General features: G+C 43.4%; 4 protein-coding genes across 9 annotated transcripts in view; 2 read left to right on the forward strand and 2 right to left on the reverse strand.

Annotated features, from left to right (window-relative positions):
* The window catches only part of cacnb4a (calcium channel, voltage-dependent, beta 4a subunit), a gene marked incomplete at both ends in the record, with an annotated part of 120,639 nt that extends 98,790 nt beyond the window's left edge, over window positions 1-21,849 (reverse strand). For 4 of the 5 annotated variants that reach the window (XM_084309400.1, XM_084309397.1, XM_084309401.1 and 1 more), the window contains 2 exons: window positions 18,454-18,537; window positions 21,720-21,849. In XM_084309400.1, the coding sequence (XP_084165526.1) occupies window positions 18,454-18,537; window positions 21,720-21,782 (147 nt within the window). The remainder of the gene's footprint in view (window positions 1-18,453; window positions 18,538-21,719) is intronic. The other variant, XM_084309399.1, reaches the window with a different exon arrangement.
* Window positions 21,850-30,902: 9,053 nt separating this feature from the next.
* On the reverse strand, window positions 30,903-88,926 carry stam2 (signal transducing adaptor molecule (SH3 domain and ITAM motif) 2). 2 transcript variants are annotated; one of them, XM_084309512.1, is made up of 14 exons: window positions 88,770-88,926; window positions 87,121-87,205; window positions 73,761-73,836; window positions 70,295-70,390; window positions 69,468-69,614; window positions 48,484-48,550; window positions 46,470-46,668; window positions 45,990-46,084; window positions 45,244-45,326; window positions 44,586-44,673; window positions 40,054-40,108; window positions 39,712-39,865; window positions 35,185-35,351; window positions 30,903-32,369 (listed from the first exon to the last, which is right to left on the reverse strand). In XM_084309512.1, the coding sequence occupies exons 1-14, from the start codon at window positions 88,807-88,809 to the stop codon at window positions 32,165-32,167; spliced, it is 1,557 nt and encodes a 518-aa protein (XP_084165638.1). In that variant the 5' UTR covers window positions 88,810-88,926; the 3' UTR covers window positions 30,903-32,164. The 2 variants fall into 2 exon arrangements, with proteins under 2 accessions (XP_084165638.1, XP_084165637.1); XM_084309511.1 differs by having other exon boundaries at window positions 48,484-48,553.
* A 1,548-nt stretch (window positions 88,927-90,474) lies between these two features.
* On the forward strand, window positions 90,475-117,899 carry hacd2 (3-hydroxyacyl-CoA dehydratase 2). Its single transcript, XM_084310418.1, has 7 exons — window positions 90,475-90,679; window positions 97,561-97,678; window positions 101,561-101,579; window positions 102,963-103,051; window positions 108,962-109,083; window positions 114,910-115,088; window positions 117,059-117,899. The coding sequence occupies exons 1-7, from the start codon at window positions 90,549-90,551 to the stop codon at window positions 117,139-117,141; spliced, it is 741 nt and encodes a 246-aa protein (XP_084166544.1). The 5' UTR covers window positions 90,475-90,548; the 3' UTR covers window positions 117,142-117,899.
* A 25,956-nt stretch (window positions 117,900-143,855) lies between these two features.
* The window catches only part of adcy5 (adenylate cyclase 5), a gene marked incomplete at both ends in the record, with an annotated part of 340,988 nt that continues 340,664 nt past the window's right edge, over window positions 143,856-144,179 (forward strand). The window contains 1 exon segment of the mRNA XM_084311459.1: window positions 143,856-143,923. Coding sequence (XP_084167585.1) covers window positions 143,856-143,923 — 68 coding nt within the window.

Here is a 144,179-nt window from a genome sequence, read left to right on the forward strand (position 1 = left end):
GTGTACATGCAGAAGAATGGGGATTTCCTAATTCTACTGATAATTACCTATAAAGGTAGAATCTGTAATGTTGTCAAACAGCGACCTGTAGGCAAGAAATGACAACGTGGTCCTGAGCTTTATTTACATTGTCTGTTTTTTGTCTGATGTTTGGGTTGGATTTCAATGGAAATGGGGGAGGGGTTGCTACATGCTGACCACACCTCAGACTCAGAGAGGTCTGAAGAAATTTACAGTAAAATAAATTACTAAACTCTAACCCACATGTCAGACCAAAACAAAAAAGTAAACAAAGCGCAATACCAAGTGGGGCTCTTTTTCCTAGAGGTCGCTGTTTGACGACATTACAGATTATATCTTTAACATAATACTAATATGGGTCAATATATGAACCTCTGTGGATTTAAGTGAAGTACTGGACACAACTACATAGTAGCCTATTACTGTAAGTGTGTCTACAAAGCCCCTTAAAATCCCATAATATCTTAGTTAATATTTACCCTGAACAAATGTTATTTAACGATTGAGTTGAGTGTGGCCTTAAATTCAGCATATTTCATTGCACTCATTTGTATGAGTCACATCACTAATGTGAATGATTCAATCAAGTGAAACCGCAAGAGAATCATATTTTGTGGTTTCAGTGGCTGCTTTTCTCCTAGAGAGACTGTAGTAATGCAACACCGCCCTCTTGTGATAAGAAATATAACAGCAGGTGCACCTGCTTTAAACAGGTCTGATGGAGTCCTGCCCGATTATGGCAAAAATCATAATCCCGATTATTTTGATTGATATTTAAATCACGATTATTAAACACAATTACATTGATTTGGGATCATCACTTGATGATGACTTTGATTAATTTGTTTTACCTTTCTTTGCCTTTCTGTCATCTACAAGTTTCAAAATAAAAACTGAATAAACGCACCGTGGCTCCCTCCTGCCTCTCAGGAGGAGCTGACACTACTGTCTGGGCTTGGGGGAGGGGGGCAGAACGCACAGCTGTGAAGGAAGGCTGCGCTGCATTTACAATATAAGACAAAATGAGAGGAACGCGGCATGTGGCACAATAAACGTTTTATCTTGATTATCTTGTTTTCATGATCGTGGGAAGCCAAAAAAGTTATTGAAATTGAAACTCGATTAATCGCCCAGCCCTAAACAGTCCTCTATGCCAGTGGAGGAACCCCAAACTGACACACGTCAGGCCACGGACCCCATTTGATAAGATCTTGTCTCAGGGACCTCAACCAGAGAAGAATTACGTATTATATAGCTGTCAATGCTGTGGGTGGGGAGATAACGATGTTCTGTCAATAGTGGTGACGCTCGGCATCACTCTAGCACTATCCCCGCATGTGCACGCGCACTGAATAAAATTCCACAATGTACCTTTAATCCCAGTATTCGTCTGACCACACCCCTCGTTAGCTTACCTTCATAAGCAGGTGTGTGGTCACCTGCTCTCCTCCTTCCCAAGCTTTCACCACAAGGTGAGATCAAGGGCTGCAGCGGCGTCGGATGCCGAGCGTCACCACTATTGACAGAACTTGGTTATAGTCATAACCTATCGTTCTGTTTCATAGTGGATCCGCTCGGCATCACTCTAGCACAAAGGGAGGCCGAGCGGAGCCACCGGCCGACAAATACACCCCGCTGAAAGCCCCCCACAACCATCAGAACAGGGAGGGCCGAGCCCCCCCGACCCCCCCTAATGGAGGGAACCCCCCCTATTAGAGGTTTCCCGGGAGGGCGACGGACCCGACCGTGCGAAGAGGCACCCAAGCAACTCAACGCACAGGGTGAGCAGACCGTGGCCTGACCCCACGACTACACACACGCACAACCCGCATGCCACCCGGGAACGAACGGAGGGAACAACCTCATTACTGCCCCCAGAAACACGGGGTCAAGGGCAAACCCAACCCCGTGGCAAGGCCGTAGCAGCGGAGCGCGAAGGAAGGCCCAGACCCACCAAAGGGACTGGACCCCCTGGAACGGGGACCCGGAGAAGTCCATGATGCCAGCATCAAGACCCCACCAGGTGGGCACTTATTGGCCCCGCCCCCCACATCGCCAGCGTATTCGGACAAAGGCCCCTCAGCCGAGCGGGCCCTGTCCCCCCAATAGTACACCGCCTGGCACACTGACGCTGTAGAACAGGCAGTCAGCATGGCCGTAAGCACACAAAAAAGGTTGACCAACGGAAGCAGGCAGCGCACCGGGGAAAAACCAGGCAACAGGCTGTTAACCCGAGCCTGGAGACTGCGGACGAGACAGGCGCCAGAGGGGACAGCTGAACACAGCCGCCCCGGCGGAAGGGGCGCATGCTGGCGTTGTTGCATGACCAAGCCTCCATTTAAAAAAAAACCCACCCAGAGGGGTTGAGGCAGAGAAGGCTGACACGATTGGCAGACGTCATGAACGTGCAGGGGCACCCTCAACCGGTGAACCCGGGAGTTGACACCGCTCCAACACACCAGAGAACCAACCACCTAGTCGTTACCCTATGTGGTGGTTGGTCCCATAACCCCTCAGGAAAAAACTCCAAAACATACCTGCGGCACTACCGCAGTACCTGTGTTCCAGTTTCCAACAGGGTTATCCCGGGCCTACGGGTCAACGAAAACATTACTTCGGACCGGGCCCAGTGATACGGGGAGCACAGGGTCCCCCGAGGAGGTCAAAGACCACCCCAACAGGCCCCTCTTCGCCATGCGTAAGAGAAGAGCGCAAGAATGGAAAACCAGCCCCAACACCCCATACTCGGTATTCCCAGGAGGTCACCCAACCAAGTACCAACCAAGACCAACCTGCATGGCGGCCGAGATCCGACGAGATCGGGCGTGTACAGGTTGGCACGGCCGTAAGCCATTACGACAGTGTAGAATACAATGCACCCAACAAGGGCTCCATAGCGCTCAACCCTGTGACACCCGGACCGACCTAGCATTTTCCCCCCTGAAAAAAGCCCAAGTCCCTCAGGGTACCAGAACAGCAGATCTGCATCCCCGGCGGACAACGGGTTTAACTGATCCGGACCAGCGTGACCAGAACCAGTCCCGTGCCCTAACCACGCCGACATGCCAACACCAGGAGAAGGGGCAGATATGCGTGTTGATCTTAAACATGAAAAGAAGGCGCCACTCAGACGTTCAATGCGAACCGCGCCCGGTGGCCCACCCCCAGGGCGTGAGACCCTTCTACGTATGTTCAGATCCATTCCGTTATCATCCCCTGATATGAACGAGAACCCGTTGACAACCACACAGGTCGTCGGAAGAGGAAAAACCCCCATCCCAATTGCTTTATAAAAACGCTGTTTTAACCCCAAGCAACCAAGGCGCGCCAGTCAGTAGCTTAATGTCCAGCAGAACATCCCGAGCTAGCACTATGTGGGCGTCGGGTATATCCACATCAATAATAGGCTATTTAGACCTTTTTATTGAATCCCCAAGGCGCCCAGGGGAACGACAAGAGGGGCGGGATGCAACCAACTCCAACCCTTTATAATAATAAAGAAGAAGCATCAACCGTATGAACCCAACTGCACAGCTGGGAGTAAAAAACTGTTTATATTTTTACATCCAGTCACTCCTTTTGTCAGAGAGTATAGACCGAACTTTCCCAGAAGCCTTGCCACATGAGTCGTAGTTATGAAAAAGACATGTCAACTGTGAGTCACGTGACCAACTGACTCAAGTTTACACATAAATCGAGCGTAGCAGACCCGTAAGCCCTACGCTCTAACTCGACACCTTAACACCACAACCTTACGTAAAGATCTTAACTCAAGGAAGCCGTCACCATAGCTACATTGCTATGACGGGGGGAAACCCTGTACACGGCTCCTGTTTGTAATAGGAGTCACGTCAGGACAACCCCCCCCCCCTCCCTGCCAAGACGTTCGAACGGCTCGGCCCTGACTGGCTCAGCAGAAAGAGAAAAAATCTCCTAAACCAACCAAGTGGAAAGGAGGGGTTTATTCGACACCCCCTCACAAAAAAAACCTTTTTCCCTACACACAATAACAACTGTAGCATTTTGAAACCTTCGATATAATGCCAATGTATAGCGTAAGCTAATACAATGCCCGCTACCCACAAAATGTGAACAGGATTTATAACAAAAGTCAAGAGTCAAGTCAAGAGTTTTAATTGTCACGGCATACAATGAAAACAAGTCGTGTGTGTGTGAATCCTACACCCGCTTTCTATGTCGTACATAGCAACGCTGACAGAGAGTAACGGCCAGGCCGTGGAACGTGTGTGTACGAGTATTACTGCAACTAACACAACAGCGTTGTGGAACACATTTACTTTGTTTAAGCAATGGAAATACCACCAGTTTCTACCTGCATGTGGAGCGTCAGGCTAATAGAACCTCCTACGACTGAGTGTATGCTTGCAGACCTTGCTTAATCTCGTAACACAACATGACTCATCTCTCAATGTAATAGTGCAGATTCACATTTACGCAACCCCATCATATGATTTGTTGAAGAAACACACAGTTTGTTTGGCCAATAATATAGTTCCCCTTATATCAGGGAACTTTTTATTTTCATGGCATAAAAACAAAACCATGAGGGGCCGGGGAGGGTGTAGAGGAGAGGGGACACAGAGGGAAAAGTCACTTTAGCGGCGTCTGCTACCTCGCGCCGCTCGAGTTTTGCCACCCCGAGGAGCCCCGGAGGGACGGTAGGTAACTGTCTGCTGGTCTCGACGTTCCCTACCGTCTCCTCCGGTCGTGGATGGGCCGGCGGTAGCAGAAGCGCCGTCTCTCCTCCTGGCCTTCTTGGAGGGGCCAGCAGCGGCGGCGGAGGCAGTGGTAGGCACGGCGGAGGGAGCTCGACGTCGTGGAAGCCTTCTGACTCCACCGGCAAGGACGGGAGGCGGAAAATGGGGTTGGAGAACGGATCTCTCCTCTGCCATCTCTCTGCACGTTGAGGTCATCAGCTGCAGGGCCTTCCCGAATAATCCAGCATCGGAGAGGCTGGCCGTCAGAAGAGGGGTTCTCTTCTTCTCCGGCACTCGAGCCTGCTCCAGCCAAAGGTGGCGCTGGATCAGGGTGGCCAGGGCGCGTGTCTTCCCCGAGGCTATGGCCAGCACCTGGGTAAGATGCAGGACAGCTCCTGCCGCCTGGGTGATCTGATCGCATTTTACCTCGGTCAGATCCGTGCCGCCCGTCATTATCCCCGATACAAATCTAGCCAGGTGGGCGATGTTAGAAGCCGCAGCCAGCGATTGTGTACCAGCGATAAATGACTGGTCACCCCAATATGCCAATCGCCTAGCCGATCTTCCATGGAGAACCGGCTTGCATAATGGTTCCCACACCATATCCGGACAGAGAAGAGCGGCCATCGGCCTATCAAGCCGTGGCAAGCCCTCTCTCATACCTTTGACCAACCCCGACACCCGCGTAACTGGTATGTAGGCGGGGGTATGTCCCATGATGTGAGACACCGCCTGGCCCTGACGAACATAGGCCCCCATTGAGGGGAAAAATGGGTAGACAACGTCCACCCCTCTCACCGGGCGACGCTGCCAGAGATGACCTATGAGATCATCGGGGACAGGAGCAGGCAATGGCTGCGGCAGCGGCACGCCGTTTGCAGTGGCAGCTACCGCCATGAGCTCGGGAAACAAAGCCCGCAGTTCCCCCTGCTGACTTTCCTCCACCGAACCCGCATCCCTCACATGCAGCAGGCTTCGACTCATTGAGGAGCCACAGTCTGATGTGGCTGATAGCAGGGCATCCTGCTGAAGAGGCCGAGGTGGTTCCTCGACATCCTCGAACAAGGCGCCCCAAGGAGACATTTCTCCCCCCTCCGGTGTTTCCTGGATAGGAGGGATACTCGGCTCCACAGGACCTTCAAACAAGAATCCGTCCGACTCTTCCATGATATCCTCAGTTTCCATTGGACAAACAGAGCCTGACGCATCCTTGCTGGTCTCCAGCAATTCCCCAAACCCAGGCCGTTCGCGCCTGCATGCCACCATCTTGCGACGTGAACAGGCAGATGCGAAAAGCTTGCGTCGCAAATCCTCCGGAACCAAAAGAACCGTCCGTTCAACAACGGACGATTCCCTGGAACCAGAGGAACCAGAGTCGAGATCATGCCATCACCGGAGCGACGGCACCGACGTCCCGGCTCCTCGGAGAGGCAAACTATCCATCGGCTGCCTCCTGGGCTGGGTCGGCAACCACGAAAGTGGCAGCAGCCCCGCACCAGAACGCACGACGGAGGCGGGAATGGAGAACCGCTGGTGAAGAGTAGGTCTACTCTCCGAAGTAGACATTATGACTTAGCTTTTTCCTTTGAACAGTATGAGAGAAGAAAAAACTAAGCACAATGTAAACACGTCACAACTCTTTTCAACTAACAACACGTCAAGTGGGGATCTACCGAGGCACTTCCTTGTGGTGAAAGCGAGAAGGAGGAGAGCAGGTGACCACACACCTGCTTATGAAGGTAAGTTAACGAGGGGTGTGATCAGACGAATACTGGGATTAAAGGTACATTGTGGAATTTTATTCAGTGCGCGTGCACATGCGGGGATAGTGCTAGAGTGATGCCGATCGGATCCACTATGAAACAGAACCTATGAACAGAACAAGTCATTCTCCCATTGGGCTTCCATTGTGGTAACTCCTAGTAAATTCAATATTAGTTAAATTAAACTATTCCCCAAAATCAATCTGAACCAGAAAATGTACCAATATTGCACCAAATGTATCCATCAGAAAACCCTGGGTGTTCTTCTCTCAGTCATCTATTGTTCATTTCATTCTTAATGGAGCTGTGCAGATGTGGCATTACAGTTTCAGGGTCAAGATACAAATGTTTCGCCATTTCTAAATATAGCAGACAGAGTTGTGATTGTACACTAATGCAAACTGAACAGTGCATTGAGATATATGAGATATATACAGTATTTGGATATTGAATTAAATAGTGCTTCCCTTCTAGCCGGGACTTTTGAGCAGAAAGGTCATTGGTCTGATGTGCTAGTAGTGGGACAGCATAATAAAAAGAAATACCAAAACCAGAAATATCCTCTTCAAACATAAAAAACAAGATCAGAACCCACACACACACACACACACACACACACACACACACCTACACACACACACACACACACACACACACACACACACACACACACACACACACACACACACACACACACACACACACACACACACACACACACACACACACACACACACACACACACACAAACACGCACACACACACACCCCACACACACACACACACCCTTGGGAAGTGCTCTACTAAGCTGGGGGCGGGTCCTTCCCTACTACAACACATAAATCCATCCCATCCACTCCCCCTGGCCCCATCGATCATCCCCACTAGTAAGAGTGACATGCCTGGATCTGAAGGTGCATCTAAGGTGTAATTTACACTAACATTCCAACAATACATGGGAGTTAAATATAGATTTGAGATAAAGAAAGAGAAACAGTGGTTACTATCAGGATATGATAACACAGTACTGTGTGTTTCCAGTCATATTAGAGCACTACTGATCTAAGAAAGTCCTCATATAGCCACAGCTCATACAGAATCTGTACGGTGCTGGGTATTCCAGGACGCAACGAAGCGATTTATGTGTATGTGAACACAAACTAAGTCTGAGCTAATCACTTGTATAAACAGGGTTTTACTAAAGATAAGATAAGATAGGGTTAGGTTCCTTTATTGATCCCCTTGGGGAAATGGTAAATGGCTGCTTTTTTATATAGCGCCTTTATCCAAAGCGCTTTACAATTTGTTACTCACATTTTACCCATTCACTCACACATTCACACACCGACGGCAGAGGCAACCATGCAAGGTGCCAACCTGCTCATCTGGAGCAATTAGGGGTTAAGTGTCTTGCTCAAGGACACATCGACACGCTGCCCGGGAGCGGGAATCAAACCGGGAACCTCTGGATTGCCAGACGACTGATCTACCTCCTGAGCCACTGTCGCCCCATAGTTCCCCACTGTTGCGCATCATAGCAGCATGGGGGAGGGGGGAGGGGAGGTACAGGTATGGGCAGGGAAATAGTAGAAAGACATTATGTCTTGAAAGGTTGCTGAAAGGTTTTGGCGTTGGTGAGGAATAACAAACAAGCTTATTCTGACTTACAATAACTGAATCTGATATTGTATGCATACCAGTAAACCTATAATAGCCCATTCTGATTCTGGAAGATATTCAAAGTCGTTAAAGACTCTCTCTAACTTAATTATAGGCAACATTGGAACACCAATTAAGCAGCACACACAGCCTTGCTTTTGTCCATTTTAAAGTCATCATACCTAAACCAGGACATATAAACTGGTTTACTAACACTAGAACACTCAATTGGTTATTTGTGATTTCCCTAAAGACCTGTGATATTCACGAGGAGGACAAGGCTGTAATGAGTGAGGTCGTCCTCGGTTAGGTGTTTGCTGTTGAGGGACAGGCTGCTTGGTGCTTACTATGGATCGAGAGGGACAAGAGAGCGGGAGGAGGAGGAGGGCAGTGGTCACGCCTCTTCAAGTGATTCATGAATTAACCGCTGCCGACTTCAGCCATGCGACCCACATAAGAGGGATTAGCAGTACAAAGTGGACCCTTCCTTATCGCTTTGCGGGCTGCAAACTGGAAAAGGAAATGAGGTTAAATGGACGTCTAAAGCGCTGGGATTCAGAAATGCAATTAAATCTTAAGGAAGGAAGCAGCGACACTTTTTCGGCTTTGCCATCCCATAGTTCGATTTCGTCTTAGTCTAAAAGCCCATTCAGTTACACTTCCATTCAGATTTCAGTTTTAGACCCGAGGGAACGATTGACCCTGGACGTGAATATGGGGCAGAACTTCCATTCATATATCTTTTTTAAGTGGCAGTGGTGGGGTTTGTAGAGGGCTAAATGGTTGCAGCTCATCAGTCAATTCCAGGTCAGCCTGTGCTTTTCCAGAGACCAGTCCCTGCTTGCTGATCCACCGCCCTTCCCATGACCTTTCGCTCTCCACAGTTCCATCAATAGTGTCTCAATTTCTCTTTCTGATGTCCTCGGATCACTGCTGAAACAAATCTACAGGGGCCACAGTTTAATTGGATTAGGAGAGAATATGGGAGCAATGGGGTTGCATGTGCCACTAACATGGATTATTCCTGTCTGCATACATCTGCCAGGTTCTAACATCCTCTTAACACGGTGCTCGGGGGCAGGGCCGGGTTCAGAGAGGGTGCTCATGAAGATACTCCTATCCTATCGCCCCCGCCTGGCACAGAACATCTGTCCATGCAGAGAGGCTCATATGGATGGTAGAATCTGGGAAATCAGCTTCCAACCAGTAGGGAAAGATATTACTGCATCTGTGTGCAGAGACTCCATCTCTCTGACATTCCGTTGCTCTTCTGTCTCAACGGATTCCCTCTAGTTTCTTCTGCTCTGCTATTTCAGGTGTACGATCTCACACGTGAGACCTTGGGGCACGTGACAATTTGGGGGGCAGGGGCTCAAGCTACAAAAATGGCACACCCAGTGTTCTAGGGCTGAGCCCAAACGGTCGAACGTTCGAACCTTCGTTCATTACGTTGGCATTCGAATTCTAAATCAACATTAGAATTTTTATTTTTTTATAAATGTTTTCTTTCTTTTTTCTTTTTCTTTTTTTTCTTTTTATATTCATTCTGTTTAAACCAATAGGGTTTTTCTTCACAGTTGCAGATACAGATTAGGCTACACTAATATTATAGTATTAAAAGAAAACTGATGAGTTATATTCATTAGAAAGTTGATTTAATTGATTTAGTTGGGCTGGGGCTTCTCCCTGGGCTGGGTCTGGGGCTGGAAAGTTGATTTAATAAAAGAAAAAATACTAATTTAATCAGATTAATCACTTTATTCAAATTGAGGATTTAGTTTGAGTATATATACTAACCCGTTTGGCTGGGTTAGGGGGAGGGCAAGTCATGGGTGGGAATCTGGCGTTGTGGACAGCGACGCCTACAGGTCAGGTCTGGACGCTTGCTCAGTGGAGGCAGGACTTGATGAAGGCAGCGTGACCTCCCACGCGTTACACTTCACCAATGAGAGTCCTCGTTGCCAGGTGAAAAAAGAGTCACTGGCTGATAGTACTCATTACCTTATTCTTTTTTTTATTTTGATCTTTTTCCCCCTCCTTTTTCCTCCATTTTTCTCCCATCCCAATGTTAGTTGTTATGCCAATTCCCAATCCCCTTCCTGGTCGCTGCGCACCTACCCCCTACAGTTGGTCTGGGAGAGGGGAGGCTATCGCATGCTTCCTCCGACACATGTGTAGCCAATCAACCGCTTCTTTTCACCTGGCAGCGCAGACTCTCACTGAGAGGGTGTAACGTGTGGAAGGATCACACTACCCCCCTTAGATCCTTTCCTCGCTGAGCAGGCGCCCCGACCGAACTGTAGGAGTCGCTGTTTACAACGACCAGGACCCACCCACCGGCTTTCCCACCCTCTAACACTGCCAATTGTGTTAGTACGACGGCCTGTCAAGCCGAAGGCAACGCCGAGAGCTGGGCTCGATACCAGTATCTCCTGCATTGGTGGCGAGAGCCTTGCCCACTGCGCCACCCAGCTGCCCCATTACCTTATTCTTAAAGCTTAGCATTGTATTGTATTGTATTTTATTGTATTTTATTCGTATTACTTTTTATCATGTCTATTTTATTATCTATTCTATTTTATTATTCTATTTTATTATTCTATTTTTGCACAATCAAGGCGGGCATGGCCACCTTCATTTCACTACAATGTCTCGTGTATGTATGTATGTATGTGACGAATAAATCTCTTGAATCTTGAATCTTGACAAGAAGAAATGGGGCAAAAGGGCAGGGGCTCAAGCCCCCCTCCGGCCCTATCTGTGCACGCCACTGCGTGAGATAGAATTTTAAGTTGAGTTCTAGAATTCCAAGATGGAATTCCGAGGACAACTTTCCTGAAAGGGTCATCATCCCTGACACATTGACATGTTTCTTCTTCTCACTTCTGAGTGCGTAATTTACTGAACTGTTACTTTTGCTGAACATGTGTTAAAAATGCAGAAAGTCAAGTTGATTTTCTTTTATATCTGACATGTTTCCAGCTCTCTGCGTCGGTGTGCGTGCATCCCCACTTGTCACTTCAAATGTGTTCATACTCCCTAGTGGAACACTGCCATCTGCCCACTTCTCTGTGCTGAGAGGAGATGAGTGGGGTGAGGTCACAAGCTGCAGTATGTCCCCCCGAACGGCACCCTGCTCTGCTTAACACCTCTCCTCCACTTAAAGATACAGTACAATGATGTTTTACAGTAATTAAGTCATACATTTCTTATTGTGGAATGTTAATATCAGTATTATTTTTTCAGCTTCAGAAGTATCATTTGTTTTGATATAACTGTTTTAGGTCAGTATGCTGAGGGGGGCATGGCCAGCTGTTCATTAGACACTTTATACAGTAGATGTTATATAGATCCTCCTTGGCTACTGAGTGACTGCAGCCAGATGTGACTGATGGGCCAATCAGCGCAGCTAGATGTGACAGATGGGCCAATCAGAGCTGATAGATGTGACTGATGGGCCAAGCGGCGTAACCTGTGTGTATTATGCAATATTTCAGAGGAAGCAGTTTGGATATCTGAAATGGCTTGACTTTGTTGATATCCAGGGGGATAGACATCAAAGGACTTTATATTTATTGTCCGAAATGAAATTAAAACTATTTGTTCATTAATTTATTCATTGATTGTACTGTATCTTTAACACCTCTCACGTCACAACCAGAGACCACCAGGACAGGCCTCCCCTCCTACTTGTCCCTGTCTGCATAAAAGAGGTCTAGTAGATATCATCATTCTCTTGCGTTGCGTTCAGATGAAGAGATCTGTGAGGTGGTTCAGGACAGACTCAGTCTGCTTGCCCTGCCCATCCTCCCCTACAACCACAACACTGTTGAGTCAATCAGCGGTAAATCTGCCTACTGAAAAAATATTCACTTCCCACTCTCTAGACATGCAACTTCATCCCACTGAGGCAGAGAGGTCCAGGGGGTGAATGGAGCTGCTGGGTCAGACCCAAACCTGATCTCTCCACAAACTTTTATATTTTCGGAATAACACCCATTCGGTTTGTTAAATGATCTGTCAGGCTCTGAATGGGATTTGTGGATCCTAGAGTCCATGTGGACCAATGTGGTTATCTTCAGATAAACAAAGAAAGGAAAACGATAAGATAAGATAAGATGAGATAAGATAAGTTACGATAAGATAAGATAAGATGAGATGAGATGAGAAGAAAATGGGCAGTATTGGAGTTATGCACTCTGCCTCTGTTTTATCCAACCTTTGTCATGTGACACATACTGTGGACCTACAACAGATTTAACCCTTTAGGTATAAGGCATTTTGAGCATTTTCTCAATTCAACTTTTACAATCTTTCATTTTTTTTCTGAATTAGAATGTTCACTTCTCAAAATTCTAATCGCACATGTCAGATTGATTGTACACATGGAAGGGTTAAAAGCACAATACTGGTCTGAGCTTCAGTGCTTACAGAACCCAAGTGGTTTTGAAAATACATTTCGAGGTATGGCCAAAAAGAAAGAAGATGATCTATTTGATTAGTTTCTTTGACTACTTCATTCTCAACAGGAGTGTAGAGGAAACCACACTTCATAATTCAGAGACAGTTGAGAAGGAGGAGCAATTAACTGCCAATCAAGCAGCTGGACCCGACCCTTGTTGTTGAACTGTAGGTGTTGCTATGGATACGTGAGGGAATCAAAGAGCTTAATCATACAGCCCACTGTTCCTCTGCTCACCTGGTGACGCTGATACTGATTATCACACTCGGTCATATCAACCCGATGAGGCTCATACTCATTCCACGCTGAATGACGTGCTGTGTGCTCTCTATATAATTAATGAGTAATAATAATAACACCTACGGTATGATAAGAGGACATTTACCTTGGCAGTTTCAGAACGAAGACATCATCGACATGTTCTGTGTTGCGTTCGCTCCTCAAAAGTGTTCACAATCTCTGGAGTTAAGTTTCTTAAACTAACTGGGTTATGTTGAATACAAAATTAGGCTGTTTCTGCTTTTGACATCAAAAAGCCATCTGTGGTCTGAACTCCCCCTGATGTGTTGAATGACCCACATTGGATGAAGAGGAGAATGCCCTTGAGGCTAAATTTTGCAGACATTTATTCTACTTTTAGTTTTTTTGTTTTTTGAGAGAGAGAGATAGAGGGGGAGAGAGAGACAGAGAGGGAGGGAGAGAGAGACAGTCAGAGAGAGACTGGGAGAGAGAGAGAGAGAGAGAGAGAGAGAGAGAGAGAGAGAGAGAGAGAGAGAGAGAGAGAGAGAGAGAGAGAGAGAGAGAGAGAGAGAGAGAGAGAGAGAGAGAGAGAGAGAGAGAGAGAGAGAGGGAGAGAGAGAGAGAGATGATTTGCTGTCTGGACCTAAAAACAGAATACAAACAGAATCCACTCCGTCAAGAGGTAAAACGCAGAGACATATCCTGACCAAGTACAGGCTCAGTGATCACCCTGGCGAGAGAGACAAGTAGACACAAAAAGACACGGCTGTCCAGAGAGGAGAGGATATGTGGCCACTGTAGGACAGGAGAGGTGGAAATAGAGAGGATATGTGGCCACTGTAGGACAGGAGAGGTGGAGACAGAGCGGATATGTGGCCACTGTAGGACAGGAGAGGTGGAGATAGAGAGGATATGTGGCCACTGTAGGACAGGAGAGGTGGAGATAGAGAGGATATGTGGCCACTGTAGGACAGGAGAGGTGGGGATAGAGAGGATATGTGGTCACTGTAGGACAGGAGAGGTGGAGATAGAGAGGAGAGGACATGTGGTCACTGCAGGTCAGGAGAGGTGGAGATAGAGAGGATATGTGGCCACTGTAGGACAGGAGAGGTGGAGATAGAGAGGAGAGGACATGTGGTCACTGCAGGTCAAGAGAGGTGGAGACAGAGAGGAGAGGACATGTGGTCACTGCAGGTCAAGAGAGGTGGAGACAGAGAGGAGAGGACATGTGGTCACTGCAGGTCAAGAGAGGTGGAGACAGAGAGGAGAGGATCACTGCAGGAGAGGAGAGGTGGAGACAGAGAGGAGAGGATATGTGGTCACTGCAGGACAGGAGAGGTGGAGACAGAGAGGAGAGGATCACTGCAGGAGAGGTAGAGACAGAGAGGAGAGGATCACTGCAGGAGAGGTGGAGACAGAGAGGAGAGGATATGTGGTCACTGCAGGTCAGGAGAGGTGGAGACAGAGAGGAGAGGATATGTGGTCACTGCAGGTCAGGAGAGGTGGAGACAGAGAGGAGAGGACATGTGATCACTGCAGGTCAGGAGAGGTGGAGACAGAGAGGAGAGGACATGTGGTCACTGCAGGTCAGGAGAGGTGGAGACAGAGAGGAGAGGATATGTGGTCACTGCAGGTCAGGAGAGGTGGAGACAGAGAGAAGAGGATATGTGGTCACTGCAGGTCAGGAGAGGTGGAGACAGAGAGGAGAGGATATGTGGTCACTGCAGGTCAGGAGAGGTGGGGACAGAGAGGAGAGGATATGTGGTCACTGCAGAACAGGAGAGGTGGAGACAGAGAGGAGAGGATATGTGGTCACTGCAGGTCAGGAGAGGTGGAGACAGAGAGAAGAGGATATGTGGTCACTGCAGAACAGGAGAGGTGGAGACAGAGAGGAGAGGATATGTGGTCACTGCAGGTCAGGAGAGGTGGAGACAGAGAGAAAAGGATATGTGGTCACTGCAGGTCAGGAGAGGTGGAGACAGAGAGGAGAGGACATGTGATCACTGCAGGTCAGGAGAGGTGGGGACAGAGAGGAGAGGATATGTGGTCACTGCAGGTCAGGAGAGGTGGGGACAGAGGTGAGAGGTTCTCACACAAGTCAGAATGCTCTACCTAATAAACTGATTAGAATCCTCAGAAAATACATTAACAATGCTGATGGGTGAGGCAGTCAACTCAGCTTACCATTATGTATTCATGTGCCATAGCCTGAGAGACAATGAGTAAAACAAAAGTGAGTGTAAATACATTACAATTTTATTTTGATTAAATATTACTGTATTATTATACTTATTATGTATCATTTGTACAGTATACGTTGATCAATATTGCCTTTTTTATATGAATTAACATTAACCTATTTTGTAATTATTTTATTACTTAATTTATGACTTAATTTTCTTTATTCTATATTATTTGTATTGTATTGATTCATTATTGACTGATTAATTAAAGCATTGGCAATATATACTGAAATGTACTTGATGGCAATAAAGCTTATTGAATTGAACTGAATTGAGAGAAGAAGAAAAAAAAGATAGCTAATAATAATAAGGTTATAATTGAACGGCCCAGACATCTACAATTCTCTTGGTAACTCGTTAGCTGGGACGTCACTCACAGTCCACCTGAAGTCCTTTCAGTGTTACAGAAGGAAGGATAGGCAAATTCTTTTAGAACCATTTTGGTAACATCTGGTGGAATTCTCTTCATACCCTGACAGCTACCAATAAATAAAATGCACTGAGAAAAGTCCAGTCTCTGTGACTCTCCCAGGCCCTGTAATCAGACATTCCAAACTCTCAGGTCGGCCTGAATCTTAAGAACCAGTCCGATCTTTTGAGCTGCCATGTGGTGTTGCTGGGGTCGCATCGGAATAATTAACAACACCATCGTGTTCCTCGTCCAAATGTGCACACGACTGAAGCTGCCTGCGCCTCTGAGAGTCTGTGACAGGTTTGAAAAGTGATGAAGAGCTTCCTCTATTTCAGTTGGCCACGTATACTCACTCTTGCTCATTTCTCCGAAATTGCCTACTCCACCTTTAACACGGGAAGCCCATTTGAATCTGTTTAAATTGGCACTCTAGTGGAGAGACAGGAATGCCCATATTCAGCCAGCTCCATCTAACCATTTAGATGTGAATTATGCATGAGTGGCGGAGCCTTCATAAGTAGCCCAGTGGGCTGAATTTCCTGACCGATACAAATCAATGCCATTGATTTCCTTAACACCAGCAGCTACAGGCTCCTGCTCAGGGAACGGCTGTCTTCACCGGACTCTGGTTCACTTATGATGAAATTACATTTGTCCTGGGTGTCTATAGTCCACAGGCAGCAACACCACAGAGGTAATCAAAGCTGTCTATCTAATCTAAAGTATTCACTTCAGATACATACTATGGTTCATTAGTGAAGAAGGGACTGAGGAAAGACAAACATCCTCGCTGAAATAGTTACAAATGAATGAGGCAGATATCTGGCTTTTTCAGATAATTGGCATAGAGAAGCGAAGTCCCTCCTCTCCCCTTGGGACCTTATTTTGGAAGAGAATATGTAGGTAGTCAACAGCGAGAGACAAATAATTTAATAATAATCCTATTTGAATTGTGTCTCGAATTACACATCTGATGGTTGTCAATTTAAAAGATAATTTTGCAAGTCAAGAAAGTCAAGTCAAGTCAGCTTTATTTATATAGCACATTTACAATGACTAAAATGTTAATGCTGTGGAACAAAGAAACAGTACCACTTTTCCAAACCTGGTTGACAGAACTCATTAATATGCTACACATGGAGAGAATACGCTATGAGAACGCAGGGCAACCCAGCAAATTTAAAGACATTTGGCAACCTTTTCTTGACTATCTATCTTAAAACTAACAAACGACTAGATACAATATATACTGTAGATATCTAAAACAATGTGAACTTATAGAGCACTGTTTTTTTTGCGTTTTGTTTTTGCTATGTGATTGTTGTGTGATGTTTCTTCCCTCGGCTCATTGCTCTAAAGGCATCAACTAAAGGGACTCTTGATGACCTGATGGTATTTTGTACAAAGACTATAACTGGACTATGTGGACTCAATGTCTATTATAGATATATATTCTCAATCTCTGATTTGATGTGTCTATGTCTAACACTGGTAAGAGACACGAAGGAGTGACTGGTTGTCTTGTTTTTTTATTTTTTTTTATTTCTTTTGGGAGGGGGGAGGGTATATATATTTAAATTTTTGTCACTGTGATGTCTTGATTTTGTCTGTCCTGTCTGCTTTGTTTGTATCTGTTAAAACACTGAATAAAAATAATATCAAGACAATGACTAAAAGCCAACCACAGTGCTTTACAGACACGATAAAACTCATACAATGCAGTAACAAATCAATTACACAAAAATGACAGAAAAAGGTATAGTACACTAAGAAAACACGAGCAAGGTGCATTTTGTTTCCCTATTTTGTATGCATTATAAAAGAGACAAGAAAAATAGATTAAAAAGTCTAGAGTAAAAGCAAACATAATGTACAGGTGGCAGGCTAACTCTGGTCAAAGGCCAGGGGGAAAAGGTGCGTTTTAAGCAGCGATTTAAAGGTCTCTAGGCTCTGGGCAGATCTAATGTGTGTGTAGGGGGGGGGGGGGGGGGGGGGCTGTTCCAGAGCCGAGGGGCAGCAGCAGTGAAGGCTCGGTCTCCCCTGGTTTTTTTTTAGCACCTCTAGCAGCAGCTGGTCAGCAGACCTTAGGGCTCTGGATGGGGTGTGGTGGCGCAGGAGCTCAGCAAGGTATAATCAAAAGAAAGTTGATTGACTCGCAAGTTAGCTAACGCTCAATAGCTTTTGATGCTATAACGGAACGTTAGCTAGCTGACAATTATACTTTTGAATTGGCAAATGTTATGTGTAATTCATGGCACAATTAAAATTGGGTCAAACATTTTCTTGCCGTTGACATATTTTCTTCTGAAGTAAGGTCTCATGAGGAATAATGGAAGGGGGGGAGACTCTCTATTGGCCAATTACCATACCCAGGTGGCTGATTAACAAAAATGTATGTAATTACATGTAGATGTATGATTCCAGTCTTTTAGTAAGAACACGCTATTCCTAGTTGCCAATTATAATGTTAGCAAGTGCAAACCTAGTTGTCATTGACCGGCTAAGCTACCTAGTTAATATAGTTTGATTGATTGATTGATTGAAAAGTTTATTAACAGATTGCAGAATGGGTACAGTACAGTACAGCTCAATACATACAATTGTTAAGAGGATGCAGACCTGAGAAAGACTTTCGTCTTGTTTCCATCAGGGTCCCCCATTTTCAATTCATCATATGACACACATGACATACAGATAGACAGTACTGCTACATCTATACATTTATGACATACCAGATTAACATTAGCAAACTTAAGTTCAGCAATCAGATGCAAACATGAATCATTATATCGGCCGCACCTGCTTGCTAAATATCTGCATCAGTCATTGAAGAACCCACATTGGTCGACCACTAGCAAGAACAACCTCTTGGACAAAATGAGAATGTGTGTTGATGGTTTCTGGTGAGGATGGAGGAGGAAGAAGAAGATCTCACCTGTCTGAGGATGAAGCTGGTGGAGGTGGTGCTGCCATCTGACCTCTTCAGTCTGCTGCGTCTAGAGTAGGTCCCTCTGTTAACCTGGCCACACAAACAACAACCACAACCTTAATTCTCTTTCATACACACACACACACACACACGCACGCACGCACGCACGCACGCACGCGCGCGCACACACACACACACACACACACACACACACACACACACACACACACACACACACACACACACACACACACACACACACACACACACACACACACACACACACACACACACACACACACACACACACACACACACACACACACACACACACACACACACACACACACACACACACACACACACACACACACACACACACACACACACACACACACACAAACACTGCAGTATATTATAACAAGGGCACCTTCACTATAGTAACTTGTCCTCCTCAGGCAGCCCTCTGTATGCACCTGGGCGCCTCAAGGTACAGTAGATTACTGGCTATTTTTCTGCCAAGTTATAGCATTACATTATGGCCTCAATTTCTGCCATTGCCATTATGAGATTGTCTGTGGAAAAACACTGCGGTGACACACCAGCTACTGGGTTCTCTCACTGTACCAATTCATTTGGAAAATTACAAACTCGCTCTAATCGAAGAGTCTTTGCCTGGATCCAGACCCCGATTCGCCGATTGTCAGGCAAAGAGAGCCATGTGTTTTTCAAACAGTATGGGATGTTTGGAAAAGGGATGAGCCTCCTCTGAGATTATACCGGTACTCACTCTGACCCATATTTACCCCAATGTCAAGTGCTCGCCGAAGAGTAGCTGAGTGCACACTTAAGCTCGGGAGTGTGGCGGAGGAGAATTTAGGACACAGCCCAGCTTCTGTATTTCTACCCCCACACTGGCAGTGTAATGTCACCAGTGGGTCGTGTGGGTGCATTCTATTCCAAACCCTACCTACCTTCCAATCTGCTCACACGTCTTCTGCACGGATACGAGGCAACTGCTCTTCAGCATTGCTTTTTGTGCTGGATTTTGCTTGAATTTGTTGATATTTTTTTTTATACATAACCACAACTTTAAAATCATGTGAATTGCAAAAGGACACGTGGTGGTATCTCTACTGGGACGGAAGATGCACCCCTAGGATGATATGTCACACATATGTCGCCTGAGTGTCATCAGATGAGTACCAGAGTGTATTTATAGTTCAAGGGACAAAAGAGGAGTCAGTGTGGATTAGCCTATTCCTCTCAGAAGAGATGGTTCAGAAACAGTAGGTCTGGATTTCAGAAGAGTGGCTTCCTATGGAAAATATGCTATTCTCAATAAATCTGTAAATCTGATGTAGAAACAGTATCCTGAAACAGTGCAGCGATTTTGAGACCAATTTCTTCTCCAGAAAGAAACACATCCACTAAGTCATAGGCCTGGTCCCATTTTAAATTCCAGTTAAATTCATACATAATTAAGCACTCTATTACATTCCTATTTAAATAAATCAATCTGCACCGATTATGATTAATGACACATCGTGGGACCATTAGGGTTGATTAAAAATGCAGCTGAGAAAATACATGCAGGTCTTTTACAATGGCAAAGTACATTCGATTCTTGTGTTAGGATGTCACTGGTCAAATGTAATCACGATATGCATCGACCTCAATAGCAATGTTGCAATGAATTGGGGGAATAAATGTACAGTGTTTGTGAGTATCTTCACTACATGTAATTAAACTAGTAGTTTAGCTACATTGTGCAGAGTAGCTTGCTGGTAGTTCGACTAATTTCAAATTAATAACTTTTTTCTATTTTAAGGTGTAGTTAACTACTTAAACTACTTATTTCTTTGTCTATCAAAGAAATGCGCAGGAACTTTGAGAGACTGCTCACATGTAAATAAGATTCTGCTCTTACAATGAAGCCAACAGGCCCAATATTTAGACCATTGTTGAATGAATGAAAACTTTATTTAACAGATTGCAGAATGTGTACAATACAATACGGCTCAATACACACAATTGTTAAGGGGATGCAGACCAGAGAAAGAAGTTTGTCTTGTTTACATCAGGGTCCCCCATTTTCAATTCATACTTAGTGACATCCATTTATGACATACACAACATACATGACATCATGACATTTATGGCATAGGTGTTCTGATCAAGTTGGTCAATGGTCTAAAATTGTAACGTTCAAGATAAACAAGTTCATATAAAATCTATGTTGACTGTTTTAACTGTTATGATTGCAAGACAAGGCACATACAACAAAAACGAACACTCTTTTTCTGTGAAGAAAACAGATTAGATATGGGGTTATTCATTATTTAGTGTTGGTTCACGTTTAAAATGACCATGCGTGCACCATATAGCTTTTGCAATAAACTCAATTGAGTGGTATATTATGCAGTCACGTGACCTTTTGTATTATATTTTGTAATAATTTAGTATTGCTTTGCATATGTGGATATGATAATTTTTTGTAGTAGTAGTTTGAACTACTTTCTTTTTTATAAGTTAAAACCTATGTCTACTGTGAGAAGAGAAGAGAAGAGAAGAGAAGAGAAGAGAAGAGAAGAGAAGAGAAGAGAAGAGAAGAGAAGAGAAGAGAAGAGAAGAGAAGAGAAGAGAAGAGAAGAGAAGAGAAGAGAAGATGAGAGGAGAGGAGAGGAGAAGAGATGAGAAGAGATGAGAGGGGACGAGAAGAGAAGAGGAGAGGAGATGAGAAGAGATGAGAGGGGACGAGAAGAGAAGAGGAGAGGAGATGAGAGGAGAAGAGAAGAGATGAGAGGGGATGAGAAGAGAAGAGGAGAGGAGATGAGAGGAGAGGAGAGGAGAAGAGAAGAGATGAGAGGGGACGAGAAGAGAAGAGGAGAGGAGATGAGAGGAGAGGAGAAGAGATGAGAGGGGACGAGAAGAGAAGAGGAGAGGAGAAGAGATGAGAGGGGACGAGAAGAGAAGAGGAGAGGAGAGGAGAAGAGATGAGAGGGGACGAGAAGAGAAGAGGAGAGGAGATGAGAGGAGAGGAGAAAAGATGAGAGGGGAGACGAGAAGAGGAGAGGAGAGGAGATGAGAGGAGAGGAGAGGAGAAGAGATGAGAGGGGACGAGAAGAGAAGAGGAGAGGAGAGGAGAAGAGATGAGAGGGGACGAGAAGAGAAGAGGAGAGGTGAGAGAAGAGAAGTGATGAGAGAAGAGAAGAGCAGGTATCATCATCACCAAAATGTTTATCAACATTCGTTTGAGGTCAGTCCGCTACCTGAAATACGGGTTTCTGGAGCCCGTCGCCGACCCCGTGGCGAGTGTAGATGTGACGGGACATGTCGGCCAGTTCATCGGTCCAGGGGGGAGGCTGACGCTCCGTCCCGGCGGTCCACTGGAACTGCTGCGGCTGCTCCTGCGGCGGACAATGGATGGCTGGCTCCATGCAGCTTTGCGCCGTGGCTTCACGTTAAGTACAGTAGAAAAGAAGCGAGCCTGTTTGATGGTGGCAACAACTACAGATGTATGTCAGTGAAGATTCAGAAGATGCACCGAAGTGTTGTTGTCCAGAGCGCGTGCCGCGGTACACTGCTGCCACAGATGTGCACGGCACGCTCTCTAGCCCCGTGTTGTGCACGCGCACATTAAGCTCCACACTGCGAAATTGTATGCAGCTGCCTGCTCACTGCACCATCATGTTCTCTGTAATGTCGTTAGAACCGGACCCCCCTTGGCTGCTGTGTTGGAGATATTTGTCTTTAGATTATACATTATATTATATTATATTATATCTATATTCTACTATTTTTTTTTATTTTACCTTTATTTTACCAGGTAGTCACTTCAAATATCTCTTTTTGGAGCAAGACATGGCCAAAATGGCAGCAAAACAAAAACAAACATACAAAATACACAAAACACAGACAGAGACATAAAAGGCAAAGTGGGGCAAGGGGATACATTTGAGCTGCAGCAAACTAGATTGAATGGGATTGGGGGAGATTGGAGGATAAAAAGGTGAATAATAGTGAATGGGAATGTAGTTAGGTAGAAAATAGTTCCTACATAAAGATGTTCACAACAAGGTCTGTGGATTATCTTGAGTAACTGCATGGTCATGATTTCTGGAAAGAGACATTGCTTTTGAGTTTTTCAAACGTATTTCTTTTGGTGCTTTGAGAGTCGTTCAGCTCAATTGTATTGGAGTGATGTCAGACATCTCTAGGGCAGATATTTCCAAAAACTATAGCACTAGGTAGGGGAAACATGTTTTCATGTATTTATTTATTTTTATTTTTTATTTTGTGTGACATGTAAACTAACATAAATGCATAATCAAACCTGCACTTTGTATTATCATAATTTATTCATACCATTGGTTAACCCCACCTATGAGCCTATGTCAACAGACCTGTTCAACACACGACACGATTAAAGAAAGAGGTCCTTCATTATTATTATTATTATTATTATTTAATTATTATTATTATTATTATTATTATTATTATTATTATTATTATTATATTATTATTATTATTATGACCTATGGGGTTGTTTTGTGCTACCAAGGAATTCCACTGATGGTCACTGGCCAAGCTGTACATTCTGATGACATCACAGTGTTTCACAATTTCACTGAAATCGACAGAACAGCTTCCCAGAAAGTCAAGAGCAGAAACTATAAAAAGGTGCTCAATGAATAAATCATTGCTGTCTCTAACGGTTACGTTGAGGTATCTGACTAACCATGCATGCCTGGTGATAACTGATCACAGGCACAGGAGGGGAGAGGCGGCAGCCATCAACCACCACAGGTCAACTCTTGAAAAGCAGGACTATGCCACTAGCCGTTGAGATAAAATAAATGAGTTGGCTAAATCCAATATTCTGGGTGTTGCAAACATGTGGATTTTATGGTGTTTTTTGTTCTGGATCTATTGTGATGTTTCCTCTTGATCTGTGAAGCCCGTGGGGGCAATTCGTTTTGATTTCGGGCTATACAAATACATTTGATTTGATTTGTCCTTACACAACCTGGTATGTGTAGGGATGCTTCCATAGAAGACATGCATGCAAGCCTATAGGTACATACTCCTGCTGTTTCCCTCGACTATAAGCCTGCAGTGGTTCCCAAAGTGGGGGTCGCGAGCCGCCGTGGGGGGGTCGCCAGATGATTTCCCAAAAAAAAATACAATTTTTCAGTCAGGCCACTGAACTTAGAAGCAGGCCAGGCCAGTGTTTCTAGTTGCAGCGGCGCAATAGTTAGAGGTGGGGAACAACCAGGAGATCACTGCAACTCACACAAGTTGGAGAACTATCTCGGACCCTTACAAAAAACTAAAAATCCATCAAAATCAGTGTTGTTGCTAATCATTGACACATGCTAGCCTGTAATAATCCCCCCCAGAAAAATCTACTTTGCATTTGATATATTGCAAATATATGCCATCACACACACTGGCATTTAACCCTTTGAACGCCACTCACGGCTAATCTCGGGTTTACGATTGTGACGTTGAAAGCCACGTCACAGCTTTTCTCGGATTTTTTTTTTTCGATCTGAAATCATATTGCATCATGCGAGCCTACCGTTGGAGATCCAGGGGCCGCCGGCGATCAGATGTGAAAAAAGCGCCCCCTATCGTCTCCCAGATGGTAAATCACCCTTTTGGAATGGACTCAATGAAAATGGATGGGGAAAAAAAATATTCCAGTCCACATTTTCCAGTCCACTGATGCAGCCGGAGTTACCAGAGTTCATTCTGGAGCCTCTGAGCCGCGGCGAGCATGGGTTATACTGTACACACGTTGGATCAATATATTTATCGATTTTTTCGAATGGTGATCAGGAATTGGAATATACCATTTGGATACCATCTGATGTCAGGTAAGGAATCTATGTTATCAGTGTCAGACTCGTTTTCATGGAGATATAAGCGTTTCCACTATATGTGATATGGCTGTTTCACTGTAAAAGCCATGAGGAAATAATAGCAGCGATTATCAGCGCACGGCACGAGCGTGCGTGCGCACACATATACTATCGACCATCTAGCGTTTATTTGAAAACGATTCATAAATAGACAGACAAATGATAACATTCTGGAATATTCCAGTAAAAGGCGATTATCAGGGAATGTGTTTTTTTTTCTTCTAAACCGAGTGGTTTTCAAAATGCTATAAAAAGGAAATGAAGCGATAAAAACACAATCTGCTTTGCCAATGTTGACTGGAAAATTATTCTTTGATAAGCGATGGGCAGATTAGGCACATAGCATAATTTAAAACATAGATTAGGCGATATTAACGTTACATGGGCCGTGGACCGTGGCATAGTCCCCTCCAAACTCATAGCCAAGCTCAGGGACCTGGGCTTGAACTATGACCTCTGCCAGTGGGTCTTGGACTTCCTGACGGGCAGACCCCAGGTGGTGAGAGCAGGCAACTGCACCTCCTCATCCATCACCCTCAACATAGGGGCCCCCCAGGGCTGTGTTCTGAGTCCCCTTCTCTACTCCCTGTACACACACGACTGTGTGGCTCAGCGGAGTAGCAACACAATCATCAAATTTGCCGACGACACAGTGGTGGTGGGCCTGATCTCTGCCAACGACGAGAGGGCCTACCTGGAAGAGGTCAAGGTCCTGGCGGGATGGTGCCAGGAAAACAGCCTCTCCCTGAACGTCAGCAAAACAAAGGAGATGATTGTGGACTTCAGGAGGTCGGGGGTCAAGGACTACAGCCCCCTCAGCATCGACGGGGCACCGGTTGAGAGAGTCAACAGCTTTAAGTACCTCGGAGCCTACATATCCGAGGACTTGACATGGACCACACACATTGACAGTGTTGTGAAGAAGGCACGACAACGCCTCTACTTCCTCAGGCGCCTAAGGAAGTTCCAAGTCAGTCAGAAGATCCTTAAGAACTTCTACTCATGTACAATAGAGAGCATCCTGACTGGCAACATCACCTCCTGGTTTGGGAATAGCACTGCACAAGACCGAAGCAGACTACAAAGAGTGACACGTTCAGCCGAACGCACAATCGGAGGGGGGCTCCCCACCCTCCAGAACATTTACAACAAGCGGTGCAGGGGGAAGGCTAAGAGAATTATTAAGGACTCGAGCCACCCGAACAACTGCCTCTTTGAACTGCTGCGGTCAGGCAAGCGATACCGGAGTCTCAAGGCGAGCACAGAAAGACTCAGAAGAAGCTTCTATCCCCAGGCCATCAGGCTGCTTAACGAACAATGAACACTACACAACAACAACCATCAAACGCACATAGCACACACATCCACACTCACTTTAAACAAACACACTGTAGCACCCACTCCCCACACTTTATAGCACACACTCACTTTAAACAAACACACTGTAGCACCCACTCCCCACACTTTATATTTATTGATGAAGGATTGCACTACAACTCGTACACCTTACTGTAAATTGTACCTAAATTGTACCTCATCCCATTTCTGCATTTCTGCTTTGCACTATATAATATTGTACATTAGTACACTGCATAGTATTGTATATTATATGGTAACTCAGTTACATCTATTCTGCATCGAACATTGTACATATGTCTATAATGAACACTGTGACCTCATTTTCTACTTCTAATTTACATGCTATACTATGCTATTTGATACTATCTTGTCTAGCACAGTCTCTGGAGCGTAACAGTAAGAAGCATTTTGTATGAAAGTATTCTGTACTTCTGTATGACAACTATTAAAGAAACTTGAAACTTGAAACTTAAAAAGGAAAACACGGCCTGGCACTGAAAGTGTTAAATGGTTAGAATTATAAAATGAATATGTGGTGTTATGATCAGGGCTGAAGTTGAATAAAAGATTGTATTATTTTCAATCTGACATTACAAAAAAACAGAAAATCCATCAAAATCAGTGTTGTTGCTAATCATACATGCTAGCCTGTTTTTTAAAGGGGACATGCATTGCTATTCCTAGCACTATTTGGGCAACTTTACACAATTCCTGTGAGTCTATTGAAGACATCTGTAAGGTTTTTTTCAAAAAAATGCATTGTTTTATATTTCTAATCAAGTACTCAAAACCATCATTTTTCAGCCTCAAGATTTCAGGCTGTTATGGCCTGGCTCCGCCCATAAGCACTTTGAGTGACAGTCAGTCCACACAGTCTGCGACTAGTAGACAGAGAGAGATAGAGAGAGAGAGAGAGAGAGAGAGAGAGAGAGAGAGAGAGAGAGAGAGAGAGAGAGAGGGGGGGGTGGGAGAGAGAGAGAGAGTTAGAGAGAGAGAGAGAGAGGGGGGGTGGGAGAGAGAGAGAGAAAGAGAGAGAGAAAAAAAGACAGGCCGTTATTGATAAGGCCCCCTCTCTCCCTCCCTCTCTCTTCCTTTCTTTCACTCTCTCCCTCGCGGGGGGGGGGGGGGGGCCTGCCGCGCGGCACACCCCCCCGAACGGGAGAGAGTGAAAGAAAGAAGCCCCCCCCCCATTCGGGAGCACAAGCTGCCACGAGGGAGAGTGAAAGAAAGAAAAAAAGAAAGAGAGAGGGAGGGAGAGAGGGGGCCTTATCAATAACAGCCTGTCTTTTTTCTCTCTCTCTCCCTCTGTCTCTCCCTCCCTCTCTCTCTCTCTCTCTCCCTCCAGAGTGCATGCAGAGGTGGGTTTCACTCTGCCACAGTATGAGGAAGTGGTTTCCACTCGCTGTGTAGTCAGTCTAGGTAGATTGCGGGCGGGCATTAGCTACAACCACAGAGCCAATCACATCACTGTCCGCTACCCAGAGCCTGAGTGACGTCACTCAGGCCTTCAAATCAGGATGGCCTGATTTATGGAGCAGGAAATGATCTGAGCTGAATCAGAGCAATCCGCCAATATGGTATTTAGACACAAAAACACATTGATACTAACTCCTATTACTATAATACAATGCTAGAGACAAGAGCATGTCACCTTTAACAATAATTTGTGATGCCATCACAAACACTGGCATTTAAAGGGTACAAATAAAAAAATGCCTGCACCAGAATGCAGGAAATGAAGTCTTTGTAACAAAAAATTTCCTGGTGGGAGACCCCCCGCTTAAAAAGTGGCCTGACTGGGGCTATATTTCCTGGCCTGAATAATTTCCCCAGTCCGGCCCTGGTTAAAAGGCTCCAATGCTTATTAGTGTGTGTGCGTTTGAACGTTTGCATGTTTCAACCATACATTTCCATTTATAAAAAATAAAAAAAAGGAATTATTTTATTATTTAAAATTTATTTTACCTCCTATAATAGTGGGGGTCGCGGCTCTCTGACACCGTTATTTCAGGGGTCGCGGCCTGAAAACTTTGGGAACCCCTGGACTAAGGCACTGGCACTAGAACTGGAGTTGTTTCCTGTGTGCCAGACTGTGGCTGCCCACTGCTCCTAAATAATTAGGTTGGGTTAAATACAGAGGACAAATTCCTGGTAGGCCTACATGTGCTAAAACTATATTAAATATTATAGCTATGGATCTAATAACGTTGTCGATTGTCAGTGAGTTTCTTCTGGTCAACATGCAAAAAACAGATTTTCATCCGTACATTTGGTTTTATACCGTGGTGAATGAGTATAGTTTGAGTGATTCTGAGTTAGTTAAATCCACTTATCACGTTGCCATTTTTCGCCTGATTATCGAATCATCCTGAAATCAATGCTAGATTATCGTTATTATGTTTCCTCATGCACGCATAAAAGGGGGTTTGGAACGGGGCGCCCATCGGGTGCCGTGATGTGACCAACGGGATACAGCACACACATTCCACACAGACAGCTTCGATCGCGGGAGAAAAAAAGATCGGATCAACACAAGATTGGATATACCGTCCTTACCTTGTATCTGGTGTACTGCAAAAAGAATAATCCAATTATCTGATCGCCATTCCAAATACTGGTCGCTGTAGTCTGTCCCACGTTATCCAGCATTGCACATGGACAGGCGGGCGGATGAACTCGTCGAGGCATCCGTGGTGACTGCTTGTCTTGCCTATTATTAGTATTTAGACCCCGCCCGCACGCTGCAGCTCGGCCGAGAAAACAAACTACATTGTTCCAAATGGAGTGCAATAGCGGCCGCAAGGCGTTAGGCGGCGGCATTGACCGTCTGCGAGCTCAGACACATTCAGAACAGCATGCACAAGGTGCCTTGATGGATTATTAATAGCAATAGCGAATAAAATAAATAACGATCATAACAACGAGTTAACTCGCTCAACGATTGGCGGGCTAACACGAGTTAACTCGTTGTTGGCGCAGAAAGGGTTAAAATGGAAAGTAGAAAATAGCTTGTTATATATACACATGCCTTTTCAGATACTCAAGGAGTCTCATGAGTGTAGTTACAACATTCCCAGTAAGAAAAAGAAAACAACCATTTAAATTAAAGGAGAAATGAACTGAAATGTATTTGTTTGTTAAACAAAACTAGTTTGATCTTTACAAATCAAGACTTGAAAATCATGACAGTCATTGGCTCCTTCACTAAGGCTCAGAAGATCACACTTGATGACTCATTCTGATCGATTAGAAAGTAGTGATGTTAAAAGAACATGCCAACATTTTGGGAAATTAGCTTATCGACTTCTCCAGAGAGACAAGATAGATAGATACCAGTCTGATAGGCACCAGTCTGTGCGTTCAGTAGAAAGCTATCTGGCTGCACGTTAGACTAGCTTAGCACAATGAATGGAAGCGGACATGGCCGGTTAGCCTAGGCATTGTCCAACTAACACCTCTCCCGAAGGCTAACCGGCCATGTCCGCTTCCATTCTTTGTGCTAAGCTAGGCTAACATGCAGCCAGATAGCTTTCTACTGAATGCACAGAGGAAACTCGCATCTATCTTATTGTCTCTCTCTGGAGAAGACGGTAAGCTAATTTCCCCAAATGTTGGCGTGTTCCTTTAAGTGATAGTTAAGAAATTGGCTTGGCTTTGATGGTCTCCCAAGGCACTGAGAAATCTTCAGCGGCTTCAACCAGATGTCTTAAGAGATCTGTATGCACGTGAGCAAGCATAACATGTGAACAAACACAGGGCTAATTGCAAATCATGTTTTCTGCCCTGACAACACCTCTCTAAACCATCTGCCTGGTAATTATGGTGAGAGACAATTACTGAATAAGAGTACAAAGGTCATTTGGGAAAAAATTAAATGCATAGGGCAAGGAAATATTTTGAACACCGGTCAATTTATTTTATTTCAAAGAATATTAGGGTTTGCTGTGTTACAATTTTTTTTTCATGATAACAAGATAAAGAGAGACCTTGATGTTACAAAACATGGGAGTATTATGCAGGTACTGGACATAGGAACCTTGCCTGGAATCATTTTAAATATACAGACTTTTACATATACAGCAGCTTCCAGGGCAGAATTCCTTTTTCCAAAGTTGTTTCCATGTTGCATTTTGAATTCTACAGAAAACAAGGCATCCAGTGGTAAATAAATGTTTACAAAGTTAAGGTGCAATGCCGACATTGACAAAACCAGATATCTTACATCTAATATACAACGCCTTTTGATACGAGGCAAGTAAAAACAATAAAGTGTAGACAGTTCTAGCCAGAATCATATCTTAACCTATCCAGAGACAACAACTAGATTGCGAGAAACGTGGTCCACAATTTCAACCCACAGACTGATGTGAGCCATTTGGTTTGAACTATCCGATCTCTAGCGACTACACAGTATATATACAAAGCAAAATTCCTTGTATGTGTAAATGTACTTTGTGGCATTGACAGGTTTCGCACAAACGTCACAATTTCAGAACATTGAAAACTTTCATTCCATTCGTATTTTCACCGGATATTGAAATTAAAAGCAAAACGAAATGGGAGAAGTAATTATTAAACATTCTTAAAGCACGAAAGTAAAGTGTGTGTAACCCAATGATTTAAATGTTCTACAGAATATAAAATTAATGTCCAGGTTTTGTCATTTACAATTTTGAAAATTAAAAGGTATAGTCGTGCAACATAGATATTTTGCATTTGCATAACAATATATGTAAGAATTATAATTATGTAAAATGATTAGGGGTATCACGATTCTCCAAATCCACAATTTGATGAATAAAATGCATTACAGCACCGACAGCTATGCCATTGTTAGACGACAGTCTTGATTTGTAAAGATCAACAAATCATTGGTTTTATGACCCGACAACTGTCATTTAAAAGTACCCTTCTGCCACCTAGTGGCTCTTCTTATAACTGCAGTGTGCACTCTTCACATCAAACGGGTGCCATTCAAGCTCTTGATAGCAATTTGACTTTTGATTTTAAGGTCACAATTAGATTTTCGCTCATTTTGATCGACCGGTATATATTTTTTAGATTTCGATCCGATTTTCATGACACCCCTAATAAAATTATAGAATCTTGAACCGAGTTTAATCATCCAGGATACACCGAATGGAAATGACATCCCGTAGCCCATAAAGGTAACAAGCAAAAATAATTTAATATTTTTAAACGGATCAGATGAAGTCTATGAAAAAGGATCCTCGGAAAGTGAGACTTGGCTCTAGTTAGAAAATGGAGGCCGTTTCACAATAATAAATCCCTAACGTTAACATGTCTCAAGGAATAGGCTCCTATGTTGCCATAAGCCTTGGAAAGAAAGAAACAAAACTGTCACTTTAATGTGCATATCATATGCACAGGCAAGGACTCACACACATAACACAAACACACACAAATAATTGTTGTCCCATACAAGCACCCGAAGAGTGTGCTATAAAGGCAGTGAGTCTATAAGAAACTAACCTTTGAACCCATGAACATACCCATGAATGAAAATGCTACCGACTAAACATATTTGAAAATATAGCTGTGTGTACTTTGCAGCAGTTGAGACTTGGAACTCGTGACCATAGAGGGATCAGCTAAGGTGGATAGATGCTGGTGAAGAAAATGTTGCTCCTGCCTTCGGAGAGAAAAGAAAAGCTGGCAGGAAGCAGAAATAGTCCTGGCTGGCCACGCCCCCTTCTGGCCACGCCCCTTCCTTCATATAAATCTACTTCCAGACACCCAGCAAGCCATGCGAATTCAGGAGAAATGTTTTGAAACAAAAAGAGGTGCTCGGGAAGAACAACCTATGATGATGAGGGACACACAGCCTCAACACCTCCATCTGGAAATTATACGTTGCCCTAATTCTTTGAAAAGCGGAAGTAGAAGAAATTACAGTATTGTTTTGTTACATGTTGAATGTTACAATGTTCATCCCTTTCGGATATCTGGCCACAGCCGCTCTGGCGTGCGTGTCTTCTCCCACCAGTGGACGATCACGGCACTTGCTTTTGCGGTGACCTCTGACCTTGCTTTTTGCGATGGGAATCGCCACCTTCGTGATCAACCAGGATAGAAGGGGGGAGGACAGGGGGGGGGGGGCAAGCTCCCTCTCATATGTTGCTTTGCTTTGTCTTGGGAGGGATGTGCACACAGACACAGTCCTGACTCCGATGCACAGGAGACCCTGTGCTTTTTATATATATTATATATATATATACTGTACACCTCAAATATTGCAACTGGCTGGGGTGTGTTTGATTCGACTCGTCAGGCACAAAAGGCGACCAAAGGACTGGCCCTACAGTAAAGTACTAATCCCACACACAAGGTAGGCCAAATTGAACACACCGTGAGTGAACTGAAATATTTGAGTTGTGTGCATCCGTCTCAGTGGGCTCCCGGGCGGCTCTCTACAGGAGAGGCTGCTGATAGTACACTGGTTGCTGCTGCTGCTGCTGCTGCTGCTGGGGAGCCGGGTGAGGAGGAGGAGCCCCCATTGGGTAAGCTGGAGGCATGTTGGAGTTCTGATAAGCTGACATGTCCATGGCCACGCCCATCTGGTGTGGGTAAGGGGTTCCGGCAGCTTGGCTCATGTACTGAGGGTTCATGCCACTGCTGTAGAAAAAAACAGAGAAGAAGACTGGCGTGTTACCTTCAGATACAAGTAAGGTAGTCCTTACTTAACACAAGTTGATAATAGTATATGATGTGTGCATATAGTGACTGAATCCTGAATCAATCCCCACCCCATTGACACACCGGCAAGTTGGCAATGCTATAAAGCCACAGTAAAGTGGGCCAATAACTTTATAAAGTAATCTAATACAGTATGTACTAATGCTAGGGATGGGTACCGAATCCGGTACTTTTAAGGGTACCGACCGAAGTCACGTCGGTACTAGCAAGTACCGATTCATGCGAGATCCACCGGTGCAAAATTTCGGTACTGTAAAAAAATTAAGAATAATAATAAAAATAAATATATATATATTGAAGTCCGATGACGTCAATGTTTCGTTACCGTTAAACGAAACCTATGAAGTGTGCCGCACGTTCACGTCAACTTTCACGCGCACAATACATGCTTACCTAGGATTTGACTCGATTCAACAACAAAGCAGTCGGGGCAATGGCAAGCCGAAAACGGTCGCAAGTGTGGTTACACTTTACAAACCTAGATGCAGACAACGCTCGCTGCAATTATATATTATATATATATTAACTAATTGTTTTAAATAAATAATAATGATAATAAATAATTAGAAGTTTGGAATTTTTTTTTACAACTGAGGTATGTAGATTACATTTTTAGAGACTAAAGTACATAAAAAAGGTACCATTGGGTACCGGTATCGATTCGCAGGTACCGGTTCAAATGTGAACGGTACCCAACCCTAACTAATGCAGTACAATCTAATCAGGGGCGTAATTATGGGGGGGACACAGGGGACATGTCCCCTGCATGTTTTCAGAAGGCAGTTATTGTCCCCCGCACTTTTTTACCGTCCAAAACAATGTTACACCCCCCGACCCCCACCCCCGCAACAGCCACCCTCCGCAACTGACCACGCCCCCAAATGTGTCCCCCCACCATTGAAAACAAAATTACGCCCCTTGAATCTAATACAGTACAATCTAATACAGTATGATCTAATACAGTACAATCCAGACAAGCCACCTAATAGAGTACAATCTAGATAAGCATCAAGGCCACGTGGATGGTTTTCTGAGTTGCCAGAGATTCTACTACGACATCCTTGGAGATCTTTTAGGGCTAGCTAAATAAATCTGCAATGATCATCTTCATGAAGCTAAATAAAGCACCAATTGAATTTATCAATAAACGCCTAACCCTGTGGTATGCTATTCATCACCTCCCGCCTTGACTACTGTAATGGAGTCATGTCTGGGGTACCCAGCAACACCCTGGACGCGTGTGTAGCTTATTCCCAGCAGAAGAGTGCGTCGCGTGCTTCCGCGTTTTCTCTGATTGGCCATGACGCCCATGTGACCACGGCAGCGCGAGAGAGCTGCAGCGCGGAAATAGGCTGTCTATTGCCTCGCGCTGCAGCGCGGAAATAGGCTGTCTATTGCCATTCTCTAAGACAAACTCTAACCTTAACCAGCTCCTTAACAGCGCCTAAACTTAACCCTTCTAACCATAACCAACTCCGAAACAATGCCTAACCTTAACCATGCCTAACCTTAACCTTAACCATAACCAACTCCGAAAGAATATTGCCATTCTCTAAGACAAACTCTAACCAGCTCCTTAACAGCGCCTAAACTTAACCCTTCTAACCTTAACAAACTCCGAAACAATGCCTAACCTTAACCTTAAGTTAACATGCCTAAACTTAACCGGCAAAAGAATGCATGTTAAAAAAAAAAAAAAAAAAAAAAAAAAAAAAAATTGAAGGGATTCGAACTTGTCACCAACGGACCGCAGGACCGCAGAGCTGCCAGTTGAGCTAAGCGGCGAATGAAAATCATCGGGGATTACGGCTACATAATGCCGCAAGCTCTGCGGCTGCCGCGCTGCGGCGGGGCGTGTCGCAGCCAATCAGGGAAAACGCGGAAGCACTCGGCAGCACTCTTCCTCTGGGAATAAGCAATAAGCACCCTGGACAGGCTCCAGTATGTGCAGAACTCCAGCTGCCAGGGTTCTCACCCGCACCAAGCCCTGGCAGCACATCACCCTCATCCACCTCCACTGGCTCCTGGTCAAGTCCCATATATCATATAAGATCCTCATCCTTACCTACAAATCCCTCCATACCCTTGTTCCCCAGTACAGTACCTATCTGACCCCCCCCCCCCCCCGGAGGCTGTGATCTGCTCTCCATCCCCCACACCCGCCTATGAACCTTTTGGGACAGAGCCACCAGCCTGGCGGCCCCCACCCTCTGGAACTCTCTCCCGGCTGAGGTCTGCTCTGCCACATCCATGGACTCCTTCAAGACACCCCTGAAAACCCACCTGTTCACAAAGGCCTATGACCTCTAGTCATCTCCCTGTCATTTATTGTTATTATTATGTATTTAGTTTATTCCTTGTGTCCTTGGGTTTTTTTTTTTTTTTTTTTTTTTTTTTTTTTTTTTAGATAAATTTTTTTGCGTTTTATCGCTTTATTGCTACTGGGCAGTCCAGTAGAGAGAGACAGAGGAGGAATGGGAGACAGCGTGGGGGGAAGACATTCGGCAAATAACGACGGGTTCGGGAGTCGAACCCGGGTCGGCCGTGTTGCGACTGAGCGCACTATGTGGTTCGCCACTGGGGCGCCCTGTCCTTGGGTTTCTTGAATAGAATAGAAATACTTTTATTATCCCGAGGGAAATTTGACTTTGAAAGGCGCTATATAAATCCAAGTTATTATTATGATTATCATTACGCTGTGTGAATATGGTCAACGGAGACAGCGTTTCAATACCTCATATAGGGGGACTGTGCAGGTTGGGTGTTGGGTGGGCCTGAGACATTGGGAGGCAGGGAATGGAGCGGTAACGGCTGGTCGCTGGGCAGGCTGTACGTCTGGGGTGGAGGGCCCTGGGACATCCCTGGGGGCAGGTAGGAGCCAGGGGCCTGGCCGGGGTAGCCCTGGAATGGTCAGAGAGAAACGCACATGTATTATCTACAGGCCAGCAAGAACACTGCTGGGGGTGCTCCAGTAGCACACCATGTTACCGCGCTCGCGCGGGACTCCGTGCTGCGTCACGGATCTGGTTGACTCCGAGTTCGATTCCCGGACCCGCCGTCATTTGCCGAATGTCTCCCCCTGCTCTCTCTCCCGTTTCACCCTGCAACTGTCGGTCATGCTTGACCAGGAAAGCGATAAACGCTAAAAAATAAAGTTAAAAAAAAAGAAATAATAATAATAACACTGCTGGACTACTAGAGGCTCCCAGAAACAGTCAAAAGAGGATCGGTGATGTCATGCAGCCTTTATCAACTACGCCCCAAAACTATGGAACAAACTGCCCAAAAACATCAGAGAAGCCAACTCGCTAGACATCTTCAAAAGACAGCTTAAAACCTATTTTTTTGCTCAGGCATTTAAATGAAACATCAGGGACATCCTGACACAAATTGTACTTTACCTGCACTTGTCTTACCCTGCCTACTTGTATACACTTCCTATCAAATTCATGTGTCGGTTCTATGCTAATTTTATCTCACTGCCTCCTATGTAGGGTTGGGCACCGAGAACCGGTTCTAATAGGAACCGGTTCCTAACTTCCGGTTCTGAAAGAAAATAAAAAATCTCCTGCGAAATAAGCTGTGACCTGTTTTGACCTGCACCTCAAAGAATCGGAATCGAGAATCGTTTAGAACAGGAATCGAAATGGAGAATCGGAACCGGAATCGTTCAAATCCAAACGATGCCCAACCCTACTCCTATGCACTGTAATTTTAAGAGCGCTGCTCTGTTGTAATTTTAATAACTGCTCGGTTATATTTTTATTTAACTATTTTATCACACTTTTTACTGATGCACTGCTCTGTTGTATGTTAAATACCCTGTTGTATGTCCGTTCTATTTTATTATTTTTAGCCTATTTTTAACCCTTTATCTGCCAGGGATTATTCTGATCATATACCCCTATCTGCCACTGTTGAAAGTCTATGGAGATGTTCCCCTTCTTTGCAGGGCTATAACTTTTTAAATTGTATTGCTAAATTGACATTACTATGGCCCATTCAACGTCAAGTATCTATCGTTTAGGATGTAGCAACGTTCTACTTTTTCCATTCACATATTCATACTAAATATGGTCTAAAGTATAAATATGTTTTTATCGTTTTCTGCAGAATTCTGCAGAACGTGATTTATAGCCCTAAATGCATTATATTGATGATCAAATACAGTTTGATAGCGATCGGCACCAGATAAAAAATTTCAAATGTACGTGCTTCTAGAAGTTACTACTCATCTGATGTTGACCGGATGGGGGTGGGGGGGGGGGGGGGGGGGGTCGTTTATAATACCGTAGCCAACGTTAGATGATTCATGTAGTGTGGGTGATATGATCATCAGAGCAGTTTGTATCGAACACGGTAATAATAAACGCTGAAACTTACCCCAGTCTCCTCGGGCCGTTGGGCGATCAGCTTGGAGTAGACAGTTTTCTATTATGGGATGTTGATCTAGATGAACCATTTCCAGGTTGTATAATACTATATACGTCCAAATAACGTTGTTTATTGAGTTAGGGCAAGCGATTGATTATCCAGTGTGTCGAGATGGAGCCCCGGGAGCTATAGCGAGTGGCCGGACCGAATTTGGATGAGCACCAGTTTCCGTTTCCGGTTTGCTGTTTGGGCGATCCGCCGATCCGCCACCAGATGGCGCTCTTGAACCGTTGGAGAGTTGAGAGGAGATCAACAGGAGATCTCAAGTCTCCGCGGGTGAAATATGATTGCAATCACAGATTTTTGAAATATTGATCTCAATGACGTGTTACGGCGTCATTGGCAGATTACGCATGGCGGAGAATGACGTGTTAACTCGTCCTTGGTGATTAAAGGGTTAAACTGAATCAAACCGCACTTTTTTCTCTTTTTTTTTACTCTGTCTATTCTATTTTTATTATTTGTATTACTGAATGAATGAATGAATGAATGAATGCTAGATCCTAATGTGAAACACTGATTTACCTTACCTTGCTACCTCTCTATCTTTTTTATGCTAGCTTATGCCTGTATTTTTCACTGTTGTGAAGCATTTTGAAGTTTGAACTGCAACTTCTGTATGAAAAGTGCTAAACAAATAAAGTTATTATTATCTAATAAGGGACGACCAGACATCCGACGCCTAGAGAGAAGGAACACAGCAACTAAAACAAAGACGGGTATTGCATGGCAGTGACTCTACCAGAGTTAGTGGTTTGACTCCCACTAGATGCACCCATATTAAAAAAAAGTATGCTATTATAGTGCTGTTAGGTGCTTTGGACAAAAGCACCCACCAAGCGTAATTTAGACCGTAGTCCGTACAAAAAGTATTAATGCTGTCGTAACAGGATTTCTATAAGCCAAATAAACAAGCCACATCAGCACAGGTGCAAGAACAAAAAAAGTGTGTTTGATTCGACAACAGGACAGAACTTTGTGGCAGTGGTACAGAGGACAGATAAAATGGAGCAGCTCCGGTGGGGGCTGACCACCTAGCCAGGGCTGTTTGTCCCCAAGTCTCTGGGGAACGACGGTGACATCGATCATGCGAAGAGAACAGCAGCATGGACAAAAAAGCTGTTAGAAAGTCTTCCGCTGACTGCACAGAGAGAGAAGGGCACAAGGGCCAAGGGGGACCTAACAGAACGTCATCAAGGCATGGATTTCGCGTGGTATATGAGCTCCCCCCACCCGACATGGCAGGTAGTCTAAACACTTTCCTCCTCCATGTGTCCTCTACCGTTCCAATGAATAGATAGAGGGTCATGTAACAAAAAGATTAAAATCAATAAAAAGAGCCTACATATCAATAGACGGGTCCATGGATCAATATTATGGACATGGGGTGTTGCTGTGCTGGGTGGTAGTAGGATTAACCTGCCCCCCCTGGGAGGGAGCTTGTGTATCTATTATGGACAGCTGGTTTAGACCTTGTGTTGTGATTGCTCAAATCTCCTGATAATGCAATTGGAACCTAGCAATTCTGCATCACTTAGCAACGCTGCAATTTTTTTCTATACAATGCCAGCAAAACAGCTAAATTAAGTTTGTTATTAATAAGATTGTTGTATAATAGCAACAATACACTCAGTCATTGGCACTGCTGTGCTCATATTTGGCACTGTCTTCAGCATAGCATTCACTCTCTTGTATCATTGCTGAAGGCTGCTATAAGGATGAAAACCACATTACTCCTTATTTGGTATTTTTCTTTCGAAATCGGCAGGAAAATCTGGGTGGAAAACTAATTAATAACGCCCTCCACTCCCTGAACAACAACCATTTAAGTGCCCTTGAGCAAGGCACCCTTAACCCTCAAGTGCTCTAGTGGAGGTGTTCAGCGACTGTGGTTGTACTGGGCAGTTCCCAGGTGTGAATGTGTGGAACTATAATATAATGATATTATTTGTGAAAGTGGAGCACAGAGTTGCTGAATAAGAGTACAAGTGCTCCGACACACAGAACACATACAATCCAAAAACCTATTGTACTTAAAAAAAATGCATGGTTGTGCTGAATACTGGGAAAGGCCATTTATTAGATAGTACCCCATTAAATTTTAAAAGGTTGTACTCCGTTTTCTTTTTTTGTCTTTATAATTTGTTATTTCTGTATTATTATTGTTTCTGTTATTTCCCTGTGAAGTTCTGTGTATTGTTATTGTGGTTATTGTGTTGTCTTGTTTTCATGTAAATAATAATAAATTTGATCAAAAAAGAAATGCATGGTTGTCAAACAAAAAATAAGGCTTTATTTATATATATATATATATATATATATATATATATATATATATATATACATACACGTGTGCAAACCGAATATGACTGATATTTTGAGCTCCTAGCCTTGACATTTAGCCGTTGTCCTATTTTAATACTAGCGCTTGTTTCCCTGTTTTTTTTTGTTGTTGTTCTTCTTAGCTCTATTCTATTTAAATCTTTCAAATATATATATATATTTTTTTTTAAACTTACATTTTTATTAACATTTATAGACATACAACACTTGTCTTAGACAATACCTACAATAACATAACACTATACAGACATGGGCCCCTTGAATTACTGTAATACGGCTGCGTTCAGCCACCCAGACCCCCATAAGAGGGACCCCCCCCCTCCCACCATCCATGATTTTGATTTGATTTATTCCAAGTGTCATCTAATACAGTCTTATAAAAGTATTTATTCCTGAAAAAGACAACTTTCCAAAAGATACAAGCTTGTCACTTGTACCACAGACTGGAGTGTGTTATGATACAGTGTTGGTGGGTCTGTCTGACCTGCATGGGCATGGCTGCGGCAGGCGGGGCGTAGTGGGCCTGGGGCTGCATCTTGGAGTAGGTGGAGTAGAAAGGAGCCTCGTTCATCAGCTTGTTATATAGCTCCAACGCCTCCAGCAGATTCACATTCAACTCGGACATCTCAGAGTGTTGCCTGGGGGGGGGGGTGAGAGAGAGAGAGAGAGAGAGAGTGAGAGTGAGAGGGAGAGAGAAAGAGAGACTTTTGGGTGATGGTTCGTTCATCTATATTCTCAATTTGATTACAGCTTCACATGCAAAACGTATAGCTTTACAGTATATACAAAATATTATGTATAATCTTTGCTCCTATGAAATATTTACCTGTCGATCTCTTGTAGTTGTTCGTCAATCATCGGATTCATCTGTTCACATGCACCTGATAGATCAGACAGCGAGAGATGAGGTTAGAGAGAAACTAGGGATGCCCCGATCGATCGGCCACCGATAAATATGCGATCGGTGATCGGTGATGTTTTATTTTCACCGATCGTCAAACCCGATCTCAGTCGCTGTCGCTGAGTTCTGTCTCAGACACCGGTGGTGCGGCGTCTGCTCTCGAGTCCAGCCCCTCCCGCACGCATGTAAACACGGGTCTAGTCTAGAGAGACACGGGAGGACGGCGTGACTGTCGGCGTCTCCCTGAGCTAACGTTAGCTTAGCTACCGTTACAAAATGACCCAGTCAACTATTCACTTTTAGTTTAATACATGATGAGGCATTGTCTAACCGAACGGTATCTAGCCGGCCAGCTACCGATAGCTCCTGACATCAACAAACGCTCTAGCAAGTATAGTAGGTAGGTATGATACCTGTTAGCTGTTAGCTCACGTTAGCGCAAGTTAGTTCACTGTTAAAAACGAAATGTCCCATTTAACTAAATAATTCACTGAGGCGTTGTATTAACGTTATATATCCGGCTAGCAGTAGCTACAGATAGCTCCTGATATCAATGTCTTATAACACTGATTCGATGCGTATTCGAGCTGAGGGCTTGCTGAGCACAGTTAAGTAACATTATACCAATAGGGTCCAGGTGCAGCATGCGTATTCGAGCTGAGGGCTTGCTGAGCACAGTTAAGTAACATTATACCAATAGGGTCCAGGTGCAGCGCCGGAGAATCCTGGCCGTAGCTCGAGGCTACTCGAGTATAGGTCCAGCTGCAGCTCCGGAGAATCCTGGCTGTAGCTGGAGGCTACTAGAGTACACACAGACAGTGGAGCTTGTTGCGTGGTGGCGATGTCTCGCAGATAATACAAGTACAAGTCTAATTTTATAATATATTTTTTTTTTTATAAAAAAAAAAATTATAAAATAAATTTTAATTTCTTTTAATCAAAAACGATCGGTATCGGATCGGTATCGGCCGATATGGCTCACGACGATCGGTGATCGGTGGCAAAAAACGTGATCGGGGCATTCCTAAGAGAAACCAACAGGAAATGCAACGGTAGCACTTTATAATAACACCCTGTTATAATACATTTATAAGGTATTTGTAGATAATTAACTAATCATGAACAAACCATTTATATACATTCATAAATGATTATTAAATCATTTATAACTATATTTGTATACCATTTACAAAGTATTTATAACGCATTAGTGGATAATGAACTAACCATGAACAAACCATTTATATACATTCATAAATGATTATTAAATCATTTATAACTATATTTGTATAACATTTACAGATTAGTTCTACATTATTTATAACTCATTATCAACATTGTTTGTACTTGATTTGTTCATCATTAAATAATGTTGTTTAATGTGTAGTAACACATTTGTAGATGCTTTGAAAAATAGATATGAAAAAACGACTATAGTGTATCTCCATTTATTTTTCATGTTCAACAAATGATTTGTTAAGACATTCATAAAACATCTATAAATCATTTGCAGATGCTATCGTGGGGGCCAATCTAAAGTGAAGCCTATTCATCATTAACAAGTGTCTAATACAGTTAATTATTTGTTTACTTTTTCATCACGTTACAAATGTTGTAGGCAGCTTTCGGATACACCCTTCTTTGTGACATCAAACAGTGACAGAATTAGGACTAAAGATAAATGCAATTTTATTAACATATAAAATACATGTGCATGACATATAGTGTAACATCGGGGGGCACTAGGACCCAGGAGTACCCTGGCCAGGTAGAGTATCTAGAGAGGAAGTCTCACGCAAGCGAGACTTGACGTCACGTGTGTTGCACTGTTGCCGTCTGTTTGAATGGAAGCACAAGTTATCCGTGCTGCGTCTATACTTTCGCTTTTAATAAGGTATGAGCAGGTTAAACACCTTTTTTTGTTGGTAAATCTATTCCATCATTTCCGACCTACAAACAACTCTTATGTTGTGTAGACGTTCGTGTAGATGTGGTGGCCGCTAACATTACATTTGTTCCTAATGTGTGCTCAGTGTGCTCAGTGATGATGACACGACACAAATAATTATTACTCTTGTGTGTCGTGTCGAACAAATGTAACGTTAGCGGCCACCACATCTACACGAACGTCTACACAACATAAGAGTTGTTTGTAGGTCGGAAATTATGGAATAGATTTACCAACAAAAAAAGGTGTTTAACCTGCTCATACCTTATTAAAAGCGAAAGTATAGACGCAGCACGGATACCTTGTGCTTCCATTCAAACAGACGGCAACACACGTGACGTCAAGTCTCGCTCGCGTGAGACTTCCTCTCTAGATACTCTACCTGGCCAGGGTACTCCTGGGTCCTAGTGCCCCCCGATGTTACATTATATGTCATGCACATGTATTTTATATGTTAATAAAATTGCATTTATCTTTAGTCCTAATTCTGTCACTTGTTTGATGTCACAAAGAAGGGTGTATCCGAAAGCTGCCTACAACATTTGTAACATGTGATGAAAAAGTAAACAAATAATTAACTGTATTAGACACTTGTTAATGATGAATAGGCTTCACTTTAGATTGGCCCCCACGACGATAGCATCTGCAAATGATTTATAAATGTTTTATGAATGTCTTAACAAATCATTTGTTGAACATGAAAAATAAATGGAGATAAACTATAGTCGTTTTTTCATATCCATTTTTCAAAGCATGTACAAATGTGTTACTACACATTAAACAACATTATTTAATGATGAACAAATCAAGTACAAACAATGTTGATAATGAGTTATAAATAATGTAGAACTAATCTGTAAATGTTATACAAATAGTTATAAATTATTTAATAATCATTTATGAATGTATATAATTGGTTTGTTCATGATTAGTTCATTATCCACTAATGCGTTATAAATACTTTGTAAATGGTATACAAATATAGTTATAAATGATTTAATAATCATTTATGAATGTATATAATTGGTTTGTTCATGATTAGTTCATTATCTACAAATACCTTATAAATGTATTATAACCAGTGTTGTGCTAGTTACTGAAAAATAGTAACTCAGTTACTTTACTAGTTACTTCATTTCAAAGTAACTTCGTTACTGTACTAGTTACTTACACCCAAAAGTAATGAGTTACTGTGAAAAGTAACTATTTAGTTATTTAAAAAAAAAATAAAAAAAAATAAATTGCTCAAGTCCCATGCCCCATATACTCAAAATCGGTTGATCAACTTGACAGTTTCCATTCACATCACCGAACTCTGCTAAGCAATGTGGTCTAGAGCGTTTCATTATATATTCCCTCCCCGCTGTATGTATATTTCTCTCCCACCCACCCACCCCCTCCTAATGTACAGTCCCCTCCCCATCATATGTATATACTCTGTCAGGATCTAGGGGTAACAGTACTGTATATTTGAATACCGCTTATGTCACAAATGTATCAGTACTAAATACCTATATGTCCCTATGCCATAAATGTCATGTATGTTGTGTATGTCATAAATGTCTATATGAATTGAAAATGGGGGACCCTGATGGAAACAAGACAAACGTCTTTCTCAGGTCTGCATCCCCTTAACAATTGTATGTATTGAGCCGTACTGTATTGTACCCATTCTGCAATCTGTTAAATAAAGTTTTCATTCATTCATTCATTCATTCATCCATTCATTAATTCATTCATAACCATCTTGCAGCGTTGTTATCAAAGCATTGCAACGTTAGAATAGTTAGGATATCAATTGTGCATGAAAGGACTATATTTATATTGTTTGATTAGTATTATGAGATTCCCTGGCAGATTTCGTACAGTAAAAATCCGTTGATCTTGAGTTTCAGTGAACACATTGCACTCACCGTCACCAGTCTGCGGTGGTCGAGATGTAACGTTAGTCCAGTTGACTCCAGCAGCCCTTCAAACATGTTCTTTATCTCGTTTCCATGTTGTATATTAATTATCTCTCCAAGTAGTTGCTAAATGGTTTGTTAGTTCGTTATTATTACTGCGTTCTTATTATGTAGATTCATAGCGAGCGTCCTCTTGTTGTTTACTGTAGAGAGCGCCTATTTCTTTCAGAACGTCAGTGGCCAATCAGAAGTGCGAAACCAGAATGAGGCTACGGAAAGAAATAATAATAATAATAATACTTCGTTTTATATAGCGCCTTTCAGTCTACAGTAAACAAAACAAACGCAGGCGAAATAAGGACGCTCGCTATGAATCTACATAAAAAGAACGCAGTAACGAACTAACAAACCATTCAGTAACGTAAGTAGCGTTACTGAATTTCAAAAGTAATGCGTTAGAGTACTAGTTGCGGCAAAAAGTAACTTCGTTTCTGTAACGCGTTACTTTGTAACGCGTTAGTCCCAACACTGATTATAACAGGGTGTTATTATAAAGTGCTACCAATGCGAAAGTACAACTTAGAGGCAGTAGATAAAGCTTATACCCTCCAACTGGACCAGCTCTGAGCAGTCAAGAGCTGCATCTGCGGGGTCTGTGTTCTGCAGCAGGGCTAGGGTTTTGTCCATCTTTTCCTGCAGGCGCAGAGAGAGAGAGAGAGAGAGAGAGAGAGAGAGAGAGCGAGAGAGCGAGAGAGCGAGAGAGCGAGAGGTGTGTGTAGGTGGGGGAGGGCAGGGGGGTGAGGGGGCACATAGAGAGATTAACAAAAACAACAGAGGCGAAGAAGCAAGAACAACAAAGGAAAGGAGAAGACTTTATTTTACAGGCTACAATGCACCACTTAGAGCTAGATTTAATACCAATTTACCAACGACTTGAATACAAAAACATTTCATATATTTAATATTATTTCATCTCCCGACAGCCGGGCTGCCCCGCCCCAGAAATGTAATACCTGTGCAAATTAAATATATGGCCTTAAATTGAGAATTATGAATTTAAGACATAATACCCTACAGATACCCTGGTCATATTGTGGGAAGAAAACCACGGGCATAACATAACATGGCTTGTTATAGTCCAAATATATCCTTGCCCGATGGGTTTATGGGGGCTAATCCGTGATAATTTAGCAAGACACTGTTGTGGTTTGTTGTGGTAATCATCACAGGCTTGCACACTGCCATAATATACAGACACAATACCTCATCGATAACGACAGGCTCAGGCTCCTCTTTGGTTTCGAGGCTGGTCTCTTCAGGAGTGGACGGCTTGTCAACGTGCGTCGCTGTGGGAGGAAAGCAACATTAATCTTAATCTCCAGACCTGGAATTAAATTGCCCCGGTTTAAGTCCATGGACATAAAGATGGAACACAGGCCTTCTACTTCTTCCTGAAACTACCTCATGAAGTGATATTGACCGAGTCCGCCTGACCCGGCCGGAAGTACTTCTGAAGCAATTTAACTACTTCATAAAATAGTTCCAGGAAAAAGTACAATGCCTGTGTTCATGACAATCAATGAAACTGACCAAAGCAAACCGTACGACTCTGTGACTTGTTTTAACGATAATTAATTATACTGACCAAAGCAAACCGTACAGCTCTGAAACTTGGTTTAACAATATTTGGACAACAATGGAGTTCTATGACATCTGTATATTAGCTATAAGCTGGTGTTGGTTGGAAGGAGCCTAATTGTAAGTAGAAGAAATGCATTGTAGGTTTTGTGTAGGCTATGTTGACAATAGGAAAAAGAATTAAATGACACCAGCCTTATCCTTTAACCCTTTCACTACCACACTACCAAAGGGTTAACCTTCTGTCTGTAGTGTGGTAGTGAAAGGGTAACCTTCGGTAGTGTGGTAGTGAAAGGGTTAAGGCACTGGGGACCAGATCCCACTGCATCTACAGGGACTAAGGCTGACCTGGGAATCCAGACAAAACCTACCGGTCTCTGGCTCAGCTATCAGGTTGGTGGTAACAAAGTTGGACGGGAAGAGTCCCACTCCTCTGTGGTTCTCTCCTTTCCACCAGTTTGGGTCACTGCACACAAGACACACTGCTGTCAGCACACTCATCACGATCATGTCCTTCATTTTAAGCCCTGGTTCTGATTGGCAACTGGCAAGGTTCCAGTGTTTCATACGTGAAAGTTCATCTGAACCAAGGAAACTATAAAATAAGGAAGGGTCGTCACGTCAGAATACCAGTGTTCTATGCTCTGCTTGGTGCCAGATGGGTCATGAACGAGGAGACGGTTGATCCCGTTCAACTCAATATCGGCCGCGCCGAAGGTTTCCAAACTTGGCACCAATGTGCGTTCACGCACTACACGGATGACCCTTCCTTCTCTTATAGTTCCCTGGCCCGCTGAGGACGTATCGGCACTAATCCCACAGCAAGAGCTCTGTGTCTCCCAGAGCGGCACCTGTCGTCCAGCACCACGATGAGCTCCCCGGCTTTGAAGGTCAGCTCGTTATCCTCGGCCGCCTCAAAGTCGTACAGCGCCCGCACCTTCCTGGCGTCCCGCCCCGCGCCGCCGTTCGTGTTGAAGGGGGGGTCGGAAGTGACGGCGGGGGGCCGGGTCTCCCCCTGCTGCTTCTGCTCCTGTAGCGAGAGTTGAATGGCTGGGGAGGGGAGGAGTAGGAAGGGGGGTGGCGGGTGAAGGTTAGAGGAGACGGGAGGTGGAGGAAAAGAAGGGGGTCGATAGCAGAAGGAAGGTAGAGGAGAGAGAGAGTTGGAAAGTGAGGATGAGAGATTAGATTAGATTCAAATGTATCGTCATTATACAGCACAAGTACAGTACAACAAAAAGAAGTTTGGCATCCAACCAGAGTGCAAATGTAACAGCAAAGTGCAATAGTAATATACTATGTACAGGTGATTAATTGGGTTTATACAACGGCATGCAAATTTCTCGATTCTGATTGGCTGAAACAGTCCATTTACACGTCTTTATTGGCAACAATCCACGGTCCTGGGCTCAGGACCCGCCCATAACCGAATCACATATCACTCCGCCGGCTCACTCCGGGAGAAAACAAGATCGCGGACAACAAATGGATATGTTGATAGCGCCATAACGACTAAATATGAAGCGATTCTGTCACTGCGAATGTGTTAGTCCTTTAAACAATGTTGGATGATGTAATTGATGGGTCTTGAGTCATTCTAGAACAAAAGAAAAATCCCCCCCCCCCCCCCCCCCACACACACACACACACACACTCCTGTCTGCAACGCGGGTCAGACTGAGAGAGAGCTGGGTGCTGCGCTGTTCTAAGTGAGCATGGCCTATTGAGTTGATTGATTGATTGATTGATTGCTAATTTTATTACTGTACGCTTGGTTTCCAACTGGTTAAGTTTAGGCCCTCTACAGTAGGTTTAAAAAAAAAAATAGGGCGAAGAAAACGTTTTTTTCCTATAGGGCAAAGAAAACTTTTTAATTTGTTTTACCTACTTTCTATAGAAGCATCTAAGAATGAAGTTCTATGGAAAGTAGGTCTGCATTCCCTTAACAATTGTGTGTATTGAGCCGTACTGTATTGTACCCATTCTGCATCTGGTAATAAAATTTTCAATCAATCATTCCAATAATACACAGTTGGATGTGTTAGTTGGTTGGATGCACTTCCGATCTGCTTCCACATGGAGGCAAATTGTCTTTTTTGTAGTTGTGGGAACTACTTTTTCTGGCGGATGGTTTTTTCAATAAATCTTCGATTAATGTGTGTTTATTGTATAGAAATAAGGTTGGATGAATGTGGCAGTTGTATAAAAGCTTTACACCACTTGCAGTCGTGATTTGTGAACAATAAACCATGCCTAGGGGGGTCTAACGACCACCCCTAGGCATGGTTTATTGTTCACAAACCACTCCTGCGCGTGATGTAATGCTTAAATAAAATATAAATATTAGTGCTACTGAGTGAGTATAGTGCTAATCAGATGTAGGTACAGAGTTGTACCATTAATATGTACAGTGATACAGGTATAAAGACACTATGGTAGTAAGTTATACTGGCCAGCAGCGTAAGTAGTAAGAGTAGGTACTGTAAGAGATATGTACAGATATAGATATAGTATCTACCGATATGTAAAAAGGGTTATATGCAGGTATGTACAGACAAGATGTGGAGTGATATATGTGATATATATATATATATATATATATATATATATATATATGGTAGGAATAAGTATATATACATATGGTATATACAGCATTATTGTACATGCTATCATAGGAATATGGGCTATATGCAGGTGTATAGGTAGGTATAAAGAAGATATAGATATGTATATGTGGTAAATATAAATATATAAAGCAGGGTGAAGTAAAGGAAGAGGAGGTTCATTGTAGCTGTCGAACAGGATGTAGACATAGTAGAGACAGAGACTGTGCATTTGATATCGTTTACTACATGATGTGTCGCCTACCTTTAGCCAGGTCATCATCGTCGGAGGGTTTGCTCACAGCAGGAGTGCTGACCTTTGAGCTGGAGGCCTGCTGTCAACACAGAAAGAGGAAGTTATTACTCTGTGTGTATGTTTATGTGTGTCTGTGTTTTTGGGTGTGTGTGTGTGCGCAGGAGCAAGTGAGAGAACAGGAAGTAGCAGGAAAGAGCTGTGGTGCCGCCTGTAGGTGGTATCTGGTACTGCATCTTTAATGGTAATAAATGATATGAATAGGTTTGTTGTTTCCCAGCATCCCAGTTGTGTGCATAGACCAGGAAGTCACAGCTAATGCAAGACTGTGATCAGTAAGTATTAGTTTGTAGATCTTGGTAACACGTGAATAATGCTGGAAAATCAGGTGCATTACTTGAAAGTAGAAGTTTTCTCCATTTTAGCCCATTTGTCTGCACTATTTATGACTATTAGGTGCCAAAAAAACGCACACAAATTATTTCCTTTTCATCTTAACACTTTGATTGCCTAAGGTTAAATTCATCATATACCATCCGTTGCCAGCTCTATTTAACATGGAGAAGTTCCCCTTCTTTGCAGGGCTATAACTTTTTAAATTCTATTGCTAGATTGCCATTATTAGGGCCCATTCAAGGTCCTATATGTATTGTTCATGGTGTAGCAACGTTAAACTTTTTCATTCACATATTCATACTAAAATATGATCTAAAGTATAAGTATGTTTTCATCTCTTTCTGCAGCTTTCTCCAGAACGTGATTTATAGCCCCAAATACATTATATTGATGATGAAATACAGTTTGGTAGGAATCTGTGCGAGATAAAAAATTTCAATTGGACGTACTTCTAGAAGTTTCTACGTGTCATCTGATATTGACCGGATGGGCGGGGGATCGTTTATAATTCCGTGGGCAACGTTTTACCATTCATCTAATGTGGGTCAAATGTTCATCATAGCAGTTAGTGTCGAACACGGTAATATTACACACTAAAACTCACCCCAGTCTCCGCGGGCCGTTGAGCGATCAGCGTGGGGTACTGGGGTAGACAGTTTTCCATTATGGGATGTTGAAATACCCAGTCCATTTCCAGGTTGTATAATAATATATACGTCCAAATCATGTTGTTTTTTCGAGTTATTTGCAGCGATCGATGTTCACTGTGTGAGGACTGAGTCTCTCTAACATTAGCGAGTGCCCGGACCACATATGGAGTGAGTCCTGCCGGGTTAAAGGTAACATCCGTTTTTTCGATCTGCCGATCGGCCACCAGATGGCGGTCTTGAACCGCTAGAGGATTGAGAGGAGATCACACTTGTGTCTCAGGGCCCCGGAAAGGAAATATGATTCCGATCACAGATTTTTGAAATATTGATATCAAAGACGAGTTAAGGCGTCTTCGGCAACTTGAGCATGGCGGGGAAGGACGCCTAAACTCGTCCTTTGGCAACTAAAGTGTTAATAAATCCATTGTTTTCTCTTTCTGGAAAAAGTTGCTAAACCATGAGTTGCTTCATGCTGAACTCGAGGGTGAACACAAAAAAGTTAAATACAATTCGATTTTTTCAAATCGACCTCCGGCCCCACCCCAAAGACCTTCGGGAATAGGTCAGATTGCGGAATCTTGTGACGCCATAAACTCAGTTTCCATCGATCTTCAAGAGGAACACATTGTGGAAGTCTTACACACTTCTTTTTCACTTAGTTAATGAATAGTTCTCAGCAATAATGAATCACCAGACCTCCTTTATTCCAGACCACGGACAGATGTGTGATTTACTGGACGTATAAATCTTTTCACCAGTTTCTCTACGGTCTTAGTTTTCTGACCCCTGGTTGAGCACACGTCTCTGTGATGATGATGCAGAGGGACTTGGATAGTGGCCAACAGGACTATGAGTCATTATCAGGAGACTGGAAGGTGTGTGAGCAGCACTCACTATGTATCAGAACTCATCAGATCACTCCTGTCTATGAAACGTCATCAGTTACTGATTAGGCTACAGCATTTTTTTTGGCCTCATGTTTTCCTATATGCATGCAGCTGAATATATAATAATTTAGAAATCTAGTCTACCAGTCCATCTAAAACTACAAACCTTTGTAGTTTGTACTGTCTTTTACTATTATGTACCAAGTAATCTACCTAGTCTATATTACTACCTACTATGCTAATATGTCTATATTACTATGCATTCAAGACTGTAGCGCTCAGGGTGGCTGATTGGCGCAGTGGGCAAGGCGCTCGCCTCTAACACAGGAGACGCTGGGTTCGAGCCCAGCTCTCGGCGTTGCTACCGGCTGGCCGGTCGTTCATACTAACACAATTGGCAAGTGTTAGATTGTGGAAAAGCCGGTGGGTGGGGATTTGACGTTGTGGACAGCGACTCCTACAGGTCGGTTTGGTGACGCCGGTGCGGCGGAAGCAGGAAGTAGCGGAGGCAGCGTGAGCCTCCCACACGTTACTCCTCGCCACTGAGAGTTCGAGCTGCTGCGACAGGCTGCCTCTGATAGATTAGTTCATTGATATCTGGTAATATCTTATATCTGCCTGTGCAGGCTGCACCCTGCTCTCTGTGTCTCCCTCCCTGCATGTGCGTGACCTGATGACCTCTGGCTGGAGGCTCCTTCTACACAGGGCCCCCTGTACATCTCACGCACACGCACGCACTCACATCTCCCCATCGGGGCCCCTTTGACTTATGGAGATGTTGTTTCGAGAATAGGGGTCTTCTACATCTGGAACCAATTAGCCCCCCTTCTTCTGACCAAGCACACACACACACAGCCTAGCACAAGCACACACCACACACACACCCATGTTGCACACACAAACATATACACACATACACCCCTCCCTTTCTCCTCTCTGTTTAAAATGACATGTAATATGGATATTCTGGCTTCTTTCTTCCTCTACTGGTGCTGTGAGATGATGTGCCCGCGCGGGCTAACTGTTCTTCTTCTCTGTGAATAAAAGCTCCGTTTGAGAAATACTCCGTCTCCGCCCGTCTTTCGGCCGACTGGTCCACAACTATATCAATTAAGAATTCACGAGGGATAGGAAATCCCTAACAAATGGAGGTTCCAAAGTGAAAATTGATGTGTTCCAGCCGCAACCAACGACGGAACGGGGAATGGAGACGTGGAGGAGGAGAAGACGATGCAGAAGATCCAGACATTCACTACCAGCTGTCTGCAGCGCGTCTGAACCAGGGGTGAGATACCAGCAGCCCCTCAGACGTCTGTGACCAGACCACCAGACGACCGGATGACAGGCAGGAGGAGACGAAGGACAGACGGGCCAGGATGAGAGGCAGACCGGAGGAGATGGCAGCTGTGCGAGAGGCCGGAGAGGAACACCGCAGCCAGGCACCGGAGACCGCAGATCATAGGCACCGCCGCAAGTCGTCTACGACACGCAGTTCATCCACGACGAGAACGGGGGAAGCGGCCGCAGGAGAGACACTGAGCTGAGTTGGAGTGACGGGGGGGCCGGCCGGCGAGAGGTGGAGGGGACAGTCCAGAGACACTGGGAGGCAGCGGACCGGAGGAGGCACGTTTGTCTAGGGGACCGCACCCTGGAACGGGAACCAGCTCAGGAGGAGACCCACGCCCTAGAAGACAGGACCAGGGGTGCACTGTAATAGAGGGGGGGTTCCTCTGGGTTAGGTGAATGAGTAAGGGGGGTCCGACGGGGTTACGTGTGTCTTCTGTTAAGTTGCCAGAATCTGTGTTTCTCTCTTTCTCTCTCTCTCTCTCTCTCTCCCACTCCCCCCCCCCCCTCCCTCTAAATCTCTCTCTCCTCTCTTGATGTTGATTATCCCGTCTGGTATTGGATGTGATGCATGTAATGAGGTGACAATCGACGGATACAGATCCATCAATGAACTATGTGTTGACGTTTTAATTTAACGTCAAAAGGGGGAATTGATAGATTAGTTCATTGATATCTGGTAATATCTTATATCTGCCTGTGCAGGCTGCACCCTGCTCTCTGTGTCTCCCTCCCTGCATGTGCGTGACCTGATGACCTCTGGCTGGAGGCTCCTTCTACACAGGGCCCCCTGTACATCTCACGCACACGCACGCACTCACATCTCCCCATCGGGGCCCCTTTGACTTATGGAGATGTTGTTTCGAGAATAGGGGTCTTCTACATCTGGAACCAATTAGCCCCCCTTCTTCTGACCAAGCACACACACACACACACACAGCCTAGCACAAGCACACACCACACACACACCCATGTTGCACACACAAACATATACACACATACACCCCTCCCTTTCTCCTCTCTGTATAAAATGACATGTAATATGGATATTCTGGCTTCTTTCTTCCTCTACTGGTGCTGTGAGATGATGTGCCCGCGCGGGGTAACTGTTCTTCTTCTCTGAGGAATAAAAGCTCAGTTTGAAATACTCAGTGTTCCGCTTTCGTCTTTCGGCCGACTGGTCCACAACTATATCAATTAAGAATTCACGAGGGATAGGAAATCCCTAACACCTCCTCGTGTACAGCCGACCTGTGGGAGGCATAGTCTAGCAACGTTCAAGACAGGGGAGGGAAGAATTGGACAATACGAAATTGGGATGGGAGAAAAATAGAAAATGGGGAAAAAAAGTGGATAAAAAAAAGACTGTAGTGCTCAAGTTCGACACTGTTTGACGAACAATCTTACTTACCCTTAGCTGCCAGAGTTGTACAGACTTGTAAGTCGCTTTGGATAAAAGCATCAGCTAAATGACTAAATGTAAATGTAGTCTAGTACTGCACATTTAATATGCACTTTTAAGTAGGGATGCTCGATATTGGCTTTTTTACCGATACCAATATTGTCCAATTCTTAATTTCCGATACTGATATCAACCGATATCAACAGATACCTGCAGGGTTCCCCCCCCCCCAAAAAACTGAATAATTTCAGGTAATTAACATTACATATATCTTGTCATGGAATTAACACAACATTATGCATACTTTTGACAATAAATAAAATCAGAATTTGTTCTTACTTGCCTGGGTAAATAAAGGTGAAATAAAAAAAATCTATATTTTTTTGAAAACCGATAATTTTCGATATCACATTTTAATGCCAATATGATATCGGCCGATAATATCGGTAGCAACGCTGGGAAGGAAACCATCAACTGACAGTAAACAGCACAATCACAAGTGCATCACCCTCTCTTGCGTGAGGTGACTTTAGGTAACCGAGTTATGAGGCCAGAGGGGCCGACAGAGGTCATCTGGCCACTTTTTCAAAGCTTACAGCTACTCAACACCTACTCAAACTCCCACAAGGCGCTCCACTGTTGCACAACAGGCCTTCTGGTGCCGTAGAGAAGGGACTGCAGTGGGCAGGCAGTGGCATGTGGCTTTCTACTATACTGCTCTGCTAGACGTTAGGGCGGCTGAACCAACTAACACATAAATAAAACGTAACTTTAAGAAATGGTAGTCGGGGGCGCCCCAGTGGCGAACCACATAGTGCGCTCAGCCGCGACACGGCCGACCCGGGTTCGACTCCCGAACCCGTCGTTATTTGCCGAATGTCTTCCCCCCACTCTGTCTCCCATTCCTCATCTGTCTCTCCCTACTGGACTGCCCAGTAGAAATAAAGCGATAAAACGCCAAAAAATTTATCTTTAAAATAAATGGTAGTCAAGATTGGCTTAGACACAGGCACCTATTACAAAAACTGGGATAACTTGGTATTATGAAATATAGTTTAATTTCTTTCACCAGATATTTGCCAGATTATGGGACTTATTTCTTTATAATATATATTGTGGAAGAAATAACCTCGCTTGGACCATAGTTGTTGTCATAAGTTTATTAGCTTACACAACCCAGGAGAATTGGCTTGAGAGACCCGGCAAACCCCTGGCCGAGGGGTGTCTCGTCACGAGCTCCCAGAGACATGGGATACCTAGACCTTAACACTTTGAGTGCCAACGATGAGAAATCTCGTTAGTTCATGCCATGCGTTGAGTGCCAACGACGAGAAATCATCAATCTAGCCTCACGTTACCACTGGGACTCTGTCTGAGTTTGAACAGGGAAAACACCGCCCCTATCGTCTCCCGGATGGTAATGCACCCTTTGGATTGGATTGAATGAAAACACATGGGGAAAAGAAAGTCCGGAATCCACATTTTACTTGTCAGGCATGTAATCCGAGCCTACTGCAGTCATCGCCGACCCTCAGAACAGCGTGGAATAGGTGGAATTCCAGTACCCAGCGTTGGATCAATAAACGAGATCGATATTTGGAATGGCGATCAGGAATTGGAATAATCTTTTTGGATAACATCTGATCTGAGGTAAGGAATTTATTTGACCAGTCTTGGGATAATCAGAGCTTTTTTCACAGATATATCAACGTGTCCCATATGTGTGTGTGGCTGTGATCGCTGATCAGGAAATGAGAGAATAGATATTTCAGCCCGCTTCTATAGCGTGCATAAGTACACATATACTATCGATAATCTAGCGTTTATTTGAAAACTATTCATAAATAGGCCGAAAAATTTCACAGTTTTTGTGTATGCCAGAATATTCCAGTAAATGCCGTTTATCACGGAATCTTTATATTTTCCTTGAAAACGAGGGCTTTTCAAAATGCTATAAAACGGAAATGAACCGATTAAAAAACTATCCGTTTTGACAATGTTGACTGCAAACAAGTCATTGATAAACGACGGGCAGATTAGACACATAGCCATAATTTAAGACAGAGATTATGTGTTCACATCGCTATCATAGAAGTGGGTGGTGGCATTCAACCATGCTTTACCATGTTAACAAGTGGCACTGATAGTGTTAAGGTACCATACAAATACCTTGTTAGCACTCCTCGTTGAAATACATGGGTACTTCTAGACACAAGCTAGCCCACTGGTTTCAGTGAGGAATGCTAACAGCATGTTCCAATGCAGAATTAGTATGTTATAGATGGGCAGGTAGACCTTTAGAAAGGAGTGCAGAGGCTGAATGCTAGTTGTCCATGACTGACTAAAACAATCATCTCTTACCTAAAATTACAACTTTGTCCGACAGAACAACAGCCAAATCAAACCCCTGGAGAAAACACAACCAGAGACAAACTGTGACAGCAGATGTAGGTCAACTGCTGCATATGAGTCAAAGTCCACAAATGACATCATTACATAACGTAGCGCATTGTAAACAAAAAAAACACTCAAGAGACAGAGCAGCGATCACAAAAAAACGGCTCCATTCTGTAAATCCCGATTCGGAATTCTGCCCCAGACGGCCAGAGAATGACATTAAATATGTTGGGAGGAAATTCCACTCTAAGCTCACGCCTTACAAACACAGACTTGGGGGAGCTCCGTCCTGCCTGGACCTCTATATTGACAACACATGGGTGTTGCAGTGAAGATGCAGGCGTAGCGCCGGGCTCGGGCCAGAGTACACACACGTGATTATTTGGTTACCGTGGCCTGAGCAGGGTTCACCGAGCAAAGCAAACATGGTGGAAAAACGAGTAGAGAGGTAGGTTGCAGAGAGCCTGATCACAGATAATGGGGCCTTTACATGGCAGCGTTTCGGCGGGTTCACTTTGCATGTTCTAATAAAAGAAAATAGAGCATTTGCAATTGTCACAAGGCAGTGGTGCCAAAGATATCCCTACAAACTGCATGTCATAACAGTGTGTGTGTTCAGATTGCAAGTGACAAAGCAACAGGAGGCAAGCCGTCTTCGACAGACGTCTGTGACGAGGACACATGGGATGCGTGACACTCGGCGCTGCGTGCAAGGCGACAAACCGCAGCGTGGCGGCCGTGGGAGGCAAATTGAACTTGAGCTGAGCTCGACATTTTCTCATGCCCCAGTGACTGCGTGATGCGCCAACGGATCGCAACAGAGAGGAAGTTGTTGTTTCTACTGTAACTGCTCCATTAAAAATGGAGGATAAACAGACGGCTCCCAGTACAGGGCTGCCAACTCTCACGAGGGGGAGACTCACGCAAATGACACTCTTCACACGCTTGCTCGCTCTCTCTCTCTCTCTCTCTCTCTCTCTCTCTCGCGCGCGCGCGCGCGCGCGCGCGCGCGCGCGCCACACCTCCCGTTTCTCACGCTGTGAAATCCAAAACAAAAAAACAACTATATTTTCTAGGGATTCATGAACAATGTAAGAGAATGGCACAGCCTAAATAAGTAAAATGTTGATAATATTCTGTGCATTTTGCCTGCATTGACCAAAATGAGTTGTGTGTGTGTTGAAGGAAGCTAAGCTGAATCTTTCCATCTGGCTTCCTGACAGTCATAGCTCTCACTGTATACACCATGGCCATGTGCAGATCACTGAAACCATGTCACACATCATAAATGGTTGCCATGCTTACAAAGGGCTTTACATTTGCAGGCACAACAGAATTGTGGACTTGATATCGAAAGATATCGGATCTACCTTTGGGTCCTCTACACATCACAGTACTGTTAAGCCCAGCATGTTTGGCCTGTGTGATAATGATTCAGAGGTGTTCTGTAACATCTCAACCAACACCCCTGACGTTGTGGTGGTTAGTGAGAGTAGTAGAGGGGTGTTTATTCTAGAGGTTGCTGAAATATCAGCAGCTCAAGCTGAATATCTCACAACTAGGCTACAAGTGTCAACTTTTATTTTTCATTTTTGGCAGCCTGGGTCATGTTCACAAGCTGGTGGTTAGGGCCCTTCAGATGGCCCACATGTCCAAGAGAAAGGCTAAACAGTAAGCAAGGTATTGCTCTATATCTGCTATTATTGGTAGCCGCTCTATTTGGAGACGGCGTTGCTCTTTGTACCCATCGAGTAGATAATATAGATTTACGGAAATGCTATTGTATCCGTTAACCCACATTTGAAACATCATCGGTGTCAATATTGTATGTGTATGATGGGTGCTGCACAGTCACAAATGTAATTGAATGACTCCCAATGGGCTAATTGCACTGTTAGTGTTTATGTCCTTAACACATTTGTGGCCAACCACGTATATATACGTGTTTCGGATCCAACGCTTGAGGGCCAACCACGTATATATACGTGGTACGGTTGTTTTGGCTTTTATTCCATTGTAATATCCTACTCAATGTCCCCGAGTGGCACTGCAGATTTACCCTACTCTTGGGATTCGGAAAAGTGCATTACCGGCCAGATCCTCGTAGGGGCGCTGTCTCGATAATGCAGTGTTCCCTGTTACAGACCGGTGTTTTTTATTTTTCATCATGGGTGGACTTTTTTGTTAGCCTGAAGCTATGCCTTTAGCATGTAGCCTGGAATACTTTTTGGGACGCTGAATTCAGTATGGAGTAAAGGAATATAGCAAAAGCCAATGGACATATTGATCTACCAGATGGCGATCGATAACTGGGAAATCCTGTTTGGGATCCAACCGGCCCACGGTAAGAGCTTTTTCACGTAAATTACAGCCCGTAATTTAATAATGCCGTTATTGGTAATCAATAATCAGAAACGACGCCCCCCCCCCCCTTTTCATGCATTAATGGTGGACCATGATACCGATAATATGCATTTTGAGTTTTAGCTCTAGCTTGTGTATAGCCGAAACGCCATTCGATTTAACGTTATTAGCTTAGCGTCCTATATCTCGCCTTCCAGGAAATACCCCAGAACATTGCGGACTAACAGACTGAAGTTTAGTTTTTATCCCAGGGCCATATGTGCACTAAACTCAGCTAAATTTTAAAACAACAGTCTCCCTTGCACCCCCCCCCCCCACACACGCACAACATTAGGGATAGTGCAATTATCTTTTACACCCCCCTGTTTATATTAATGTTATTTATGACCCACCCGTTTTTATATTTAATACTGTGTTTAGGACTGTTTTTATATTTTTACTAGCACCTAGGGTTGCATTTTTTAATTTCGTTGTAACAACTGTAACAATGACAATAAAGATCTATTCTATTCTATATAGTTCATATTCACGACGCTATAAAATGGGAACGTGAATGAATGAATGAAAACTTTATTTAACAGATTGCAGAATGGGTACAATACAGTACGGCTCAATACATACAATTGTTAAGGGGATGCAGACCTGAGAAAGACGTTTGTCTTGTTTCCATCAGGGTCCCCCATTTTCAATTCATATAGACATTTATGACATACACAACATACATGACATTTATGGCATAGGGACATATAGGTATTTAGTACTGATACATTTGTGACATAAACGGTATTCAAATATACAGTACTGTTACCCCTAGATCCTGACAGAGTATATACATATGATGGGGAGGGGACTGTACATTAGGAGGTGGTGGGGGTTTTGGGCATTTACGGTGGCCAGTTTCGAATTGCAGTCTCCCGTAGGTGCTCTTTAAGAGCGGTTTTGAATGTGGGCAGGGATTCACATTCCTTTACAGCTTTGGGTAGGGCGTTCCACATTGTTGTGGCATAATTGCGAAACGTGTTTAGTCCCTTGTTTGAGCCGAATCTGGGTTTAACATGATTTGTTGAGCTTCCTCTGGTGTAGTGGTTGTGGTATTCACTGACCTTTGGGAAGTATTTTGACATGTACATGGGCACCCCGGTCGTATAGTGCATCTTGTAGACCAGGCCCATTGCAAGTTGCTGTACTCTGTCGTCTACTCTAAGCCATCCTAGGTTGTCAAAGTGGGCAGGGGTGAGGTGGGTTTTGGGGTTCAGGTCAAGTAGTAGTCTGACCAGTTTGTTTTGTGATGTTTGTAATTTTGTTTTAAGCGCCTTTGAGGTGCTTTGGTACCATGAGGTGCACGCATAGTCATAGTACCCTTGAATGAGTGCTCCTGCCAGAGTCTTCAGGGTATTCTTGTTTACCAGAGAGGAGATCCGGTACAAGAATCTAGTTCGTTGGTTGACTTTTTTTTATTACATTGGATGCCATTTTGTCACAGGAAAGATTTGCCTCTAGGATGGAACCCAGGTAGGTAATTTCGTCTTTCCTTGTGACAATATTGTCACCCACTGTAACTGAGAAGCCGTCGGTCTTGCTGAGTTTGTTATTTGAACCGAAGAGAATGGACTCTGTTTTTCCCATGTGTAATGATAGTTTGTTATCAGCAAGCCATATGCAGATTTTGCCTAGTTCCGAGCTGAGGGTTTTTTCAACCTGCAACTTGTTTTTGTCAGAGACCAGCAGGGCTGAGTCGTCCGCAAACAGGAACAAGTTGCAGTCACAGGCTGACGACATGTCATTTGCATAAATTAGGAAGAGTAGCGGTCCTAGTATGCTTCCTTGTGGAACACCACAGCTCACTGTGAGGGGGGGGGATAGAGTACCGTTTACCTCTACCATCTGTTCTCTCCCCTCCAGGTAGGATTGCATCCAGCTCACTGATAAGCTATCAAAACCAATTGCTTTTAGCTTGTCCATCAGAATGGAGTGATTGACAGTGTCGAAGGCCTTTTGTAGGTCCAGCATGACCATGCCGCAGTATTTGCCCGCGTCCACCTCTTGTTTGATGTGGTCGTTCAAATAGAGGAGGCATGTGTCAGTGGAGTGGGACGTTCTGAAGCCAGATTGGAATTCGTAGATTAGATTTTTTTCCGCCAGGTACTTTTCGATCTGTTCGTAGACTATTTTCTCCATGACTTTCGAGATGGAGGTAAGAATAGAAACAGGGCGGTAGTTGCCTGGGTCTAATTTGCTGCCCTTTTTGTGCAGAGGGGTCACTCTCGCAATTTTGAAGTCCTTTGGGTATTGATGAAAAAACTATTTATTTAAGGCATATTGAAGGGACGGTTTATAGTGTCAATTGACAATGACAATGGACAGATAGCAATAATATAAAATATAGACTTAGCTCTACAAACAGCCTCACGCACAATGAAAGGTTGTTATGCTAAACTGGCCTTATAGAGTGAGATTAGACGGATCCCAGTGGCCGCGAAAGTGTTAATGTACTTTGTATTTATGTGGACATAAATAAAGCATTTTAAATGTGTGATTACGCAGGACAGGAGAGCCTGTCCCTCACTGTACAAAGACATGCATCTATGACATTAATGAGCCAGGCAAATGTAGAAATTGAGAATTAGGCAAATATCATTTTAATTTAAGGTTTGGTTATGGTATTGGTTTGGTAGGAACTAATCATTTTTGAGAAGCATGAAGGAGAGAGCAAGAAAAACATTTAATTTTTTTTATATTAAAGCAAGTGGTTTAGTAGGTTACATGTCCAGAATCCAGATCAAGGTAACAATAGATAAAGGCAACAATGGTAAGCAGTGACCGATACCTTAATGTAGATAATACACAAATTATAACTGTATTCGACATATTTCTGAAATGGTAATAAATCAATTAGAGATAATCAACATGCAAAACAGTGCATTCCCTAGAAATAACCATGTTGTACAACAGTTATTTCTAACCGGATGCAAGACTTGAGCCTTGACTTGGACTTGTGACCAGAGTAGGGTATCAAACTCTGTACTTTTAAAAGGGAAACGACCGCTCACAAGTACCTAAGTATTCGCGCTCACGAGTACCTATTCACGCTCACAAGTACCTATTCCCGCTCATGACTCACGAGTACCTATTCACGCTCACACGTACCTATTCCCGCTCATGACTCATGAGTACCTATTCCCACTCATGACTCACAACGAGTACCTATTCCCACTCACGAGTACCTATTCCCGCTCACGAGTACCTATTCATGCTCGCGTTAACTATTCCCGCTCACGAGTACCTATTCACACTTACCTATTCCCGCTCACGTTACCTATTCATGCTCACGAGTGCCAAATTTTGGTTCTTTGAGGGAGTTAAAAAAAAATTATTAAACTGAAAAAGGAACCGAAGGTATTATATATGTGACCCCGTACAATGGTAGCATATTAATCACACTGGATACGCTGTTGACAGGGACTACAGACGATGGCTGCAGCTATCTTTATTGCCATAACAACGAACCCGGAAGCGGGCTGAGCTGTCACCTTAAGAAGTGCTCGCCCTCCCCCTAGAGGGCAGGAATAGGAATGGTGAGGTCGTAACACACCAACAGCCACATACATCACACTAGAGCTGCCGCGATTACCGCATTACCGCGGTATCGCTGTTACATCACGGCCACCGCAGAGTAGGCTGAATACCGCGTCACCGCTGTTTTTTATAATAATAATAATAAATTATCCTCCTCTCGTTGGGCTTGCGGCTCTGCAGATATACCCTACTCCTCTCTTGAGGTTCCAAGCGACCCTATTGGGTACCAGAAAAGTCACGTGAAACATTGCAGACCACTGATTGGTCAGAAGAGAGTCGCGTCACACGTTGTAGCGTCATGCAGTGTGTTACCACCAATCGGCAAGCGAGTATTAGGTTTTTACTTCCTGAATGTCAGATCATCACAACACGGCTAATAACGTTAGCTTTAACTCTCCGCCGGAGTGGACTACGATCGCTCCTAAGGAGTACTAAACGAGACATAATGATTTTACTGTCTGCAACGAATGTTATAATAAAAGCCCTTCGTTCTATACACTTGTCTGAGTGAAAACTTTATTAACAGACCGCAGAATGGGACAACTCGGCACGCTCTGAGCAAAGAAAGGAACTGAGATATGAATAGAGTATTGCTTGCCTTGCTATTGTCCGGTAAATACGCTGATGTTATTGAACGTATAACTATATAATGTTAATGCCACAAAACGAATGCCTTTATTATAAAGTAGTAACTTTATAGTAATAATAATAAGAAAGGGTCGGGGGGGTTAGGGGTAACCACCCCTGCCCGCGACACCGAGTGAACGGCGCACGACCAGAGGGTAAACTTCGAATCCGTGTTTCACTTTCAATAACTAATGCGTGCTTGCCGAATCCCAAACAATATTCATGCTGCAAAGTCATCCTCTAAAAATAGACATTTAGACTAGAGGCAGGCTATATGCTATAAAGAGTAGACTACTACTACTAAAAAAAAAATGCATTCAAACTTTTTTTTTTTATTTTTTGTGCGCATGCGGTAATAACCGCGGCGGTAGGAAATATTTTGCAAATTTGTGCGGTAAGGAAATAATCAATACCGCGGCAGCTCTACATCACACTCCTCCCCACTTAATCGTATCGCTGTCCCCACTTCCAAACCCAGTACCTAATATAGTGATAAAGTGCCCCTGAATGACCCCTTCTAATATAACACCACAAAACAATAGTGCAATAACCCCCATAGTCCAACTGAGACTGTCAGAACGTCCCGCTCAATATGTGAGACGATCAGGAGGCTTAGTTACCCTCACCGGGTACCTCCTACTAGTCTCTGTAGATGTTCTGGTTGGCTCTAAGTCAGCTGCCTCAGTGTGCGTGACTGAGGGACCGGTTAGGGAGGACTCCTGTCCGCCCGCTGGGGAACCGGTCACTGGATCTGGCATAATGGCTGTCGTAGTTTGTGCCAATGGGGCTGGTGGTATAGGCTCCCCTGAAGTGAGTAGCATCGGGTCACAGGCCCGCATCTGTTCTGTGTGGCGTTTCCAATGCCCCGAGCCTACCCCGACTGTGTAGGACACTGGCCCCTCCTGGGAGACCACCACCCCTGGCATCCACTTATCCTCCCCCCGTCTATAATCACGGACCAGCACCGGGTCTCCCGATGCAAAGTCCTTGTCTCTGGCGAACTGGGCTCTGCGATCCTGCTGGACTGTCTGAGCTTGATCCACCACCGCTACCACACTGGGTTTGAGAAGGTCAAGGCGGGAGCGGAGTCGGCGGCGAAGGAAAAGCACCGCCGGAGACTCATTAGTCGTGGCGTGGGGAGCATTTCTGTAGCTGAGCAGAAACGAATCCAGTCTGTGCTGCACTGTCGTCGCTCCTCGAGACGCTTTCAATGAGCGTTTTAGTGTCTGTACAAAGCGCTCCGCTTGACCGTTCGTGGCCGGGTGAAAAGGAGCAGAGCGCATGTGCTTCACTCCATTTCCCTTGAGGAAAGACGCAAACTCATATGAAGTAAACTGCGGCCCATTGTCGCTCACCAGAACTTCTGGCAATCCATGGCGACTAAACAACCCCCGCAGTACTTGAATAGTCTTAGCGGTTGTGGTGGAGCCCATCAGCTTCACTTCTGGCCACTTGGAGTGAGCATCCACCACCACCATAAACATATGACCCTCGAAGGGCCCTGCAAAGTCCACATGTATCCTCTGCCACGGAGTGCCTGGCCACGGCCAGGAGTGAAGTGGGGAGAGACCGGGAGATTTCTGGTTGCGCTGACACGACTGACACACTCTGGCCTGTTGTTCTATTTGAGCGTCAATCCCCGGCCACCAGATGTAACTACGAGCCACACCTTTCATTTTAACTACTCCCGGGTGGCCTGCATGCAGCTCCTGTAGTAATTAGGGTCTCAATTTTGGAGGCACAATCACCCGATTTCCCCACAACAAACACCCCTGTACCACTGAGAGTTCATCTTTTCTTGTGTAATAGGGAGTCAGTGCACTGTCCTGCCCTTGCGCCACCGGGAAGTGTCCTGACAAACACATGTCCATCACCTGAGCGAGTACTGGATCATACCTCGTTTCCTTACGAATGTCAGTGCTGCATACTGGCAGCGATTCAAGGTGATGTATCAGTACCGTATCCACTGAACCTGGTTTGTCCTTATGCTCAACCGGCAGTGGCAGGCGTGAGAGGCCGTCCGCATTGCCATGGTCCGCCGCCCCCCTGTATTGAATCGTGTAGTTGTGAGCAGCTAATATTAGGGCCCATCGCTGCAGTCTAGCAGCCGCCATCGATGGGATAGCTTTACTGGGGCTCAATATTGTAGTCAGGGGCCTGTGGTCTGTGAGTAGGGTAAAATGGCGCCCGTACAGATAGGCGTGGAACTTGCGCACGCCAAATATGATCCCCAGGGCCTCCCTCTCAATCTGAGCATAATTTTGCTCCGCTTTATTCAATGTCCTGGAGGCAAACGCTATGGGCCTCTCTTGACCTCCCGGCATCACATGCGAAATCACCGCGCCCACGCCATAGGGCGAGGCGTCACACGCCAGTATGATTGGCAGTTGGGGATTGTAATGTGTCAACACCCTCTCCGAGAGCAGTTGATCCTTAGCTGAGCAGAAAGCCTTCCCACACTCCTGTGACCATTTCCATGGTGTCCCCTTATGTAGTAACGCGTGAAGGGGGCTGAGTGTCGTTGCCATGTCCTGAACAAACCGACCACAATAATTAATTAATCCCAGGAAGGAGCGCAGCTGGCCCACATTTGTCGGGGCTGGGGCCTCAGCAATCGCCCTGAGCTTTTCTGGGGATTTATGAAGGCCCGTGGCGTCAATATAATGTCCCAGGTATTCCAGTGAGTCCTTGAAAAACTCACATTTCCCTCGCTGCGCCCTGAGACCAAACTTCTCCAATCGACCCAGCACCCCCTCCAGATTCTTCAGGTGCTCTGCATCATTACACCCAGTTACCAATACAGATACAGCACTCAAAACTCAAACCTCTCATGCCTCTCTACCACTCTCTACCACTCCTCTATTGTTCTTGACCGGGCCAGATTTCACACCTCCACTTCCTCCCACAGGCTGGGCAGATTTTCATCTTACATTTTTATTCGTCCCAAATGTCCCAGCCCCATCAGATTTCTTAGCTTTTTTCACTGTTTACTTATCATGCATTGCAACACTAATATATGGTCAGTACCCCAAGTCAGACTGCCCATATAAAAATTATTTTGGGGGTCTGAGGGCAGTAGCCCTTGACCCCCTCCCTGGGGAAGCACTTAAGTTAACTATCCTCCCTTTGTTCCCCCAGCCAACACCCCCGGAAAATTAACACCTGAGTAGACTTAAGTGGCACACTAGCAGCAACAAGCAGCAGACAAGCAGCAGAATTGGTTTGATTTTTGAGCGCTGCGTCTGTATGTCATCCAAAAAGCAGTGCACATTGGGAAGCCCCTGGAGGACTTGATCCATAATACGCTGAAAGATAGAGGGCGCTGACGTTATGCCGAAAGGCAGTCGGTTATAGCAGAACATCCCCTTGTGCGTTGTGATGGTGAGATATTTGCGTGAACTCTCCTGCACCAGAACCTGCAAGTATGCGTGAGCCAGATCCAGCTTGCTGAACCGCTGCCCCCCCGCTAGCGAAGCAAACATATCCTCTATCCGGGGTATTGGATAATGTTCAGCACAGAGGGCCGGGTTCACCGTCACTTTAAAATCCCCGCAGATGCGCACACTGTCATTCTTCTTAATGATAGGCACAATGGGGGTCGCCCATTCACTGAACTGCACAGGCGAAATTACATTTAGCCGTTGCAGGCGCTCTAGCTCAGCGTCCACCTTTGGCCTAAGTGCATAGGGAACCACCCGGGCCTGACAGAACTTCGGCTGATGTTCGGGCTTGAGTGCCTCCCTCGCCACCGTTTCCATAGCAACGGCTATTTCCACCGCTCTGTGATAGGTGAGAGCATTCTCGGTCAATAGTCTCTTCTGTATGGACTCGCTGAGAAGACCACACACGAACCGGTCCCGTAACGCGTCTGACAGGTACGTGCCAAACTCGCAGTGCTCCGACAGCTTCTTCAAATCCGCAATATACTGGGCTATTGTCTCCCCCTCCGATTGATGTCGTTTATGGAAACGGAATCTTTCCGCAATCACAATGGGCTTGGGAGAAAAATGGCTTTGCAATGCTTGTACAGTCTGAGTATAAGTTATATCCCCCGGTTTATCCGGAGCAATCAAACTGCGCAGTAACCCGTATGTTGTTGCCCCTACTAGACTCAAAAACACCGGAAGCCTCTTCTCATCGGAAATGTCATTTGCAGCCACAAAATGTTCAAACCGTTCCACATAAGTTGGCCACTGCTCCGTCGATTCATCAAAAGCCACGATATGCCCGATGATACCAGCCATCCCTCTGTGTGATTGTCCCGCGGCAGATCCGCCGACGTTAGCCCCTTCGCTAACCGGCGTCAGTGTAGATTCCTCTTCCACTCGTTCCGTCATCAAACAAACGTTAGCGTGGACTCCTTTCAACCAGTGCCGTCACTGGATGAACCGTACTCGTCGCCATTTATTATATATGTGACCCCGTACAATGGTAGCATATTAATCACACTGGATACGCTGTTGACAGGGACTACAGACGATGGCTGCAGCTATCTTTATTGCCATAACAACGAACCCGGAAGCGGGCTGAGCTGTCACCTTAAGAAGTGCTCGCCCTCCCCCTAGAGGGCAGGAATAGGAATGGTGAGGTCGTAACACACCAACAGCCACATACATCACAGAAGGGGCTTAATATTTCCCAACTCAAAGCAATTGACATGTAATGGGTGTAATATTGTGCACTTACAATTAGTACTCCTACAATACAAGACAGCAACAACAACGTCAGCATCTTGGACAACGCCAGTTGATACACACTGCAGACGTGTCTGCTGTTCTGAATGGACAGCTAGCGGTGCTACCTTGATCCCCTTGACGCACTGCTAGCTGTCCATTCAGCACTGACCGCTAGAGCATCCTACTATAAAATGGAGAAAACTCTGTCCCTCCATCCTCCGTCTGTCTGCCTGCATCCATTTTTCGGCTCAATGGCCAATCAATCTGAAATTGCACATGAGCATTGGACACTGGCAGGGACTGACGAAGCTGATCTTTCCATTTCCCCCAAATTTAAGCTGTTGATGAGCATTTCGGCCAACTCCGTGCAGGGTTGTGGCGCACACATCCCCAGACGTCAGCAGGGTAGCAGTGGCATGTGTATCCCCGGGTATATGGACTACTTCATTTATAATAAAAAAAAAGACGTGTTGCTGCAGTTGGACAAGTAGAGGGGTATACAAGTCTGCAAGCCAGCAGTTGCAGAAAATCATTACAGGGATTCTTGCTAACAACAACAAGCGAGCTGTGCAGCACAGGTAACTTCCAAGCTAAACTGTCCTGTAACAAAGCTAGCAGTAGCACTTAGGGATGGGTACCTTTCACATTTGAACCGATACCGGTACCTGTGAATCGATACCGGTACCCAACGGTACCTTTTTTCGGTACTTTAGTCTCAAGAAATTTTATTTACCTACCTCAGTCGTGAAAAAAAAAATCCAAACTTCAAATAACTACAATTTCGACAGTTTTCGGCTTGCCATTGCTCCGACTGCTTTGTTGTTGAATCACGTCAAATCCTAGGTAAGCATATATTGTGCGTGTGAACGTTGACATGAAAAGAAAAAAGTTAAAAAAAAAGGTATCTCACTTGATTCGATACTCTGTAGTACTGACGTGTTTCGGTTCGGTACCTCAAAAGTACCGAATTCGGTACCCATCCCTAGTAGCACTACCACAAACTGCTGTAACATTAGCATGTTCACATTAGCTAGCTGTTGTTGACAGGTTATTAAAACATAGTAGGCTAGGAGCGGTCAGGTGGCGTAGCGGAGATTGCGCTCGTCACCAACGCAGGAGACGCTGGGTTCGAGACCAGCTCTCAGCGTTGCTACCAGCTTGGCTGGCCGTTCATACTAATACAATTGGCAGTATTAGGGGGTGGGAAAGCTGGCGGGTGGGAATCTGGCGTTGTGGACAGCGACGCCTACAGGTCAGGTCTCTTCAGGGTGCTTGCTAAGCGGGGGGAGGACTTGGTGGAGATAGCGTGCCCTCCCACGCGTTACACTCCACCAATGAGAGTCCTCGCTGCCAAGTGAAATGGAGTGCTCTCTCTCTCCCTCTCTCTCCCTCTCTCCCTCTCTCTCTCCCTCTCTCCCTCTCTCCCTCCCTCCCTCTCTCTCCCTCTCTCCCTCCCTCTCTCTCCCTCTCTCCCTCCCTCCCTCTCTCTCTCTCCCTCTCTCCCTCACTCTCTCTCTCTCCCCCCCCCCCCCCCCCCCCCAGGGAGAAGCCCCACGCGTCAGGTTTCATTAAGGTTTCACACACTCCCGCGCCGCGGTCCCTCTCTCTCTCTCTACCAGGGAGAAGCCCAGTGCGTCAGGTTGTGTGTAAAATGGGTGTGCGTTTGTGTTTCCCCGCGCGCGCCGTCAGGTTGTGTGTCAAAGAATCGTGTTTATTTCCCCGACAGAAGCTCCTCTCTCTCTCTATCTATCTGTCTCCCTCTCTCTCGCTTGTTCTCTGCCTCGCTTCACTTTGAGGAAGTGAAGGTATTTCCACTCGCTCTGCTGTTGAGGGGGCAGAGATATGCAAATCAGTACCTTATTCACGTCAGCAATACTGTCAAATCAGAACAGCTTAGTTGAGTGAGGGAAGATCTCGTGAACTCGAGACTAGACTGATGAGTCAATATGATAATTAACGACACAGACCACATTGATATAATCCCCCATTGCTAGGAAACAATGCTAAACACTGGAAAAGGCCATTTATAATGCATGGGACCTTTAAGTCTGACACCACGTGTGATGTATATTCATGTCTGGGGGCCAAACGCTCCACTTCAGACAGCGGGAGATACTAAGAGCACATATCCCAAACAGTTTTTTATGACTCAGATCCATTAAAACACAGGGGACACGGCACTGAGGCACATTGAAAAGACGAGAACCTCAGCCAACGCAGGAAGCTTGGCCCCGGAAACCGTTTATTGGAAGGTCGAAACGTCACCGTGACACGACTGAACAACCGAATAGAAATTAGTGGGCCCATGCGTGCTAGCTGTCCATTCAGAACTGACCGCTAGAGCCACACAGCTCCCAGTCTGCAGAGTCCGTGTCAACTGGCGACGTCAGAGGTGCTGAAGGGAAAGTAGCGGAGTGCAAATAATGCGGCAACGTAATATTTCAATCAGATCTCACTCCAATGTTTTCTGCCATTTGGTTCCATTGTATTGAAGTGACGGCAGACAATTCTACTGCAGATATCTCCAAAACTAAGGGAATCACACCAAAATTATCTGGATGGATGGATGGATAGATACCGGTAGATAGATAGATAGCACTCTGGGTAAGGGTCAAAGGGTATATGAGGCTTAATGCAACACATGCTGTTGGGAGGCTGTGGCTGGGTGACAGTGTACCTGGGAGGCTAGGGTAGGGAAGCTGATGCCATCCTCTTTCAGAGACTTGATGGTGGCACAGAGGAGGCTGAGCTGGGGGTCCTTCTGGAAGATCTCCACCCACTCCACCATCAGACCCTTCAGCTTGTCACACACCTTAGGGTGGGCCTGCAGAGGGACACAGATACACACGTTACTCTCCTCCGTTTGTCAATAGACAACGTTCAGAAACTAAAAGGCTGCCCACATCTAAATGGACTGCATGGTTTTGTGAGAAATACCAATTATTCCATCCATATTATTTTCTTATCTGAGAAAGTCTAACCCACATTTAGTAATCTTCTAGGATGGCCTAGAGGTAAAGAGGCCGGCCAGTAACCGAAAGGTCGCTGGTTCGATCCCTGTCCCTGACAGGAGGGTGTATTCCAACTGTGAACTGGTGACTGAAGGGTGGCTGGTATTACATCTAGTGCCCACCATCCTGCCTAAGTGCATGGTGTGTATGTGTAACTAGGAGGGATACATTAACAACGCCTTGTGTACAGTAACAATAAAATAATCTTTCATTATGTTAAAAGTGTGCGAGTGTATGTATGTACAAGTAGTTGGGACTGCTCATCCAAACATACATAAGGATACAGTATGTAGGACATGCTAGACTGTTCCAAAACTGATTTATTAAGTCACCGTAAAATTAACCAAAATTAATAGGCTACATTTGAGAAAGGTCGGTGTGGTCAGTAATGAGCATGATAGAATAGCCGATATCCACATCGCTGTCATATAAGCATCCCATTGTCAAACGATACATATAAAGCATACAGGTATATTTGGAGCAGCTTTCCTACCTTGCTCAGCACACCCCGCACTTCGCTGGCGAATTCCCGCGAGCAGATTTCTAGGTGGAATATTTTGCCACTGTTTGAGACACAGGCGCCGAGCAACTGCAGGAGAAGAGATCAGACGAGTGAGAATGAGCTCAAACACTGGGTTCACATTGTTGAACGGATTCTGCCCACCTGATGCCCGAAACGTGTCGGATGCAACTCTTCCACAAAGAAAGACCTTTTCAGAATGCCCTTCCTCCACTGAATTATAGATGCGCGTATTAACAGGAGGCAAGGCATTATGAATGGTTTTATGACAGACTCAATGAAAGGGCAAAGGCCTAAAATAGAGCAATTCATGTGACAAGGTATTTGCTCATGGTGACTCAGAGAGAGAGGAGAGAGAGAGAGAGAGAGAGAGAGATCACATGCTTGTTTATGTCTCAGTTACCTGTAGTGTACACTTCCCCTCTATGGATTTAAAGGGTAATACCGCTTGATTTCAGAATTCAAATTAGATTTTTCTATGACATGTTCATGTGTATAAGTGAATATGCGTTTACTGTCCAAAGAATGCGAGTGGAAGGAATTGGTCCAACCTGTGACTAAGCTGTCTGCAATCGAACACTATGAATGAGTATTTTAGTATAATCTCCTATTCACTGTCAAAGGAGCTGCTCCACATTGTACAACAATAATTAAACACAGATTAGAATATTGATTCTACAGTCTCCTGCTTTGGGAGAGAATTCTCAGGAAATGAGTGGTATTCTCCCTGGCACATCAACACTCCATCTACACGGCCAACTTCACCTGTACGTGACGGCTGCTTGATGTCAATATAACCATCGACAACGTGTTTTCCACTGTCTATTTTGCAGAGTACTTCGCCTAACACAGGAAATAGGCTTGCCGCTGCTGCTCTGCTCATGTGAGCTGTTCTAACCCGTTAACGTGGGGACGCCAAAATGAAAAGCAAGACCTTCTGCGGCGCACACACACGCTGCCGATGAAGCGGAACCATGATTAATGTTATTAGTTAGCGTCGTGTTTACCAATCTATCACACGTCAAAATGTCTGCTGTGAAAAAGGTCTATTCAGGGCTTCTTTTTTAACACTCCTGTTATGTTTGGGGTCAATTTGACCCCATTCAATGTTTAACGTAAGTTAAATGGTTAAAAATATTTGTTTTGCTTATTATTTCATGACTTTTCCTAATTGAATGAGGACAAATAAACATAAAATGAACACGATGATGTGTTTTCAATGTCCTGTACACACTTTGTACGCATCTTGTACATTACATGTTCCTTGGGGTCAATTTGACCCCAGGCTGCATTAACCGTATAAAACATATAGAAATGTCAACATTTTACACATATTTGTTTTGGTTGTTTAGGATATTGAGGTGACTTGCATGCAAATGTATAATCTTAAAAAGACTTCCCTCTGCTTTAGGGCCCTAATCTAACATAATCTAACCACACCTGCAGTGAGAGAACCACTCATAGTTCACATGGGGGAAGGGAGACTACCCACGAGAACTCAGATATTTCCTGTGAAATGGGGAGGGTGTGCATATTATAACAATTTAGCAAGAACTCCGATATTTCGCGCAATATGGGGACATATGGTGCCCACAAGGATATTGGTAGTTTACAAAACATAGGGGAGAAGTAAACATATAAAAGCTTGCACAGCAGCCTTCTAAACAATTTCTCTTGGCGCTCTGTGTGGTTTCTCTTCATGTTCTCTCTCAATTGAAAATTACCTTGAAGAAAAGGTTTTCTGCCAGTGAAGTTGTCACAGCTCTTGAAAGTGACATAGAAGAGAATGTGCCTGAGACAAGAGGATAATGTTGAGGAGGACCCGGATTATGAGGGATCGTCGTCTGATGAGAACGAGATCCTTAGTGCAGATGCTCCAGTCCTGTTGTCTCTCAACCACAAGCAGTTATCATATTCCCACTTGAACAACAGTCAACAGGGTAGGCTTAGTGCTGCTAATATCATAAAAATGGTTCCAGGCCCCACCAAATACTCGATTGAGATTTTATGGTGATTTATCTATTTATTTATAGTCACACAATAGATATTCTGGATCTATAATGGGGTGGAGGGGGAAGTGGGGGTAATTTTTTATTTAAATGGTTATTTAGGTAGTCAACAAAGAAACAAAGCACCTGAAACTAGGGATGGGACCAAATATTCAAAAATTCCAATAGTTGTTTCTGTTATTAAGATCGATTATTTTTTTTACAATCGAATATTCGTTTTGTAAAAAAAGACGAAAAATAGTATATATTTTTTTTTTATTGAAGCAAACACTTATTTAATTCCTTTATATATTTAGAGGCAGCCTAATTTTCATAGCCTAATTTATCAAAAAGATGCACATGCTACTGTTTCTGTTTGTTTATTAAAGCCGGTTGATGGGCCAATGCAATGCTGTTATTATAGGCTACAATGGTGAATGGTGTCATTTTGATTTATTGTCGGTCAGCTGATAAAAAAAATATATATATATTATATAATATTTTTTTTCTTTTAAATATATATCATTTGGGGGGGGGGGGTATTTGAATATTCGATATTATGAATCACGAATTTCCGAATAGCACTTTTGCTAGAAAGTCCCATCCCTACCTGAAACATGACCCCAATGATAAAGGGTGTAAAGTCAATTTGAGGATAACGAGAGGGTTAAGACCATTTTAAGACCACTTTGAATAGAACTTTCTATTTCATGGCCATACTGGCAAAAAAGTATGAAGGAAAATGACTGAAAGAAGTAATTACCGTACTTTTCGGACTATAAGCCGCGGCTTTTCCCCCCATTTTTCGACCCTGCGGCTTATATAACGGTACGGCTTATATGTGACTCGACGTGACCAAACCCGAAAATGTACAAATCTAAATATTGCTTTTTTGACTGCATTGAAATGTTATTTATCTGTTCCCTTATTTGCTAAACTTAATACAACTTGTAAATGAGTTAATTCTTGTTATTTGTCCGACAGTATTGTGTCCCAATGCTAATTACATATGGTAATTAAACATTAAAACACCTGCGGCTTATAGTCCAGTGCGGCTTATATATGAACACATCATTCAATTTAGCTGCTGCGGCTTATAGTCAGGTGCGGCTTATAGTGCGAAAAGTACGGTACATATAAATTGTTGGGGGGGAACTGATAGGCTGTTACCATACTGCTTACTTTGCAGCCTGGACATTTACCCCAAACACTTTTCAATGAGATGAAACTTCTCTATCAAAATCATATGTAAAGAAATTTTTAAGGCTTTACTATTCTGATCATTCAATTTAACACTTTTTAAGACCCCCACAGGAACCCTGTCTATTGATGTAACAAAAATACACTGATGCTATGCCAACACAACAGAGTGTGAGTGTAATATGATAGCTAGTGCCAATCCATACTTCCACTACTGCATTGAGTGTGACAAGGATATAGTACAAACTCACAGTGGTAGCCTGCATGGCAACGTGAGGAACCTTGTGAGCAACTCTCTTCATGGTGGATCTGAGGCAGTCCTTCGATCTGGAAAAACATAATGGAAAATAATAGAATATTGTTTATCACCAATTTTCTTTAAAAGGACAGATGTATTTTAAACCTCTTAAAATATTCTATTTTGAATAACAATGCGTTATTATAGTTATCAATAAACTACTGAAAATGGCTTAGCAGCATCTCTACACCTTTAACATTGTTGAGAATCTATGAATGTGCAAATTGGCAAAAAGCACCCATTGATATTTACTGTACCAGGAATTCCAAGTCAACAGCTTATAATCTTTCAAGACATGTCCATACCTACTCAGCTCTCAGTGTACTGTATGCTGAAGCTAAAAGGTGTCAATTTACCACATATTGAACCATGAGAGGTTCAACCTATTTTCACTAGGAATATTCTTGTAGATATAGATATACATAGATAATGTATGTAAAAGCTAAATAGTATATTATGCTGTATTGTATTATGAATTAATTATGAGAAGTAGGTATTGAACATATAACACTGATGAGAACAATGGAAGAATTCAAAATACCAGTTTCTGACCGAAGAATAATTGCCAACTTATACTGGAGGCAGAAGGCTAATGTTAGAATAGGAAAGGAGAAATCAAGAGACTTTCCGGTGGAGAAGTGTGTAAGACAAGAATGCATCTTGTGCCCTGTACTCTTTAATATGTGTACAGTGAATCACTGATGAGAAAAGGTCCGAGAGGAGGGACAGGAGTCAAACTTGGCGAAGAGAACGTCACCAATATAAGATACGCTGATAACACCGCTATAGTCTGTAACTGTCAAGAAGATCTACAGGACATGATGAATAAGCTGAATGTCGAATGCAAAAACTATGGAATGTCGCTAAACACAAAGAAAACTAAAGTAATGATCATTGAAAAAACACCAGGAACTGTTTGTAAAATACAGGACGTGGATGGAGAAAAACTTGAACAAGTGAAGGAGTACCGATACATGTACCTTGGAAGCTGGATCAGTGAAGGTGGAAGAGCTAAGATGGACCAGTGTTTCCCATTAATTACCTAGACTGTGGCGACCCACCACAGTCTAATTAGTCCCGCCAGTTTTATAATGAACCAAAAAAAATTATTAAAACGTTTTGAATTTTTATTATTTTATATAAAGTTTGCCAATATGGGTGTATCAGTAGTATTGGCAGTAGTAGTAGTCGTAATAGTAATCCAGTATTTTTTTTTTTTTTTTTTTTTAATAAACCAGTTCAACACAGGTAACCCCACTTTTGCTTCATTTCTTTGATGGCTCAAATGTATGCTCTAGTTCGAGAGCTCACAGAACTCTCCAAATAGCTTGTTGAATTCTACCAATCTTGTCTGTACACCTTCCAAGTTACTGTCGTCGTCCTCATCCATTAATTGATTCATCCGTTTCATGTGACCAGTTAGCTGACATAGCTTAGCTCTCCTCTTATTGATGGCATGACGGACCTTTTCCTCATAGGCCTTTTGTGTCATCTCAACCTTCTTAGGCTCCGACATTTTGTTGTTATCCTTCTTTCAGCGCTCCAGTAGTTAGTGTTGATTCCTTTTTCCTCTTGGAATACAGTTTTCTTACTAATATGAGGGCTGACGTTCCACTCTACTGGTTAAAGTTGCTTACTCGTGAGTAGTACGTTCATTGATCAAGAAAAATAATGTCCACAGCCGCTCCAGTGTAAAATAAAGATATCCAAATGGTTTATTTCTCTTCCACAGCGAAGTTTTTCTTTACAGAAGTGATCCTAAAGCTATTTTCCTAAATATTCACATCACTACTACAAGGTAAGAAAACTGTATTTTACCAGTCTCCAAAATCACCGCTGACTCGACACATGACAAAATTCCTCCACACCTGAAAGCCGTAAATCAACTTGCCGGCTCTTTCCACAGCAAAACGGTAGGCAAGGCACCCGGGTCTAGAAATGCAGGCTTCAATCTATGTTGTTTAGTCCAGTGGTTTTCAACCTGTGGTACGCGTACCACTAGTGGTACTTGGTTGTACTGCTGGTGGTACTTGAAAAGATTTATAAAAAAATAAGTTCAGGCCACTGAAATTAGAAGCAGGCCAGGCCAGTGTTTCTAGTTGCGGCAGCACGATAGTTAGATAACCTAGGTGGGGAACAACCAGGAGATCACTGTGACAGAGAGTATTGCAGTCTAAACAGTCATACATATTTTATTCAACTTCAGCCCTGATCATAACCATTTTTATTTTTAGATTTTTTTGTAATGTCAGATAAAAAATGAAATACTGAAAAGAGTTGTTGTTAAATCTGACATTACAAAAAACTAAAAAAATTCATCAAAATCTGTGTTGTTGCTAATCATTGACACATGCCTAGCCTGTAATAATCCCCCCCAGAAAAATGTACTTTGCATTTGATATATTGAAAATATTTTACTTTGTGTTTTTTTAACAATAATTTGTGATGCCATCACACGAACTGGCATTTAAAGGGTTACAATTAAGAAATGTATTGAATGTTTTTTTTTTTTTTTTTTTTTTTTTACAATTGTGATGCCCATCACAAACACTGGCATTTAAAGGGTACATTTAACAACATGCTGTGTGTGTGTGTGTGTGTGTGTGTGTGTGTGTGTGTGTGTGTGTGTGTGTGAGAATGAAGGACAATTGCTTGCTGTGTGAGAGCGAGAGCGAGAGAATTAAGTACATTTGCTGAAATACAGTTGTACTTAATTTTCTCACTTGCTATGTGAGAATGTTAGTTATTATGTTCTCAATGCCCCTTGCATTGTATGAGTTGTGTGGAATAGTTTGCTAGTTCTAGTGCTACCCCTTTGTACATTGTGGCTGTGTCTGACAAAAGTTAACAATAAATAATGCTATTAGGATACATTTGCCTCCTGCGTGAACTGTGCATAGCTGAATAGACTGTATTTTAACGTCGGTCATATGGTGGTACTTGGAGAGCCAGCTACGTTCTCAGGTGGTACTTGGTGTAAAAAGGTTGAGACCCACTGGTTTAGTCTATCTGTTCAGTACTGCTCAGCACTGTTTCAAGATGCACACTGACCTCTTCTTCTTCTTCTTTTGAATTTCCGGCAGAGTAGACGCATCGTGGCGTATTACTGCCCTCCACACTTCTTTTGATGATCTCTTCTTCTTCTTCTTCTTCTTCTTCTTCTTCTTCTTTCTTGGCGTATTTCTTCCCTCCTCATTTCTTATACTACACTAGTGGTGTTCCATCTTTAGGCCTCTTCAACTCACACTTTCTCCTTCTTCTCTGCTCCTCTTGCCTGTCCAATACTAATACATACCCTAACGCTATATCCTCTGGTTCAACTCTGAAGCATGCAAGAGAATTGTTGAATATATATAGATACACAAATGTTCTAGAATGTTCTATTATGACAAATAAGACGGTTCAATTACTTTTATCTAAATCCAATCAATATTCCTAATGCCGTTTCAATGTAAGGTTATAAAAATAAACATTCATATAATACAATAACCTAAATATATAGCTTTGGCTCCTCTACACCAGTGGTTCCCAAACCTCTCTATGTTATTTGATACTATCTTGTCTAGCACAGTCTCTGGAGCGTAACAGTAAGAAGCATTTTGTATGAAAGTATTCTGTACTTCTGTATGACAACTATTAAAGAAACTTATTGAGGCACCCCAGCCGTTCCATGCATTTGTTAAATTCCACCACCAGCACACCTGATTCAACTAATAAAGGGCTTGTTAAGTTGAATCAGGTGTGCTGGTGGTGGAATTTGGTGCCGCTTTGACAACCCGAAGAAAGCCATGGATTTCATCCGAAGCTCGCTGAGCAAGCTGGCTGGCTAGCTCGCTGAGCAAGCTGGCTGGCTAGCTCGCTAGCTTATCTGAGGGCTGCTAACCTGTTCAAGGTCCAGCTGAGTGCAGCGGTATGAAAGGGAATCATCCTAGCCGGTAAGGTGTAGTATATTGACTGTGAGCCAACTGGGGACTAGCCTAAAAGACTATTGAATAACGCAGTGACTTGGTTACTTGCTACTTATCCCCCACGTATGACATTTGCGGTATGACTTGTCCTATCTTCGCTCGTTATGGATGAGCGGGGTTGATTTTTTTTTTTTTTTTTTTTTTTATATATTTCTTCTCATTTCCTTTTACTAGCCTACCGGCTGTCCTTCAATATCCTGTTAGCGTTCCTTTAGCGTTAAACAAGCTGGACTCTCGCTAATTCATTGAGAATGAATGATGTCACTTTATGACAAACGTGCGCACATTTTTGCCAAAACAATGCCGCGGGTGGGCGGCGCTCAGAGCGAACCACTCTACCGACGGATCATGGACCAGAATCGTATCGGTCTGTGTTTTTGTTTTAGTTTTTTTTTGTGTTTTTTTCATCACGCTATGTTTTGTTTACAGCGTGTCATGGTTTTCTTTATTGTCAAGAGCCCTGCGTTTGTCGACATGGTTAAAAATACTTCACTTAGTTGTCAGTATATCATCGGTCATTATTACTATTCTACACGCCCATGTCTGCTCAGAATAATAATAAACTGTGCCTCGCCACATGGAATGTAAATGGATTGGGTAATGTAATCAAGAGGAACAAGGTACTTTATAAATTGAAATCCTCCAGGTATGATATAATGTTTTTGCAGGAATGTCATTTGTCATTGGATGAATCAAAGCGCTTATGTAAGGGATGGGTGGGTCACGTGTTCTGCAGTGCCGGTACCAGTCAAAGTAGGGGAGTCATTATACTAGTGAACAAACGGCTGCAATTTAAATGTCTGAGAGAACTCAAAGATGAAGAAGGGAGGATTGTCATTATTTTGGCTGAGATTCAGGGGAAAGTATTTATCCTAGCCAATACATATGCTCCTAATGGGGATGTCCCAATGTTTTTTACTGACCTGGAATGTAAATTAAATGACATGGGTGACTATCCAATCATATGGGCAGGGGACTTGAATATTACTATGGATGCTGTTCTGGATAGAAGTACACCAACCACTGCTAGACCCCCCAGATCAACCTCCACAGTGGGAGGAATGTGTTCTGCATTGGGGCTGGTAGATGCTTGGCATACTCTAAATCCTAAGGGGAGGGACTATACTTTTTTTTCTTCGGTTCACGGTGTATTCTCAAGGCTTGATTATTTTTTTATCTCTAAAGATCTGCTCCCATCTACATTGGCCTGTTCAATTGGCAACATTATAGTGTCAGATCATGCAAGGGTGACCCTTGAGCTGCTCCCCATTGACCGTGCAAAGAGGTCCTCTAGATGGAGATTTAACTCGTCTCTATTGCAGGATACAGACTTTAAAGCCATGCTGAAAAATCAGATTGATATGTACCGTACTTTTCGGACTATAAGCCGCGGATTTTTCCCCCATTTTTTGACCATGCGGCTTATATAACGGTGCGGCTTATATGTGACTCGACGTGACCAAACCCGAAAATGTTAAAATCTAAATATTGCTTTTTTGACTGCATTGAAATGTTATTTATATGTTCCCTTATTTGCTAAACTTAATACAACTTGTAAATGAGTTAATTATTGTTATTTGTCCGACAGTATTGTGTCCCAATGCTAATTACATATGGTAATTAAACATTAAAACACCTGCGGCTTATAGTCCAGTGCGGCTTATATATGTACACATCATTCAATTTAGCTGCTGCGGCTTATAGTCAGGTGCGGCTTATAGTGCGAAAAGTACGGTATATAGAGACAAATGTTCCTTCTGCGCCATCAGCAGGGGTTGCTTGGGAAGCTCTGAAGGCTTTTGTGAGGGGTCACGTAATTCAATATGCATCATATAAGAAAAAGCAGAATGCCAAAAAAATGGGCGATTTAGAAAAAATGCTGCTGGTTGCGGCGGGTCAGCTCAAACAAAAAAATATCCCCAAATAACTTAAGGCTTGTAACTCAATTAAAGTATGAGTATAATTGTATCCTTTCACAGAAGGTCGAGTTTGGATTGTTTAGGGCCAGGCAGAATTACTTTGAATCGGGGGACAAAGCCGGGCAGTTGCTGGCCAGGTATATTAAACACAAGGAGTCATCATCCACTATTTCGGCTATTCAGGTACAGGGGGGAGCCGTCGTGACTAAGGCTAGTGATATTAACAATACTTTTAAAGAATACTACATGGGTCTTTACACTTCCTCTTCCAAGGCGACACAGCAGGAAATTCCTTTATTTTTTAGCGGGCTGGATCTCCCTACATTAGACGCGGCTCAACGTGAGTATTTAGACGCCCCAATAACAGAAGATGAAATAGCAGAGGTTATTAGGAAATTGCCGTCCGGTAAAGCGCCAGGGCCTGATGGTCTTACAGCTGAGTTCTTTAAATGCTTCTCAACAGAGTTGACACCTCTACTGCAGAGTATGTATATTGAAGCTTTGGATAGAGGCTATTTACCCCCCACCCTATCACAGGCCTTGATATATTTAATATTGAAAAAAGATAAGGAACCCTCCGAGTGCAAGAATTATCGTCCAATTTCCCCGATTTCCCAGGATGTAAAAGTGCTTTCCAAAATACTGGCAAACCGTTTGGATGGAGTAATATCCTCCCTGGTGCATCCTGACCAAGTTGGGTTTATTCGCAAAAGAAATTAGTCTGATAACGTCAGACGCCTTATCAATGTAATGTGGGCAGTCAGTAGCGATAATGAACCAACGGCCGCCATCTCACTGGACGCGGAAAAGGCGTTTGACAGCGTAGAATGGGAGTACTTATTTTCAACCCTGGAGGCGTTTGGTTTCGGTCAGACCTTTATAAAATGGGTGAAGTTGTTGTTGTATAACCAACCGGAGGCAGCGGTGCAAACAAATGGGATAATCTCCTCATATTTCAAACTCGCCAAGGGTCACCCCTTTCTCCTTTGCTCTTCTGTTTAGCGCTTGAGCCCCTGGCAGCAGCTATACGTAAGGACCCAAGTTTCCCTGGAGTTACAGTGGGGGGCGCGGCCCAAAAACGTATGCTTTATGCAGATGACATTTCACTTTTTGTTACAGACCCAGGCAATGCTGTACCTGCACTACTCAAGACAATAGATACGTTCTCAAGATTCTCAGGGTATAAGGTTAATTGGTCGAAGTCGGAGGCTCTTCCCCTAACGTCCTACTGCCCCAAATCACTATTTAAAGATGGCTCCTTTCAGTGGCCTGAAAAGGGTATTCGGTATCTAGGGATTCTTTTCCCCAAGCAAGTAAACGACATTGTTAGTGTCAACTTTGACCCACTACTAGGCAAAATCTCAGCGGATGTGGAGAGATGGGCTCCCCTTTTCTTGTCACTATGGGGCAAGGTTAATGTTCTTAAGATGAACTGCATTCCCAGAGTAAATTACCTCCTCCAGTCACTGCCGATAGCAATACCTAGCAAGTATTTTAAACAATTTGATAGAATATGCAACACATTCCTGTGGAACGGTAAAAGACCCAGGATGCGTATTGGTAAACTACAACAGCCTGACAGAGATGGCCTGGGTCTCCCCAAATTATTACTATATCATTATGCTTACAGTTTCAGACATATGACACAGTGGGCCCTGCCCCCTGAGAGAGCGCCTCCATGGTACATAATGGAGCAGTCGGTATACACACGGCTGCCCCCACTGTCGTATATTACAGCTAAATTACCACCAACTGCCCGAACTCACCCTATTATCTCTCACATACAGGCCGTATGGAAGAAGGCGTCTCGCATCTTTCATATCAACCCACATTTAAGCCTGTCAGCAGGCTTATGGGCCAACCCAAAATTGTGTATATGCAGATCCCCCTTTATGTGGAAGGAATGGATAGACAAAGGCATCCTCACCCTGGGGGACCTCTATGAAGACGATGCATTAAAATCTTTTGAAAAACTCATTCAACAATATCAGCTGGCCAACAATCAATTTTGGAGATATTTACAATTGAGGCATCTTCTCATAGGCACATTTGGCTCGCCACATGTCCTCCCCCAGGGTACAGACCTGCTGAAAAAGATTTTGGCTATTTCTGGGTTGGGACATGAGGCCTCGGTCTACTATTCCATGTTTATCGACACCGACAGGGAGGGCAGTGGGATATCCTCTGCTCTCAAAATAGTCTGGGAAAAGGATCTAGGGGTCACATTTGAGCAAGAGGACTGGGATATAATCTCAGGGATCCCCAAACAGGTGTCCAGGGATATTAGAACAAGGCTAATACAATTCAAGATCTTCCACCGCATTTATTGGACCCCCTCTAAAATGTATAGACTGGGCCTGAAAGAGAACCCAGATTGCTGGAAATGTCACACAGGGGAGGGGGACCTAGTCCATGCACTCTGGTCATGTCCGTAAATCAGAGACTTCTGGAGTAACATACATGACTACATCACAGAGGTCACAGGGACGGAGTATGATTTCTGTTCTGGTTTATATATCCTGGGGGATCCCTGCAGTCTTAGCCATATCGCAAAGCCCCTAGCTGATTGGATACAGACTAGTATTATGATAGGCAAACAGATCATAATGAGAGGCTGGAAGGCACCAGAAGGCCCGTCATTCCGGGAGTGGAGAACTGGGTAGGGTAGCTGCCTATGAGAAAATATCTTTTAGTTTAGGAGAGAAAGGAGACAAATATATTAGCAAATGGGGGAAATATTTGCAATTTCACTCACTATAAAAGGAGGAGGGGCACACTTGTCTAAGACAGCGACGATGCACATGAGTATATAATACCTGACAAATGCACCATGTTTATGTAGACAAGAATGGCTCTATGTTTTAACACTTTGAGCGCCACGCCTGGTTTTCCGTTTTACCGGCTGAATGCCACCATCGGCGCCAATGTTAACGTTAATATCGCCTAATCTATGTTTTAAATTATGGCTATGTGTCTAATCTGCCCATCGCATTATCAAATACTATTTTCCAGTCAGTGCTGTGAAGGCAGATTGTTTTTTTATCGCGTCGTTTCCGTTTCAGAGTAGTTAGAAAAGCCCCCGTTTTGATATAAAAAACAGCTCATTCTGGAGCATTCTATGAAAATCGTCTTTTAGTGGAATATTCCACAACGTTGATATTCGTCGGCCTTTTTATGAATCGTTTTCAAATAAACGCTAGATGATCAATATTATACGTGCACGCAAGCACATTACGGCTGCGCACTGATAATCGCTCCGTTGATTTCCTCACAGACTTTTACAGTGAAACCGAAAGAGGACATTTCACAAAACAGCTTATAACTTCATCAAACTTACTCTGATTATCCTAACACTGATAACATAGAGTCCTTACCTGACATCAGATGGTATCCAACTGGTATATTCCAATTCCTGATCACCATTCGAAAAAATCGATACGTGTATGGATCCAACGCTATACTGTAGATCTCCATGATCAACGGGGATCTGAGGTTCCAGAATGAACTGTGGTAACCCCGGCTGGATCAGTGAACTGGAAAATGTGGAGTACCGGATTTTTTTCCCCATTCATTTTCATTGAGTCCATTCCAAAATCACTTATGTCATCTGGGAGACGACAGGGGGGCGCTTTTTTCCACAGTGATCGCCGGCGCCCCTCGGCTATACTCGGGTAGGCTCGGGTGATGCAATAATTTTTCAGATCGCTAAAAAAAAAAAAAAAAAAAAAAAATCCGAGAAATCTCGTGAGTGGCATTCAACCACCTATAAAAAAAACCGAGAAATCTCGTGAGTGGCACGGAAAGTGTTAATGTAGATTTATTTTTTCATTTGGTGTTTTCTTTCTGTTTTGGTACTACTTCCCATTATATTCTCGGCTTAGTCTAATTTATCTTTCTATTTTTTATTTATTATTTGTTATGGTAGAATTTTTCGTTTGTTTAGGTTTACTTATTCTAATGTCTTTTTTTTTTCCCATATGGGGGGTTGGGGGGTATCAGTGTAACCTAGACGTTGGGGGTCCAGGTGTCTATGTTGTCCTTCAGGACTGACCCATGCTGATGCAAAATATGTCATTCATTGTATTGTCCTGAAGTACTGTGTGCAAAAAGAAAAAATATGCAATAAAGTATAAGTCATAAAAAAACAAATACATTGAATGGCTGGGGTGCTTCGAGGAGAGGATTGGGAAGCACTGCTCTAGGCGATTTTGTGTTTTGAGAACAAAGTTCATCATAGATCTAGCCTCTTTATTTTGCTCTCAAAGTGCACCAGATTGATGCATTTAACTTTAAAATGTAAAAGACAATAAAAAAGTTCCGGGGGGGCATGCCCCCGGACCCCCCTTGAGGGGCAGAGGTTCACCCACCACAGTCTTACAAAATCCTGTGGGAAACACTGTGGACATTAAGAGCCAGCGACGAGATTTCTAGTTAGTTCATGCCAACCGTTGAGTGCCAGCCGACAAGAAATCCCGTTTTTAATTGTTTTTTTTTTTAATTATCGATTTCCATTCATTTTTCATCAATCTAGCCTCACGTTACCAGTGGGGATCTGTCTGAGCTCCAACAGGGAAAATACCACCCCCTATCGTCTCTCCGGATACTGCACCCCATTGGATTGGATTGAATGAAACGCATGGGGGGAAAAAAGAGTCCGGATTCCACATTTTACTTGTCAGGCAAGTAACCGGAGACGATCCAAGTCATTGCCCACCATCAGAACAGCGTGGAATATGACTTTTGACCACCCAGTGTTGGACCAATAAACGCGATCGATATATGGAATGGTGATCAGGAATTGGAATAATCTTTTTGGAGAACATCTGATCTGAGGTAAGGAATCTATTTTACCAGTATTGGGATAATCAGAGCTGTTTTCACCTATATATCAACGTGTCCCCTATGTGTGTATGTGGCTGTGAGTGTGTGTAGCTGATCAGGAAATAAGATAATGGATTTTTCAGCCCGCTTCTATAGCGTGCATAAGTACACATATACTATCGACAGGGTTAGAAATTAACATTTTTTTTCAATGGCTTTTTTTGCCCCCCTTAATTGATTTTCGGGGGCTTTTTTTTGTATTTCGGGGGCACAACATTTTTATAATTTTTTTTACAGTCTTCGTCCCTATGTTTGATAACGTAATGTTAATGTCTCCATATATAGGGCTCTACGCTAACCTTTTTCCCAAGGAGCACATGTGCTCCTAAATAAAATGTTAATAAATAAAATCTAAATACAAATTTAGGAGCACACAGAAATTTAGGAGCACAGTGACAATTGTTCAAGTAACACACACACACACACACACGATGTGTGACATCATGGCTTGGTTTCATGTTTTGAGGTACCTTCAATTATCTGTAAATAATACATACATACTCTATCTAAATAGATTAAATATTAGTCCCTGAGGGCAAGTTGTGTTGTTGTCTTGATATATCTACAAATAGCAGACGAATAACCGGTTGCCTCTGGATCAATGAATGTCTAATATTGAATAATATTATTAGATATTTTATTTTTAACATCCCTAATTCCAACAGTCAAGAGGCTTGTTTCAAATTGATGAAAAACCCCACACACGCAACGTTTGTGAGTATAGGCTCTGGCCAGATCGATCAATGAAATACGTTTCGCGCTCAGCGCTGTGGAATGAAGGAAATGCGCATTGGGATCGGATTTGGATGTTATTCTTTGGAGTTGTGTTACAAATGGAACGGTCTTTCCCCGCCGAACACAAGTTACTTAACGTTACACAGTTGCTTAGCTTGCTAACGTTAAGATAGCAGTGTAATGCTTGATGAGAGCAGAGCGCTCTGTCTCAAGTGCCTGTAACACGCAGCGGGCCCCGCCTCCCTCCTCCTTGGAACAAACATTCCACCCAAAAACTGAATTTCAGTCCAGTTTCAATCTGAACTATTAACAGCGGAGCTGTTTTGTAATCTTCACAATCACTCGTCTGTCTCGCACACTGCAAGTAAATGATTTTTCCGGTTTGCACACACACATATTATTAGGGGCAAATACGAGGGAAATGCTCGCACTGTAGAGCATATATATAATTATATATATAATTAGTAAACTGTCAGGGGCTTTTTTTGCCCCCCTTAACTGATTTTCGAGGGCATTTGGTCAATTTTCGAGGGCATTTTGCCCCAAAACCCAGTTAATTTCGAACCCTGACTATCGATAATCTAGCGTTTATTTGAAAACGATTCATAAATAGGCCGAAAAATGACAACGCGTTTTGTATATTACAGTAAAGCGCGATTCCTGCAGATTTTTTTTCTTTTTCTGAACGTTTCAAAAAACGAGCGTTTTTCAAAATGGTTTAAAACGGAAATGAACTGATTAAAAAACAATCCGTTTCGACAATGTTGACTGCAAACAAGTCATTGATAAGCGAAGGTCGTATTAGACACATAGCCATAATTTTAAGATAGTTTATGCGTTCACAAATATGAGAGCTCTGTCATTGAATAGAGCGGTGGCACGCAACGGGATTAATAGGACTCGCATGGCTGGCACGGAAAGTGTAGAGAAGAACCGGAATTGCAAAGGGCGCATTCTGGAACCATAAGGAATTATTGAGACTAAACATAAGTTGGAAAACGAAGACCAGGATTTTGGAAACGTATGTTATGTCAGACTTTTCATACGGAGCAGAAGCATGGATGCTGAATGAAGAGGCAAAGAGGACAGTATGCAAGGAGGACAGCTGCTGGAGAGGTTGAAAAAGAGAAAGATGGAGTTGTGCAGGCATGTTCTGAGAGGATCCAGCGGGGAGATGTTCAAGAAGGTGGTGATGGGGAAGGTGGATGGAAAGAGAGGAAGTGGAAGACCAAGAAGAGGCTGGGTAGACGACGTCTGTGATTGGAGCGGAGTGAGAGGCGGAATCACGGAGTTGGAGAGAAGAAATGGGGACAGAAGGGGTTGGAGAGTGATAGGCAACCTTCGGAACAAAGAAGCCACCTGATGATGATGATTGTTGTATTGTATTATGAATTTGATAAGGAGTATGTATTGTTGTTTTAATTGTCTGTATGCCATGTGAATGTTGTGAGTGTATAAAGTCTGTAACTATATTTGACGTGTTATGGACCCCAGGAAGATCCAAATAAACTTAAACTTAAACATCACACATACAACTCAGATTTTAGGAAAGTACAGAGAAGCTCCCTCTCTCTCTCCAGGGAAATAATGTGGAAAAGATGCTCTGGTGACAAGTTCTGCACAAACATTCTGTATAGTCAAAGGCATGCCTACAAGAGGAGTTAACAAAGAAAAACATGTTTCTGAGTGGAGGGGATCTTTAACACCTTATATCCAACAACTGTAATATTGTTGAAATCACAATATTAGCTACAGCTACAGCAAACCGTTATTATTTAAACAGAATCTCGTCTTCTTCCTTCCAGCTCACCCATTTGGGGTTGTTCCAACCCTGTCACAGATGTCCATGATGATGCCCCAGTCATCTGTTGTGTTGGTTTCATTGGTCGCTTTCTCTGGAAATATGAGAAGTGGTGACATATGGTATGATGAGGAAACGGTTTCAGTGCAATCCTGGCTACTGTCTGTGATTGATTTATTTTTTTTATTTTTGTCTGAGTCGGTCAACACAGAGATAATCAGCTATAATCAACCACAACAGCTTCAATGAGTTCCTGTATGGCTCAATGGGTAGAGCATGGCACTAACACTGTGGGTTTATTTTGATTCCTACTGCGGCCATTCATACTCATAATTAATTCACAACCTTAAACATTTTTATGGATGTTTAGATGAAAGCATGATCCATCAAGTAGGTTTTGTATGTTTCTGGTGGTCCACCACAATATCAAACAGAATCCACCATAAATAGATTTCCCAAACTGATAGAATAACACATTAATAATGTCTCATCTTGTATGTACAAAATCCTCCAATATATATATTCCTTGTCGTCCCAGCTTGTTGCCACCACCACAAATAACCTACAAACACTTTAGTGGTATGTTATTATGAATCGGTAAAACACTGCCTGATTTCCATAGTGAAACATTATTCTTCATTCTAGGACAAGGTAATGTTATAGTTGACTATAATCGTGTGTATATATACAGTATAATGGGTCAGTGGCCTACATGAAAATTGCTCAGAAAGAGTTAACGATATTCTATGCTATTTGAAATTATACAAATTGTACCATTTATACTGTGCAAGATCTGCAAATTGATTCATGTGAATGACAATTATAGTTTTTCCTACATAATAACAACCCAATTACTATGATTAGATACTTCGCTCTTTCCTGCTTTCAGCTAGTCAACAGAAAATGATGAGTGCAGTATGACCTGGCTATAACCAAATTACAGTCTGCTTGGTGTTCCTCCTGGGAGTGATGATAAACTCATAAGATTTTGCATGAGAATTTACATGATCACTTAAGCAGTGGCCATTATATGAAATAGTAGTCTCTAAACATACGATACATCTCAAAAAAGTCAATCTAGTAACGTTAACTACTAAGTGTTGTCAGTTGAAACTTTCCTTGTGGTGGACCTGTGGCCTGTCTTGAACGGTTAAACGTTACTTTGACATACCATGCTATAATAGTTGAGTTGAGTTAGGTGAGCTGGTTTGATGATTGATTGAAAACTTTATTAACAGATTGCAGAATGGGTACAGTACAGTACAGCTCAATACATACAATTGTTAAGGGGATGCAGACCAGAGAAAGACGTTAGTCTTGTTTACATCAGGGTCCCCCATTTTCAATTAATCATAACATTATGACATACAGATAAGACAGTACTGCTACATCTATACATGGTCCGCTAAAGCTAGCTAACAATATGAACTTAAGTTGTCGACAGTATGGGGAAAAGATTGAGCTGGCAATACTGAGCTAATATGAGGAAACACGTTGCTGAATCATAGCTAGCGAGTTGTTGTTGTTATTGTCAAGTGACAGGGCTGGATGTCGCTACCAAGCAATGCGAAGCTAATTCGCAAGCTAACGTTAGCTAGCTGGCTAACCGTCAGGTCATTGTCATTAATGTAACGCCAACAACGAAGCCGTTCACTTACCAACATCTTGGTCAAACGGATTCTGGGCAAATAAAGGCATGTTAACTGTTTTGGAAAAACAATCCAACGTTTTTCGGAAAAGACAAATATGATTGACTAGTACGTTCTCAAGAATATACAAATATATCCTCTTCCTTCTCCATCCGACTGTCACCAGTTGCTTCTTCCGGAAACTTCTTCTTCTTCTTCTCAATGGGTTTAATGGCGGGTCGCGACCACAAAGGGCACATACCGCCACCTACTGTACATCCCAGCAACTGGGCAGATAAGCAAGCTTCCGGAAACTTGGATGTCTACAATAATGCCTGTCTGAATACTCGTGTTGACACTCGGCTCAAATGAGAGGGACACACGAACTGTATTATTTTTTAAACCTTTATGATTCATAACCATCGTGTATCGTCGTTCACAAATATATCATAATATATCAGCTGATATATATTCGATAAAAGGGCCTGAAAACCTATCTGTTCAAAAAGGCCTTTGACTGTTAGCTTTTTATTTTTATTTATGTATTGTGCTGGCTGCGGACGTTTTTTATTTTTTATTTTTCTGTTTATACTATGTTTTTAATTAACTGTTCTATTTTGATCTTATTTGTATTCTGTATTTTATTTGTTTTACTGATAACTATTTTATTTTTGTAACTATGTTTTAACCCTGTAGTGTAGCACTTTGGGATCCCAGCGAACAAAAAAAATGCATTACAAATTCAATCTATTATTATTATTATTATTATTATTATTATTATTATTATTATTATTATTATTATTATTATTATTATTATTATTATTATTATTATTATTACTATTAACGTTAGCAAGCTTTTTCTGTTCAAGACTGACTGTGTCAAATATGGTGTAACAGTGACATCTACTGGCCGTAATGGGGAAGTTCATTTAGCTACAGCGTTTTAAACCGGCTTCATTATTATATAAATACGTTACGTGGAAAATATCAACAGGACATTGTATCTTGTAAATATATTAAACATAATTTGAGATGTTCTGTAACGTGTGGCCCCTACAAATGTCCTAACCCAGTTGTACAATAAAGACCAAGCATGGCTTTGTCAGTATTCCAATGTACAGCCCCACCCAACCCCACCTACCCAACCTCCTCCAATGTACAGTTTCCATGTCAAATGTATGTCAGTATTCCAATGTACAGTGTCCCCCCCCCCCCTACCCAACCCCCCCCCCCCCCCCCCCACCTCCAATGTACAGCCCCACCCCACCTACCCAACCTCCCCCAATGCACAGTTTCTATGTCAAATGTATATACTCTTCTTCTGGATTTTTTTAGTATCACAAACAGTACTGTATTTGAAAATCTGGTATGTCATAAATGTATAGATGTAGCAGTACTGTCTATCTGTATGTCATGTGTGTCATATGATGAATTGAAAATGGGGGACCCTGATGGAAACAAGACGAAAGTCTTTCTCAGGTCTGCTGTCTGCATCCTCTTAACAATTGTATGTATTGAGCTGTACTGTACTGTACCCATTCTGCAATCTGTTAATAAACTTTTCAATCAATCAATCAATCATATACGTGTATTCGTTATTTTTCCGATATCGCTTTTTCTATGATCAACGTCGGGAGGAACTGCACGTCGCGTAGAGCTGCGGTAGGGGGCGCTCCGCAGAAAGCGTACCACATTGTCTCCCGCCGAGCTGTGCTTTTCCATTTCCTGGCGTTACTCCTCCTGAGTCCATGAACTAATAATCTGTATCAGCCACCAACCGTCCGGACTCAGGGTTGCAGACTTGCAGTCATGTCAGCAGCACCTGCTATGGGGACAAGCAAAGCGGCCCAGGGTGACGTGGTGGCCCCGAAGAGGAAGAGGGGACCAGGGGCCCTGGCGACGGCCTATTTGGTTATTTATAACGTTGTTATGACAGCTGGGTATGTAGCCGAGTTCTTCCTGGTGCGAGGTGTGTGTGTGTGGGGGCCGGGGGGTGAGTGTGTGTGTGTGGTTTTTTTTATATATATATATGTGTGTGTGTTGTGGAGCTGCGTGATCATCGTGGTTGAATGAATGGGGATCGCATCGGGGATCGCCTCCTGTCAGACAGTCACACACATTCGTCTGTGTTGGATTTCCTTCTGCAGGATTAGGATCACACGATGTTTACATTTCTGGCTCGCATCATGTACGGAAGCATGCTGTTACAACTAAAAGAGAGCTTGGTTTTCTAGGAAATCGTCGGACGGCCTGCCTGTATCTGACTTACAGACAGATTGTCCTGTTGTCAAGAATTAGATCTGGCAACAGACGGTTCATTGTTGTGGCTGGTGGTGATGATGATGGCCAACGGTTACAATGGATCACGTCATGGATGTTTCTTACATTGTTGGCGTTGTTTGCTTTCCAGCTGTTTCGCCTGGTCCACATGACCACGATTGAGACACCCAAATGAACGATTCAGTAGATTCAAATTGACTTGGTTTTTGCAATAGCCCACTAGAGCTAGTGATTGATTGATTGATTGAAACGTTTATTAACAGATTGCAGAATGGGTACAGACTACAGTACAGTACAGCTCAATACATACAATTGTTAAGGGGATGCAGACCAGAGAAAGACTTTCGTCTAGTTTACATCAGGGTCCCCCATTTTCAATTCATCATAACATATGACATACATGACATACAGATAGACAGTACTGCTACATCTATACATTTATGACATATCAGATTTGCAAATACAGTACTGTTTGTGATACAAAAGTGTCCAGAAAAAGAGTGTATATACATTTGGCGTAGGAAAACTGTACATTGGAGGTGGGGGGGGGGGGGGGGGGGGTTGGGTAGGGGACACACACACATTTTACGCTGTACATTGGAATACTGACAAAGCCTTACTTGGTCATTTACTGTACAACTAGGTTAGGACATTTGTAGGGGCAAGTTTCGAATTGCAGTCTCACGTAGGTGTTTTTTGAGAGTGGGTAGTGATTCACATTCCTTTACAGCTTTAGGTAGGGCGTTCCACATTGATGTGGCATAATTGCGAAACGTGTTTAGTCCCTTGTTTGAGCCGAATCTGGGTTTTACATGATTTGTGGAGCTCCCTCTGGTGTTGTGATCGTGGTATTCACTGACCTTTGGGAAGTATTTTGACATGTACATGGGTACCTTGGTCGCGTAGTGTATCTTGTAGACCAGGCCCATTGCAAGTTGCTGTACTCTGTCGTCTACTCTAAGCCATCCTAGGTTGTCAAAGTGGGCAGGGGTGAGGTGGGTTCTAGGAGTCAGGTCAAGCAGTAGTCTGACTAGCTTGTTTTGAGATGTTTGTAATTTGTTTTTTAGTGCCTTTGAGGTGCTTTGGTACCATGAGGTGCAAGCATAGTCGTAGTACCCTTGAATGAGTGCTCCTGCTAGAGTCTTCAGGGTATTCTTGTTTACCAGAGAGGAGATCCGGTACAAGAATCGCGTTCGTTGGTTGACTTTTTTTTATTACATTGGATGCCATTTTGTCACAGGAAAGATTAGCCTCTAGGATGGAACCCAGGTAGGTAATTTCATCTTTCCTTGTGATAATATTGTCACCCACTGTAACCGAGAAGCCGTCGGTCTTGCTGAGTTTGTTATTTGAACCGAAGAGAATGGACTCTGTTTTGCCCATGTGTAATGATAGTTTGTTGTCGGCGAGCCATATGCAGATTTTGCCTAGTTCCGAGCTGAGGGCTTTTTCAACCTGTAACTTGTTCTTGTCAGAGACCAGCAGGGCTGAGTCGTCCGCAAACAGGAACAAGTTGCAGTCACAAGCTGACGACATGTAATTTGCATAAATTAGGAATAGTAGCTGTCCTAGTATGCTTCCTTGTGGAACACCACAGCTCACTGTGAGGGGGGGGGATAGGGTACCGTTTACCTCCACCATCTGTTCCCTCCCCTCCAGGTAGGATTGTATCCAGCTCACTGATAAACTATCAAAACCAATTGCTTTTAGCTTGTCAATCAGAATGGTGTGATTGACAGTGTCGAAGGCCTTTTGTAGGTCCAGCATGACCATGCCGCAGTATTTGCCCGCGTCCACCTCTTGTTTGATGTGGTCGTTCAAGTAGAGAAGGCATGTGTCAGTGGAGTGGGATGTTCTGAAGCCAGATTGGAATTCGTAGATTAGATTTTTTTCCGCAAGGTACTTTTCGATCTGTTCGTATACTATTTTTTCCATGACTTTCGAGATGGATGTAAGGATAGAAACAGGGCGGTAGTTGCCCGGGTCTAATTTGCTGCCCTTTTTGTGCAGGGGTGTTACTCTCGCAATTTACTGCAGCCTAGTTGATTGTTGAGTAATTTCCAAAGTTCACATGGTTTATTTTTGTTTTCCTCGGTTTTGTCATTGATGAAATCTTTTTTAGCAGTTTTGATCATGGAGTTTACGTCATTTCTTAGTCTGTTTCTTTCTAGTTTGAGTTCAGTCACGTGGTCTTGGAGTTCACTGCTCGTGCTTTTGGTAAGCTTTGACTGACTTTTACGAAACTCAGCATTTTTTGTCTCTGGCTTTCATAGCAGTCAGTATTTCAGTGGGCATCCATGGCTCAGCGCGATTTTTTACCCTGGTGGTTCTTAGGGGGGCCATGTTGTTTAGTATTGATGAAAATTTGGTTTTGAAGCCAAGCCAAGTTTCTTCAACCAGTGTACCATTGAGTTCATCTGACCAGTCCAGACTCTCCAGTTCAAGGTTAAAGGCCTCACTGGATGGATATAGTTCTTATTTCAAGTTTCAAGTTTCAAGTTTCTTTAATAGTTGTCATACAGAAGTACAGAATACTTTTATACAAAATGCTTCTTACTGTTGCGCTCCAGAGACTGTGCAAGACGCATTTTGTATAAAAGTATTCTGTACTTCTGTATGACAACTATTAAAGAAACTTGAAACTTGAAACTTGAAATAAGAACTATATCCATCCAGTGAGGCCTTTAACCTTGAACTGGAGAGTCTGGACTGGTCAGATGAACTCAATGGTACACTGGTTGAAGAAACTTGGCTTGGCTTCAAAACCAAATTTGCAGGGTAGATAATGGTTGAAGAAGTGAGTCTTTAGTCGACGGCGAAAGATTGGACGGGATTCGGCTGCCCTAACTGGGGTGGGTAGTTCATTCCACCATTGTGGGGCAAGGACTGAGAATAGGCGGCTTCTCTTTGATGACCCTCCGGGAGCTTGGATAGGAGTAGGTCTGAGGCGGCCAGAAGATGCAGAGTGTAGGGGTCTTGAGGGTGTGTAGTTAGAGACCATTGACCGGAGGTAGGCGGGAGCGGTTCCCTACCCACGATCCAAAACAGTGTCTGTAAACACACCTTGCTGCTACGTTTTATTATGTCACATTTGGGTCATAGACTTGCGTTTTGATTTATAAAAATGGAACTGACCGGTTAGCTGCAGTAAATGGACTGTATTATCTTGGCTGGTGCAATCTGATTTCGCCATATAGCCTATATTCATGGGGTAACTTGTATCAAACATTTGGCAATGGCCTGGTATAATAGTGTTGAAACGTATGAACATTGGCCTGGTATAATAAGTGTGTTGAAACGTATGATAAATGATCTTTGTACTGCCCTGTTGTTGCATATTGCACAACTGGGGTTGTTGTTGCTGAAACCAGTTGTTAGGGCACAGTGGACCCATCTCCTGATAGTCCTCCACAACTTGCTTTGTATTCAAGTCAAGTCAAGTGCTCCTTCCAAGTCAAATGCAGGTGTCATGGCAGCTTGGGGGAGGGGAGGGGAGGTACAGGCAAGGGGGAAAAGTTAATAATAATAATACTGATAATCTACATTCAGATTCAGTAGCTATATCAAAATCCAATCCAATGACAAATAGGTAGTCCTGTAGTTATTTCTGTTCAAATGATGGAATAGCCCCTCAACCCTAACCTCAGATACTCAGCTTGTGGTGTCATTTGAGCTTTCTACTGAAAAATGCTGAAACAGTGGTATATATTCGTCATGACATCAACAATACACTATATTGGCAACATCTTCTATAGAAGGATGAAAATATTATATTAACCAATAATAGCCTGAGTATGTTAACCCAGGAATTGGGAACAGAATCTGTAATTCTGGACACTATAGCTTCAATATTGGCATTGATTCACGTAGAGACAGCTTCAGGATGTGATTGGAGGAATTCCTGTCTTTTCTTGACAGGACTCCAGCAAGGTGTGGCATACCGTTTTGGCTCAGTGATTGGCTGACTCCATGTTAAATCCACAAGCAAGCAAACAAACACAAACAAATCACCTTACTCACCTTACTGATGGTGTCAGGGCTATTTTTAACTGCTAATGTTACCTGTGACGCTAATTTAGCTTGATGAGTACCCTGTAGAACCTCTGCAGGGTTGAGTGGTAAGAATATTTACCTGCTTGATCTACTAAAGACCTGGGGGACCCTGGGTGTAAAATGGGGGACCCTGATGTAAACAAGACTCTTCAACTCATTCAAAACGCAGCGGCCCGCCTGATCTCAAACCTACCGAAGTCGGCCCATGTCACCCCACTTCTTAGGGACCTGCACTGGCTCCACATTGCTGCACGTATCCGCTTCAAGGCTCTCGACCTAGCATACCGTGCGGCAAAGGGAACCGCTCCCGCCTACCTCCGGTCAATGGTCTCTAACTACACACCCTCAAGACCCCTACACTCTGCATCTTCTGGCCGCCTCAGACCTACTCCTATCCAAGCTCCCGGAGGGTCATCAAAGAGAAGCCGCCTATTCTCAGTCCTTGCCCCACAATGGTGGAATGAACTACCCACCCCAGTTAGGGCAGCCGAATCCCGTCCAATCTTTCGCCGTCGACTAAAGACTCACTTCTTCAACCATTATCTGAAATAATAATAATAAAAAAAATCGAACCCTGACTAACCTTACTGTCATGCACTTGTCATAATAAACTAACCTACACTGTAACACGCAACACTTTGATAAACATTGTTACTCAGCTGATAGAGTTGTACCCTTCTTGCTGTCTTGTCGTACAGAACTTGTAAGTCGCTTTGGATAAAAGCGTCAGCTAAATGACTAAATGTAAATGTAAGACGAAAGTCTTTCTCTGGTCTGCATCCCCTTAACAATTGTGTGTATTGAGCTGTACTGTATTGTACCCATTCTGCAATCTGTTAATAACATTTTCAATCAATCAATCGACACTTTCAGTTGTTAAAAGTCGAAATTCAACACTACTGTCTGTAACTAATATGACAAGTAGCCAACATGTTTTTTTTGTACATCAAAGCCAAAGTGAAACAATACTACTGAGAATCAGATTTAAAGCAGGTGAAGTTGTTAAAGAGATTTGACCTAATACAGAACACTAAGCTACTTATTGCTGCAACAGGTACTTAAATCATTTTTCAGCAACATAAATAATTAAAACATTGTAACTTTATGTGACGCCTACTTGTCATTTCACATCATAGTTTAGCTATATTAGAATTTACATCATATATATGTATTTCATAAAAAATGTCATTCCAAACCTTTATTTAAACCTCGAAGGGAAACCAAGGTCAGTATTTCCCACAGGATTTTCAAAGACAATGGGGGGTGAACCTCCGACCCTCTAGGGGCGTCCGGGGGCATGCCCCCCCTTAACTTTTCTTTGTGTGTACATTTTAAAGTTAAATGCATCAATCTGGTGCACTTTGAGAGCAAAATAAAGAGGCTAGATCTATGATGAACTTTGTGCTCAACACACAAAATCGACTAGACTAGTGGTTCTCAATCCTCTCCTCGAAGCACCCCAGCCGTTCAATGTATTTGTTAAATTCCACCACCAGCACACCTGATTCAACTTAACTAGCCCTTTATTAGTTGAATCAAGGTGTGCTGGTGGTGGAATTTAACAAATACATGGAACGGCTGGGGTGTCTCGAGGAGAGGTTTGGGAACCACTGGACTAGAGCATACATTTGAGCCATCAAAGAAATGAAGCAACAGTGGTTACCCGTGTTGAACTGGTTTATTTTTTAGAAAAAAAATATATATAGTGGATTACTATTACGACTACTACCACTGCCAATACATCCCTATTGGCAAACTTTATATTAAAAAAAATTGTAAAAAACTTCTGATTACTTTCTTTTTTTGGTTAATTAAAAGTGGGCCGCCACAGTCTAGGTAATTAATGGGAAACCCTGAAGGTTCCCCTCATTTACAGTCACGTCGAGTGTATACAGAAATAAGCAACAAAAAAAGCATAGTATATGATGCCTGGAAATAATTCTTAATTCAAAGACCAAGAAAACCACGATTAATAGGGAAATTAACTTTCGGACAAGTTATGTTTTTGTAGATTTGTATTGGGTTTTTTACTACCGGGCAGTCCGGTAGAGAGAGAGAGAGGAGGAATGGGAGACAGTCAGAGCAGGGGAAGACATTCGGCAAAGATCGCCGGGTCCGGGAATCGAACCCGGGTCGGCCGTGTTGCGACGCAGCACATTATGTGGTTCGCCACTCGGGCGCCCCCTGTTTTGCTTCTTGCTGTAAATTTCTTTTATACTAACCTCTTATTAGTATGCACTCTGCTTCTACTAAGGAATGAAATCTACCTTACCTATATTATTACCTACTATGCTAATATGCACTCAAGTCTGTAGCACTCAAGTTCGACGCTGTTAGACGAACAATCTTACTTACCCTTAGCTGCCAGAGTTGTACATTTCCTGCTGAATTGTTGTACAGAACTTGTAAGTTGCTTTTGGATAAAAGCGTCAGCTAAATGACTAAATGTAAATGTAAACTTGTCTGTAACTTGTCTACTTCGTGACAGGTGGCTGGTGATTGCGGTGGGCCTGGTCAGAGCCTACCTGGCCAGAGGCAGCTACCATGGCCTCTACTACTCCATAGAGAAGCCACTGAAGTTCTTTCAGACCGGAGCTATGTTGGAGGTAGGTGAAGGACTGACGCTACATTCAATATGACACACATCCAGTTATATAACCACTTAGCCTGAATATTCAAACTATTAAGAGTTGATAACGCTATATAAGCCCAAGTCCGATGCGTCTATGTATTGTGTATCTCAAGTATGTCAAATATTACATTTAGAGAGTGTAAAAGACCTCTTATTTCACCAATGGTGTGTATGTCCCGTACAACATATTGACCTCCTGGCAAGTATGCGTGACCACGTAGTGTCAAAGGCACACAGCCCTTAGTAACTAGTCAACATGGCTAGTAGGGGTGGAACGATGCATCGATCCAGATCGATATATATCGATCTATTATCAATTATCAAATAGGATCAATGCAACGTAAAAAGATCGATTCATATTGCGATACTCTTATTTTGAAAATCCCCTGGTGAGCAATGCATATCCGCCCGGCCGCGTGAATATTTTCCCTAACAGGGTTGCACTTCCGCGTTCGGTTTGCGCGATCTGATTGGCCACTGACGTTTCTGGTCATGTGACATGTGCGCCAATCGTGTGACGCCTGTTTCTATCACCGGTTAAGCTTAGGCACTCTTTCGAAGTTGGTTAAGGTTAGAGTTTGTCTTAGAGCAGGGCGATAGAACACCAGCCCTGATTCCAAACTCTAACCTTAACCAACTTCGAAAGAGTCGCCTAAGCTTAACCAGTGATAAACTAGGCGTTAGGTAGTTTGCAGGCTGTTCGAGGCGGAAATAGGCGCAGAAACAGGCGTCACGCGATTGGCGCACATGTCACATGACCAGAAACGTCAGTGGCCAATCAGATCACGCAAACCGAACGCGGAAGTGCAACCCCATTAGGGAAAATATTCACGCCGCCCGGCCACCACAACAGTAGCTCAGTAGCAGCGTGTGTTAACGTTGGACAGCATTGCTTCAGAGTCCGCCTATTTTGCGACCCAAAATAAGTGCCTGTTTTTTTTCCCCCCACAACGGGTCAAATGCATCTAACATGCTTTGCATCCTTGCCATTCCTTTATGCCCACATCGCGTTAAATACCGAAAATAACACTGCGTTAGCGTAAGCTAACTAAGCTAAGCTGATCAGAGACATATAGAGAGAACAGCAGAGGTCCACTAGGGACTGGGAAGGAGGGGGGGTTACTGCACTCTCGAGATAGCCCCACTACCAGGATCTGGCCGGTACTGCACCTTCGGACTCCCAATATGCCTTTTCCAGCCAAAATACAGCTCTGACAGTGAATAAGATATTAATATCGAGAATAAAAAAAGAAAAACGAACCAAAAACAGTGAACAGGAGGTCTATTTGTATTAAAAACAATAGATTGTTTTTCATTTAAATGTCTGGAAAAGCTAAAAAATAAAAATGTCAAATGATATTTCCATTGCCTTTTTTTCCATTGCCTGAATCGAATCGTATCGTGGCAGACTTTGTGATATCGGAAAATATCGTATCGTCCAAAGAATCGCTATCTTATCGTATCGTGATGAAACTGGTGATTCCCACCCCTAATGGCTAGCATAAAGGTTTCCAGACTCAGTGAAGCCCTAACTAGTCAACATGGCTAGCATAAAGGTTTCCAGACTCGGTGAAGCCCTAACTAGTCAACATGGCTAACATAAAGGTTTCCAGACTCGGTGAAGCCCTAACTAGTCAACATGGCTAACATAAAGGTTTCCAGACTCGGTGAAGCCCTAACTAGTCAACATGGCTAGCATAAAGGTTTCCAGACTCAGTGAAGCCCTAACTAGTCAACATGGCTAGCATAAATGTTTCCAGACTCAGTGAATGGCAGTAAGAGACCAATTAAGATAACTTCACACTCTGGTTTGGAAATAGAAACAGGTCAGGTCCTCCCTCGTTCCCTCTGCTGTGTTATATGCGTACAAAGTCACACACGCATGTGTATGAGTTCAGGTCATACCATCCAGACACGGTGTAGCACACTGATAAATTACTGGGCCACGGTGTCACCTCTGCTAGATATTCAATTCATGAAATCCTCTTCAAACACTCCTGTGCTTCCTTTTATGTAGTACGCCATTGTGATCTCATTTAGTATAATAAATAAGGGGCGACAGTAGAGGGGAGGTAGAGTAGTCATCTGGTAATCTGGAGGCTCCCGGTTCGATTTCCGGCTCCTCCCGGGCAGCGTGTCGAAGTGTCCTTGAGCAAGACACTTAACCCCTAACTGCTCCTGATGAGCAGGTTGGCACCTTGCATGGTTGCCTAAAAGGTCAAATGTGAGGAATCAAATAAAAATGAAATGTACCGTACTTTTCGCACTATAAGCCGCACCTGACTATAAGCCGCAGCAGCTAAATTGAATGATGTGTACATATATAAGCCGCACTGGACTATAAGCCGCAGGTGTTTTAATGTTTAATTACCATATGTAAGGGTTCGTGCACAGAGGGGATTGTCACAATACTGTCGGACAAATAACAAGAATTAACTCATTTACAAGTTGTATTAAGTTTAGCAAATAAGGGAACAGATAAATAACACTTCAATGCAGTAAAAAAAGCAATATTTTAGGGTTTGGTCCACATATAAGCCGCACCGTTATATAATACGCAGGGTCGAAAAATGGGGGAAAAAGCCGCGGCTTATAGTCCGAAAAGTACGGTATATGTATATCCCAAAATCACAATGAATTTCCCCCATGGGCTTCACAGATCAAGAAGAAACATCACAATAGATCCAGAACTAAAACCATAAAATCCACATTGCAACACCCCCAGACTTTCCCCAATGAAGATAAGGAACCACTCCCTAAAACCTGGCAATAGGGGAAAAAAACACCACAGGCAGCGTGGAGGAGAGAAACCTCAGATGAGCAATTCAAAGGGGATCCCCCCATCAGGCTGTCGGTGATATTATAGTGTTGCTATGGATTATAGATGGATGGAGAATAGAACAAGCTAATAATTGGTATGTGTACGTATGTATACATGTGATAAAACGCATATACATACATGCATAGTAGCAATAGTATCTAAAGTACCGTAATTCCTCTAATAGTAACCCCGGCTTGTATTTGTTTCAACTGTAGCGGGTACCAGGCTTGTATTAGGAGGAGGCCTGTATAAGAGGGAGGCCTATATTTCACATTTTCAAACGGATCATAATGAATAAATCAACATTTTGTGTCAGTTTGAACCCAGTAAAATGTACTGGGTTCATTTATTGAAACCAACCAAGTACTGTATGAAATAGTAAACAGTGCAATTACAGGTGGTCACTGGTCATTTCAACGTTTTCAAAGTGAAATCAAGTAACTAGCTCAGTATGCAGCTCAGTATATTAGTAACCCGGCTTGTATTAGGAGGCCGGCTTATAATTGCTTAGCTCAAGAGCGCACCCGGCCATTAATAGAGACCCGGCTTGTATTTGAGACCCGGTTACTATTAGAGGAATTACGGTACATAAGTAATAAGTAGTAGTAATAAATAAAATGAAAATAATAATAGAGCCAAGAAAAAAAAGCATAGGAATACAAGCGCTGGTATGAAAAATAAGATGATGTCTCAAAGTCACATTCCCCAGGGCCAGGGGGCAGGAGAACCACTCGGCTCCAGTTGAGGAAGAGCGGGCATGGTTAGACGGTGTAGGTCAACTGAGGACGGCGTAGAGCAGATCCAGTTTGAGGAACAAATAGTAAAGCGCTTTGGATAAAAAGCTGCTATATAAATATAGACCAATTTTCCATTTTATAAATCTACTTTAATTTACCTCAAGTCCCGCCCTCTTTTCTTGATCCTCCAATCACAACTGTCGCTTCCCTCAGACAAACTTTATTGAGGCGCCAGTTCAATTACATTGAGTCGACATGTTGCATACTCAGTCCTCTTCTTCATCTTTTCCCTTCACAGATACTGCATTGTGCCATGGGTGAGTTCCTTCCTCCCTCCTCCCTCCTCTTCTCCTCGGTGACGAGTCTCTCTGCTACAGTGGCATCTTTTATCGCCCGGCCGGCCACGTAGACCCCGTCAGTGTCGGCTGCTTGAGAGAGAATCGGGAGATTGTTGTTGTTGGTTAAGATGGTGTTAATGTGATAACCAGAGCACTAGATGCCACATGATACGAGCCACACCAGGTTCACATTTGAGTCTCTTCATTATCTGGGATTGGACGCTAAAGCGAGCTGACCTTTCCCACAGCAAGCAGGCTCCCTGCTGCTGCTTTGTGCAGGCGAGGACACCCAGTAGTTCTACTGTGTACACGGCTACACGCACGTACACACTGCATATAACTCTGTATGATAGCATACAATAATGCTGTATATATATATATTTGTTCTTACCATATATATATATATATATATATATCTATCCACATATGTCTGTACACATCTGCATATAATCCTTTTTACATATCTGTAGATACTATATCTATATCTGATTATCTGTACATATCCCTTACCTACTCTTACTAGTTACACTGCTGGCCAGTATGACTTACTACCATGTCTTTATACCTGTATCACTGTACATATTAATACTACAACATCTGATCAGCATTATACTCAGTAGTACTCATTTATATATTTTATACCCAGTTTAATCACCTGTACATTGTATATTACTATTGCACTTTAATGTAACATTTGCACTCTGGTTGGATGCCAAACCTCTTTTCGTTATACTGTACTTGTGCTGTATACTGATGACCATACATTTGAATCGAATCGAATCTAGCACACACACACACACACACACACACACACACACACACACACACACACACACACACACACACACACACACACACACACACACACACACACACACACACACACACACACACACACACACACACACACACACACACACACACCACACCACACCAACATCCCATGGCTGTGTGTTTCACCACATTTACAGCATATTGGGAGCACATACAAATACAGAAAACGATGACCAAGCCACCTGGATATATACAGTCTGGTTCATTTAGTGGTATGATAAAAACAGTTTTGTTGTGTACTACTGGAATGGACAAGGCAAATACACCGGTGTTTTTGCCATTTCCACAATATAATTATAAACAAATTCCACTGATTGCATGGTGGACATGTTCACTTGGGACTCGTTGCCTGGACACACACTGGGGAAATTCTCAGATACCGATACCCTATCTTAGCCTGGTTTCAGTGCATCCCTAACCCTAACACCCCCCCCCCCCCCATCTGGGAATCTTAAGAATGTGCTTAACTTGTGTGTATTATTGGCCAGCAGTGTTGTCTGTCTGTAAGACTGTGGTCTTGTCCTCCAGGGATCGTTCCGTCCTCTGTGGTGCTGACTGGCTTCCAGGTCCTGTCCCGTGTGTTCCTCACCTGGGCTGTCACACACAGCGTCAGAGAGGTAAGACTGGTTACTCTCCATTCCTCAATAACACACACACACACACAAACTCCTCTGACCTTGTCTGGTCCTTTCCAAAGACCCAAGAGACGGGACGGTAATATATAAATGGTAAATGTATATATATTAGTGCTATCAATAGATTCAATTTTTTTTAACTAATTAATCTCACAATTTTCTGTAATTAATCTAGATTAATTAGATTAAAAATAGCATTTTTCTATTTAAGACCGAAGCTTGTAACAGATATTTACTTGAGTAAAATCATGGAATTAATGTAAAATCAACACAAAGAAAGTATATTTAGATTCAAAGACTATTTTAATAGCTTTCTTTGAATACAGTTTCTCTCCTGTGAAATACAAATGTTCAACAAAACCATCAACATTGACTCAGCTAAACCTCTTTCTTATATCCGCGGCGAATATACTGCTGAAAGTTCAGAACGTAGAAGATTTTTCAATCCATAGATTAATCTAGATTAATTTATTTTAATGCTTTAAATTATTTAAATTAATCTCAAGTTAAAGCATTCATTTTGACAGCCCTAATATATATATATATATATATATATATATATATATATATATATATATATATATATATATATATATATATATTGTGGGAAAGGCTCCCTCTTGTCTAGTATATTACGGTGCATTCTTATACTAAACATGTAAAGGTACCGAAATTTGGTACCGATTGATCTAGCGTGAATCAGTACTCTGTAGTACCGATGTAATTAGGTCGGCACCCTTAAAAGTACAGAGTAATACACACACACACACACACACACACACACACACACACACACACACACACACACGGTTCTGTTTTCCATCAAGGCCATCATGTAATGTCTGTCGGAGCCAGTTTATTTTCTGTGTTTTCCTGAGTAAAAGATAATGAGTCACTGTGTCACTGTAGATTCATTTTCCAACGTGATAAAGCGATGTACCGTTTGTCTCGTCGATAGACTGAAGAGGAGTTGAAGTGTATAAAGTAAGAAAATCTTGCAACAGCCTTCATGCCTGTAAGCCTGCAGGAATGAATGTGCTTGATATCCATAGTGGGCAACGTCCCTCAGAGGTCTTAAATGCTGTGTGTTTTTATCTGGGGTAGCGTACTGACCTGATTTGCAAGGCTTGTGTGTGTGTGCATGGACGGACGGACGGACGGACGGACGGACGGACGGACGGACGGACGGACGGACGGACGGACGGACGGACGGACGGACGGACGGACGGACATGTGCAAGTGTTTACGCGTGTCTTGCCTTTCTGTGCATCTCCGTCTTCTCAGTATTTGCATCACAATTAACCTAATGTCTTGGGACTATGACTTTGTGACGTCTCCTTGCCTGGAGTGTGAACAGATCAACAGAGCCATCAGCAGAACCTGCACGTTGCTGCTATGATATAATCTCCTCCAAGTAGCCCAGAGCAGAGGAGCTAGTGTGTGAAATAATCCCTTCCCTCTCTCCTTCTCATCTCATGTACTGTAATGTCTCTCTGTCTTCCTCATCTCATCTCATGTACTGTAATGTGTCTCTGTCATCCTTCATCTCATCCCCCTGTACTGTAATGTGTCTGTCATCCTCCATCTCATCCCCCTGTACTGTAATGTGTCTGTCATCCTCCATCTCATCCCCCTGTACTCTACTGTAATGTGTCTCTGTCTTCCTTCATCTCATCTCATGTACTGTAATGTGTCTCTGTCTCATTTTAATGTCAGTACAAGTCAGTTTTGAGCTGTGCCATTCTGACTCCTACAGTATATACTGTATATTTTTTTGGTCAACGCAGGACCTTTTGGCCACGCAGGACCGACAGAGGAGAGAGGGTGAAACGGGAGGAGAAGAGGGGAAGACATGCGGCATATGGCCACCGGGTCGGGGAATCGAACCCGGGGCGACCGCTTCGCGACTCAGCGCGCTATGTGGTGTGCTACTGGAGCGCCCATATACAGTACCATTCTGACTCCTACAGTACTATTCTGACTCCTACAGTACCATTCTGACTCCTACAGTACCTACAGTACTATTCTGACTCCTACAGTACCATTCTGACTCCTACAGTATCTACAGTACCATTCTGACTCCTACAGTATCTACAGTACCATTCTGACTCCTACAGTATCTACAGTACCATTCTGACTCCTACAGTATCTACAGTACCATTCTGACTCCTACAGTATCTACAGTACCATTCTGACTCCTACAGTACTATTCTGACTCCTACAGTACCATTCTGACTCCTACAGTACCTACAGTACTATTCTGACTCCTACAGTACCATTCTGACTCCTACAGTACCTACAGTACTATTCTGACTCCTACAGTACCATTCTGACTCCTACAGTATCTACAGTACCATTCTGACTCCTACAGTACCATTCTGACTCCTACAGTACTATTCTGACTCCTACAGTATCTACAGTACCATTCTGACTCCTACAGTATCTACAGTACCATTCTGACTCCTACAGTACCTACAGTACTATTCTGACTCCTACAGTATCTACAGTACCATTCTGACTCCTACAGTACCATTCTGACTCCTACAGTACCATTCTGACTCCTACAGTATCTACAGTACCATTCTGACTCCTACAGTATCTACAGTACCATTCTGACTCCTACAGTACCATTCTGACTCCTACAGTATCTACAGTACCATTCTGACTCCTACAGTACCTACAGTACCATTCTGACTCCTACAGTATCTACAGTACCATTCTGACTCCTACAGTATCTACAGTACCATTCTGACTCCTACAGTATCTACAGTACCATTCTGACTCCTACAGTATCTACAGTACCATTCTGACTCCTACAGTATCTACAGTACCATTCTGACTCCTACAGTACCATTCTGACTCCTACAGTATCTACAGTACCATTCTGACTCCTACAGTACTATTCTGACTCCTACAGTACCATTCTGACTCCTACAGTATCTACAGTACCATTCTGACTCCTACAGTACCTACAGTACCATTCTGACTCCTACAGTACCTACAGTACCATTCTGACTCCTACAGTATCTACAGTACCATTCTGACTCCTACAGTATCTACAGTACTATTCTGACTCCTACAGTATCTACAGTACCATTCTGACTCCTACAGTATCTACAGTACCATTCTGACTCCTACAGTATCTACAGTACCACTCTGACTCCTACAGTACTATTCTGACTCCTACAGTATCTACAGTACCATTCTGACTCCTACAGTATCTACAGTACCATTCTGACTCCTACAGTATCTACAGTACCATTCTGACTCCTACAGTATCTACAGTACCATTCTGACTCCTACAGTATCTACAGTACCATTCTGACTCCTACAGTACCATTCTGACTCCTACAGTACTATTCTGACTCCTACAGTCCCATTCTGACTCCTACAGTATCTACAGTACCATTCTGACTCCTACAGTATCTACAGTACCATTCTGACTCCTACAGTATCTACAGTACCATTCTGACTCCTACAGTATCTACAGTACCATTCTGACTCCTACAGTATCTACAGTACCATTCTGACTCCTACAGTACCTACAGTACCATTCTGACTCCTACAGTATCTACAGTACCATTCTGACTCCTACAGTATCTACAGTACCATTCTGACTCCTACAGTACTATTCTGACTCCTACAGTCCCATTCTGACTCCTACAGTACCATTCTGACTCCTACAGTACTATTCTGACTCCTACAGTACCATTCTGACTCCTACAGTACCTACAGTACTATTCTGACTCCTACAGTATCTACAGTACCATTCTGACTCCTACAGTACCATTCTGACTCCTACAGTATCTACAGTACCATTCTGACTCCTACAGTATCTACAGTACCATTCTGACTCCTACAGTATCTACAGTACCATTCTGACTCCTACAGTATCTACAGTACCATTCTGACTCCTACAGTACCATTCTGACTCCTACAGTACCATTCTGACTCCTACAGTATCTACAGTACCATTCTGACTCCTACAGTATCTACAGTACTATTCTGACTCCTACAGTATCTACAGTACTATTCTGACTCCTACAGTATCTACAGTACCATTCTGACTCCTACAGTATCTACAGTACCATTCTGACTCCTACAGTACTATTCTGACTCCTACAGTACCATTCTGACTCCTACAGTATCTACAGTACCATTCTGACTCCTACAGTATCTACAGTACCATTCTGACTCCTACAGTACCATTCTGACTCCTACAGTATCTACAGTACCATTCTGACTCCTACAGTATCTACAGTACCATTCTGACTCCTACAGTATCTACAGTACCATTCTGACTCCTACAGTATCTACAGTACCATTCTGACTCCTACAGTACCTACAGTACTATTCTGACTCCTACAGTATCTACAGTACTATTCTGACTCCTACAGTATCTACAGTACTATTCTGACTCCTACAGTATCTACAGTACTATTCTGACTCCTACAGTACTATTCTGACTCCTACAGTACCATTCTGACTCCTACAGTACCTACAGTACTATTCTGACTCCTACAGTACCATTCTGACTCCTACAGTACTATTCTGACTCCTACAGTACCATTCTGACTCCTACAGTACCATTCTGACTCCTACAGTATCTACAGTACCATTCTGACTCCTACAGTATCTACAGTACCATTCTGACTCCTACAGTATCTACAGTACTATTCTGACTCCTACAGTATCTACAGTACTATTCTGACTCCTACAGTATCTACAGTACTATTCTGACTCCTACAGTATCTACAGTACTATTCTGACTCCTACAGTACTATTCTGACTCCTACAGTACCATTCTGACTCCTACAGTACCTACAGTACTATTCTGACTCCTACAGTACCATTCTGACTCCTACAGTACTATTCTGACTCCTACAGTACCATTCTGACTCCTACAGTACCATTCTGACTCCTACAGTATCTACAGTACCATTCTGACTCCTACAGTATCTACAGTACCATTCTGACTCCTACAGTATCTACAGTACTATTCTGACTCCTACAGTATCTACAGTACTATTCTGACTCCTACAGTATCTACAGTACTATTCTGACTCCTACAGTACCTACAGTACCATTCTGACTCCTACAGTACTATTCTGACTCCTACAGTACTATTCTGACTCCTACAGTACCATTCTGACTCCTACAGTACCTACAGTACTATTCTGACTCCTACAGTATCTACAGTACCATTCTGACTCCTACAGTACTATTCTGACTCCTACACTATCTACAGTACCATTCTGACTCCTACAGTATCTACAGTACTATTCTGACTCCTACACTATCTACAGTACCATTCTGACTCCTACAGTATCTACAGTACCATTCTGACTCCTACAGTATCTACAGTACCATTCTGACTCCTACAGTATCTACAGTACCATTCTGACTCCTACAGTATCTACAGTACCATTCTGACTCCTACAGTATCTACAGTCCCATTCTGACTCCTACAGTATCTACAGTACCATTCTGACTCCTACAGTACCATTCTGACTCCTACAGTATCTACAGTCCCATTCTGACTCCTACAGTATCTACAGTCCCAGTCTGACTGTGACTCCTACAGTACTATTCTGACTCCTACAGTATCTACAGTACCAGTCTGACTGTGACTCCTACAGTACTATTCTGACTCCTACAGTAGCTCTGAAAATCTCAGAGCACGTCAACATCATTCCTTGGCCATTAACTTTCTGCAGTGTGGTAGTGAAAGGGTTAAGCAATTGACACACAACACAATGATGGACCAAACGAGCCCCAGTGGTAGAATTACATGACGGATGAATACACGGCATCATTCATCCTTCTGCACTGAAAGTTGCGTTTGGACCCTTAGACCACTTAGACCACTGTGTGTGTCTCTCCCGTCTCTAGGTGCAGAGTGAGGACAGCGTTCTGCTGTTTGTAACAGCCTGGACCGTCACGGAGATCATCCGCTACTCGTTCTACACCTTCAGCCTGCTCAATCATCTGCCCTACCTCATCAAATGGGCCAGGTAAGGCCAGCTGCTCCGGCCGTCAGTGTTATTAGAAGTGTTGTCCGTTATGGATTGTGTGTGTAATTAATTACAGTACTGTTTGGTCTGCTGGAAGATTAAAGCTGCATTATGTAACTTTCACGGCAAGAAAGAAAAGAACGGATTTTTTTTTATTTGTGTCATTCACATTTATGCTCCGGACTGTAGCCTTTTGCGTAGTTCTAATATATAAATCGCCTATTTCAGTCGGGGAACACTCGTTATAACAATTAAACCATTTATAGTGACGAATGATTATACAGTTGTATTTGTCAGTATAGGCTCTGCCCTCAAGATGCTCTCAGTGCAAAGCCATGCAAGCCTGCGACAGATTTGGCTTAAGAACGCAAATAAAAGTCCCCAGTTGGGGACGTCCTGAGCAGAGCCTCACGCCACACGCAGGACACGCAGAGTTGTAGTATTAGTATGTACAGTGATACAGGTATAAAGACAGTTTGGTAGTAGTCATACCAGTGTTTCCCACAGGATTTTGTGAGAATGTGGTGGGTGAACCTCGGGCCCTCTAGGGGGGTCCGCGGGCGTGACCCCCGGAACTTTTTTTTGTTGTACATTTTAAAGTTAAATGCATCAATCTGGTGCACTTTGAGAGCAAAATAAAGAGGCTAGATCTATGATGAACTTTGTGCTCAAAACACAAACTCGACTAGACTAGTGCTTCCCAATCCTCTCCTCGAAGCACCCCAGCCGTTCAATGTATTTGTTAAATTCCACCACCAGCACACTTCAACTTAACTAGCCCTTTATTAGTTGAATCAGGTGGTGGAATTTAACAAATACATGGAACGGCTGGGGTGTCTCGAGGAGAGGTTTGGGAACCACTGGACTAGAGCATACATTTGAGCCATCAAAGATATGAAGCAAAAGTGGTTACCTGTGTTGAACTGGTTTATTTTTTAGAAAATAAAATAATATACTGGATTACTATTACGACTACTACCACTGCCAATACTACTGATACATCCCTATTGGCAAACTTTATATTAAAAAAATAAAACTAATAATATATATATTTATTTAAAAAAAAATTGGTTCACTGTGGCGGGACTAATTAGACGGCGGGCCGCCACAGTCTAGGTAATTAATGGGAAACACTGCATACTGACCAGCAGCATAACTAGTAAGAGTAGGTAAGGGATATGTACAGATATAGATATAGTATCTACATATATAGATAGATAGATATATATACGGTAAGAATAAATATATGTACTGTATATGGTATATCATAAAGAGTTCTATGGGTTATATGCAGGTGTATAAGTAGGTATATAGAAGTATTATACGCAGATGAGCAGAATATCTGGTTGACCAGCATGGAAAATGTCTTCTGGTGTGAACAGCCAGGCTCCTGTTCTTTGGCGTCTGGTTTGTCTCTGGCCTCAGAAACCACATCCTCAGATGATGTGATACTGACAATGGAGACATTATCAGCATCAGGTTTAATTTTCATTTAATTTACATTTAGTCATTTAGCTGACGCTTTTATCCAAAGCGACTTACAAGTTCTGTACGACAAGTCATCAGGAAGGGCACAACTCTATCAGCTGAGTAACAATGTTCATCAAAGTGTTGAGTGCTACAGTGTAGGTTAGTATATTAGGACAAGTGCATGACAGTAAGGTTAGTTAGGTTTATTGCCAAGTACGTTTGTAAAATACAAGGAATTGGTTTTCGTACGTTGGTGCATACAATAGACATAGAAAATAAGTACGAAAGTATAATTGTAAACGAGTGCTGCAAGCCAAATAAGTACTACAGTTAAAAAATATAAAATAGAATACAAATTTAATTTTTATATCTTAGTGAAACACTTGCAATACGGGACACGTATCCTCGGGGACACGTGATGTAAGGCTTAGTCCACATTGCAGCCGGCTTGTGGGAGGCATGGCCTAACAGCGTTCGAGACAGGGGAGGGTAGAATTGGACGATACGAAATTGGGATGGGAGAAAAATAGAAAATGGGAGAAAAAGTAGATACAAAAAAAAAAATTAGTCTCCAGGGTGGAAGCACAGAGTGTTTCAAAGAGTTCGTCTCCAGGATGGAAGCAAAGATTGTTTCAAAAAGTTTGTCTCCGGGGTTGAAGCAAAGAGTGTTTCAAAAAGTTTGTCTCCGGGGTTGAAGCAAAGAGTGTTTCAGAGAGTTCATCTCCACAATCTTACCTGCACGCCTCAGGGCCCTGGAGGCATACAGGAGAGATGGCAGACTGCAGCCAAGCACCTTCCCAGTGGAGCGAATAATACACTGCAGCAGGGAACAAAATAACTGGGCGCCCATCGCCAAATGCGTGTAGATTTACCGTCTGGCGTCTAACAATAATAGTCTGCCCGCCAGCTGGCGGGTGTAGTTCATATCGATACTCTTATTTTGAAAATCCTGTGCGGGTCTCATTGCCGCCCCAAACGCAGCTCCAGTCATAATATCTGGGCTCCGGCAGCTAGCAACGTTCAGGTTCATATGATACTCTTATTTTGAAAAACCCTTAGCAACTCCGCGAGTCATATGATATCCGCCAACTCAGTGTTGTTTCTTGAAAACAGAGCAGCGTTGTAAACAGAGCAGCGTTAACACAGCACTGCGCCTACAGACGCGAAATAAGTCTGTGATGTTTTTTTTCTTCTCACAACGAGTCCAATGCAGCTACATGCTTTGCACCGTCGCCATTCCTTTATGCCCACATCGCCCGAAATTAACGTTTATGTACCAATCACTACAACGTTAACGTCAGCTAACAAGTTAATCCTGATGATCAGACGAGACAGAGCCATAAACAGCACTGAGGAAAGGGAAATAGGGGGGGGGGGGCACTCTCCCCTTCCCTGTGTGTGTGCGTGCGTTTGGAAAGACGACGGAGTCACTAGTCAGGACTCAGGACAGGAGTATATTATAGTAAACTGAGGATTACTGAGGATGGACAGATAATGTTGATATTCAAATATAAAATCTTTTGAGAGGAGTGGAAGTTTGAAGACAGACTACAATATGATGCGGGGGTGGTGAGTTGAAACACAGTGTGTGTGTGTGTGTGTCCCGACCCCACTTCTATGTTTCAATAAATTATTTGCATTTAAAACTATTAACGCTGACTCATTCCTTCAGTCCACTCAAAATTATGCTAATATTCCTTATGTTGTTTATGATATTAATTGAAAATAGCATATGAGAGTATTATATGTAATAATAACACATGGCGATATACTAAAAAGCTATTTATAATTTTTGGCTAGTAAAAAATCTGCCCGGCTGGTACTTTTAAAAATCTACCAGCCAAATGGCTGGTAAGTCAAAAAGTTAAGTTTGTTCCCTGCGCAGTCTGCCCTCTGCCTTGGCAGTGGCTGCAGTGTACCAGATGGTGATAGAGGAGGTGATGATGGACGCGATGATGGCGGTATAAAAGTGCACCATCATAGTCTGTGGCAGTTTGAACTTCCTCAGCTGCTGCTGAAGGAAGTACATCCTCTGTTGTGTTTTCTTGGTGAAGGAGCTGGTGTTCAGCTCCCACTGGAGGTCCTGGGAGATGATGGTGCCCACTAAGTGGAAGGGCCGAGTAAACTAGGGCATCGCTCAGGGTGATGGGGGAGAGTGGGGATGGGTTCTTCCTGAAGTCCACACAGCCTCTACTGTCTTTAGAGCGTTGAGCTCTTGGTGGTTCAGTCCACACCAGGCGGTCAATCTCTCATCTGTAGGGCGGACTCATCCCCACTAGAGATGATAATAATAATAATAATAATAATAATACACTTTATTTGTATAGCAGCACCTTTCATACAGGACTTGCAGCCCAAAGTGCTTCACAGCAGTAATGTAGACACAAATTAGACATAGGCATTAAATGAGCATAAAAATAGATGAGCCTGTTGAGGGCGGTGTCGTCCGCAAACCTCTAGCTTGACAGACTGCTGACTGGAGGACGTACAGCTGTTGGTGATCAGGGAGAAGAGCAGAGGGGGAGAGAACGCAGCCCTGAGGGGGGGGGGGGGGGGAACAGGTTCTGATGGTCTGGGAGTCAGAACAGTGTTTTCCCAGCTTCACGTGCGCTCCCAGCTGGGAGAACCCGCCCTGCAGGAGAGGTAAGCCAGCATGTCATGTAGGGAGCATATCTAGGTGGATAGATGGCTGCAGGCGGAGGCTGGGGTGGTGGTGGAGGGAGTTTCTACTCCCAACAACATTGTGCAACAGGGCATGCAAGGCAGCCGGAGAGTGCAGCCATGCACTGAATAATGGGAGGCCGGGAACAGCTTAAATGGACCGTCCTGTTAACAGTTTTAGCCATGTTGATTATGATTGGTGTGCATTCTGATCGGCTGAACCAGAATTATTGGCAGGTATGATTTCCGCGTCCTGCATGAACTAACGTTAAAGCTACATTTCCTGAGCTGAGAGATTTTATTTCGTGCCACTGGTCATGCCTGGCCAGAAGGGCTTCCACTGTGTTTCATGTAGTGCGGATGGGAGGGTTTTCTCTTGTTAAGCCAAACTGTGTGGCTTAGAGGAACACGCCAATATTATTGGAAATGCTCTTACCGTCTTCTCCAGAGTCAGACAAGAAGATAGATGCCAATTTCCTATTGTGCGTTCAGTAGAAAGCTATCTGGCTGCAAGTTAGCCTAGTTAGCTTAGGGAGAGGTGTTTTTGGCCAACGGCTAGGCTAGCTGGTCAGGTCCGTATCCGCTTCCATTAATTTGTGCTAAGCCAGGCTCATGTATTTCATCTCCATCATGTATTTCATCTACATCATGTATTTCATCTACATCATGTATTTCATCTCATCTACCTATATCATGTATTTCATCTCATCTACCTATATCATGTATTTCATCTCATCTACCTATATCATGTATTTCATCTCATCTACCTATATCATGTATCTCATCTACCTATATCATGTATTTCATCTACATCATGTATTGCATCTACATCATGTATTGCATCTACATCATGTATTTCATCTACATCATGTATTTCATCTACATCATGTATTGCATCTACATCATGTATTGCATCTACATCATGTATTTCATCTACATCATGCATTTCATCTACATCATGTATTTCATCTACATCATGTATTTAATCTACATCATTTATTGCATCTACATCATGTATTTAATCTCCATCATGTATTTCATCTCCATGTATTCCATCTACATCATCTCTCCATCTACATTGTGTATTTCATCTACATCTGCCGCCAAGGCAACACAGCCTCATTCCCTATAGGGGAGCTGTTGCCAGGTAGCAAATTACTATTCCTTCACTATTAACATTCTTCCTTCGTCTTCGCTTTCCCCCGAAGACACAGATATAGGATTGCTAAGAGAATAGGTGTTCAAATTAAATTAAGACTGCCGAGATTAGCGGAGCCGCGCTGTGTTTCCAATGTCAGTCACTGGCTCTGGAGGTGCCGACAATACCCAGGGCACCCTCCCCGCTGCCGCTGCTGCACTTCAGTGTTGGCTCCAGTGGCCTAATCTGCCAACTGTTCCATGATTAAAATGGATCTGTTGTATTGTCAGAGGTGCACTATATATGGACATTTGATTAGGTCTGTTTATATTTTCATAACTGAACGAACAACATTTTCCTCCAACTTGGCTCGTAACGGCTAACAAATGTGCACTTGCGTCAAAGAAGGATGCAACTGTAATGTGAATATTTCAGAGAATGAAATTGTATTCTCTCTTGTTCTTTCTCTTTCTATCTCTCCCTTTCTTTCTCTCTCTCTCTCACCCACTCTCACCCTCCCCATGGCCCCCTGCCGTCTATTTCCCCTCCCCCTCCAGGTACACCTTCTTCTTCGCGCTGTACCCCATGGGAGTGACCGGGGAGCTGCTGACTATCTACGCAGCGCTGCCCTACGTGCAGAAGACAGGCCTGTACTCCGTCACTCTGCCCAACAAGTACAACTTCTCCTTCAACTACCACACCTTCCTCATCCTCGCCATGATCTCCTACATTCCTCGTGAGTGGCCGAACACCCTGCAACACCGTACATGCTGACGGTGTGGTGTTGTGTATGGCTAGAGTAGGCTTTAAAAATAAATATATATATATATGATTTATGCGAACAACATACATGCACAAACATAGAGCCTCACTTAAATGAAAACACCCCTTAGTATTAAGTAGACAGTAATCTGTACTTAAATAAGGGGGTAATAATATAGAGAAAATCTTTATTATAAAATCATATAAACTACATACATAAGTACAACAAATATACTTTTATGACATGAGAACAGGAATGGCTCATAAAGTGCAGGATAGCGATGCAATGCTGGCAGGGGGTCACTCAGTCAATGCTCCAAGAAGGAGAATAGGGCATCTTTCATCCTCAAAAGGGACAGATGTGTAAACGTGTATACGGTTGATCACATCAGCCAAGATCAAGTCCGACGAATGCATTTCATCCACACACCTGATGGCAATGTGCCAATTAAATGCCAATTCTGCATCTTCTGGTCGCGTGAGACCCACTCTTATCCAAACTCCTGTGGGGGGGGGTCATCAAAGCGAAGCAGGCTATTCTCTGTCCTCACTCCACAATGGTGGAACGAACTTCCCACCACAGTCGGGACAGCCGAAACCAGCCCAATTTTCCGCCGTTGGCTAAAGACGCACTTCTTCAATCAATATCTATAAAAGAAAAAGGGAAAAAAGTCAAACCGTTGTATTGCTAATATGTCTTTACTACTATGCACTCAAGACTGTAGCACTCAAGTTCAACACTGTTTGACAAACAATGTTACTGCCAGAGTTGTACCCTTTGTGGAGGAATATAGCCGACGCTGAATAACTTACTCAGTCAAAAGAGACCTGGTTAATGCAGTCTATTAACTCAGTCAAAGTATCAATACAAAAGTAGGTTGAGAGTTATTGCTGCATGACTCAAAAGACATTGGCCTGATGTGTCCCCAGGAGAGCTCAGAGAATCCAGTGAGACGTAGCTCTTTATAGTGGAGTGAAGGGAATTCTGGGTAGAATGGCCCTAGGTATTGGATTGGAGGGGTGGGGGTGGTATCAGGTGAGGCAAAAGGTGAATGGGGGAGGGTTGGAACATGACTGGGAGATTGTTTGAGGGGGGGGTGGGGGGGGGGGGTCATTATTCCACACCTTCCTGCTGACTTGTTGTACAGAACATGTAAATGTTTTGCCCTCCGATGCACAAGTGGCAGAGCCGCTGTTCCATATTCATTCACTTTTTTGTCCCTCTATGAATTAAGGAGATGAGGGAGACACAGCAAATAACAAAAAGCAGAGCGTCCTCCAGTTAGATAATCACATGCGGTAATGTGAACAGCTGCCCACACGGGCTCCTTTGCATGTAAGCGGCCCGTTCAGACGACCTTGGTGTGGTTTGGACGGAGACCCAAGCGCTGTCTCCATGTAACCGAAGTCATTGTTTAGTGTTACCTGCGTTTCACAACATCGCAAGAGGACCAGTAGAAGGGGTTCATTCCAAAATGCAATAAATTCATTTTAGACTCGAAACTGTCACCTGATATTCATGACTCAGTGTTTAAAAATCGCAGATGATCAGCATCTTCCACAAGGTTGTTATTCTGTAAACAGAAGTACTGTATCTACTTTCATGCCAGCCATCCATGTCGTGTTTTTTTTTTTTTTTTTTTTAGTGCATCTCTCATTTTGGAATGATACCCTAAGAGAAAGCATCTGGTGTGTCTTGTTGATACAGAGTGTGTTTAACTGGCATATACGTCCTACGTTATAGTCCGAGCAAATTATTATCATCATCTAATAAAACTGGATTACATGTCAGCTGTTGTAAAAGGGATATGGTGTTTATTTGCACCAACTCAAAGGCTTGAGAATCCCCACTAACACTGGAATATTAATGTGCACGTAAACATACTTGTCCTTTGATGTCGAGCATAACAGGTGTTTTTCATCCCGTGACCCCCCGACCCCCAGTCTTCCCCCAGCTCTACTTCCACATGATGCGGCAAAGGAAGAAAGTTCTGGGCCACGTGGAGGAGTACACCAAAGTGGAGTAACGCCCAACAACAGCCAGACTGGTCCATTCCAGAAGGGCGGTGAAAATAACCAGACCAACAAACAGAGGAGGCCCTCTCTCCCAAACACCACGCCTGCCTGGCCGATTAAACCATGTCTGCTTGTCGAGATATCAAGCCCAGCTTCTGTTTCCCAAATCGTCAGAGGTTTACCTGGCGGATGATCTAATGATCTAACAAGTTATTATTCTTGTTTTGTTTAGTCTTTTGTTACTTAATTGGTCGTTGGGCTGTTGACGGGGTAAATCTAGACGCTCATGTGCTGCACAATATGAAGGGAATCTTTTTTTTCTTTTTTCTTTCTTTTTTTTCCAGTTAACCTCGCTTACTCAGAAAAAGTCACAACTCTAAAGAACGTATGAATTCTGTACAGTTGCGCCGCCCCAGTTTGAGCGGTGAGCAGGTCGCCGCCGGTTTTCGACGTTCTCTCAGATGTGGTGATTGAATTGAATGCACTGATACAATCGATACCCTATTCCCAAAAAGGCACAGTAGAAGATCTCTAAAAAGTAGGTATTGTCCTTTTTTGTTTTGTCGTAAGACGAGTGATGTATACACTGTAGTATATAGACTGTTGGACTGAGGTGATTTTTTAGGGTTTGGCTACATGGTAGTGCAAACAGAGTTTTGTACACCCGTTAATTTATTTTGGAGTCCTTTTACTATCCCCATTTATTTATCACTTGAGAATCGTTTGATCACATTCCCTGTTTAGTATAATAAAGCTTTTTCATTCTGTGCATGCATGGTTCTCTGTTTTTCTCCCAACTAGTCTCATTGAATTGGATGTTTCAAAGTTAGCTCCCACACTACACACTCTCTCGTTTGCGTTTCTAGAAATATATAGCGTTATGTTTACTGTTAGAAACGTTGGCGTTTCTAGCTGAACCAATGTTGATAGTTGTTTGGTTTCTGCTGCTTTTGTCTTTGTTTGACGTATGGATGCTTTAAATGACCTGATGTAGGGGCTAGATGAAAAGGTAAACTAGTTGTAAGTTGATTTCTTTCTTCTGTACATTCTCTGAGGAACTAATTTACTTGACTTAAGCCGTGATCATGCTAGCTATAGTCAGAGTATGGGCCAACATGCTACATTACGGAATTTTAAGCGTGTTACCTTTCAGAAAACCATTCCCGTCTTCATGATAATTTAGTTGTATGCTTAAGCCTACCGATATATATATTTCTGCTCTTTTAAAGCAGTGTCACAAATTGTAGAACATTTCTATATAGTATCTATTTATAAAACCGTAAGCAGCTAATCTCCAACATCAGCTGCTCTAATAGTTTGTACTGTAGTTATCACCGGTGTTCAGATCTATCTTAAGATAAGAATATAAGTGTGATTTATCCCTGAGGGTTTTTTGCGCCATTGTCGGCAGCGTTACATGGTAATGTAGATGGTACGTGGACTAGAACATGTAGGAAAGAGATCAAATGCACAAAGCAAAATACATGAAATATATATATATATAGCTTATATGAAATAGAACAATTAAATTAGGAATGCAAAAGAATAATACACATTTAACATAGATGACGGGCAACATTATAGATTTTTTTTTATATATACATAGAACACAGGAACATTGCTTCAATATCTGTGAGAGTTATTTTTTTGGGCTACATTTAAAAAGAAAAATTTAAGTAAGTGAGTTACATCACCATGTTGACACGCGGTGGACAGAATTTGTGGTTTACTGAAGAAGATGTTGCATGCATGTATGTGTGTGAAAATGTGACAACATGCTACTGAAGTAAAATATTGCTTTGAAGTGCCAGAACATACAGTACACAGAGAGCTAATGTGGACACTGGAGCCAACTGGATTAGAGAGCTGGGTGTCATGCATTTTCAATGGACTCAAATCTAATTACACACCAAGAATGTTTTGAGAGCAAGAGGTTTTCGTGTTTTGGAGCGTCGGGTCTCTTTCTGGCTCAGACGAAGAAAATAACATTTAAGTTTTAGTAATGATGTATATGGATACAATTAATGTAAACAACAAATGCATCATAGTGGCAAACTGGTGTCATCGGATGGTTTACCTGATATGAGTTGGCTGGATCTTCAGTGAAGCAAAGACTTGCTTTAATGTCTGTAGGCCTCAAGTCAGCTGTGGTTAAGCTGTATCCAGTTCCCGCATCCTGTTGATGCCTGATGATATTTCACTTTAATGCCTGCCAATTTTCTGTTTAAGCAACTTCATAATCTGATTGTATACATATATCATGTTGCTAATTTACTTGCATTCTGTTATGGCACCAAACTTTGGTCTCGCTCTCGCCCCTTTTACAGAGGAGGCCATTGAGTGGTTCTGAGCCTGTGGTGACATCATCCCCCACACTGGGCTTCATGTAATGTTTTTCTTCTCATTGTGTACGAGGATGCTGTTTTTAGCATGATTGCAATGGTTGTTATAAATGTCAGACAAGGGCAGGAGTGAGTAACGTTGCATGAAAGAGGGAGTTATCCAGTTGCCTGGGATGAGGATGCTTCTGTGGGACCGCATGCCGTCGCGCTCTACTTGAAAAACTGGCTCCACTGAACAAAGTTGGGGCTTTTTGATACAAATGTTTTGCATGGGACCAGCAGACTTTGTATAATTATGAATAGTTACAAAACTATATATTTACAATAAACTCATAATATGGGAAGCAAAAAGATTGTTTTTGATGTGTTGATACAACATGAATGCACCACAGATCATATGAAATCCCAGTTGTCACATGCTTTAAAAGAAGAGGTGTTTAAAACGTTTTTACACGGTCATCTTCGCATAACACTGTACAACATTTTTTATTTTGGTTTCTAGTTTTAGTGCATTCTGTAATGGGAGTTGATGAATAGTCAACCAGCAATGTTTGCCATTCTGAGAAACCAACCTAAGCTTATTTCTAACACATAGAGTAACACGCAGAGTAGACCCAAGTATCATTATTTTATTCTGTTGCCAGAAACCATACTTTAAGAAATACGTTTGCCTGTTTGCAGCTAATCAGGAAGTGGGAGGAAAACTGCTTTTAAAAGGAGAACAACACCCACATTTAGAACTGAAATATGTTATTTCCATGGCCCAGAAAAGTTCAATCAAAACATAAGCTACTCTCTCATAAAGCCAGAAACCAGAGAAGTAAGAATCAAACTTGTGATGTCATCAAGTACAAAGTCTGGAGCTGCTCCATACATAGACGATGAATGTGAGCGTTTTTATACCCAAATTAGGTTTATTATAAAAGTGTTAAGCCATACCATCTGGGGAAATACTACCTCTGGACTACTAACTACTACAGAAAAACTTGAGTAACAAGTTTTTCTACAACTCAAGTTCAGACCTATGGTACTCTATTAGTTTAGTTAGCACTAAAATAGAAATTTCTTTCTGGAATCAGAAACTTCAGAATGACTATAAGTATAAAGTATGTTGTTTTGGTTTGCAAAAAAAGTATGCAGTCCTCAAAAACTAAAATGGTCAGGGAGACACGCAGGTTAAGCGTTTTTTAAAGTGAGATGCTGCTGTATGGCTTCCTGTAAGCTGGATAAAGAACAGTCCTGTATCCAGGCTGGGTGAGGTCTTTGGTGATAGAGAGGGCCTTGATGTGCCTTCTATGGCTGGAAGATTGACTTATTGATTATTGTTTAGTTTATTTGACAATGAATAAGGCAATCGGATGATGACAAATACATTTGATTTAAAGGTCAAATATAGCACAATAAAGTGCTAGAGTGTGGGTGAGTGAAAGAGTGTGTGTGTGTCTTGATTGTGCTGATGACTCAATGTGAATCAGGTAAGGACACTCTGTACTACAGAGTCTGTAGCAGTGGCATTGTTAGCCCTGGGCTTCCGGGGCTTTAGCCCCGGATGTTTTTCTCCTAGCCCCGGATCTAAAAAAAAACATTTTTTTTTTTTTTTTTTTTTTTACATATATTTTTTTTTTTTTATGTCAGCATCCCCATTGTCTGTGCTGAATGTTTGTTAGTGTTTGGTATTTTTTTTTGGTTTTTAGTACTTTTAAACATCCATTTTTAGTAAGTAGTTTTCATTTGATCCTATAATTCTTTCATTCACCGATTTGTGGACTTTTTTTTTGTGTCCTGAAAGGCGCCTTATAAATCAAATGCATTATTATTATTATTATTATTATTATTATTATTATTATTATTATTATTATTATTATTATTATTATTATTATTATTATTATTATTATTATTATTATCATCCAGGAGGGAAAAGACACTTTGGATAGTAGGGACTGCATCTCTGCCTGTCCTGACCAGGAAACACTTTGCAACTGTGATCTCCTCTGGCAATAGTTGGATATTGTAATGTGTGGCGAGGGGTTGCAGCAATTCCACTGAGAGAAACTGGTCTGAGGCTGGATAACATGCCTGTATGCCTCTCATAAGTTGTTATCCAACTCATGAGAACCTGCTCTCAAGCTCTTGCAGCATTCTGTTGACGACTGGATAGAACAGTCTCTGTCTCAGCTGATCTCCTGAGCTGAGGTCTGAGCTTGTGCCACAAGATGACTCAACTACATACTCGTCCATCCTTTTCTGCTTCCTCCTTTGGCTGGTAGTATGTTCCTCAATCCAAAGGCCATTACTATGGCCTTTGTCGTGTCGTACATGTCCACTGCCATCTCTGAGGTGCGATAACCTTTGAGTGTGTCCTGCACTGTGCTTTTAAATAGTACAGATATTGAAGATGTGCACTTTAACGCAGCAGCACCTGGAGCCATCCATACCCATGTCCAGTGTCCTATAATACGCTTTAATCGAACCCTGGTTCATTTCCTCTGATAGTCCGGTTGGTTTGGGGTGGTGTGAAAGCTCATTCACTCTTGCAAGTGAACCCTGCTGCGGTTCATTTGAGATGTGAATGCAAAGCGGACCAAAGGCAGGAAAAGACCCAAAAATCTAATATTTTTTTTATGAGAAGACTGAAACATATGTATATAATGAAACACACAATACAGTTTTTTTTCGATTGCGTAAGCATGATTTAAAAAAAGGGGGCCCGGTGTTTCAAAACACACAATTAGCACAACCACACACACAATTATCAGAACACCTCAGATCCTTTGCTAAATTAAACACTTGTCAAAACCATACACTAATTTATAAAAACTACATTTTGTTACCATATGAAACACACGTTTCATATGACTTAATTCTGTTTGAACCAGTTACACACACTGCTGTGCTTAACCTAAAACACATTTAGCAATTCTACTTCTCAGTTATTAGAGTACTGTAAGTGAAGTACGCAGAGAATGTGCAAATATACAATAAATTCACCAAACACTACACAAGACCAATGCTGTAGAGTAGACTGATGAAAATATAATTTCTTTATCTACATATACCCAAATCAATGATGCAGACTGATGAAATAAATAACATTTTCTCGCATATACCTAAATCAATGATGCAGACTGATGAAAATATAAATGTTCTCTCCATATAACCAAATCAGTCAACATTTCAACATGGAGAATCACAACAATACATGTCCCAGTTTTCATGCTACTATGTGCATACCACTGTAAGCTCAGCAAATATCAGACAAACATAAAATACTGTATCCAGTACAGGTTAAAATTACAGTAAACATTTTTTTTTTAAAGATTTAAACAGAAAATACTAGACATTATCTCTTTGCCTAGCTGGATCTGGCAAGATACTTTTTTGTTGTGATTCTCCATGTTGACTGATTTGGGAAAATGGGAGAAAATGTATATTTTCATCAGTCTGCATCATTGGTTGTCTTGTGTAGTGTTTGGTGAATGTATTGTATATTTTCACGTTCTCTGTGTACAGTACTTCACTCTCCTTCCATTTTGGTTGAAGACAGGTGAACTCACCTGCTGCATTTTTATAGTGCTTAAACCTGATTGGTGTATCTACAATTAAGCAATGGTGTGTTTGTGCATCTGATGGCTGTGTTTAACCAATTGGCTCATATGTGTGGTAATTTGACATTCTGTGTCTAATGTAATGCAAGTGTGTTTAGTGTTTTGCAAATCACTGTGTGTATTGTTTTGCAAAAAGTGTGAGGCTGACATTGTAGGGGTGCAAATCTGGGCCTATATTTTGCTCCTTGAGTGTAAGGTTTTGATAATTGTGTAATAATTTTGATTTGAGTGTTTATGCAATTGAAGAAAACTGTAAAGACTAGAGATGAACTGTTTATTTCTTTTGTACATAGGCTGTGCATATGTTTTTTTGTTTGTTTATTTGCTTATGTGTATGATTCTTAACTGTGTTTTTATTTTGTTATTGGTGTATATGTGTGTATGTATGTACAGTATATGTATATATATTATATATATATATATGTATATATATGTGTATATATGTATATTTGTACTCCTGTTGGGGCTTCTTGGACCAGATCAATGTTTTATCTGGCTAAATAAAGGTTAAATAAATAAATAAGAAACTGATGATTTGGTCCTGTTAACTTTGAATTTTCTATAGGGAATGCCCAGATCCCTCTCATGGACCTGGATCTCACCTGGACCTCAGATCCCCTCCACCCCCCCGGGCTGAAGCCCCCAATGTTTTCTAACCCTAAAAACGCCCCTGGTCTGTAGTAGTGTTGTGTTACTGAACCAACATTGAAGCGCTGTGGTACATCTGAGAACCATTACCCACACTGTGTCCTACTACCGTCTGAATCTGATCAACAACCCACATGTTGCAGGTATTGTTAAGGAATGTCATGTATATGAAAGACGGTAATGTTATATGGACCTATTCGCCACTACTGATAGAGGGGAGCTACCATGTATGTATAATAACAATCTATGAAAATCCAGACAATGCTTTCAATTGGTAGATGATGATGGCTGAACAGCCCTGACTCTGGGAGTTTCAGATTCAGAGTTTTTATTTGCCACATGGAATCATACAATCAGAGTTTCTTCATTACACAATCATAAATAACATTCCATGGACAAAAGGAGCAGGAAGAAGAATAAATCTTATAGTTACCTGCCCCTTATTCCTAAACTAAAAAAGTATTTTCTTAATGGTCGGCGTACAACCTAATTTATACAAATAATAATTTATACCATTATACAGAAACTCACAATCCACAGTTAAACAAAGAAAAAATTAAATAATAATAATAAAGAATAAAAGAAAGAGAGAAAAAAAAAGAAAGAAAAGAAAAGATCTCACTATTCATATCATATTTGATTTTCATATTGACTAAATATTTCTTTTTTATAATTTTTTTTGAATTGATAAACACTATTACTTCCCTTAAGCTCGCTATGGAGAGAATTCCACAACTTTACACCAATAACTGATGGACACATCTGTTTAAGTGTGGTACGTGCAAACTGATGTTTAAAATTGTATTTTCTCCTACTAAACTCACTTTCTAAATGAAAAAGATTTAGTAGTTTTTCTGGCAGTGTATTATTTCTTGCCCTAAACATAATTAACATTGTTTGAAACTTAACCATGTCTTCAAGTTTAATTATTCTAGATTTAATAAATAATGTATTTGTGTGTTCTCGATAACTTACTTTATGTGTGATTCTTATGGCCCTCTTCTGTAGTATATATAATAGTTTTATATTGGTCCTATAAGTATTCCCCCACACTTCAATACAATAACTGATATAAGGTGAGATGAGTGAACAGTAGAGTGTTCTCATTGCCTCATTGTCTAACACATCCTTTACTTTATTCATAACAAAAATACTCTTGGACATCTTTTTTTTAACGTGTGCTATGTGCGATTTCCATGTTAATTTATCATCCATAATCACACCAAGAAAAAAGTTAGCTGTTCCTTTGATCTGCACTGTATCTACTGTCCTTCACAAGAAGGTTGGTTGGCCCTCTCTGATGGAGAGGCGCAGTAAACACTGGCTGCTCTTTAAGGTTGATTGATTGATCGATTGAAAACTTTATTAACAGATTGCAGAATGGGTACAATACAGTACGGCTCAATACACACAATTGTTAAGGGGATGCAGACCGAGAAAGATTTTCGTCTTGTTTACATCAGGGTCCCCCATTTTCAATTCATAATGACATTAATGACATACGCAACATACAGATCTATATCATCATGACATTTCTGACATACAGGTATACAGTACTGTTACATTTGTGACTGTTACGTATTACTTTCACATGGTAGAGGGATACTTACTGTCTGTGGTGCATATTCACATTGTGGTTGAAGTGTGTTGTCACTAATTGGTGGTTGTGGTTGTGATTCTTCTTCTTCTTCTTCTTCTTCTTCTTCTTCTTCTTCTTCTAATGTTTATGGGCGGTTGGCACTAACGTGTTGGTGCATTACCGCCACCTACTGAAATTGATTTTAGAGCTAGATGGATTATGCACATGCCAATCCCTATTCTACACTACTCTATATCCTACCACTCAAACCTGTACTATTTAGAAAATTTAAAATTGCCCTATACCCCACATTCCCTGAACTCAGTCGCAACACTTCTCTTACCTCCAGCTTGATGTGGTCTCTCTCTAACCTTTCTTTGAGGATCTGTCTCTCTTCCCTATACTTACTACACTCCACTAACACATGCTCCACTGTTTCCTGCCTACCGCAATACTCACACCTACCCGTCTCATGCTTGCCCATTAACCTAAGTGTACTATTTAGCCCTGTGTGCCCTAATCTCGCATTCTTGATACAATCACTTCTTCCCTCGTACCCCTACCCCCACTTCTCATCTTCCCTACTGCCCTCTGGATATTATAAAACTGCCTACCTTTACTTCCTCTATCCCACTCCTCCTGCCACTTCTTTTTCATAACTACACTCTTAACTTCTGCCTTGCTGTACCTCACTTCCCTACTTACTTCTACTCTACTAGCTGCTTCCTTAGCAAATGTATCCGCCAGTTCATTCCCCTCCACCCCTATATGTGCTGGCACCCATATGAAACACACATCTGCGCCTACCCTCCTTACCCTAAACATCGCCTGCGCTATTTCTAAAATAATGTCCTGCCTTGATTCTGACTCTGTGTTCTTTATACTTACTAATGCACTACTTGAATCTGACGCTATTAATACTGTACCTTGCTTGGCTTAATTGTTTCCACCCAATTAATAGCTAACAAAATAGCCATTAACTCACCCGTGTATACCGACAATTTATCACTCACCCTCTCCTTTTCCATGATATCTACTTCTGGGCTTATAAATGCAACCCCCACCTTGCCACTGATTGTTTTTGATGCATCTGTGTATACTTTAACCTGCTCTCCATACTTACTTTCTATATACCTATTGACTTCATACCTATCCAACACTTCGTCACCTCTTTCCCTCCTTCTTTCCAATAAATGAAAATCTACCTCCACCTCCTCAAACAGCCATGGTGGAACATCAGACAATGGTACCGTCGGGCTTATCTCCATCTCCCCTATCCCTATCTCCCTACTGTCATTCCCTATTGTCCACCCAAAACTCTTAAACTCTTTCTTTTCTTTTTCCTGACATGCTAATAATACCTTTTGAGTGGGGTGACTCTCCTTATGGCCCTTTAGGTTTACCCAATACGTTAACGCTATTTGCTTCCGTCTGAACTCCAAAGGAGCTTCATTCATTTCCACTTGCAATGCAGATACTGGGGTTGTTCTGATCGCACCACAGCACAGTCTTAACGCCTGATACTGTATCATAACTTCTTTAATAACGTTTTTGATGCAGACTGATACACGATGCAGCCATAATCTAAGGCAGACCTTACTAACCCTATATACACAGCTTTCAAAGAACCCCTACCTGCTCCCCACTCCCTACCCCTCAGGCACCTTACAATATTTAATACTTTCTTACACTTAGCAACAACTTTTCCTATATGGTTTGCCCACGTAAGCCTTTTATCAAACCAAATCCCTAGATATTTAAAGCACTCTACTCTCTCTAACCTTTCCCCATATAACTTAAGACTAACCTGATCTGACACTTTCCTTCTGGTAAAAAATGCCACCTTTGTCTTTGCCACTGAAAATCTAAAACCCCACTCTTGTGTCCACTTCTCTACTTTCTCTACTGCTTCTTGTAATTTCTTAACTATATACTCTATATTCTTTCCCCTTTTCCACACAATCCCATCATCTGCAAATAATGCCACCCAGGACCGTAGCCAGGGTTTAGAAATTAGGGAGGTCCATTTATTTTTTTGGCCCAGACCGGCCCACTATAATCGGTCGGACACCACCCACCAGTACACCATCCTTACGGTCCCCTTAAATATGCGTACCTACTGTACTATTCCCCCCCCCCCCCAACCCATTACAAAGCTGGGTAGTAAGTGCCATGGACAAGTGGACCAGTGTACTCACTCGCTCTTGGCTGAATCTTGTTTTGGGTGGTGATGTAAAAACACCTGCATCATAGCAGGCTCAGGATGGGCAACGTAGTCTATAGCCTGTTCATCCCTGTCTCTCTCCTCCACAACCTGGCTTGACTAGACATAAGGAGAGAGATGATTACAATTAACTGGTACATTCAGGTCCAGAATTGTTGGAATCCCCTGACAAAGATGTGCAAAAAGCTGTACAATTTAAACAATACCATACTGGTCATGAGAAAATAGTTGTTTATTCAATGAATGCATGGAGCAGTTCCATCTTATTTCATTTGATACTAACTACTCAGTTCATACAGATTTCAAGTATTCAAATATCAATGATGAATATTGCATAAGGTTTACACAGTTAATAGATCACCTTCTTGTTTTATATTCATCTTATATGGCAATTAAATCAATGGTGTGTTTGTTTGGGGAGTTTGACCTATGTGCCTACCACGTGAGGGTGCATGATCAATGGACAGCACAAAAACAATTTGTGTAGGTGGAGACTAGAGCTACCACAGATAGTAATAAGTTATTAAGAGTAAGTAATCCATACCATATATATCCTAATAGTTACCTTATTACCATACTTGGCTGAAAACAAACTTTGCTGCCTGTTGTGAATGTGTTTTTCCGTGTAGGCTAATACATAAGTAGGCATACATTTTTGCAGTTGAGGAAAAATTTGCAGTTGAGTAGGCTATAATGTGCTGTGTTTTTATGTCTTCCATCGAGGACCACCTTGGAAATAAGTGTTAATGCTTGTTAATGAATGCTTTTAGGTGATATCCTCAGGAATACAAATTGGTCAAGATCATTTGTTTTTATGATGTGTTTTTAATTTCCAAATAAATCTAATCAAATAAAAAAGCAGTTTTTGCAGTTGAGCTACTGGTGTTGTATATTATACAGCCTTTTCATGCATCTTTATCAAGGGAACCTGTAACTGAGGGGTACAATTCCCTGACTGTATTGTTAGATATGATATTTAATACCACTACCTCTTGTACTTTAACTTCTGGCCATCCAGTACATGATATAAGTATGATGAACACTTTCCCACCTGATGAAACGAATCCACACAAATGTACAAATCGAAGGTTTAATATAGCAAAAGGTATATACAACGTTCACTTGTTTACACTTATGATTTGAAATATGCACTTTTATGGCAAATGAGTATTCGTAGGTAAATCAACATTGAATGTCCAATCTCTGGTTACGCAGGGAGTAAGTATACAACCTGGAATATTTAGGAAACGATAGCGATGGTACTTAAATGATTATAGCTGGATACACTAAGGGGGGGGGGGGGGGGTCCCGCTGGTTGTAAGACAGTAGGAGGGGGGGGTTAGAGAAGCCGCTGGCGGTATCCCATCTGGCCGACGGTGTCTTGGGAGAATTCAAAGTCTTGAACACGGTGCCCACAGAACCTCGGTCCGCAGACGAATACAGCTGGACCCTCTGTGGACGGTAGCTGCCGGTCCACAACGGAGAGACGTGAGGCGACCTCACTGGTGTAGAGCGCCGTCTCACCTGGAGTCCTCTCCGGGGGGTAGTTCCAACACTCCGCAGTGTTGGCCTTTATCCATGGAATAATCAAAGCACCCAAAGCATAATCCAAGCCGTGGAAGGCTCGCCGTCGTCCGGGTAGAGTAATCCAATATACAGGTCCAGTCGCCCTGGCCCGGAGCTCCTCGGATGCAAGCACCACTAGGGGTCTGCCCAGCCTGGTTAAGCGTCCAGATAACGTCAGGAACGATGGGGGTACTGATAACTTTAGAACTCTAACCGAACGATGCACCATACATAAATAGACTATTATTAGCTTAATAGAATACGTCCAACTCGATGGTATAGTGCCAAACTATGACTATTCAACTATTAATCTACACGATATCCCAATGCCTATTCTGGGGCCAAGTAGGCCTTACTACACCACACGTGCGTCGTGGGGAGGCTTCGCGTCTGTCACTCTGTTGGAGGGTAAAGAACTGGACTAAAAAGAAAGTTCTACTTTACTTGCGCCATATATATATGCGCTATGAACAAATAGTACCATTCGTATTTCGCCCGACATATTCCTGCGCGGAACCGGGGCTTGCCACGACATGTTGGGCGGCACGATTGAACTTGGACCTAGGGGTATGGCTGATGGCGCCAGGTTCTCGTCCAATGGTAGAATGAAACTATTATGGGCTGTTTAGTAGACTAAAGGGATATTCAGTGCATATTGTACAAGGAATATACAGGGGATATCAAACGATATACAAATACTATTTAAATATATATATATAAATAAATATATATATTCGGTTTAATCTGATCCTTCACAACAGCCGCCCCCTAATTAGTCCCACCTAATTAGCTAAGCAGAGACAGATTAACCGCACTGTCTACCACTCAAGGTCCGCTGTAAGGGTCAGTCAACTCACAAAGTCATGGGGTCATGGTCATCATCGATAGTATCTGGGAGTCGGGGCAGTTCTATGAGCCTCGCCACGGGACGTGTGTAAGTGCGCCCTTGGACGAGTACTTCAGCTGCTCGGACCTTGCCATCGGCACCGGTGATCACTTTGCTTACGCGGCCAGCCGGCCACATAGCTCTGGGTAGTGACTGGTCAATAATCATGACGACTGTTCCTTCTGTCAAATTGTCTCTCTCTTTTACCCACTTCTGGCGGGTCTGTAGAGACGGTAGGTAGTGAAGTAGGAAGCTGCTCCAAAACTTGTCAGCTAGTACTTGGCTGTACCTCCACATTCTTCGGCCGTTCGCTTCTTCAGGCCTGTACATTGTCTGGGGTAGCGCGGGGTCCAGCCGCCCCATTAGGAGTGTGTTGGGGGTGACTGGGTCGACATCTGCTACATCACTGGAGACGTAACCGAGGGGCTTTGAGTTCAATACTCCCTCGATCTCCGTGAGGACTGTCATTAGGACTTCCTCCGCCACAGTCTGGGCCCCAAGTACGGCGTACAGGGCTGTCTTTATAGAACGTACTTCTCGTTCCCAGGTTCCACCGAAGTGGGGTGCGTTCGGGGGATTAAACTGGAAGTCAATCTGGGATGGAGCGAGGTGGGTCTTAAGTTCTGGGCCCATAGCTTGGAAGCTCTCTCTCAGCTCTCTTTCTCCGCCTTTGAAGTTGGTCCCGTGATCAGACAACAATGTAGACGGTTTTCCTTTCCGTGATGTGAATCTTCGGAAGGCCATAAGGAATGAGTCTGTGCTCATGGTCGGAAGGAGCTCGATATGTATCGCTCTGGTGGTCATGCATTTGAATACAATACCCCACCGCTTCTCGGTGCCTCTTCCTCTCTTTACATACAACGGGCCAAAGCAGTCCATGCCTGTGGAGTGGAATGGCTTGTCGCCGATTCGGAGGCGACAGGGGGGTAAGTCAGCCATCCGTGGTATGCTGGGCTGTGCGCGCCACTTACGGCAGTCTAGACAGGTTCGCTGGAAGCGCCGTACTGCTTCTCTCCCTTGCAATATCCAATAACGACGTCTAATCTCCGCGAAGACTCTCTCTGCTCCTGCGTGGTGTACATCCTCGTCGTATTTCTTTATGATCAGCTCTGTGACCTTGTGTCGGCTGTTCAAGACGATCGGGTACTTAATGTCATCTGGTAGATCGGGGGCTCTCCGCAGGCGACCACCCACTCTGATGAGATTATGGGCGTCACTCTCTGGTGCCAGGTGAATCAGTCTGCTGTCTGATGGGACGGGGTTTCCTCCCTGTAGACAGTCTAGCTCATCGGGGAACGAGTCTCTCTGGGCTCGTTGTAGTAGAAGAAGTTCTGCTTCTTCGTAGTCAGCTGCTGACATGTCAGTGGTGGACTGAATCTCTGGATGGTGCCGCAGGAATGTTCTTTGCTGCGCACTCTCTAGGGTAATGCTGTCATCTATGTTGGGGTCTGTGGAGGCGACAGTGCTCAGTCCACAGAACATAGGTTTCTTGTTCTCAGCCTCCTCGTTACTTGCTTCCCGCGGGATGGGCGTAGGCCACTCTCCTTCCGGGAGCTTGAGGAATTCTGGTCCGTCACTGTAGATGTTGCGACGGGTTAGGTCATCCAGAGACATTCCCCGGGTGATGACGTCAGCTGGGTTGTGTTTGGTGTCCACATACCACCAGCTCGCTGCTTCTGTTAACTCTTGAATCTCGGTGACTCTGACTCCCACGAAGACTTTGTATCTGCATGAATCAGACTTGATCCATGTGAGTACTGTCGTGGAATCTGACCACAAGATTGTTCTGTGCACCGGAATGGTGAGTTCACGTTGGATTAACGTGGCTAGATGCGCTCCTGCTAGGGCTGCGCAGAGCTCTAGACGTGGGATAGATTGTTGCTTACGTGGGGCTATTCTTGAGCGGGCCAGGATGAAAGCAGTGTGTATCTTTCCTCCCTTCTCTTGGGCACGCAAGTAGGCCACCGATCCATAGGCTACTTCGGAGGCGTCGCTGAAGACGTGTAGATCAATCTCGCATGTCTCTGGCCTCACTGTGGATGGGAAGTAGCTGCGGCGTATATTGACGCCTGGGAGTGAGCGGAGTTCCGTCTCCCACTCTCTCCATGTTGAGGCAAGGTGTGCGGGTATTGGGTCGTCCCAGCCCTGGTCCTTGTCCCATAGTGCTCGTACAATCATCTTTGCCCTGTTGGTGTAAGGTAGAATACATCCCAACGGGTCATATTGTCTGGCGAGTGTTCTGTACACACTCCGTCTGGTGCTCGGTATCGCAACGTATGACGCCGTGGATGGCGGATACATCGGCGAGCGTTGGGGGAGAGACCTCCTAGGCGAGTCTCCTCTCGCGCCTCTCTGTGGGCTGGTACCGACAGGGTACCATAGCCAGCTGGTCCAGGTGCTATTCCTCGGGGCTGGTCGTGCGTCGTGCTCACCCGTGAATAGAGTCGGGGGTCTGTAGCGCGGCGCCGCTGGGGTATAGCCTGGGCTGTACTGGACCTCCTGGTCCGGTGGAGTACTGTGCTGTCGTCGGGCTTGGTTCTCCTCCTCTCCCTCTTCTTCCTCTATCAGATCTTCCAGATTCTGTAATCGTTTATTTAGCTTCTCCGCAGTGTATGCCGCTCCTTCCTTGTAGCTGGGTCTCGCTTGGACCGGTCTGGGAAGGGGGTCTGCGGGGGGTATAGGCTTGGTCTGTTGGTCAAGTTCAGGGTCGCTTGCTCGGTTAGGAGGCGCTGCCCTTGACTGTTGTCTCGACGAGTTCCTTGAACCCCTGGCGGAGGGAGAGGGTGTTGCCCTGGGGATCATCAGCCGCTTCATTAGCCGCGCCCGTAACTTGTCGCGCTCGGCTTGTAGTCTGTCGCGCTCGGCTTGGCGCTGGATGAGATCGATGTTGCGCTCTGCTTCTCTTTGGGCATAGTCAGCGGCGCGCTGGGCTTCGGCGGCGGCGCGCTCTGCTTCTCTTTTGGCATAGTCAGCGACGCGCTGGGCTTCGGCAGCGGCGCGCTCTGCTTGTCTTTGGGCACCGTCAGCGGCGCGCTGGGCTTCGGTGGCGGCGCGCTCTGCTGCGGCGGCGGCGCGCTCTGCTGCGGCCCGGTCTCTTACCATATTAATTTCCGTCTGAAGGCGTCTCATCTCCAGGCGTGTGCGCTCTTCTTCGCTCCGTTGCTGCGCTTGGAGGCGTTCTCTTTTAATGGTAAAATGTTCGCGCTCGCTAAGCGTCTGCGCTTGGAGTCGATCGCGTTCGGTAGAGGCTGTCAGGCTGACGAGGAACGCCTGTTGTAGCATCCTCTCCGCTTCGCTGGGGGAAGGCGGTTGTGGAGGTGAGCCGCTCCTGCGTGAGCCGCTCCTGGGGGTACTCGTTGGGGAGTCCTGGAGCTCTATTTCCTCGGCGCTCTCCTCCTCTTCTTCCGTGCAGAGTTCTCTCTCTGTAGGGTCGTCTTCCTCCCGGGGCTGGTCGGGGACTACTTCTTGGGTAGTGGCGGGGGGTAAAGGCATGTCCACTCCCTCCTGGTCCCCACCGTGAGCTTGGTCAGTTACATTAGGACCTACTAGGGCCTCTGTGGTCGGGGAAACCTGGTCGTTAAGGTCAGACATAATTTTACTTTCTACTTTTACCGCGTTTACCGTTTGTCGAAGGCTAGGTAGTTGACTGACAGTGTAAGCCTCTAAGTACTGAGGTGTCTGTCGTCTGCGCCGCGGGCGTTCTAGGTTAGGAGGATCGTTTCGTGGAGTGTTCATCATAGGCCATTTCAATATTAATAACACTATATTAATATTACACTAGTTACCCTCCGGCTCGAAGGACCAATTGTAACTGAGGGGTACAATTCCCTGACTGTATTGTTAGATATGATATTTAATACCACTACCTCTTGTACTTTAACTTCTGGCCATCCAGTACATGATATAAGTATGATGAACACTTTCCCACCTGATGAAACGAATCCACACAAATGTACAAATCGAAGGTTTAATATAGCAAAAGGTATATACAACGTTCACTTGTTTACACTTATGATTTGAAATATGCACTTTTATGGCAAATGAGTATTCGTAGGTAAATCAACATTGAATGTCCAATCTCTGGTTATGCAGGGAGTAAGTATACAACCTGGAATATTTAGGAAACGATAGCGATGGTACTTAAATGATTATAGCTGGATACACTAAGGGGGGGGGGGGTCCCGCTGGTTGTAAGACAGTAGGAGGGGGGGGTTAGAGAAGCCGCTGGCGGTATCCCATCTGGCCGACGGTGTCTTGGGAGAATTCAAAGTCTTGAACACGGTGCCCACAGAACCTCGGTCCGCAGACGAATACAGCTGGACCCTCTGTGGACGGTAGCTGCCGGTCCACAACGGAGAGACGTGAGGCGACCTCACTGGTGTAGAGCGCCGTCTCACCTGGAGTCCTCTCCGGGGGGTAGTTCCAACACTCCGCAGTGTTGGCCTTTATCCATGGAATAATCAAAGCACCCAAAGCATAATCCAAGCCGTGGAAGGCTCGCCGTCGTCCGGGTAGAGTAATCCAATATACAGGTCCAGTCGCCCTGGCCCGGAGCTCCTCGGATGCAAGCACCACTAGGGGTCTGCCCAGCCTGGTTAAGCGTCCAGATAACGTCAGGAACGATGGGGGTACTGATAACTTTAGAACTCTAACCGAACGATGCACCATACATAAATAGACTATTATTAGCTTAATAGAATACGTCCAACTCGACGGTATAGTGCCAAACTATGACTATTCAACTATTAATCTACACGATATCTCAATGCCTATTCTGGGGCCAAGTAGGCCTTACTACACCACACGTGCGTCGTGGGGAGGCTTCGCGTCTGTCACTCTGTTGGAGGGTAAAGAACTGGACTAAAAAGAAAGTTCTACTTTACTTGCGCCATATATATATGCGCTATGAACAAATAGTACCATCCGTATTTCTCCCGACATATTCCTGCGCGGAACCGGGGCTTGCCACGACATGTTGGGCGGCACGATTGAACTTGGACCTAGGGGTATGGCTGATGGCGCCAGGTTCTCGTCCAATGGTAGAATGAAACTATTATGGGCTGTTTAGTAGACTAAAGGGATATTCAGTGCATATTGTACAAGGAATATACAGGGGATATCAAACGATATACAAATACTATTTAAATATATATATATAAATAAATATATATATTCGGTTTAATCTGATCCTTCACAACAGAACCCTTATCCTAATGATTTAAAAAATAATATTATGATGATACGATATGGACCTAGTAGTTGGGTCATCTGTGGCACTTCGTTTCTCAATGGATTTTTTAAAAAGGCGGGGGAAATTTGTGAGAGACCAAAATCCAAAATGGCTGCCGTGGAAATTAACTTTTTAATGGTTTGACCTACAATGATGCCCAATACATGGTACCAGCCCCCTCTCAGTCATGTACCAGCCCCTCTCAGTCATGTACCAGCCAGCCCCTCTCAGTCATGTACCAGCCCTCTCTCAGTCATGTATACCAGCCCCCTCTGTCATCTACCAGCCCCCTCTCAGTCATGTACCACAGCCCCATCTGAGTCATGTACCAGCCCCCTCTCAGTCATGTACCAGCCCCTTCTCAGTCATGTACCAGCCCCCTCTCAGTCATGTACCAGCCCCCTCTCAGTCATGTACCAGCCCCCTCTCAGTCATGTACCAGCCCCCTCTCAGTCATGTACCAGCCTCCTCTCAGTCATGTACCACAGCCCCATCTCAGTCATGTACCATAGCCCCATCTCAGTCATGTACCACAGCCCCCTCTCAGTCATGTATACCAGCCCCCCTCTCAGTCATGTATACCAGCCCCCTCTCAGTCATGTACCAGCCCTCTCTCAGTCATGTACCAGCCCCCTCTCAGTCATGTACCAGCCAGCCCCCTCTCAGTCATGTACCACAGCCCCCTCTCAGTCATATACCACAGCCCCCTCTCAGTCATGTACCACAGCCCCCTCTCAGTCATGTACCAGCCCCTCTCAGTCATGTACCAGCCCCCTCTCAGTCATGTACCAGCCCCATCTCAGTCATGTACCAGCCCCCCTCTCAGTCATATACCTGCACGACTGGCGGGGGGGTGCTTAGTAAGAGATGTGATTGGGCCAGCCCAGTGTCAGTCAGTACCAATGGGCCGATGTCTCAGCCTAGTAGTGGGCCGGTCGTTGACAAAAAAAAAAAAAAAAAAAAAAAAAAATTTATAAAAAGAAATTATATAATTTTTTTTTTTTTTTTTAATAGTTACAAATAGTTACCGAGGTCCGGACCTCGGTGACCTCATAGCTGGCTACGGCCATGATGCTACCCCAATACTGCTTTCTATATTCTTAAACACTTCATTTATCATAATAGAAAATAAAACTGGACTTATTACGCTTCCTTGAGGTGTCTCATTCTCCACTACATACTCTCCACTACACTCTTTCCCTACCCGTACTGATATTGACCTACCTGTTAGAAAGTTTTCCACCCACTTATAAATTCTCCCTCTTATTCCCATATGTTTTAACTTGATCAATAGTCCTGCTTTCCACATCATATCATACGCCTTTTCCACATCAAAAAATATAGCTACTACACTTTCCTTATTAGCTTGCGCCTTCCTTATCTCAGTTTCTAGACATATAGCTGGATCTATCGTATTTCTCCCTTTTCTGAATCCACTCTGATAACTCTCTAATAATTCATTTTTTTCTATATGATACTGTAACCTTTCATTTATCATTCTTTCCATAGTTTTCCCTACATGTGATGTTAATGCTATCGGTCTGTAGCTTCCTGCTAAACTTGGATCCTTTCCTGGCTTGCATATAGGAACAATAATTGACTCTTTCCACTGAGTCGGCAAATACCCCTCATCCCATATCGTATTATACAACTTTAATAATACCGCTTTGCTCATATCACTTAAGTTATCTAACATACAATAGCTTATTTGATCTTTCCCTGGCGTTGTCTTCCCTGCTTTCCTTAATGCCCTATTTAGTTCTGTTATTGTAAACATCACATTTATTACACTTCCATACTCATTCTCATCCTGCATTACCTCTCTATTTTTCCCCATTGTACTTTCTCTCTGTTTCTTTTCCTCGTCACTCAAATTCGCATTACTATGTACTTTAACAAAATTATTCGCTAATAATTCTGCTTTATCCTTACTTTCAACTACTACACTTTCTCCATCTTTCATTATCGGATATCCATACTCCTTCCTATTACCAGACATCTTCTTAATCATGCCCCACACTTGACCTAACGGCGTAGTCCTACCTATTGACTCACAGAATCTCCTCCAGCATTCTTTCTTCGCTGTCTTCACTACACTCCTAACTATTGCCTGCTTTCTTTTATACTCAATTACCTTCTGAACTGTATGTGTCTTCCTTAATATTTTAAAAGCCTTATTCCTATTTTGTATTGCCTCAGTGCATTCTTTCGTCCACCATGGAACTATCTTTTTCCTGCTACTATTTTTAACTTTCGGTATCACCTTTCTCCCTGCTTCTACTATACTATTACTTATTTCTGTGTTGAGGCCATTAATATCCTGATCTACATTTATTTCCCTCAATTTTTCATCAGTTAACATCCTGTACTTGTCCCAATCTGCCCCTTCAAACTTCCACCTCCCCTCTCTCTCATCCTGCTCTATTTCCCTTTCTGCCCTTCCTATACTAATGAATATTGGGTAATGATCACTACCTATAGTACTCTCCTTATGTACTTCCCAATTAGTACTTCCAGCCATACCTTGCGTTACCAAAGTGAGATCTAGCACTGACTCTGTACCCTTTATCAAATTCACTCTTGTCCCTGATCCATCATTTAAACACACCAATTCCGTTTCATCCATTATCTTTTCTATTACTTCCCATTTGCATCTTCTTGTTCGCCCCATATTGTGCTGTGTGCATTGAAGTCTCCACACCAAACAACATTACCTCTCCAACTTTCTAATATTATTTCTAGTTTTACTTTCTCTAACCTTTTGCATGGGTTATACAAATTGATTATCTTCCAACTCTCTTTCTTACTCTACACTTCAATAACTATTACTTCCAGTTCTTGTATTGTTCCTAACCTTCTATAATTTATGCCCTCCTTAATAAATATTGCACACCATCCCCCATTTCCACTACATCTATCTTTACGTATTGTTGTATACCCTTTAATGATGAAATCCAAACTTGGCTTCAACCATGTTTCCTGAATGCAAATTATATCTGGTTTCCTTTTCAACTTGTCAACATACGTCCCTTAAACTCCTGTCCATTCGCTATCAGGCTTTTAGCGTTCCATTGTAATACTAACATGCACCATCAGGAGGCTCCTTTGCTGTTCCTTCTCCTGCCTCCGTTTCCTTCACTACTCTGTCAATTTCTTCTTGTACTTCTTCCCACGCCAACTCCTTCACCCCTAGGAACATACCTGCTGCCTTTACTACCATTTTGATTCTAGCAGTTCTAGATTTTATTTGATCTGCACAGTTGATAACGTACGCTAGGAACACCACTATCTCATCCTTTACCACTCCTGGTTTGCTGATACGCTCTTGGTCTGGTCTTACTCTTCCTTCATTATTGCTCTGGGTTATACTGCCACTGGGCTGTCGTTGGCTGTATTCCTCCTCTCGTCTATCATTTTTACGCAACTGTACTGCCTCTGCATACGACACTTTACGTTCCCTTTTGACTTGCTGAATCTCAACCTCTCTCTTCCTCACTTCGCACCCACCATACGCTGCTGCAACACTTAATCTCTGCATTTTCGTCACATTGGCCATACTCATGCTCTCCTCCACACTTCCCGCACCTTAGCTTCGCTCTACATACATTTGCAATATGTCCATACCTCTGACATTTGTAGCATCTAACCGGCGGGGGAACGTACTCCCTTACATAAAAGCTCATATACCCGATCATTACTCTCTTTGGAAGCACTTCACTCCCAAAATGTATCATCACTGACTCACTGTCAATCTTCTCCCCATTTCTAGAAGTCTGTAGCCGTTTTATTGCTAGAACTTCTACTCCTTTACTAGTAATCTCTCTTTCCATCCTTTTTACATCTTCTCTCGTGTGCACTCCTGTTATGACTCCCCCTAGTCCCTCTCTGTTCACCAACTATCTTCTTCTCCGATATATCTCCTTTTTTATGCAGAAATGCTAGACCCATGGCTTTCTTTCTCTGCTCCTCACTTCTGCACTTCACAAACAGGCTCCCATCCCACAAGGTCCTTGCCATTTCTATATCCCCTCCTAGTGCCTTCCTCAATATCGCCGACAACTCCGTTGGGCTAATCCCTTTTACCCCCTTTCCTTCGTTAAACTTTATGATCACTTTAAACTCTCCCTCCTTACCGACATTTCTTTTCTTCGCACCCCCTACCTGTCCTTCATCATCTCGCCCCTCTCGGCCCGGTGGTTGTGATTGACACACTGTTTCTTTCTGTTGTCTTTTTCCTTGTCATTAAAATGGCCGCTTTTGTAATTATCACAGGTGTGGTGATTGAGGCACCACGCCCTATGTAAGGAGGCCAGAGTGCAGTCGGCAGCAGTTCTCTCTCTCTCTGGTCGCTGTCTCTCATTCTCTCGCAGCTGTCGCTCGTCACTGGGTCTCCAGAGTCTAACCTGAAGACCTCACCTGCTCTCACTGCTTTACTTGCCTTTTTTGCTGTTTTATTTTTGACCATGTGCTTTACTTTATTTATATCCTGAACCTATGGAGTCTGGAGCACCCAGCTCCCCATTATTTTTGTAGTTATCAAATAAATACTATGATTTTTGGTAACACTTGTCCGTTTGCCTGTGTCCACCTGCTTACATTCAAGGCCTCCCAGGGAAACGAGCCATAGTTTCCTGACTGCTCAAGCCTTAGGGCAAGTCAATTTAGGATTGAATGTAACAGTGACATACAAGATTTGCAAATATACAGTACTGTTAAACAGAGATCCTAACAGAAAATATATACATACGTGGGGGAGGAAACTGTACATTAGGAGGGGGAGGGGGGGTTTGGACATTTACAGGGGCCATACAGATATACAGATATATATCATGACATTTAAAGGTCCCCCGAGTTTGCTTGGAACAGGGTAAATCTGCATTTTGTTATGATGCCCCTCTAGCTCATGGAATGCTCTCCCAACAGTCCTTAAAGCATGAGATTCTCCCCTCTGTTGCAGAGTTTAAAACCTTGATCTCCAACCTTTGTCAAGTTGTAAGTGTTATACTTGATTTCTTGTCCTTGCTTTTTGCCTAATCTTGTTGTCTTATTGTTATGATTTTATATGCTGTGTGATTTTATGTGCTTTTTCTTCTTCATTTCTGTTTGTACACTCGACGTGACTGTAAATGAGGGAAATCTTGGTTGCCTTTCAAGTTTAAATATAGGTTTAAAATTAAATTAAATTAAGTGGACCAAGCCTTCTCTGATGTTCTGTCAATGCACTACTACCCCCTGGTCACACATAGCTTGTAGTAACTGATATTTGGCAGGCCTGGGTGTTTTCCTAACCTGCCAATGAAGTGCCTGATGACAGCAAGCCTGATTCAGACAGCTGACAAGATCTCCCATCATAGCTGTCATTGGTAACCTGGCTGTGGTAGACAGAATGCTTTATGCAACCATACTGTAAGTGTCCAAACATTGGAAGATCTTTTTTTATCTGTTTAATACTAATTGAATAATAAACGCTTTTTAAAATAGTGTGTGTGTGTGTTTAAGCAGATGTTACTTACTAAACATGTCGCTCTGTGTGCTGCTCTGTGTGTGTGTGTGTGTGTGTGTGTGTGTGTGTGTGTGTGTGTGTGTGTGTGCATGCACATGTGTAAAGCATGTGTATGCACATGCGGTCATGTGGGTGTGCGTGTGCTATGTGGGTGTGCGTGTGCTAAGTGGGTGTGCGTGCGTGTGCTATGTGGGTGTGCGTGTGCTCTGTGGGTGTGCGTGTGTGTACTATGTGGCTGTGTGTGTGCTCTGTGGGTGTGCGTGTGCTAAGTGGGTGTGTGTGCGTGTGCTCTGTGGGTGTGCTATGTGGGTGTGCGTGTGCTAAGTGGGTGTGCGTGTCCTCTGTGGGTGTGCTATGTGGGTGTGCGTGTGCTAAGTGGGTGTGCGTGCGTGTGCTAAGTGGGTGTGTGTGTGCTCTGTGGGTGTGCGTGTGCTATGTGAGTGTGGGTGTGCGTGTGCTAAGTGGGTGTGTGTGTGCTCTGTGGGTGTGCGTGTGCTATGTGAGTGTGGGTGTGCGTGTGCTAAGTGGGTGTGCATGTGCTAAGTGGGTGTGCGTGAGCTAAGTGGGTGTGCATGTGCTATGTGGGTGTGCGTGTGCTATGTGGGTGTGCATGTGCTAAGTGGGTGTGCGTGAGCTAAGTGGGTGTGCATGTGCTATGTGGGTCTGTGTGTGCTATGTGGGTGTGCATGTGCTAAGTGGGTGTGCATGTGCTAAGTGGGTGTGCATGTGCTATGTGGGTCTGTGTGTGCTAAGTGGGTGTGCATGTGCTAAGTGGGTGTGCATGTGCTATGTGGGTCTGTGTGTGCTATGTGGGTGTGCATGTGCTAAGTGGGTGTGCGTGTGCTATGTGGGTGTGCGTGTGTGCTATGTGGGTGTGCATGTGCTATGTGGGTGTGCGTGTGCTAAGTGGGTGTGCGTGTGCTAAGTGGGTGTGCGTGCGTGCTATGTGGGTGTGCATGTGCTATGTGGGTGTGCGTGCGTGCTATGTGGGTGTGCATGTGCTATGTGGGTGTGCATGTGCTATGTGGGTGTGCGTGTGCTATGTGGGTGTGCGTGTGCTATGTGGGTGTGCGGGTGCTCTGTGAGTGTGGGTGTGCATGTGCTAAGTGGGTGTGCATGTGCTAAGTGGGTGTGCATGTGCTATGTGGGTCTGTGTGTGCTATGTGGGTGTGCATGTGCTAAGTGGGTGTGCATGTGCTAAGTGGGTGTGCATGTGCTATGTGGGTCTGTGTGTGCTATGTGGGTGTGCATGTGCTATGTGGGTCTGCGTGTGCTAAGTGGGTGTGCGTGCGTGCTATGTGGGTGTGCATGTGCTATGTGGGTGTGCGTGCGTGCTATGTGGGTGTGCATGTGCTATGTGGGTGTGCGTGTGCTATGTGGGTGTGCATGTGCTATGTGGGTGTGCGTGTGCTAAGTGGGTGTGGGTGTGTGCGTGTGCTAAGTGGGTGTGCGTGTGCTAAGTGGGTGTGCGTGTGCTAAGTGGGTGTGCGTGTGCTAAGTGGGTGTGCGTGTGCTATGTGGGTGTGCGTGTGCTCTGTGGGTGTGCGTGTGCTCTGTGGGATGTGCGTGTGCTCTGTGGGTGTGCCCGTCTGTGTATACAGGTGTGTGTGTGTGTGTATCCAGGTGTGTGTCTGTGTATATGGTGTGTGTGTCTGTGTATACAGGTGTGTGTGTGTACACAGGTGTGTGTGTGTGTCTGTGTATCCAGGTGTGTGTCTCGCACAATAACAGCCAACTGTTGCTGAGCACATTCACTCACATGATGGCAGTAGTGTTCTGTGCCCAAACCTATGGCAGACTTTTGATTGGATTCTCTTTAAATGACATTATTAAAACACACTTTCTTCTATAGGGGCTTTCACAGAATAGATAAAAGCACACTTACCCTTGATACCGTCAGTCCTGACTAAATGGCTTTGGTTTTAATAATAGAATTACAGTACACTTTCTACAGTCTTGAAAGAAGGCAGAAAACACACACACACACACACACACACACACATGCGTAAGCAAGTATCGCACACACACACACACACACACACACACACACACACACACACACACACACACACACACACACACACACACACACACACACACACACACACACACACGCACAGTATTACTATACTTGCAAGGGCCTGTTCTTGCTCTTAATTTAATTTATCTAGATTTTAGCCTCTCTTAGACTTTTAGTTGTGTTACTTGTTTTGTTTTTGTCTGGAACTTGTTTTATGTACGTATTTCTTATGTTTGTTTGGTGGATCAGGTCTCTCTTGTAAATTAGACTATGTCTCAATGAGATTTTTTACCTGTATAAATTGAAATTTATGAAATTGAAGGACTATATTTCAGCACTAATAATAATAATAATAACTTCAATTTTTATAGCGCCTTTCAGAGGACCCAAGGTCGCTTTACATAAGGGGGGGGGGGGAGAGATGACAAATTAACAAACATAGTGGACAGACATGACATATAAAGTGAGAAAGTTAGGGGTTAAAGGCCAAGTTGAAGAGGTGGGTTTTGAGCAGTTTTTTTTTAAATGAGTCCAGAGTTGGGGCGGTGCGGAGTTCTGCAGGGAGGGAGTTCCAGAGGGTGGGAGCTGCCACACTGAAAGCTCTGTCCCCGAACATCCGTAGTCTGGTTCGGGGGATGGAGAGCTGACCAGTGTCCGTGGATCGCAGGGACCGTGACTGAGTGTAGGGGTGGAGGAGGTCAGTGAGGTACTGAGGTGCCAGGGCGTGAAGGGATTTGTAGGTGAGCAGGAGGGTTTTGTAGGTGATGCGGGATTTGATGGGGAGCCAGGTTTTTATTTCGTGAAGGCAGTTGATAAGGGAGTGTGGGGGGAGATGGGTGGATGGTTTGGTGGAGAGGTAGAGTTGAGTGTCGTCGGCATAGGAGTGGAAGCTGAGGCCATGGCGGCAGATGATCTGACCGAGGGGGAGCATGTAAATGGTGAATAGGATCGGGCCAAGTACAGAGCCTTGGGGGACGCCTTGGTTGACTGGGGCCGGGGTGGAACTGGAGTAGTCTGCGTAGTCTGATGGTGATAAACTGTGTCCGGGTGGTGAGGTAGGATTGAAACCAGGAGAGTGCTGAGCCAGTGATTCCAAGGTTGTTGGATAGGCGGTTGAGGAGGATGGAGTGGGAGACTGTGTCGAATGCTGCAGAAAGGTCCAGGAAGATGAGGATGCTGATGTGGCCAGAGTCAGCTGCAAGGAGGAGGTCGTTGGTGATTTTGACTACATTCAATCTCTAGCCCCTTACCCTACACATATTTATAACCCTAAACCGAACTCCTAACTCTAAAATGGTCTATTTTAAAGTGAGGACTAGCTAAATGTCCTCTCTTCACCCTGAAGATAGTCACTTTTTATGCAGAGACCTCAAACTGATCTTCAAACTGGTATAGCAATGCAAGTACACACACACACAGACACAAACAAACACACTTTACAGACAA

This window comes from Notolepis coatsorum (assembly GCF_963971535.1).
Source record: "Notolepis coatsorum genome assembly, chromosome: 3".
Taxonomy (NCBI): Eukaryota; Metazoa; Chordata; class Actinopteri; order Aulopiformes; family Paralepididae; genus Notolepis; species Notolepis coatsorum.

Excerpts from the sequence above, each read along its gene's own strand:
- stam2 (XM_084309511.1), bottom strand. The coding sequence starts at position 88,809 with ATGCCTTTATTTGCCCAGAATCCGTTTGACCAAGATGTTG. Across the intron at positions 73,837-87,120 it reads GTTGGAACAACCCCAAATGG|ATCGAAGGACTGCCTCAGAT; the intron begins GTGAGCTGGAAG and ends ATGTTTTTCCAG. Across the intron at positions 46,669-48,483 it reads CGATGATGACCTGGCTAAAG|CCATTCAACTCTCGCTACAG; the intron begins GTAGGCGACACA and ends TCCCCTCCCCAG.
- hacd2 (XM_084310418.1), top strand. The coding sequence starts at position 90,549 with ATGTCAGCAGCACCTGCTATGGGGACAAGCAAAGCGGCCCAGGGTGAC. Across the intron at positions 103,052-108,961 it reads TCACACACAGCGTCAGAGAG|GTGCAGAGTGAGGACAGCGT; the intron begins GTAAGACTGGTT and ends TCCCGTCTCTAG. Across the intron at positions 115,089-117,058 it reads CATGATCTCCTACATTCCTC|TCTTCCCCCAGCTCTACTTC; the intron begins GTGAGTGGCCGA and ends CCCGACCCCCAG.